Consider the following 121,896-nt stretch of genomic DNA (forward strand, 5'->3'; position numbering starts at 1 on the left):
AGCCGCTCCTCTTCCTGCCCCAAGCACCACGTCCTACCGACCCCAACACACCCGTCCTGCCTCAGACGCCGCCCCCGGCCCAGCAGTACCCCCTGCCGCTTCTCCTGACGCGGCCCTTGCTCCTAAGTGCGGACCCACAAACCCCTCTTTTCTCCCTCAGGTACTCCCTGCTACTGTCCTGCACCCTGCTGCTGTCGTGGACCCAGCTGCTGTCACGAGCCCTCATCTGCTTCTGCTGACGCAGCCCTTGCTCCTGACCCAGGCCCACACATCCCAGCAGGCGCATCTGAGGACTCTGTACCTGTCGCGAGGGAAGCACAACATTCATCACCTCCACACACCCTCTTTCTCCCTCTCTTCTCCCACAGATCTTGTGTGTCTAGACAGTTGCCTCCACTAGCGGCCGGCTCATCCACGCCATCGCCGTTGTCTCACATAGGCATGCACCGCCCGTTCTGCCTCATACGTGCTATGCAACCCTGCAGACAACAAGTCTCCTACACTGCCTGGAGGGAAAGAGGGAGTATTGTAGTGGATTTCTCCCCTACAAACGCTGTTTGTCGCTGAGTAGCCGACCCCGCGAATTCCACAGTGTGTGCCTCGTGGTCTGGGTCAACCAGCGCCGCCCACGGAGCGGGGGTCAACTATCTACCCACGCCTACCTCCGCTATAAAAGACCTGACCTCGTGGTGACCTGTCTCTCTTTCTACCAACACCAATCAGCCAGCAACACCTCCTCCTCCGCCTGCCTGGCGGTCCTCGCTCCCCCCCGGCGAGCATGGCGACCCACAAGCTTGTCCTCCTCTGAGCACCCTCACCAACCAGCTCTCTCTACTCAATGCTTGTAACCATGCTGCCTTCCCAGCACCAAGCTGCATTGTACATCCAATACAACATGTATACAGAGAGCACATTGTTGAGTTTCCTTTCTCCATCCCATCCTGAGTGTGAACCCAAACATCACGTACCCCACAACCCTACCCCCCATCCCCCAAAGCTAAATGGGCTCGCTGTGGTCACCAAGTTCCCCCACCGAAAACTTCTTGGATCCACTCCTGTTATTAATTAGATTTCACCACGGTGATCCTTCCACAGTTAGTATTATTATAATCAACCCTGGTGCTTTAATCAGAATTAATTAAGGCTAAGACATGTACGTACAAAAAGGAAGCTTCAAGAACTATAACAGTCCGTGCATGGTCTACCGGATTATGTGAAATTTCTACCCGAGTGAAATATCTACTCCCTTTTCCCAACAATATCAATACAATGGAGCAAAGCGTTGAAGGCAAAGTCTTATCAGTCTTTGGTAGGAGGATATGCGACAATCTGGGTAATGGGACGCACATTTTTCCCAACAATGTCAATAAAAAGGAGGGAAATACAAGTTAGAGCTAGAAATAGCCTCCTTATAATCATTTAATCAACCAGCAATAAACTTAAATCACCTACCGCCACTTATAAGTCGATATTGTGAGCAGAGAGTTGGGCCTCGCGGCGTCTATTCTGATACACAACGTATGTTTTCTGGTTCTGCAACTTCTGTGGACTGCGCAGTATGGGACCGGGATAGAAATTTTTTTAGGTAAAAATTTCACATACCACCCGGTCCCGGAACTACCTGTAATTACCGAATTGTCCAAATGATTGTGTACTTCTTGCCTCTCACTATTGCTATCAGGGTTCGATTCCTAGTGACCCTAGGGAGCGTGGCAGGTGTTCTCCAGGTGCTCCAGTCGAATCTAGGAAAAAAGTCAAGAAAAAAAAGTAAAAAAAAGGCACGGAAAAAACCTACCGTAACCTAACTTAACCTGATCTACGTACAATGCCCTCATATATTTATATATATATATATATATATATATATATATATATATATATATATATATATATATATATATATATATATATATATACAATAGTTAATTCAACCCACGGCGGCCCGCGTAAAGTGAGAAACGCGTAAAGTGAACAACATAACATATGGGATTAATTGAAATAGAGACCGGGCCGACCCCCAAACTCCACTTTTTCAGACACAATACCTACGTTGTAGTAAAAATAACTTCTTAATTTTATGATGGTATGCACACACAATTAATAATTAAGAGAAATATCAATAATATTAGGTTTTTTAACACTTACATTAGTAGAAAAGATGGCTGGGCACACGGGGATGGGGGGTTGGTTCCAAGGCAGAGGGCAGATTATTGGCCCTCACCTGTATCAATTGTATCACTATCCACCACAGAGGCTTGCAGGGCCTCTTTGTCATACCCCTCAAAGTCCATATAAGTCCATATCCTCACTATCACTGACTTGGGACAGCTGTGGTGGATGGCAGGTGAAGAACTCGGTAATGTTTTGATGACTGGGCGACCTTGTGCGCACCCTGCTCGCGCCGCTCTCCGCGTAAAAGGGTACACACACCGCGGAAAGTGAGCATTCCGGTTTCGGCAGGGTACCGCGTAAACGTGGAAACGCGTAAAGTGTGACCGCATAAAGCGAGAGTTGACTGTGTATATATATATATATATATATATATATATATATATATATATATATATATATATATATATATATATATATATATATATATATATATATATATATATATATATATATATATATATATATATATATATATATATATATATATATATATATATATATATATATATATATATATATATATGATAGATAGATAGATATATAGTAGATATATATATATATATATATATATATATATATATATATATATATATACTGTATATTGAATGTTTACAAGTCATACTAACTTTATTTCCGTTCATCCTGTCTATGTATAACACTATAAGATAAAGATATACGTATATATATATATACTATACTGTACAGTATCCATTATTGTCAATGGGTGTGTTGTATATGTATGTATGTATGTGTATATATATATATATATATATATATATATATATATATATATATATATATATATATATATATATATATATATATATATATATATATATATATATATATATATATATATATATATATATATATATATATATATATATATATATATATACTGTACAGGTATTGTGTTGTCAATGTTTACAAGTCATGTGACTTTTTTTCCTGCAACTTTATTTCCGTTCACCCTCCTGTCTACCCTGTACTAACACTTGCCCCATGAAGATAAAGATAGCAAAAGACGTGGCCACGTATGGAACAGTAAAAAAAATTCTATGAGAGTAAATGGGGAGGAGAATGAGTACAGTATACTGTAATTTGAAGCAAAAGTAGGAGTCCATAAGGAATCTGTCTTAAGCCCCCTTCTATTTATCACGGGACTTTAGGACTGGCCTACCATGGGAGTTGTTGTATGCTCTCAGCAGATAGTACTGAAGAGGCAGTGGAAAAATTGAAGAAATGGAGGATGAAATAGAGGCAAAGGGCCTGAGATTGAATGTTGCAAAAACAAAAGTAGTATTTAGTAGTCTGGGTGAGGGACCATGGTGGAAAGTGAAAAATGGCAAAAAAGATGTAGGCAGCAACTCAATAATGTGCAATGAGTGTGGAAGGTGGGTACAGTCGCTACATAAAGTATCTACAAGATGGGGTTCAATTGATGTTAAAATGAACATTGCAACTCCTGTTCTGATAGGGTTGTCAAAATCCTTCGTCCATTGTGTCATATTTTCTATGAAAAAATTTTGCTGACTCTTTTTGTAACAAATGTACACAAGAGGTGCCCACGGCTAGGCTGGAGAAACTCGACATTGGGAATACAGTACAGTACAGGGTATTATGTCCCTGGACTGTTACCTGGGTGACATGTTCAGTGCCTGGAGGGGGTGGTGAAGTCTGCCCAGTTGCAAGTCAGAAGTGACTGAAATAAGTTTAGGGAACTGCTGCCTTTACTGACAACAAGAGGACCTTCCTTCCGAGTGAAAGGAAGAATGAGAGATGGTTCGGGGATGTGGGAAGAATGAGTCTAAATAGGTACATTCAGGACCCGGTGCATGCCCAGTATTTGCCAACAGTGCGTGACAGAGACGTGACCGATTGCCCGGGTGGCTAGCGAGCCGATCTTTTGGTGAAGAAGATAAATGAAAAGGAAAAGTAATCAGAGACGTGACCGATCGCCCAACCGGCTAACGAGCCGATCAGTGGCGAAGAGGATAAAAGTAAAAGTATGAGGAGAGGGTTTAAGAAATTACATCAGAGTGAGGAAACTGTAAGAAACTGTGCAGAATGGAGAGCTGCCACCAGGTAACTCTGGTTAACCCACACAAGCGTGGAAAATAGCCTTAAAAAAGGATGATGATGATGAAAACCCATTCTAATTTATGTGGTTCAAAGGCGGTAAAAAAAACTTCCTTCTTTATAATAATAATACAGGTAGTAAATTATAGTATCTGAATTTGATGCATATTATTGGATTGAGGCCTTCAAATGTACAAAGGTGATGCACAAATTATTATGACTGCCAGATATTGATCTACAGGTACATTATTTAGTCTGATGCAAATTCTCCTAAGCCAAATATACCTGTACTGTATATCGCAAATGGCAGGTTCAATCACATGAGTTTTATACTGCCTTAGATGGACAATAAAAAAAGTAAGTAACAAGCAGGTACACAGTATTTATACTGTAGTATACTTACTTAATGTTGTAGCATAAACACTTTTACATAGTACAATACAGGCAGTCCCTGAGTTACAAATGCCCAACCTGTACTAATGAACAGAACCAGTACTTATGAATGGGATCCCAATACTGTATATTCATCACACAAATCAGTAATTAAAATTTCATTTCTTTACATTACTTTAAATATATTTAGCATGATTTTATTTACAGTATTCACATTATTTGTTATGTATGGGCAGGGATGTGTTTTAACCTAACTTATGGAATTAACACTGTTCTGACTTACAAACTTAAAATTACGAACAGGGTCCAGAAACATAACCCGTTCGTGGCTTGGGGACTGCCTGTAAAAAGTATTTAAAATAATATAAAAAGGATTAACACTGAATTTCTATTTTATGGTAGAGCCTGAAACTATGCAGCTTGGGAATAAGTGCTCACTAAGTTGTCAGCCCAAGACTGATAAAAATAATTAGTAACTCTCCCCAAAACTAATAATAGCCCTAAAAGGTGGTAAGGATATACATTACCATAATTAGAAACCTCTGTTTTTATCCTTCTCTGATTTGGTCATATGGTTCCTCCAAGCTACAACCTTACTCATTTCCAGAAGACTTCCACACCAATACATGGGAAGAAAGAAGGTTCTGAATCACTTAGTTCCAGGCTCTGCCATAAAATTAAATATCAAGATAAGTCCTTTATTTATAGCCAACCATCCTTCACAGGCAATTCATGTACTACAGTATCTGTAATAGGTCTTGGATGAAGTTGTCACTTGAGAAATTGGTAAGGTTGAGTCTAATGTATGATGGGAACAAATGAATTGAGCATTGACATTGTCGTCAAAGAAGAAATGGGGAATTTTCAGTATTATAGATTTAAATATCACCAATGAAGGAGTTAGCACTCTCCTTAACACCTTACTTGCATGGCTAATAGCTTTTGTTTGCACAGGTACAGGCACAGGTACAGTACTTGTCCCTTGCAATAATATCTCCTTCAATGGTTCCTGTTTGAAATCGTAACCTCTTAAAGCCACAATTATAACATGATGTAAAACTCCTGCAGTATAGAATCTATCAATGATCTTTAGAATATTTTGCTTAGGTTATCCATATACTGTACTATATAGCAAGAAACTTTCCATTTAAAGAAGATACTCAAGTTCAAAGGAAGCAGAAGTTTTCTCTTGGAGTGCAGAACCTTGACGGAAATGCCTTTCTTATAATCTTATGTAATTTATAGCACAATGAAACTAGTTACATGAAGGATAATAAAACAGGACATAGCACGAAATGGTTGAATATTGTACTTGTATGTACGGGGGACAACATGACTCGACAACACTGATGTACAACGGAGTCTATCTCAACCTTTCTTATTCTCTTACTCATTTTTTGCCATTTACCCACTATGATGTCTGATTCTAACTCACTCTTTACAAACATGTATTCCTTTATTTATGCATCCACTGAGTTGATAATCCAAATGTAGGGTACTTGCATTTTGGACTGTCAACCATTGTTCGACATCCTTTTGTGCTTCTGGGTGTCCCACATAACGGCTGGAAGTCTCAAAGCATCACTGTCCAATGTCCTTTGGTTTAGCTGGATATACTGTCACCAGCTGGTTACATTAGCAACCAAACACAAACAGGACAGTTAATGCATATCGTGTGGCCCTAGCACAGCCTGAGAGAATGAGGGGCTGGAGAGTAATACCTCCATGACCAACTGCATTCAAGACAAAATTGGGAGTCGTAAGTCTTCCTGTTGTATTTTTTGTGATGCTCTTTCCTTAGGTATTATGATCTTGCATAACCTTCTCAGCGTAACAAACATCATAGTCACAATTCTTTACAAGACTTGACAATACAGTTGACTGTGTATTCATTATGCGCAGAGCGCTATACAGTAGTTCCATCTGTCAAGCGTCAACCCTGTTAACTTTCATAAAATCCTGAAGAAAACTAGAATAGTTCACTTGTCTTCGCTCAAAATCCAACCCAAACTCAACTCTCAGGAAGTGGGTGAGTCTCCATGAGCAGGAATGAGCTGAAGACTTTGGCCCCAATTCTTAAACATTACTGAGTTTTAAGTCAGTACTTATGCAAAAGTTAGTACGTAAGCAACTGTCCCGTACAATTATGCAAATATTAGAAGTGCAGATATTTTGCAACTTGAAGGGTTAACACAGTGCTAGTACCATTTCCTTAACTATTAACCAAGTGACATTTAAAAATTCAGGCCTTTGAACTTGTATTATAAGCGCATGGGGAAGAAGGCCGTGAACTTGTATATTCACAAATCTCCTAACCTTAAACCACTTCGAACATACCCAAAAAAATCGGAAAAATTCCTGCCAACCATCCTTAATTACTGATACGGATCTACCACAAGCCTGTTGCCAGTATCTTGAGGTAACGATTGGAGTAATATTAAAATCATTATTGTAGTCTAGAACATATACTACATGAAACAGACAAATAGTCATTATATTGCCACATGGAACATACACTTGGGCGCCGAGAACTTGTGACGTAAAGTACAATGAACTCTTTGACTATAAAGCGAGGGTGTATACAAGATAGTCGGCACATTAGAACATCATTAACTGACAACTAAACATTTTGGCACACTTAATACATAGCTTTTACATCTATATTAGGATTGTCTACAGATAAGGGAATATATTACACATGAATGTACTTGCCCTTAAACATCTATTATGTTATATGGTCTTTCATCACCATTTCACCCAATGAATTGAACTGCAAAATTCAGCATATATGCCATAATATCTTTTATCCAGAGATGTAGCAAATGGACTAAATATAAGGCCCCCAAAAATCTGTCACAAGACACACCTTTAATGGACCTCCTGGCTTTTGTAAGAACGTATTATATCAATTACAAGCAGTTAACCATTGGGTAAAATATTGATGGCGCGGACGACCAACAACAAAATACCTATAATGTAACCTATTATAACCACCAAACCCATTCCTGGCACCGGCTGAGCCCATGGTACCGAGGCCACTCAAGGTTTCGTCTAAAATAAACAGATGAATTGTGAACTGGAGGATATCATAATGTATATTTTCCTTTGAGCTTTAATATATGAAGAAATTAAATATTTGGATAAAGTGAACAATTTCAATAGGGCTGTTCTCCTGGATGATTAGAGTAGGAGAGTAAGCTTCCAGAGAAATTATTCATTGTATACAAAATATGTGATGTTCTCACATATCAAGATATTTATAAACAAAATAACCACAGACTGACTTGTTGAAGGGTCCCCCTATACATGAAAATGAAGTGGGCATAAGGTGAACCTCCTCCTTGTCATATGTTTACTGACTGTGGTGTTGACTTGTTCAGGTGTTGATTAAGTCTGGCTAAACTCAAGCAATGTTTATCCTTTTTTCACTCAAGGAATAACATAGTTTTCAGAGGATCTCATTCAACATATCCTCCAACAAAACAAATATGATTTTTATTCGTCATCACACATAATAAACTTTTAAATAACTCAGATTTTCAGCAACATAGACAGAAATCATTTATACCAAAACTTAGATAGTATACCGAAATGTGTGGTTCTAGAGTTTGTTCAAAGCTTTAAGTTATTCTCTATTGGAATTGTATGGTCTGTATTGGAACTTTCTGACTGGTCCGTCTGTTAGCATGCTCATAGAAGACTGTAGCACAAATTCTGAAATAGTCCTTGATGTAAATTGGTGCTTGAGTGCTCTACATCACTGATACATTCAATTCATAGGTTCTACAAAGATTAATAAAAAGTGATTATGTATTTGAGGCAGTCTATTTATGTAATATGATTGCTACATTGTCTACAGGTACTATGGTTGGCTGCTAAGGGGGTAGTGGAAAGTTAGGAACAACTAGCATCTGTTAATATTTGATTAACTATAGGGTCACCAAGTAGTGTGATTAATTGATGCAGTGCTTGTTTTTGTCTCAATATGACCCCAGTTCTACTTCAGAACACAAACAACAATCTTCTTAAATCTAAGAGAAAAGCTTTGAGACCCACACTCATATGTCAAGATTTATTGTAGATAACATCTAGTTGGTCACCCGCGAGATTAATAAGAATTATTAGAAGAAGGATTTGGGGAATGTCAGGCATTTTCACTCATGTTTTGAGAGGGGTTACATGCATGTGCACTAACCCATGTAAGTTTTACCTGATGAGAGACTGATAATTAATGCCTCCATGCCCCATCTCCTTCAGATACCATCAAGCATGATGGAATCTGGAGCTTTGTGAGCCTTGAACTGTTGTAAATCTTACAATATCCAATATAATCTATAAAGTTTCATATTTGGTCAGTCTCCAAAGAAGATATTTGGAGATAAATTTGATGGTTGGAACAAAATCCTAGGTGTATATTATATTTATATTAATAATTATGAATATCCAATAATGTTTATGCATTTCACGAGCAAATAATTGCAAAATGATATTGCTTTTATTGAAAATACTGAGAAAAGCATTATATACTGTATATTCTCGATATGTATTGACCTTTCGTACCTCCGAGAAACTCTTACTCCTATGTAAAAACCACTGGATAGCAGTCATCAGGCTTTTACATAAAAATATGGAAAACTCAAAAGTTTTGATGATTGGTACTCCGAAAGCTGTTCTGACAAGATAGTTTCTATCAAAAGTTAAAATAGTTGTGTTAAATATATTTTATGTCTAAATAGAAGAAACATGATTTCTTAAGATGCGGGAAATGTTAACTATCTTGCCTGTACACTTTCTGTAATATTATATTGCAGGTACGCACAGTTCGTCCCTAAATCGTTGCATTGTTTGTAAGATTTTCAGACTATTTTTGCCAGTTTTGATCTTAATGTTTTGCATTCTAAGTAGCCAAAAAGGGAAAAGTTGAAGCCTTGTTTAAGTGCCTTTCACTTGACTATACACTCTAAGTCTTTTATTTGCCTACTTTATCAGTTCTGAATCTAATCAAACAAAATTTACAGTATTTTCTAAAACTTGCATTTCTATTATTCCTCTAAAAGGCTTCAAAATTTTGAGAATGGAAGAGCAATTAGTTTTCTCATTTACCTGGATGAAATTAGGAAGATCTACAGTATCACAATTAATTTGGCACATCTATTCTACCTATTATCTATTTTAATTGACAGCAGCTGAATGAAGACTATTTTCCCTCATAATGTTATTGTCAGTAAGTTCAGTGTATAGTTCCTTATACAAATTTAGTTATTGTGGTATTTTAATTTTAGTATTTCATACTTATTTTTTTTTACTGCAGTATTATGATCATGATTCAAATCCTTCAGCTATACTGTAATTATATTTACTTGAGAAAGAGGGCCAATGTATATTAAAGTCTTAAATGATAGGGAACCTCTAATACACGGTACAAATTTGTATCGAACATTCCTTATATATTATTCCTGGCACTAATACTGTAGAAATCTTTAATGTTTACTGCAGATGTTTCACATACTGTACTTCAATACATTATAAAAATTCTTACAGAAATTTCAACTTTTAATTAAGTTGAAAAGTATGAAATTACGGACCTAAATGCCATCGTGAGAAATGCTTAGGATTTCCATAGTATCCTTAAGAAATAAAAAATTAAAAGATCACCATTATTATACTCATAGAAAAATTTCAGCTTCGTAGTTGTAAGTAAATTTCTTTCTTACATCATCTTTAAATGAAAAAAATAATAATACAGTGTATATATATATATATATATATATATATATATATATATATATATATATATATATATATATATATATATATATATATATATATATATATATATATATATAAAACAATAATTTATATACTCGGTAGCTTTATAGCATTTATTGCTACACATTTGTAGGAAAGAAGTCCAGAACTTTGATATACAGTACTACTGTATAACAACATCCAATACCATTATTTTGATTGACATAAAGTTCTCTGGAAATAAACTGCTTACCTTCAGCTACATACAGTACTTTAATTTTTGAAAGAAGTTGTATAATAATTTTGGCTATAGTATAGTTCAACAATGTTCATATTTAAAAGTTTTATCAAATTCATTTATCTTTATGTGTCAAAAACAATTTTGAAGCAATTTGTACATGATAGTAGCTGTCCCATGAAATGTTAAGCATGTAACAGGAGTTTCTCTTCTGCATGCTTAAAATTATTTTGTTTCACTTGAGGACAGTGTTTTTGATATCACTGCTTCTGCCCTTTTGCCTCTCTTCTACCATTTTTGTCCCTCTGGTCTGTGATCTTCTACCACTCCCTATACAATGAGCCTAGCCTTAGCCTCTTCTTCCTGCTGCTGCTGATCCTCATCCTCCTCTTCCTCCTCCTCCTCCTCCTCATCCTCATCTTCTTCCTTAAACACATCATCACTGGAAGACCCAAGGGTGGAGGTGGTGTGCGAAGAACCAACACCACCCAGCTCCAGGACCGAGTGCTGTAACACAACCCATATCTCATCACCCCTTGTATGTACATGCATATTTGACATGGCTAATGGGATATTAATGGTTCAATTATAAAGACAATCTAAAAATACTGAGGTGAAAAAATTCAATAATAGCTGTAATTGCAACATTGCAAGATATTGTGTAGTGATCTTTATATGATGGAGATGATAAATAAGAAGATATTCATTACAACCTAACTCACTTAAGACTAGAGAAATAATGTATTTCCATCCCATATCTAACTTAAATAAATGGCATGTATCCCATATACAGGGTACTTGCAAACTAGTGATATGCATATTCAATGAATAACTTATACCTGTACAGGGTGTCCCCATTTAAACTAATGAGGATTGGTTAAAACATAAACAGATCAGAAAATTTATATGAGAATACAATAATTTAGTGACAAAACAGAACATTCCTTAAACAAATAATAAAAGCAGAGTTATAAACTGAAGACCTCCCTGCATCACTTGTATTATCCAACCAGCAAAGTCTTTGGGGTAAGAACTAATTTAATCTCCTTAAATGGAGTTTGGGATTAATTAAATGGATTAATTTTACCTTCTGCAACCAGAACCTTGAGGGGTTCTCTCAAAATCATGAGTTTTCATTTAAAGCAGAAGGAACATATGGTTGAAAAGTCAGTTTAGCAGTGTGCATCAGTCTATCCTGTTTGGTCACAGTCTTGGACTCCAATAATAATCCAGCCTTCAGTCTCAGTAACGAAGTTCTGAACTGAATACATCAGCTCTAAGTGATGGGTAGAAATGTGCATAAGTATTTTGCAAAGCTCCCACTGACAAGTTGGTATGTGGAACTAACTTTGACTCCTATGTCAAAATGTAAATTGATTCCACAGTAAGTAATTCAGACTTTTTATAAGATATGAATATCTGGCCTATTTATGAAGGGCTCATCTTCTGTATCTGAAATAAGAATCAGGATCATACTCTCTAGGACTTTCTGAAATTTGCAGTTCTGGACATGGGATTGCACTGAAAACTTTTTAGGGGTTACTTGCGCCCTCTTCTTTTTAATAACAGAATTCATAGGAATCCTTTAGGGGACCTGTGTATTGGTAAGATTGATCCGAGTCATCAACATACAACTCCCCGGGAAGACCAATCCTAATATCCGACGAAAGTGCCTCTAACACCATGAAAAACAGAACTCTCATGGCAGACCCTTGATAGATGCCTACTGTACTTTCACCTTAAATTCCTCACTTTCCTTTCCATTTGCTCTCACAGCAGTTTTTGAGCCATAATTTAATTTCATAACCACTTGAACAAAACACCCCTTAATACAAAGCTTACCGTACTCATTGCCCACTTTACTCTCATATGGTACACTGTCAAATGCCATCTCTTAGTCTTCAAATACAAAGTTGGCAAGTACTGTACTGGACATGCCCTGGCTCCTGAATGTATTTGAACCTGCTTCAGTGTTGGTCAAGTCTGGTCTTGAAAGAGCTCACACTCGGTGCCATCACAACACTCTCTGGCAGGTTGCTCCAAGAATTCACAATTTTCATTTCCAAAAAAAATTGCCCTCACAGTTTTCTGGAATAGTGGCTTTCCAACCTTGAGCTGTGACCCCTTGTGGAGCAGCGTCCGCCAACTCCAAGTATAGACACTTGACTGAGTAGTGCCCTTTGGGATATTTCTGTACCTTAATTAGGTACAGTATAAGCTAGGCAGTTGCAGGTGCCCTAATCTCTCTAGATAACTGAGGTGCTGGAGTGCAGGCACCAGTCTGGTAACCCTCCTTTGGACATTTTCAGTCAATTGACTGGGACAACATATCTCGGGGACCAGACGGGGTGACAGTACAGGTACTCTTGAAGATTGTTACCAGGGACGGACCTTCTAGATATCTGAACGACCTTCTCATATGACCTACTAGTTTAGTTACTTGATTCACCTTCTCACAATGGCCCAAGAACTTCAGTTCATTTTCAACAACACACCCAGGTCCTTTTTGCATTCGGTTCTCTATTAATGCAGTTTCTTTGTCCCATTGGGACATATGATACACCTCCTTACATTTGGTACGACCCAAGTGAATTCTTGTACACTTTGTGACATGGAATCTTGACAGCCATTTCTTCAACCACTCCTAAAGCTCACAGCGATCTTTCTGCAGCTCTTCACAGTCTGTTTGCTTCTTAATTTTCCTGAATAACTTGGCATCAGTGGCATATTCTTAATGAATGCAAGGCACGCATTGCATGCCTAGTAGAAAGCAAAATATATTTTTTAATAGTATCTTCAATAATACAGATTTAATTTTAGAGTTCACAGTTTTCATTCAAGAAAGTCGAGGAGACTCAACGTCCCTCAATGCATGCAGAAAGATAAGCCACATGCCCCCAATGGACATATAGATGTAACCATCCTATCAATAACATGCTAAAATGAACTTTATTGTGTTGGAGCATAAAGAATCTGAGTTTCTTGTCTATTTTCTCTATTTTACAAGCTTCAGATTTGGATTTTCTAAGATGTATTTTCTCATAGTATTTAAAGTTTTCTAGTGGGTTCCCATATTCCTCTAAAAGGCAAACTGAATCTTCTTGAGAACATTTTCATGCGTATATGAGGTAAGTGGAGTCAAATTGTAATTGAGCCTCCTTGGTGATGGATTTTCTTTTTTAAAAAACTTCAGAAACACAAATTGCCTGCTAATGTTTTAGCTGCATATAAATGTGCTCTAGCGAGACTGCTAAAGGAGGCATCTGCCACGGATTCCTTTAGATCTTTCTTTCTGAAACATCCAATGAAAATTATGTATACTGTACTAGTCGGTTGTTAGGGGCTATTCTTAAGCTTGTGGATTATACTGGGAACTTCATGAGGCAAGATACTGAGTTGGCTTCAATAAAAAACATTTTTCTTTTGGGCTTGGCTTCATCAAGAAGAATTTCAGACATTCCTTCAATCAAAGGAGGCTCTGGTTTCATTTCTTTTGGCCCTTCTCTAAGCGTACTCACACTTACACTATGCCTAAATTTTTTATCAAAGAAAGGCTAAATCTTAGATCTAAATGCATTTTACCTTATTTACCTAATGGTCACCCACTAGAGGTGGCCATATCAAGGGAAGGAGGCCAGTGGACTGTGTAGGATCCCTCCATAAAAATGTCTGAATTCCAAATCATAGAGCTTCTAAAGTTAGTACAGTACAGTATTTAAATGATTATAAATCATTACATTTATCAAATCAACATTACCCAGCTCATTCCTCTGAGAAATGATGGCCAAAATATTTTAACTGCTTGGGAGGTCTGTAAGGTGTGTTTTACCTGACTTTGGCTATTTAATTCATCTTCCCTTGTGAGGTGTACTGTACTTCATGAAGCAGTTAACATTAATTTTTCATCTCCTCCCAAATCAGTCTAGCTTCAAATTACACAAATCACTTAGTGAGGTCATCAGGTTATAAATAGTAGGTGGATTCTGAAATCACATTTAGTATCCGACTCTGAGATTTACTGCAAGATGGCTGGCACTGGAGGCTGGGGCTTTACTAGAATCCATGGTTGTAACTGAACAGGAGAGAACATGATGCACACTGATGTGAAGCTATAAATGCATTTGCCTACTGCTTCAAATGGCAACTTCTATTTCAGAGAGAATGCCCCCTCAGGGTTCTAGTTGTAGGTGAAGAAGAGGGGGGATGGGGCAAAGTTAATCTTTTCACTAGTCCTAACTGGAATTTATGGGGGTTCAATGGATTTTAACTCTGCAGACTTAACTGGCTGCATAACATGAGTCTATCAGTCCATCTCACTTACACAAAGGGATTGGAGGATCAATACTTTACACCATTTGTTTTGCTAATAACTAACTCAAAATAATACAAAAACTCAAAGCAGTGTGGATAGGGATCTCCAAATTAAAATGATGCATGCTTACCAAAGCATTAACGAAAATTTGCCATGGAGATGCTGATATGCAATACACTGTGTAGTTTGATGCATAGCTAATGCATAACCTCTATATTCATTTTCAAAGACCCTGCTAACATCAACAAAGAAATACCAGGTAAGAAGGAACATGTTTAGAATACAGTACAGCCTTTGTTCTAAAATGTTGACAAGTTAAGTCATCCATTATAATAAAAATAAGATGTCTGCACTTTATACTGTACAGTATATGAAATAAATATTGTTTGGAAGTAATCAGTGCAAGTGACTGAGATCTACAGCCAAATGCAGATTCTCAGTAAATATTGTAAGTTCTGATGTTGATGAAAGAAATGCACAATGACTTGGTCAATTTTTTGACACCCACTGAGGGTCATGGTAGGGGGGAGTGAAGCACATAACTATAAGAGGTTCATTTAAAAATTATTTGATGAAAGAAAAAATATTTTCTAATACCTATTGATCAAATGTAACAAAAGTAAATCATTAGTAACATGAGAACATATTTTTCCAATTATCTGAAACAGTGAAAGAGTGCTGAGGGAGAGGACACAGAGTACACATGAGAAATGATAAGAATGAAGCATAAAGGACTAGGTGATGTAGGCATGTGTACATAACACAGATAACAATGAATGATTTTCAGGCTTTTTCATGTGTGACTGGAATTATAAGAAAATAAATCATAATTTGTAGTTACACCTCATGTACAAAGATCGAGTAGATATAAAGGAGCATTCATCAAAACAAATTGAGAGAGAAATTGAGTCCCTAATGTATTGACAAGCCTGTAACATGGAAGGGAATTATCAGAGCAACCTACGTGTATTGTACTCACTTAAATGGAGATTACCAGTATTATCAGATTGCAAGAGTTGACTTGCTCAATAATGAGACAATTTAAAGGTTATAATGGACTGTGAGAAAAGTAGTTAATATACAAGTGTACTATAGAAAGGAGGGGTGAAATAGTTTAATCATACATAGATTGTTTATAAAGCCCCCTGATATTTGTGTTTATAAAGTTCCTTGAAGAACTACGGTAATATTCAAAATGCTAGAATGTACTCCATTATTTTTGACACACAGTTCTCATCTTCACCATGTTTGCTGTCATAATAATCAGTGATAATACTGTATATTCTTCATAATTCCACCTACACATCTAGGCTGCAATGATGATGAATACAGTAATGTTCAGAAAATGATGGAGTACTGTATAAATCAATGTTCTGGATGTGTTACTTCCTTAGTGCATCGGTAAACACAAATATTAGAGGAATTTATATTTGCCCAATTAATAGTATCATATAAACAGGGTCAGAATATGAATGCAGTAAAAGGTTGGATATTTCTGTCCAACTAGTTACTCGAATAATCAAGTCTAAAATAAAAAGTAATAGATATTACAAGTGAAAAGCAATTTGACATTAAAAGAACTGAAACCAAGACAAAGGCTGACATTAATGGTAAAGATGTACTTCATATAAAGTGTCCCCCTCTAGACTGTAGCCACCAATTCATTTTTATACACTCCTGGCTTCAATCTTCCACTTATTCCATGTTATATGAGGCATCTAGAGTAGGAATGACGAACTCACCAAATCATAGTTTTGAGTAAACGCACGTCATAGTTTTAGAACTGTAAAATCACACAGCGCCATGGACTATTGATAGAATTGCCTCAGTTATGTTCTATATTGATAATTTTTGTGGGTAGAAGGTGTGCATAATACAATGACAAGCCTGTTGTACCAAAAAATATTATAAATAGTTCGTCCCTCCTACTCTAGACGCCTCATATAGTCTTCGGTTCTCTCATTAAAATTTATCGTCTGTCATGTCCTTCACCATCAAATAATTTTTTATACAGATTCATCCTCTGTACTGGTTACTTGTTCTGTGTTCTTACAGACCCAATTTGGCTTTATTACAGTTTCTGATACACCCCCTTGTCTCTGTTTTCATTAAGAATAAATAACTCTAAAGACTTCTGGTTACTTAATCTCTTTCTTGAAAAACCTATATTCCTTTGTAACCAAGCATATAGCTCTGTTCATCTAATTGGACTGCTGTATATTCTCTAACTAATATCTTCAGTTTTAATTTGATTATGTTCTACTTAATGCCATTTTGTCTTGACTTATTTGATTTTTTTTTACTCTCCAACAGCTGGTAAGAACAGCCAATCTGATCTTACCTCACTCTTTAGTTTACAAATTTTGTGAGGCTTGGCATTGTTTTGCTTTTGTATCTCCTTAATAACAACTGGTATATGTTGTACAGTACAGTATTGCATTCTCAGTTTTTATAGACCGAATCAAATGAATATTTAGATGAAGCCTTAAAGCATTCAAAACTTTCTAGTTGTGAACTTCATCTTTTCTATATACAATACTCCTAAGTACTGTCCACTGGAATGACATGAGTGGGACTGAGAAAGAGAGTTTGATGGAAAATAAAGTAAAAAATTGAAAAGACCACATGACACAAAAAGCACCTGAGAATTGATGTTATGAGGATAATAAACACAGGAGAGATGACGGTTTGAATACAATATGATGTGACAGGTAACAAAGCAGTGATCAACTTGACACAGATGACATGAGAGTACCCGCCCACCTGTTATGGCTCATCATCCTTGATGTGAGAGGTAGAGGGTTGAGGTTTGCGTGGTGAGCCAGGCGCGCCCTGTGGCATGCACACCCACACGCATCAGTAAAGCAAATATTAGGCTCTAAGCTATGTTGTATGCTAAAAGCACTCACACAAGTCTTGCTTTTAAAGAAACTCGTGATTCATTGTAACCTTTATAGCTCCTAAATCTGCCTTTGACACAACATATATGCTGTAAATTACTGATGTACTGTACTGTACTACAAGGTTAGGTTATAGCACATAATGTGTATATATAACATAGGATATGTTAAGGCAGTTCAAGGAGTCTAAAGATTTTTTGCAAAATATTTATTGCTATAAAACTATGCTCTAATCTCATGCAACAAGTTGCTTGAAAAATGTGAAAATACTTCTAATATTTCTACTAAAAATATTTTTGATTTTGGTGCATAATAATGCTTACGTAAATAAACCTACCAATGTATGCTACATAAAATTCTCCTAGCTTAACTCATTCATAGAAAGCCAAGCTAAATGAAGTAAGCTTAAATAGCAAATAGTTCTTCAAATTTTAAATATGCTTGAAAGAAGAGGAAATTTGTACCTTAACAAGTTCAGTAAAAGTTATTTAACAAAAAGTCAAAGGCAAGCAATAAAGCCTGTTTATGTGAAAAATTTCTACACATATAAAATCAGTAATTATTAAGTTCAAGGGCATTTCAACACCTGTGACAGTACAGTATATGCAAATTTTCTGACTTATCCAGTTTCTGCAATATTGTACCCAATTAATAATTCTGTCACAGTACAGTATAATGTGATTGGTTCCCTTAATTTGTGAACACTCCATATATTTTCATAATAGAATTGACTTTTCTGTACTTTTCATGAAATTTTCAATGAAGTCATTATGATTAAGATTTTGCATTAGCTTCAAGATATTTTCCCTGAATACAGCATTGTACAACAAGTCGGCTATTTATATCGGTTCTATTTGTGTTGTTTCAATAAATCATTGTTAACGTGATAGGGAACAGTGTAAATCGTGCCTGTCCGATATAAACTGGTTTTTGCTGTGATGAACACTAAATAAATAAAACTGCATACCATAAACTATGTCATGTGGCAGACAGCTGAGCATTCAAAGTGGCTATATCATGCCCTCAGCTGCTGAATCCACCTCAGTCAGAGCATGGAGTGATATTCGCTGTGATCATTCTTGTGCCAATCTTTCAAAAGACCCTTAACCATGAACGGAATATATCTGGCAAGTGATTCTGCAAGTACACCCATCATGAAAGGGTATCCAATCCTTGTTATATTTTGGTGAGCACCCATGTCTGTGTATTTACTTAATTGTCTATTTATGTATTTCATTTATTTGTTTAATTTTTGTTTCTAATGTTTAGTTAAGTTAGGTTACAATGTCCATAAATTTGGCCTGGTAATACAGCCCTCAATTTTAATACAGTACAGTACTAAGTCTATGGTTAAAAATGTCCCTTGTTTATGTCACTTAGATTTACGTCACATTTCCTAGGAAAATATCCCCGACATAAGTTGGCAACTTGCTGTACATTCTAATATGCGTTCTTTCTTATTTAAGGATCTAACAATAAATCTTGGCTGGATTTTATACTTTCCAAGCTAACTGGTGATCTAGAATTACCATATCAAAATAACACTTCATCAAACACACTCATCCTTCACTTTCAAGTATAGTTGTCCCTCGGTTAACGAGTTACCTTCCATAAGATTCTTAACTTCGGTTAACGAGCAATCCCTCAATTAACGTGTTTCTCACGAGCCGACCTCAACATGTTTTCGCTTGCATTTGGCGGTCCACCAGCTGTAGTATTAGTCCGCCAATATCGTAATCGGGGGACCGGTGGTAGAAGCAGTACCGTTCTTGCCTCGGTGGAAGTTGTTTGGACTTACTTCCTAGCCCCCATTAGTCCCTGCTCACCTAGCAGTAAAGTAGGTACCTGTTGTAAGTCGAAAGTTGCAAATTCGTATTCAGGGAGTTGTTGGAGCTTCCAATAACTTGATGACATAAAAACCACTGACTCTTCAGGCTTCTACGCCCTTGACTCTTCAGGCTTCTATGCCCTTAACTCATGAGACATAAAGGCAAGCATGAACTTAGCATGCTTCCCTGTTGGGTGCTGTAAATGCTTCTGCGCTTCACCTTACACAAGGATGTAGGCGGGTGCCCAATAAATAAAAAAAATAAAATAAAATAAAAATACAGTAATTGGCTCTTGGGCTTATATTCCTTACCATTTTAGTTAATATCAAGAAGTTTATACTGTTCAATAATTTTAAAAGTTTATAGTCATTTTAACAATTATTGAACATAATTGAAGGTAAGGAAACTAGTTTTATGCGAGCCATCCAGCCTGTCAACACACTAAACAGGCGCCAGTCTCTCTGTCTTTTCAGTGGAGGTGACATCTTGCTTGAGACTCTCTTCAACTAAATGCTTTTTTTCTGTGTTTGCAAGCAAATTATTGGTCATTTTGAAATTCATTTTACATATTGACACTATATAATGCAGTGCAGTGTTGATTTAAAGAAAATAATCTTGAATTACACCAAGAGAACTAAAATTTTATGGGTGAAATGGCGCCATGGGGTGACTTCTCTTCCACCCCAATGCCTTCTCTTCTCCCTTCTCCTCCACCCCCATTCTAATTCCCATCATCATGATCATCATCCAGGAGCCTTCTACATACACACCTCAAAGTAAGTGTACTTTTCTACCTATTTTGTTGAATTTAGGCAATTTTCGGTCAGCTGGAATCAATTACCCAAAAACCCATTGAAACGATGGTTTCGGTTAACTTGTTTTTCGGTTAACGAGCAACCTTCTAGAACGGATTGTGCTCGTTAGCCGAGGGACCACTGTACAGTACTGATACATGAATGCGACCTTAACCCTTTGACTTCAAAATTAAAATAAAAAAGGTCTCTCTGTGAAGTCTAAATTTGCTGACACCCCTCTTACACGATTGTAATATATTAACACACACACACACACACACACACACTGCCACATGACACCACTGGATCTTTTAATGAAAGACAAGGGAAATAACTTAAATAATCAGTTTCAATTAAAATCAACTACTTTTGAAAGATACTGAAGTTAAAATATATATGCCTGTAACAGATGGAGATTGTAGAGCTGCCGAGCAACAACCATCAAGATTCGGTGGATACAGGTATCCCTCGATATAAGAAGGTTCGAAATACGAAAATTTGTGCAGACAAATTTCCTAAATTGCCACTTCTTTTTGTGTTATGAAAGCTTCCCCCACTTATATAAATTTGGGTCCAGGCAAAAATTTAAATCACGCACCCCCGGGAGTCAGCTGGGGTGGCCACAACCTCTAAGCACTCTCCCTACCAGGCTGCAGTAGAAGTTCTGTTTTGTTTTTGTTTTTTCAACTCGTAATTTTGGGTACAAGGGTCCTCATTATTAGAATATTAATTATTCGTGGACACAGTTACAAGCCCAAATAATTGTAAAACTATAAGTAAAAATACCCCGAACTTACAAGGATTCCACAGATGAAATTCGTCGGTCAAGAGCACAAGAGTTTGAAATTCCTGCCCTCCTCCCATGCATGCGCAATAACAGTCGCCCGCATCCCCAAGCCTTGTTTAGAAAGTGCTCTGAGGATTTTTTGTTACTTTGCTGTGCCTTTGGTGACATTGGTGGATTTCTTTTGTAGCCATGAATTCCAAACCAAAGCAAAGTGATGTACAGGTATCCCTGTATGTGTGGGAAGTGAATGTATGTACTGTATTAAGGGAGTGAGCTGTAACTGTGACCAGCCGCACTCTCCCTTCCCCCAATGTGACTTCACGGCATACAGGTAGCTGCCACACACACGTCTTGAGTCAGCTTGGTAACTGCCTGGATGGACTGTGTCACATGTATACTGTACCAGTAACTGTGAGGAATAAATAAAAATAATAATAATAATAAATAAAAATACCCATAACAATAATCAATAAAATAAAAGAAAAAATACTGCGTTGCCATTTGGCAGTCATTTCACCGAACACGAGACAGAGACAGCCGAGAGATCCCCCACATCGCTTACTCTCCCTCGCTCTGTGTAAGAAATGTTTAATACCTTTATGTTTTTGACCTAATGAGAATTATTTTTAATTTTGGGGGCACATTCTGTATAAAGGGTGTGTGCATGTAACAGAGCTAAAAAAAAGAAGAAAATTATGAAAATCTTCCCCAAAATATGAGTTACACAATAACATAGCTCACAGTTCAGCCTCATCTGCTCTGAGTGTTACTGGGTGGTGAGTAACTACTCTGCTACGCAACTACATTCCATCTCCACGGATATTATTCCTCATTATTTATTTCTTAATTTAAATTTTTATTTACATATTTATTTTAATTTTAATATTGTGTCTTAATGAACCACTTTCACTCAAATGAGTGTGAGTGCGTGTGTGCGCAGCTGGCTGACCGGGTGGTTAGGTAGCCTGTGTTGCGCCAACACACCGACCCCAAACGACTTTAAATACCTTAAATAAGCTACAAAATAAAAAAAAATTGTAAAATAATGTGTAATCAAATGTTTCCAATATATATACTAAGTATATCTCCATTAGGCAGAATCCCTCAAACCCGGTACTCTCCGATAGTTGTAAATTAAATTTTCTTAGAAAATCGTTCCCAAAGCCAGAATTTTCGTGAAAATTTCAGCTTTGGGAATGATTTTCCGAGGGCCACATTTTCCGGGAAATTACAAAGAAATTTTCCTGATACCTGGAAAATTCTGGGGATGGGGGAATATTTTTCCGGGTTTGAGAGATGATGTAAATGGGCAATTTCTGGAACTTCGGAGAAAATTTTTCTGTTACCCACAAAATTCCAGGGATGAGGGATTTTTCTGGCTTTGATAGTCGTCTCATTACCTGGAAACCTCTCATTCCTGGAAGTGCTCTGCATCGATTGTTCTGGCTACCTGAGATATGACAGTAAATGTTAAAAGATATCAAATTAAACTTTTTGAGTGTTATTTACAATGTGATGGTCCCAATTAGATCCTATTCCTATTAATTGTTATGGGAATTAATTCCCCTTTATCTGTGGAATTGCTATCAGAGTTTTATTCTCGTCCGTATTAAGCTCGGATAATGAGGACCCCCGTGTATAAACATAACTTTCTTCATATTTTATTTCATTCAGTTACACGCTCACACAATCCTAAATACAAAGTGTGCTAAAAAAATAAATAAATAAATAAATACATAAATAAATTATCATAAGGTCAAAAACATTAAGGAAATAAACATTTCTTTGCGCTGTTGCGAGAGTTAGCAGGATGGGCTAGGGGAGATATGTTATGATTATTTTTCAACTCATAGTTTTGGAAAGATAAACTTAACTTTCTTCACTTTTTTTACTCAGTTACATGCACACACAGTCTATATACCTATAGAGCAAAAAAGTAAAAGAAATACAGTAAGTCCTCATTTAACATTGCCCCAGACAAAGTTGTTTCGTTATAACGTCGCTACTCTTTAGATACCAATGACTTGGACAACGTCCAGCCGATTCGAAATAACGTAGTCATGGACTACTTTGTACGGCGCATCACCCTCTCTAATCTTGGCGCGCTACACTCTCTTGCGGAGCGTCACAGTGTCACCAGTCTTTGTTAGGCTTCCACAGTGTTCATGCGTGTATAAGTGTTTTTGTTCTAAATACTGTACTGTAACCATTTGAAATGGCTTCCAAGCGCCCATCAAGTGCTAGTGATGCTAGTGTTGTGAAGAAGCAATGTAAGACCATTACCTTTGCCCACCCTCCTCCTTTCCACTACCCACCACACACTTGTTCTACCTCCACCCATCAGTGAGTACAATACAAAATGATATAGTTTATTTATCTTTTTGAATGCATAATATATTCTATTTTCAATAAAAACACCATTGAATTTATGTATATGTTATGTATTTTATGGGGCAAAGGGAGGCTGGGGAACGTAACTCTCGTATTTTATCTATTTCTTATGAGGAAAATTGATTCAGTTAACGTTGTTTCCGTTACCATCGCGGTTTTCAGGAACAGAACCACAATGTTAAGCGAGGACTTACTGTACAGAAATTATCATAATGTCAAAAACATAAAAGGAATAAACATTTCTTTGTGTGTGAAGGGGAGAGGAGTGTTGCAGCATCAGCAGATGTGGCCAGGCTGCCTTGCTATAGCGACGCTTGAGAGCAGCCATGTGTGAAGCAGCCAACGTCTATGTAAATGGCGCCGCTGGCGGTTGTGTTAAACTTTGATTTATTTTTTCCTTAATAGTTTTAGCTGCATATTTTCATCTAGATAACTTTTTGCCTCGCGCCCCCCCTCTGCATAAGCCCTAGATCCCACACCCCCTGATGCAACCCTTGGTTGTTATAGAGTGGGAGGGATGAGAAATTGTGTACAAGACGCGTTTTCCTGGCCAGACTTTTCTCTGACTGCTCCCCACAAGTTTAAGAACCACTGATCTAGATAGTATTTTATTAATATTTTAAATGTTTTAGGTAGCAAATTACAATAGTTGTGTGCTATTTATCATTAGTTATTATTATTTTTTTTGCGAACCAATTTTGTGTTTTGGGGGTTTGTTATTGGGGTACTTTTGTCATTGGGGACTCGAACCCTATTTTTCGTACATGTTCTTCTATCCGAGATAAGAAAATTCACCTAATAAATGTTTTTTTTTTGGGGTGGGGGGGGGTGGAACCTAACCCATTCGTATACTGTATTGAGGGATACCTGTACTAAATTTATTTTTCTATATTTTATTCCTACTTTTTTGTCCTATAACTACTCAAATAATTATTTACAAAGAAAAATGTAGATACCTGTACTGTATAGCATAATTTTGCCTCTCTGTCAAACCTGAATGTAATCATAATATTGTACAGAGTGGTCCCTCGGTTAACGAATGGTTCGATTAACGAATTACCTCCCATAAGGATCTTCAATTCGGTTAATGAACAAAACTTCGATTAATGAAATCCTTACGACAATCACGTTTTGTTGTGAGCATCAGCTGATCAGCTGATGGGCTAGTCTGCCAATTCAATAATCTGTTCTATGTTTACATTTGTTTCCAGTGGAGTAAATATCAAGAAAGTTGTGCTCTTTAATATTTTTGCATTTTTTATATTAAAATTATTAGTCATTTTAACATTTAGTTAACATATTGATAATATATGCAGTACAGGGAACTAGTTTTTTGTGCGCCCATCAGCCGCTTGACTCATCGACCAGGTGTCAGTTTGGCTTTGTTTACAGTGGAGTGAACATCGATTTTGTTGGAGTCTTGAATATTTTTGCATTTGTGCATGAAAATTATTGGTCATTCTGAAATTTAGTTAACATATTGATAATATATAGTGCAGTGCAGTGCTTATTTAAATAAAATAATCTTGAATTACACCTAGTGAACTTAAAATTTTATTGGTAAAATTACTGCATCAAGCATGGGTCCCCTGAAAGGTGATTTCTCCTCCATCCCCACTTCCTTCTCTTCTCCCTTCTCCTCCACCCCCACTTCTAATTCCCATCATCATCATCAACCAGTAACCTTCTACATACACACCTCAAAGTAAGTGTACTTAACTGCATTTTTTTTTTACTTTGTATGTAGTGTACTTTTCTGTGAGCTGGAACCAATTACCCAATATCCCATTGAAACAATGGATTCGGTTTACAAATTTTTCGGTTAACGAACAACTCGGTGAAATAAATTGTGTTTGTTAACCAAGGGACCACTGTATAGTAATACGGAAAGTGGAAAAGAGTATGACTTTCTAACCAAGACTTAAGATGAGATCCTTGATCATTTTAAATCAATCCAAAGACAATTTCCATTCAATAAAAATAAATAAATGGAAGGTTGATGAATGAAATTCCATTTCATGAGAAAAAGGAAGAAATGAATGAGGTATGAGATCCAGACTTCAAAGTGCGATCTCTGTACTCCCTGCAGAAAAAGCAAACATTTTAATGCCATATTACACTGTCTTGGTATACAAGCCTAGATTATAGTTTTGCTACAAGAAGTACTGCTCACCAAGTAGATTCAAGAATGAAATACTACCATCTAAACCAGTGATTGCCTCAGGTTTGATAGTTTTACTCTACTGCAATAGTTCACATGCTTTGAACCATCCTCAGCCATAAAAGAAATTTCAACGACATTATTCCCTCAGTTGGTGCTGATTTACATCATCACCACCACTGGCTTCCTCCCCTCAGTTATAACAGTCTTTATTTATGACCTATGGGTAGCCTTGAAGGACCTGTGAGATTCTAAACCAGCTAAGAACGAAACAGAGATGGTCATTTGTGGATGGTTAATATGCAGTATACAGTACACCCAATGAGGGAAGTAGCTCTTCTAAAACAAGAATTGGATTCACCTTATCTACTGCAATTAACATTGACACAGAGGCAGGATTATTTATTACTTCTTTAAGATATCAGGAGATAAAGATTTAAGTAGAGGACTAAGTTGCTTTATCTAGAATGCATATGATAAACATCCTGCAAAGACAGACCATATATGAAGTGAAACCAATAAATTCACATGTTCGTGGCTTATTAATTTGACAAGCAAATGAGAAAAGTATGTCTTGCTTCTTTGAACATTTGATGAGTCACTCAGGATTTTGAGGTTCCTTTTAAGTGTTTGTTAAAATTTAAATACAGTATGATTAAAAATCATAATTAACCCCTTCATGGGGATGTCACTTTTTATATTTTATTTAGCTAATGCCAGATTATTGTATTCAGCACAGAAAGGACCCTGTACACAAGGGGCTAAAAATGGATAAAGTGAGTGATGTTTGCCTGATTTTGTCTTCCAGGCAGATATCTGAACACATTTAGATTTAAATCAGAGTTACATTCTTGGCTAAGAATTTGAAACTAGACTTAATCTACTGGTAAGCACAATTCAAAGACAGACATCATCTGAGCAGAAGCAAACCTGCCCACCAACCACTATCAAGGTAGGGTGAATATCAAACTAGTGATCTTGATACTGCTGGAGACTGTCTTATGTAGTCATTTTCTTTAACCCCTGAAAAACCCTGTGTTAAATCACTGCATAAACTGTTACTGTTACGATATTTGGTATATTGTGGAACAATTGGAACCCCCAAAAATTAATGTGAACCTTTGATCAATTAACCTTCTGTGGACTTCCTCCTACAAAATGAAAAACCCAGACTTGCACTGATGTATTTACAGTACACTGAAAGGTCTGGTGGGAACCTTGGTGAAACTAACATGGCAAATGAGCAGACACCCCCAAACTTTCCTCCTTTTAAACTTTCAGGCAACTATGATATGATAAACATGTGGCAGGTGCCAGACTAAAGAATACCACAAAAAACAGAATGCACCCATAACACTCATTCTCCAGTACAGAAGTTGCTGTACTCCATGGAGACTGACAAGAATGTTTGACTGTCTACAAGATGGCGGGTAACAAAGGGGGTAGGAACTTGATCTTCCTTTAATGGCTGGAGGTGTGAAGCACACCAGCTAATGAAGTATAGTCTCACTATTTGAATTGGTGTACCTGAATCCTCACAGGAGACTTAATAGGCTATTGGTTCGAATAGAATAATTTCAATCCTGAATCAACTCAGTGAGCAGTGTTACTTTTAGTAAATATATCATCTGGTTTTGTTTGCCTGAGTAGTATAAACTGTCATTAAAATACAAGTTCTCTCTCTCTAAAGGGCACAGAGAGTTTAGTGGTATGGATCTCACAGTCCACTCACAACAACCTGCAAGTCACACAAGAAAAAAATTAAGATAGCGTATACATAAATATTTTACTATGAAATGCCACTTGAAATTCAAATTCAATCTACAAATGTTACAAAAAAAATCTTATTTAAATTAACAATTCAGCAAGGCAAAACCAGCTTTTCAAAAAACCTTCTCGCTTAAGTAATGAGAACTTCCAATGATCAAAAATAAAACAAGAAGGTAGCAAAAACATGACCAAATGGATAATACAATTATTCTTATTTGCACAAAGCTTCATTTACTTATGTAATCCATGCACGTGATATGATCAGTTTTAACTGTAACAGTATAGAGAGATGAAGGGAAATGTTAGTCATATAGAAGGGCTTAAGGGAAGAGAGTAAACGTTTTTTCTTTACTTCAATTTTCTTTTTAAGTTCATTAGTTTTCTGTAATGCCATGAGTATTTAAAATAAAGTTATTTTTCTTGTGATTTATAATTACTCATCTCCTCTTGTTTCTAAACATTGTTAGAAAAGATGATGACGATGGCTGAGCCTTCCATGATACTACTATACAGTATAGACTAATTTTTTTTAAATAAATTTAAAAGTACAGTACAGTAATGTTGCTGTGCAATGAATTATTCTAAAGTACAGGATTATCTAATTCAAAATATACTCTAATTACCCAGTAATGAGTACCAAAAATTTAAACTGAACATCAAAGCTATTATTTCATTTGTATTTCATATACAGTACAGCACTGTTGTACTGTTGTCTTACTCCATCACAAATTGACTCACTGATTTCTTATTATTTTTTCTACTATTCTCTGTAATGTTTAAGAAATTCTAGTGAAACTGTAGCTTTACTGTTCAGTTATAAAATGAAGTAAATAAATCACAAAACATTTCTAATTTCATAAAGTACTTAAGAAGAGACATTATTTTTTCTTTTTCATACTTAGCCAAGTTCCATGAGTGTCAGCTTATATTAATCTCAAAAATCTCTAAACCTATGCCATTACAATATACAAAAGGTTCAGAATTCTATATATTACCTCAGGAACAGAATGATAAACTGCCAAAAGTTGTTCTGTGCTCTTGGGGGTTCGTGGAGAAGAATCTGAGGTGCCGGTGGTTGTGGTGTTGGTCTCTGAGGTAAGGGAATAATTTGGTGCCCTCATGTACAGGTAATGATGAACACGGCCCTCACGAAGATCACCAGAGCTTGATGCCACAGAAGCTTGAGAAGGTCGTCTGGAGCCTCCTGATGAATAAATAAATATGGAAAGATCAAATAAATCAAAAGAACTAAACATAATTGGCACAGTCACACGAAAGCACTGTACACTGATGTCCGTCTCGACTGCATTTTCACTGAATTCCTTGCATCTGTAAGGTAAACGTAATCATGAAATTACTGTACTGAAACATTGTGAAATAATAAAGGGTCTGACTTTTAAGTCTATTAAGTATTCACTGTAACTATTCTAAATCTACTTTATAGAAAGTAGGTAGAAAATATCAAAGGCTAAAGGAAATTTATACTGTATTGGGAAGTTATGCTATAAATCCAGGTAAGGGAAAAGTGAACAGTTCAACCTTATGTAGGGTGTTAATCATGAGGTGCTTCAAAAAGCCATTGCAATTACAAAAAGCTATCTAAAGAATAAATGTACCAGAAGCCTACTTAGTAACTACAAAGATTTTAAAGTTTCCTGATAAATTTTACAGTATCAATTATAAAATATATTTCATATTTGTATTTTGTTGAACAACTGCTTATTTTTGCACTAATTAAATTGCTACAAAAAAGAGGCAGGGAAAGGTGAGCTTCTACACTATCTACTGCATAGCTAAATGTGCTACAGAAACAGTGGGGACTAAATTCAGCCATGGAGACTCAAAGGAAATGTGAGATATAGTGTATAAAGTATATATGTTAACCTGAATGAACTAGAGGTCTGCAATAGAAAATCCATTCCATTAATCAGCATATCACTGCAATATACAATATAAATGCTGTGTTCTGAAATGCTTTAGTTGCCAACAAAAACATTCCATTTTTTATTTTTGCATTCAAAACTTATTCATAATGCACAATAATAGAAATTATTGTTAAGTAAAATACCATTAGAGTATATGTTTAATTTAACTTTATACAGTGATATGGTAATGGAATGGACATCCAATGACTCTAAAATATTTGAGTTATGGGGAGATCAAAGCTTTGGAGGGATATCTAAAGCAGACCTCTAGAATGAACGGAGGCGGGGTCCCTAATGCACACGTAGTATCCAATCGGTTCTCCACGACCTTCCCCAACGACCAGTCGTAGCGATGCTTGCGAAGACCGCCTGGTGCCTGTGGAAGGACATGATGTAGTCAGGTCAACAGAGATGAAGAGAATTAGTAGAAGATGAAGGATATAATAAGTGACATCTTGTAAACAGAAGTGGAAAGATAACTGACACTGATGATTTGGAATGGTTAAAAGTGAGCTAACACAGAATAAAGAAGACAATTACTGTACATAGAGGGATCTGAATAAAATAAAAAATAAATTGAAGGAAGAATAGTGAAGTGCAATAGTGATAACAAATACAGTACGTATGTTATTTTTATCAATTTACTTCTCTATAAACTATTTTCCATCGCTAATTCATGTTCAGTGAGACATTGAATCAAGGATTCCAGACAGCCTAAACAGTACAGGATATACTGTATATCTATGATAGTTCTGCTCACTGAGCTTATTCATTGGTGGGTTGTTTTCTACTGATGCACAGTCTCATAACATGACTGGCATACTTCATAGTTCTCCATTGATATCATTAAATTCTCATATTACAAAAATGTACTTTTCTCTCCTTAAATACTTCCATTTGAATCTGTGGCTACCAATCTAATGCATTCTTAAAGTTACCATATTTCTTAACATTTCAACTCTACTATCCCCATTTGTGTCATAGCCACTCAACATTCTCTAACTCTTTTAAAAGTCTTTCACATTCATTCTTGAACTTATGTATACTTCAATAAGTTTCCAACTGTAAGAGGAGTAATGTATTATCTTTTATCTCTCCATATTTTGAGTATGGTGTGGGAAAATCACTTGAAAAGGGTTCCATTCCTGAGGATGTTCTTATGTCGGATTTGTACATAAGTTGGAACACATGCTATGTGCATACCGTACTTACAGAACAATGTTTAAAATCCCACTATATCAAAGCCTAAGTCATTATATACATCCAAAATCAGTTAATTTAAGACAAAAGAAGAAATAGAATGACAAACTGCTGTACAGCAAATGAAAGTAAAAAATGAGTAATCAGGTAAATAAAATACTGTACTGTAAATTTCAAGTTTAACCCTCCTTGCATTAGCGGGTGTTCGTAAGTAGGGGTACCCCCAGTGTGTGTGTGTGTGTGTGTGTGTGTGTGTGTGTGTGTGTGTGTGTGTGTGTGTGTGTATATATATATATATATATATATATATATATATATATATATATATATATATATATATATATATATATATATATATATATATATATATATATATATATATATATATATATATATATATATATATACAAACAGTGGTCCTTCGGTTAACGAATGTCTCGGTTAACGAATTACCTTCCATAAGAATATTCAATTCGGCTAACAAAAAAAATTGGTTAACGAATTCCTTACGAATTCCTCTCAACATGTTTTCACTTGCTCACCAGCTGGAATATTAGTCCGCCAATACAGTAATCGGTTCTAGGGCTTAAATTCGTTCCCATTTGAGTAAATATCAAGAAGGTTGTACGATTCAATAATTTTCCAAGTTTTATATTAAATTTTTTAGTCATTTTAACAGTTATTTAACATAATTGAAGTACAGGAAACTTATTTTTAGTGTGCCAAAAAGCCACTAAACTCACCAAACAGGCGTCAGTTTGTATCTCTGGTCAGTAGAGGTAACATCTTGCTTGAGACTCTCTTGAACATAAACTATTTTTACGTTTTTACAGTACAATTATTGGTCATTCTGAAATTTATTTTACATATTGACAATATATAGTGCAGTGCAGTGTTAATTTAAAGACAATAATCTTAATTACACCAAGTGAACTTAAAATTTTATGGGTGAAATGACGGCATGAAGCATGGGGTGATTTCTCTTCCACCCCCACTTCCTTCTCTTCTCCCTTCTCCTCCACCCCCACTTCTAATTCCCATCATCATCATCATCATCATCAACCAGGAGCCTTCTACATACACACCACAAAGTAAGTGTACTTTACTGTATTTATTTTTACTTTGTATGTAGTGTACTTTTCAGTGAGCTGGAACCAATTACCCAAAATCCCATTGAAACAATGGTTTCGGTTAACGAAATTTTCGGTTAACGAACAACCTTCTGGAACGAATTGTGTTTGTTAACCGAGTTACCACTGTATATATATATATATATATATATATATATATATATATATATATATATATATATATATATATATATATATATATATATATATATATATATATATATATATATATATATATATATATATATTATATATATTATATAAAGTAATATCTCCGATAGCTGGAATCCCTCTTAGCTGGAACTCTCAGATAGCTAGAATTGAAATTTGTTCTGAATTTTCTGGAAAATTCCAGGAATTTCAACACTGATGGATATTCTCATGAAGACATTTCAAAATTAATAAGTACTACTGTACTCGTATATACCAGATCTACCAAGAAATAATAATTGACAAATCTTATTTTTAATTCAGTCAATATTTATAAAAAAATTCTGAAATTACATTAAAAAGGATATTCATACTTTCTTTATATCTATTTAAAAAAAGTTATACTTTCAGTAATTTAATTGCAAATATGCAGTTGATACATGAATGATTAACAGGTAGGCCTTATGATAATCATGAAATATGACACTACTTTCAAGACCTGAACTAACCGAGCCTATTAGAACCTTCAGATCAACAATGAGTAACCTGTGAGATACTCCCAACTAGAATATCTCCTGGAAAAGCTTGCTTCCCAAGAAGGTGGAGTGTCCAGCAGCAGGTTTCACTGTCCTTATGCATTAGTGTAAGTACAGCATATTGTACTTTAGAGTAGCTCCTCACCCTCGAATCAGGATTAAACCAATGTTTATAATAATTATAATTCCCAGACCAATGTATGCTTCAAAATCCAGTTAGAATTTAGGTTCACAAGGATGAATCCTACTGATCCAGTTCACCTGAATTCCCTATCAATCATAAATTAAATCCCATGCTTTGATGTTTATAACTTACTTGCCATATTACTAGTTGTAGAGACCTCCATTAGACATCAACTTGGAGGATACATGTTTTTTTTCACATTTTGTCTGCCTTTGTTCATTGTGTAATTCTTAAACATTCTGTATGCTATGATCCTTGTGAATACCTGATACTGCACTAGTGTCTGGGGTGGGCATTCCCAGTCTGGTATTTCAGTTGTTTACACTGAAAATTCTTAAGAGAAAAATGGGTACGGTCACTTCCTTTAAGTGAAGCAGATATTTCATCATTTTGGTACAGTTTCATCAATCTCATAATACTATTCAATGATTTGCTACATATACACAATATTAAAGTCACAGGAACTAACTCTACAAACCCTCTGCTCAATGCGGGCCTAGGTAGTTATTCTTACTGACTTGACCCAGAAATAGCTAAACTGCATTTGATATATGATCATATCAACCGTGAGTTCCAGGAAGCGCCATACCTATGTCAATCTTAGGAAAATGGTTACCCATGACACCAAATTAAACTAGGTAAAGAAAACTAGAAAATCTACACACATAACTAGATAAGAGGATGAGGACACATTCTTACTAACATTTGACTTTGGGTAGCAGATGGCAACTGAATAGGCTTTGGACAAAGTTACTGTACATCAAAAGGGCCTAGAGCAGCTTCAGCTCATGCTCACTAGAGTGTTGCCAGCTAACAGGTGCTATGTATTAGTTTGACATGGGATTGGCTGCAAAAACTTGGGAACAATGCTTGGCAACATCGCCTCAGCCGGCTCCTCACATAGTTTAATGTCCGCGTCCCCCTTTAGAGAGCATTACAGCCAGGGTGTAGCATGTATTAAATGCTGATAAAATTCTAAATTGACTCCCACCCCCATGGCACAAGTGCATGGCACCATGGGTGGCATAGCTACACTGGGAGAAGGCAGGAATTATAAGCTGGACATCAGCGTACATAGTGGGATCTACTTTGAGGGATAAGAGATCATACGTGAATAGACATTGTTTCATTGACTATAGACATTCGATAGCCTCATCAAGCTTGAACATAAATGTGTGAAATATTATTGTGATTATATTGCCACTGAGGCGCTGTCTTAATACACATATCAGTGTAATGTCACGCTCCTATAGGCCTTGTTGTTAAGTCGTCCTGTTGTTGTCCACGTGTTTCTTCTTCATGAATTATATCTGTACCTAATTCTATGCCTGTTATTTCTGTATAACTAACAAATAGTGAAGATATGTTTGAGGATTATTTATGTGTTTTTTGTGTACTTGTCACAGGTGTATACGACATTACCACAAGAATAAAGTTGGTTGCTGTACATGTACTTTCTGTCGCCCAACGGGAGAGATCCGCTGTTACAATTATCATCATAACAAAGTTTATCAACATTAAAGCTGAGTAGCAAATTTAAATATCATTCTTTGTTTAATGCACTGTACTGTACTGTACTGTACTGCACTGCACTGCACTGTACTGTGTCAACTTATCAGATGAACGAGCCTGCAACCTGAAGCGTTTTTCCCACAGATCTTTAGTATTTAAAAAAAAAACATGAAAATTAAAGACCAACTGCATATTCTAGTCACTGTTGCAAAATTCATATATTTTGTAAGTTTTATTCTTACTAACATTTTTCCCCTTTATTTGTTCTTCTGAACTTTCTATACCTTACTGGAACATTTGACAGATGTGACCTTTTGGAGAGGAATGTCTATGAAATCTATCCTAGAACAAGGAGCTTGGTCCTCTGCAAGGTCTTCTTTTCAAGAATGCTGACTGAGTAATCTTCAAATGTGTGGCAGAGTAGTACTGTACTTTACTTTAATGTTTGTCTTTTTTTAAAGTACTGTATGTACTGTACTTCCAACCCAAAATGCTACACTTTAGTTTAATTCATTGCACAAAATATTTAATTTTATTTCATATATTACTGGTTTGGAATCACAAGTCACTTTCTCATAACCTACAAGCCATAAATATTGAAGTACCCATACAGTATGAAGTAAAAGAGATGAATGACCTTGTCCGGAACCTCGTCCTTTCCTTGGTGGGATTCCTAACCACCAAGAAAATGTAAGTTTGGATGCAAGTGAACCAACCAGTAGGATTCATCCTACTGAAACCTGAAGTTCACTAGTTTTCAAAGTAACCACTGGGCTGTAAGTCTGAATTACTCATTTGACCCTGGCTTGATGGGCAATGAGCTGTTTTGCTGTAGTTACATTGATCCAGGACAGTGTAAGCTGCTACTACAGTGTCAATGGTGAGTTCAACCACTGAGTGATCTAAATGGTGGAATTTCACCAGTCCTTTGTCTCTCCCCCTTAGATATGGAATGGGATTTCATGCTTCAATCCTCCACTTTTCTGATTCTCACACATAGTACTATGTAAAATATTCACATCTACATATAAAAATTTCCATATCACATGTGTTAACCTAAATATTAATGATTTCAGTAATAAATCTTCTTAAAGTTGAATTTTCCTTTTTCATTCAAAGGCAGGTATTTCAAGGCTTATAAAATCAAAGTTGTATGAATGGTCACTGACCTGGACGTAGGGCTTGGAGGGAGCTATAAGAGGGTCTTCTGGAGGAGGATGCAGATTTAGTTGAAGATCGCAGTGAGTGGGTTCTGCCCCGTGCTGGACTGCTGCTGGTGGATGCATTAGCAGCCAAGGCAAAGGCAGCATATGTTTCTGGTGGAGAGATAGTCATAAAAATTTTCAAAAAAATTGCAATATAATAAGAATCAGGATTCTTCCCTAACTACTTTATGCCATCAATAATATGATCAGATAAAACAATGAGTGATGCAAAATACCAAGCAAATGAGTGATGAGAAAATAGCAAAAAATTACAGTTGAAAATTATTTGTTGATAGGTAAATTCTGCAGAATTTGTGATAAAAAGTTATTAAGGCTGGCTGAGATATATAGTGTAAAGCACTTAACAAAATTGAACACTTCCACGATAATTTGGAATAAAACTTTCACACTGACAAAATTATTAAACTTTCAAGTTTTCCTTTAAGTCCCAATCTAGTTTACTTTATTAAACTGTTAGTGTGTGGTTTCAGTGAAAGATATAAGCCAAATAAAATCTTTCCATTCAGTGAAGGGAAAAGTACTCACAAGAAGATTTAATGTGAGTATTTTGTGAACAATTACTATTAAACCTTTAGGGTGAGAAGGAAGCTATTTAATAATTACTAACGTGCCCTCATATACTCTAAAAAGTACAACTAAGTGATTTAAACTTTGTACTTCAAGCAATAGTATTATTTACACAAGGGAGCTACATATGGGTCTCTTTTTATACTCTATAATAATAGCTCTAAAAATGGTGCTACAGCAACGATACAGGTGATTTATTTACTAAGAATTGCTGCTAAACCTAAATCTCCTTTAATTAGCTCTTCGAAACCCTTTACTATAATATTTCAAACGTACAAACTACCTATTGATGACTAGACAATCTAGTGGATTAATATATTGATGCATTCAACTTTTACTCTAGCATTACCGAAAAACAATGGGATTACTAATTATTACGGAAAATCTAGAAGTCAAAAGGAAACGTTAGACCATACGTCGGGGGACTAACATTTAAAACGTGAAGGAGATCGAAAATCCGCAAATTATCGAAAATGTGAAAATCTAAGAAGACCAAAAATAGCCTTCTGGTGTCAAAATATATTTGGGTAGAGCATGGCATAATGCAGCATCAGCAGCAGCAGCAGCAGACGCATGCGGGCGGGTGGGCATGTGTACCGCGAGGATTTTGCTGGAGGGAGGGTGTAGATCTGACCCCTCGGCCTGGTATGCTTCGGGGCGACCCAGGGTGCTCAGGAATCACCCTCAGGGGTTGGAGGGAGGACCTCTGCTGGGGGGAACTGCAGTGGGGGGGCTGCAGGACTAGGGCGGAGGCACGGCGCTGGGGGTAACTCTGGCGGCGGGCGTACACTTTGTGCCCATGTGCGTGTGTACACACACGACGCTCACCTTCCCGGCTTAGCTGACCTGAGACCCAACTTTACTTGTTGTGGCACACAACCATCGACTCGTTATTGTACAGTGAGGGTGTAGATGATCTGAAGGTGACCTTAAAGTTGCATCAATCTAGTATGCCAATAAAGGTTTACACTTCTTTGGGTATTTAGTACAGTAATGTATATTATCAGTGACAATTTTGAGGAAATTTTTAGCTCAGCAAAACAGTTCCATCTAAGATTTCTACATACCGTTTTTCCCAGTCCTGTGAAAGATTTTGTGGGAAGTGTCTTCATTCAATGTTGTGAAGAAGTAAAAATTATGCCATGTACAAAAAAAATTATAATACAAATACAGTATAAAGGAAATAAAAAATAAAAAAGAATAAAATAATAACCTTAGAGAATACCACCTCTATGATTACCTCAGCCAAAACTCTAAAAAACTAATAATACGGTATAAAATTGTATAAAATCATTTCTTCAGTCTCTGAGCATAATTTCTGCAATAAAACTATGCATACTGTACTAAAGTGAAGGAGATACACTGCAATATATATCAACCAATATCCCAATGTAATACATTTTATTTCACTCGGGGATTCAAAACTGATTAAAATTACAAACGAGTGCTCCAACAACACAGTTGTATTTCAAAGTCTGCTCTGCATGGAATGTACAGTACATCAATAATAAATAGGTATATGAGTGCATCAGATGATAAAAAAGTACCTTAAAAGAACATTTAGATCAGCAGAAAAGTAGGAGTAATGATGATGCATGTGGACAACACTTGCAACTCACCAGAGACCGTGAGGGGTGGATTAATATGAGCATCTGCATAACGACGTGGGCGTACAAAACGGGCACGGGCAAAAATCTTGAGCACAAGACAGATGAGTGCGGACAACACGGACATGCCTAGACCCAGACCCAGTAGTGTGGGAACATCTGCCTTCAGGGAGTCTAAATCTGAGGAAAGGTACAGGGAACATTACATAGTGGAAGGAAAGTGAAGAGAGAGGTCAGTAGAGAAACTAATAAAATAAGATATAATACAGTAATGAATAGCCTACTGATAATGGTGAAATTTTTTAGAGGGTAGTTATATAATTCTTAAAAAATATACAGTACCGGTATATATATTTCTGTAAGCATTGCATCTGGAGTAACACAGAAGAGTGCCATAAAAACTCTACTTAGGGAGTAATTAGAACAAGGAGTAAATTTTTTTGATGATAGGGTATTAGGAGAGAATAATGATACTGTAGTTCGTTTTGGTTGGGGCTAAACTAAATTTTGTTTTAAAGCTAACTTTCCCTCCTCCCACACGAAGTGCACATAATTATTATGTCCCAATTTTTATATTGCATGGACTTGATTTACAAGATACTGTACTGTATATACAGTAGCCATGTAATTACTCATCTATATAAAATGTCACTTAAACTTTTGACTAACAGTACAGTATTATAATTAATTTCTGAGTGATTAGTAAAGTAATGAGATACTGTAATTTATATTCAGTGACTCATTTCTTACAGAAAAATAAAGAAATGAATGTAAGATGAGTTGAAGCATGCACAATACACCTGCTGCTCAGGCTCGGCTCTCATTAACTGAGCTAGAGGAAACATTTGGGAATAAGTACTGTGTAAAACTTACATACACAAAAAATCTAAGGAGAAAAAAAATATATGTACTGTATACAGTATACTGTACGGATATGCAAACATAATACACCAGTAATTACACAGGAAGATATGTAATCCTGAAACTGGAATATACTGACCAGCAATATTCTACACTCACCGGGAAAACAGAGATTTGGCTGGGAGAAGCCCTGGCCCTGGAGGGCCTTAATTTCGTATTTCTCGCGACATTGACATTCAGTGTAATTAATAGCATACTCCCGGCAGATTGCGTGCACATCATGAAACTGGCATTGGTCATGATGCACACAGGGTTTACCAAGTTGAACAGCTGTGGGATGAAAGGAAATAATTACCTAGAGTAGGCCTATCCTGAACCAAGTACTGTACTGTACTCGAAAGAATATTCCTTCATTTCTGTGGTACATGAGAGGTTGAAAATTAAACTGGATACACAAGGGATATTGAAAAGTTTTACTGAGAATTATATTGTTTACCTATATACTGTACATTCCAAACCAACTGTAAACCTGTACTACAATGATTTTACTGAATAAATATTATTACTATTATTATCAGGTGAAATAAGCTGGGTGACTAATCTTCAAATCATCCGAAGTTTCTTGGGTACGTAATTATTCCGCAAACACCAGCATAAGATTTAAGCATGAATAGCAAAAATTTTTAAAGAAGTTTTCCATGTTGAACACAGTGGTGATATTGAATGTTTGGGAAAATGCATAATTATTAGTTATAACCTTTCCAACCCTACTCCTCAAGGCACCTGTGGTTCCTGCAATGAGCTTTCAGGCAACAAATCCAAGGTCCTTACATGACAACGCTGTAAGATAGATTACCACAAGGGAAGTTTAAGACTGTCTGAGGATTGATTTAACACCTTGTGTATGGGGGTCTCTCTGTGCTAAATAAAATCATCTGGTCATAGCCAATTTTTTTTTTATCCTCTTTGCCACTGATTGGCTCATTAGCCGCTTGGGCGATTGGTCACGTCTCTGATTACTTTTCCTTTTCATTTATTTTCTTCACCAAAAGATCGGCTTGCTCGCCGCCCGGGCGATTGGTCACGTATCTGTCATGCACTGTTGGCAAATACTGGGCATGCACCGGCTCCTGAATGTACCTGAACCCGCTCCAGTGTTGGTCAAGTCTTGTCTTGAAAGAGCTCACACTCGGTGCCGCCACAACACTCTCTGGTAGATTGTTACAAGAGTTCACAACTCTCACTCCGAAAAAGGTTGCCCTCACAGTTTTCTGGACTTGCGGCTTCTTTAATCTTGAGCTGTGACCCCTTGTGGGGTGAGCGTCCGCCAGCTCAAATTAAGGACACTCGACTGAGTAGTGCCCCCTGAGATGCTTATACACCTCAACTAGGTCCGCCCTTGCCCGTCTGTAGTATAAGCTAGGCAAGTTCAGGTGCTCCAATCTCTCATGGTAGCTGAGGTGCCGAAGTGCAGGCACCAGTCTGGTGGCCCTCCTTTGAACATTTTCAACCAACTGACAGACCCTAGCATATCTCGGGGACCAGATAGGGTGACAGTACTCCAGATGGGGAAGCACTTCACTCCTGAAGATCGTTACGAGGGACGGACCCTCTAGATATCTGAACGACCTTCTTATAAGACCCTATAATTTATTTGCCTGATTTACCTTCTTCTCGCAATGGCCCGAGAACTTCAGCTCATTGTCAACATACACACCTAGGTCCTTCTCACATTCAGTCTCAACTAAATTAAAGGTGGTATCCCTGTATTAAAGGGGTGAAAGCACTTAAATGCATCTCAGGTTATGACAATAAGCATGCCATTATTCTTTGCACAGAATGTATGAAAACCACCTCTAGTGGGTGACCATTAGGCAAATAAGTAGGTAAATAAGTTAAGGAGTTAATTACGACTGTTGAGAATCATGAAAACAATATACATGTATTTAAGTTAGACAGAGAACAAGACTAAAAATAACAGAACTCCAGCAATCAATGTAGAAATCGAACAATGCATTCTGGTGTTAGTCATCTGCTCCAGGATTACCAACTTAATAAATGTACAGTGCAGGCCAGTAAATGAGGATCACCATCCCTGAACACGAGCACAGGAAGGATATTTTGAAGAAGGCACAGAACCTCAAGCACTTTATGGAGTACAGCAATGTGTACACCACCCCCGACCTGACAATTTGCCAACAAAAAAAAATAGCAAAGATCTCAGAGACAATCTGAAATAGTTATGCAGGGACCCACAATATGGGAATGTTCAACTAAAACTCAGAAGAAGCCAAGTAGTCTGGTCAAAGAAATGGTCCAGCCCTCCCACCAGTAAGGGCAAGAGGTGAATTAACTGTAAATAATGTTAAAATCGTGCATGCTGTAACTTAAAGTAACCCCCTGTACTGAATGCATTGTAATACTATTAACCCAGAAAGAAGAAAGCCCCAAATGACACATTAGTGATTCTACCAATGGTAAGGAGGCGTATCACATGTCCCAATGGGATGAAGAAACTGCACTATTTGAGACTGAATGTGAGACGGACCTAGGTGTGTATGTTGACAATGAGCTGAAGTTCTCGGGCCATTGTGAGAAGAAGGTAAATCGGGCAAATAAATTATTGGGTCTTATAAGAGGGTTGTTCAGATATCTAGACGGTCCATCCCTCGTAACGATCTTCAAGAGTGAAGTGCTTCCCCATCTGGAGTACTGTCACCCCGTCTGGTCCCCGAGATATACTAGGGACTGTCAGTTGGTTGAAAATGTTCAAAGGAGGGCCACCAGACTGGTGCCTGTCCTTCGGCACCTCAGCTACCCTGAGAGATTGGAGCACCTGAACTTGCCTAGCTTATACTACAGACGGGCAAGGGGTGACCTAATTGAGGTGTATAAGCATCTCAAGGGGCACTACTCAGTCGAGTGTCCTTAGTTGGAGCTGGCGGACGCTCGCCCCACAAGGGGTCACAGCTCAAGATTAAAGAAGCCGCAAGTCCAGAAAACTGTGAGGGCAACCTTTTCCGGAGTGAGAGTTGTGAACTCTTGTAACAATCTACCAGAAAGTGTTGCGACGGCACCGAGTATGAACTCTTTCAAGACAAGACTTGACCAACACTGGAGCGGGTTCAAGTACATTCAGGAGTCGGTGCATGCCCAGTACTTGCCAACAGTGCATAACAGAGACGTGACCGATCGCCCAAGCGGCTAACGAGCTGGTCAGTGGTGAAGAGGATAAAAAAAAAGAACACTGGAGGGATCTTACACATGCCACTGGTTTCTTTTCCTTAGTATGGCTGCCTCTAGTGGGTGGCCATTAAGTAAATAAGGTCAATCCTTATCCCCACCTAACCCTTACCTGATTTGTGTGTCACTAAGTGCAATATACTCTTTTTCTTTTGATTGTTGAGCCTTTCATTTCTCAGTGTATTTCATGATATGGGGTATAAATTTTTCCACTGTAGTCAAATATGTTGCAGCTACACTCTATCAAACAAAATTGATTATTCGGTTATAATTTACAGCAAATGACAACGCTAGTAACAGAAATCTCACCACAAGAGTGACCATTTTATGGTAATTTTTCATGCTTACATAGGTTACATAAAAAGCTGTGAATGCCCAAATTACTTTTTTACAAGAACTCTGACACAACATGCTCACAGAATTCATCAATATCAGAGGAAGTCATGCAACAGTTAGGTGACCTTCAGGAGAATCTGGTGAAGATATAGACCAGTACAGGTACAATACTGACACAGGGACAGAGGAACTTAAGGATTGTCCAAATGCAAGAACAGTAAAATTGTGTGCCGAGTCCCTGAGAGTCAGGAGACAAGACTGAAAATGGGAAAACACTTGACATGATTAATTTTTTTTTTGCATTTATGAAGACAGATTGTACATAACAGCTGTCCCAAATAAAGGGGAGAATCAGTAGAAACACTTGTGTCCCTCCAGAATTATAAACAATAAAAAATTTTGTACAGTAGGGTCGGGATGTATCGCGAGATAGGGTTCAACGATGTTCACTATATACTAAATCGCAATATATAATTACATGTAATCAATGGGGAAATAGGGTTAGGTTCTGGAGGCCAATAAAAGTGACTAAACTTGACTTAACGAGTTTATTTTCTTACTAACTGAAGCACCAATGAACACTAGACTCTGGAACAACAGGGTGTTTCAATATCAAAGAACACCAGATTCAGCAGCTGAGACACCATCCCGGGAACACCAGACTCGGCAGCTGAGACACCATCCCGGGAACACCAGACTCGGCAGCTGAGACACCATCCCGGGAACACCAGACTCGGCAGCTGAGACACCATCCCGGGAACACCAGACTCGGCAGCTGAGACACCATCCCGGGAACACCAGACTCGGCAGCTGCCACTCTCACTTTATAATTCCACACATACATAAACGAACAAACCAAAAATATTAGTTACAGCATTAAATCTTTTCCATTAAGCTTTCCACTCTCTTCACTTCACTTTTCACGTCACTAGCAACCCATTTACACTCACCTTAGAAGTCGTAATCTGCAGCAGAGTCGGCTGCTTACTCGTCACTCGCTCAGAAAGACTGAGTGGGCGAGCGTGAATGCATGGGTGAGCAGCCATGGTGGTGCCTCTGCTGAGCAAATAACGCATTTGTTTGCCATGGCGGTACATTTGAAATATTTCCTGCCCGATTTCCCCTGCGAAATAAATAAATTTTTCGCTATACTGTATACCCTAGTGAAAAATGTCGATAATTTTGGTAGCTGCGATATAAAAAAATCTTTATAAAAAGTTGCGATATATCCCGACCATACTGTACTGTACAAGGAAAATTATCATTCAACAGGCAAAACTTAGCAGTCATAACTTAGCTTTTCAGAACACTTTCATTAGTCCAGATTGCACAGCAAAGCAAAGGGAGACATGCAATAAACTACTGATGAACATGAAGCAGAAGAGAGAGGAATCAAGGAAAGACAGGAAGGAGTCTGGTAAGTTATATGCAAAGGATGATTAGAGGAGGCAAGTACAACTGCGGGACCTGAGGAATATGTGTCTGCATTTGGGAACAGTGAGTTGACTCCCAACTCCACAACCTCCCCCCACAGGTGGAAGTTGACAACTTATGATTATATCTGACTGAGCTCACGTTTGACGCAGAATTTGTTGTCAATGGCGACGGGATGGTGTTTGTCGCACTTGCAGGTCTTGGTCTTGTTGTCGCAGATGGTATGGGTTCCCGGGCCACAGAGATCCTCGCAGGGGTCGCCAGGCCCCGCCTTGGCTGAAACATCAAAGAAATTGAAATAAAATGTGATGGAATATTAGTAGGCAGCACTTTTGAGGTATTGCACCATTGTAAAATATGTAATGTAAAGTACACTGCTATTCTCATAAAATGGAAGAACTGCAAAGCTATCTCTTAGTATGCAATGACCTAAACTTGTCCCTGTTGTCATATTTGTAGAAAACAGTTACAATTAATATGTAGATAGCACATTAGACAAAGAATGTTTTGCTTTGACCTCAACTACTTTCTCATTGGTTAACAAATCAGCTGTCGAGATGCTGCCATTTCACCTTTTTTTGCCTGTTGTCTATGTCAATTGATTACTTTAGGGTGAACTTTTTCAATGTAGTATTCCAAATTCGAAAGTTTCTATTTCCTATTGTGACGTGTCTAATAAGTAGTTAGATAAGGAGTACTCCTTTCCTAAACTATGTACAGTATTTATAAAAATTATTTTTACAAATTAAAACTATAATGCATATATTGTATCAACATGGTTAGTATATCTTGAGAGTACCAACAATGACATATGTTCAGGTGTATGGTAAAGAGCACAGTATATGTTTGCCAACATTGTGTAACAGAGTAATGACCTATCCACGACTGACTAGTAAGCTGCTGGCAAGTGGAGAAGAGGATGATAAGGTAAAATATAAAAATTGATGCAGCTGCTGTAGCATCAATAGACTGCTCAACGAGGTTTTTGGTTCATGAATCATATTCGATGTTTCTCACTACTGCAACTGAAGAAACCGATTACAAATCTACCCTTATTTTTGCTATATCACATCGAGTTTTCAGTCAGGGATCATGAGCTCTAAGCAAAACACAAAATTGTGAAGTTCAAAATTGCAGAAGTGGAATCTCCTGCACCATGCTCATATTTCTCTCTTCAGAAAACATAAAGAGTTTTTCATAAATTATTCAAGGTAGAGCAGGTCCGTGTATTACCACACTGCTGTGGTTTGATGGTGTTTTTAGATGCACTAGATCATAAGGCTCATCCATCTGAGCACTGTACTGTCTTTTTTTTATTGACCACTTCAATACTGATTTGAAAGCTGTTCTTAAAAAAGGAAATAAATTACCTAGCATACCAATGGCTCACTCAGTTCATCTAAAAAGAGTCCTATGAGAATATGGTTGTGGTACTTAAACTTATCAGATACTGAATTTCACTGGCACATATGTGGAATCATTGGCCTACTCATGGTTTTACATTTTGTTTGTGATGAGTGGGGATCTCCCATGTACTGCACTAGGTGAAGCAATGCACCACAGTGGCTATAAGACGTTTACACAACCTATCTTATGCTCTAGTCTTAGTCAGCCAGTTTGATAAGCTCTCACATCTCCATTTACGAGAATAGTTTAATGTACGACCATTGAAGAATCCGAACCCAGGTTATATTTATCTGTATGTTATAAATTCTAAAAATAACCAAAAAGCTGATGTCTGTTTTAATATCATGTAGATTATTTAAATGCGTGAAGTTTGTTCTACTGTTATGTAAGTATTAATGATATTTTTTGGTGCTTCTGTTATGTAGGTAAAAATTATAACTGCTATTTTTGTTCTATTGTCAGTTTTGCAGGTAAATAACATTCATTCATTTCATTCATTCACAAAAAAGTTTCATCATAAAGTATTACGCTTCATTGAATTCAATCTTTGTTCCTGATTAAATCCATAACAACCCAACCAATGTGAAAAATTTGTTTAAATATCTAAAATCACGTACAAATTGAAAGTAAAGTTAGTACGGCTGATTTTTGGCAGACCACTGACTATTATAAACGTCTCCAAAGAGAGAAAAAAGAAACAAAAACGAGAACAAAGAGAAAAGAGAGGAAAAAAGAGTTCTTGTTCAGAGAAAGAATCAAGGGTAGCTAAAAAATTATTAGTGTTTACATTGCTTCCCTCGCAGGAAAAACATCCACAAGTCAGGTCAGGTAAAGCATGCATAACTAAATACACTACCGTCATAAAATTAATGCTAAACAGTACCAAGATCATTGTGGATCTCTCTCTCTCTCATATATATATATATATATATATATATATATATATATATATATATATATATATATATATATATATATATATATATATATATATGTATATATATAAATATATATACATATATATATACACAGTAAGAATGTAGTTAGCCTAGTGAGGTGTGGCAGGGTAAGGGAGACAAGAGGTAGCAGCCAGCAGGCAGTGTGTGTGTAAAGAGGACGGTACGGAGAGCGGGTGACGTATGCTGCTCCACCTACACTACCACCTCCACTATCACCACCTCCACCTACACTACCACCTCCACTATCACCACCTCCACCTCTCACCCACCTCCACCTACCACCTCCTCCCACCTACACCACCTCCTCCACCTACACTCACCTCCACTATCCCACCACCTCCACCTACACTACCTCCCTCCCTACACTACCTTCTCCCACACTTACCATCACCTCCACCCTACCTTCTCCCACCTCCTATCACCCTCCCCTCCACCTACACCTACACTACCACCTCCTCCTCCCTATACTCTACCTCCCCTACCTTCTCCACACCCTACCCACCTTCTCCCACCTACACTACCCACACTCCTCCACACCTCCCTATCACCACCACACTACCACCTCCTCCCACCTTCTCCCACCTACACCTACACACACCTCCTCCCACACTACCTCCCTCCCACCTCCCCTACACACACCACCTTCTCCCACCTCCCACCTTCTCCACCTCCACCTACCTTTCACCACCTTCTCCCCACCTACATCCTCCACTCCCACACACTACCTCCTCACCTCCACTACCACCTCCATTCCTTTCACTACCACCTCCTCACCTACTACCTCCTCCACCTACACCACCTCCCACTATCACCACCTCCACCTACACACCACCTTCTCCACCTCCCACCTACCTCCACCTTCTCCCTCCACCTACACTACCACCTTCTCACCTACACCTACACCTCCTCATCACCTACACTACACCTCCTCACCTACACTACCTCCTACACTACCTCCTCCCACCTACACACTGCCACCTCCTCCCACCTACCTACCACCTTCTCCCTACACTACCACCTCCTCCTACACACCACACTCCTCCACCCACCTCCTCCACCTACACACACACACACACCTCCTCCCACCCACCCTACACACACTACCTCCTCCCACCCTACCTCTATCACCCACTACACCTCCTCCCACCTACACCCTACCTACACACCTACACCACCTCCTCCCACCTACACACACACCTCTCCTCCACCTCTTCCCACATCCTCCACCCTACACCTGCTACTGCCTACACCTACACTACCATCACCTACCCACCTACACTACCCACCCATCACTCACCACACTACTGCCTCCATCACCTGCACCTGCACTGCACCACTGCACTCCATCACCTACACCCCTGCCACCTCCTCCACCTCCCACAACCACCTCCTCCACCTCTACAACCACCTCCTCCAACTCTACTACCACCTCATCCACCTACAATACTACCTCCTCCACCCCCACTACTACCACAATCACACTAGCACCACTACAACTACTAACACCACTTCTACCGCCACCACTATCACTACAACATCGTCTACCACCATCATCGTTATTGCCTCCAAAATCATTACCACCTTCGCCACCATCATCATCGCTATTAATTATGCCTTCATCACTATACCACCAACACCATCACCACCACCACTGTGAAAAAGACCTCTACAACCACCACCTACAGCATTATTACTACTACTTTCATAACCACCATTACTACCATCTCATTAACACACACACACACACACACACACACACACACACACACACACACACACACACACACACACACACACACACACACACACACACACACACACACACACACACACACACACACACACACACACACACACACACACACACACACACACACACACACACACACACACACACACACACACACACACACACACACACACACACACACACACACACACACACACACACACACACACACACACACACACACACACACACACACACACACACACACACACACACACACACACACACACACACACACACACACACACACACACACACACACACACACACACACACACACACACACACACACACACACACACACACACACACACACACACACACACACACACACACACACACACACACACACACACACACACACACACACACACACACACACACACACACACACACACACACACACACACACACACACACACACACACACACACACACACACACACACACACACACACACACACACACACACACACACACACACACACACACACACACACACACACACACACACACACACACACACACACACACACACACACACACACACACACACACACACACACACACACACACACACACACACACACACACACACACACACACACACACACACACACACACACACACACACACACACACACACACACACACACACACACACACACACACACACACACACACACACACACACACACACACACACACACACACACACACACGGTCTTAATATACAGGAAGCCCCGTAAGACAAATATGAATGCGGGCTGTGCAAGTGTATAACCACAAAAATAGTTCACAGGCGACCAAATTACGGACGACCACAGCACGCCAGCCTCGTATCAAATATTTGTGGCGACCTTCTTGAGCCACTGAATGTTGGGGGGATGAGGGGGAGAGAGTGAGGGAAGAAGGAGAGAAAGAGGGAGGACTGGGGAGGAAGAAGAGGGGAGAGAGAGTGAGAGGGAAGAAGAGGTAAGAGGGATGGGAGAGAGAGGGAGATTAAGCGGAAGGAGAAGTAGAGAGAGAGAGATGGTTGGAAGGAAAAAGGTAGAAAGAGATGGGTGGACAACACAAAGGAAACAAAGAAGAGACAAATGAAGAGAGAGAGAGAGAGAGTAATAAGAGATAATAAGTAAATTATAAATAGGTATGAAACACTGTAGAAATAAAATACAATAACTTCCCACCAGTTAAAAGGAATATTTTTGTCTAGTGTTAAATGAACGCATCTTGTTAAGGAAGGAGAGTCTCGGTGTTATTTTAAAAGGCTTTACATCTTTCACGTACGAGAATTATTTATCAAGTGAGGCTTTTTTTTTAAGAATCCGGTTCCTGGAGATTAATAACAGGAAATATTGATTCTTGATGTCGTGGGAGATGGTGTTCTGTGCCGTACGTATCCACACAACAGGTTCTGCTTGGAATCCATTACAATCGGAGTTTCTCGTTGTTGACACCTCCACGACGCATGGATACACAAGACGATAAACATACAGTACATTTATTCCTTTGCCCTCTCAGACGGAATATGAAAATGGGAGGAACGATGGGATAATAATGGGGACAGGAGCACAAGCAACGAGAGAGAGGGAGAGGGGTAGAAGGGAGGGAGGGGTCGTAGAGAACATCAGGTGTGGTCTTACTTCCCCCCCCCCACTCTTCCCCTCTCTTTCCCCCCCTCCCCTCTCTCTCCCTCTCCTCCGACCAGGGTGGGTACCACGCCGTGCCCTCACCCCTCTATGCATCATTACTTATTGAGCACTTCCTTCCTTCACCTACATCCTACTACTACTACTACTACTACTACTACTACTTTTATCTATAACGTGACCTCCAGCCTCACCTTATTTACTACTACCACTACTACAAGTACCACCATCATCATCACTACCACCATAACCACTTCGTCACCATCACCATTACCCCCGTGACTACTATTACCACCATCGCCATCACCCATTTGGGCCATTACTGCCACCCCAGCACCCCCCACCACTATCTCTTATACCACACTAACACCATCACCACCAGCCACACCCTGTCTCATGCAACATACCCACCACCATCAGTCACACCCTGTCTCATGCAAACATACCCACCACCACCACCACCATCACACACATATGTCTCATGCAGAACACCACCACCAACAACCACACCCTGCCTCCATAAAAACACACCCACCACCACCACCAGCCACACCTTGTCATATAAAGCACAACACACTCACCACCACCACCAGCCACACCCTGCCTCATGCAACACACCCACCAACAACAACCACCCCTGCTTCATACAACACATCCTCCTACACCACCACCAGCCACACCCGCCTCATACAACACAACCTCCACCACCACTCACCAGCCACACCTGCCTCATACAACACACACCACCAGCCACACCCTGCCTCCAACAAACCCACCACCACCACCAGCCACACCCTGTCTCATGCAACATACCCACCACCAACACACCTGCCTCATACAACAAACCCACCACCACCACCAGCCACACCTGTCTCATGCAACATGCCCACCACCATCAGCCACACCCTGCCTCACCTGCAACACACCCTCCACCACTACCACCACACCCTGCCTCATACAACACACCCACCACCACACAGCAGCCAGCATCCTGCCTCACACAAGACACCCTCCACCATCACACTTGCAGCAGCCACACCCTGTCTCATACAACACACACCCTCCACCACCAGCAGCCACACCTCCCTCATGGCCACACTCTCCACCACTACCACCAGCCACACCTCCACCACCACCAGCAGCCACACCCTGCCTCATACAACACATCCTCCACCCACCACCACCAGCCACACACCTGTGTCTCAACACACCTCCACCACCAGTAGCCACACCCTGCCTCCACACAACACATCCTCCACCACCACCACCAGCCACACCCCTGTCTCATGCAACACACACCTAAACCACTACCAGCCACACCCTGCCTCACACAACACACCCTCCACCACCACTACCAGCCACCCTGCCTCATACAACGCACCCCACCACCACTACCACCACCACACCCTGTCTCATACTGTACACCCTCCACCACCCCTCCATCACCACTACCAGCCACTCCCTGTCTCATACAACCCCACTCCCTGTCTCATACAACACACCCTCCACCACCAGCCACACCCTGTCTCAAAACACACCCTCCACCACCAGCCACACCCTGTCTCATACAACACACCCTCCTCCACCAAGAGCCACACCCTGTCTCAAAACACACCCTCCACCACCAGCCACACCCTGTCGCATACAACACACCCTCTACCACCAAGAGCCACACCCTGTCTCCTGCAACACTCCCAATTCATCCGAGTTATCCCAACAGTGTATATTCCGGCGTGCAATTTTATTTTTAGCTGTGTCCATCCGTGTTTACTTTGGAATGATATGTCCACCAAACTTTTATTCTCATTTAATGTTTGAGTTTTATTTTTACGGTGGGAAGGAGGGCGGCAATAAGGGCTTCGTTTAGGAGGTCAAGGTGTTTGGAGGTTATTCTGGAGGCCAAGCGAGGTAATGGCGCTTGTTTGTGAGGGCGCACTATGGAGCAATTCGCCTAATAAGGTTTATTTTGGGTTGTGTTTCTCTAATGGTGCAATGTCTGCCGCATGCAGGGGAAGATAGATGGGGGGAATGACCCCCAAGGGTGATATATGTGGGGGGTATTTTAGGGTGATATATGTGGGGAGGATATTAGGGGTGATATATGTGGGGGGTATTTTAGGGTGATATGTGGGGGGGGTATTTTAGGGGTGATATATGTGGGGGGAGAGTAAGGGCGATATATGTGGGGGTGTTAGGGTATTATATGTGGGGGGTATTAGGGTGATATATGTGGGGGGGGGGAAGGTATTTAGGGGTGATATATGTGGAGGTATTGCAAAGTGATATATGTGGGGGGGGTATTTAGGGCTTATGTGGGGGAGAGGTTATTTTAGGGGTGATATGTCAGGGGGAGGGTATTTTAGGGTGATATAACATGGGGAGGAAAGGTATTTTAGGGGAGTGATATATGTGGGGGAGAGGTTATTTTAGGGGTGATATATGTGGGGTTTATTTCTGGAGTTTAAGTACTATTTTATCATGTAAACTGTGGGTAACCGAATGATGATGATGACAAGCTTAAAGTTTATTTACAGTGACATTAGTTCTGGTTTAATTTGGGATGAAGATAAGATGTAATTCTCTTGGGACGCACGAACGGACGGACTTACGGTTGGACGCACGGATGGACGGACGGACTCACGGTTGGACGCACGGACGGACTCACGGTTAGATGTACGGACAGACTCACGGTTGGATGTACGTACAGACAGACGGACAGACGGACTCACGGTTGGACTCACGGTTGGACGGACGGACGGAGCGAGTAAAAAAAAAAAAAAAGAGAACAGGAATTAGACCACAAGACCTCGACAAAGGACATGTAATTCTCTAAGGTGGAAATAATCTCTGACTGAGGGATAATCGTCTGCTGTTTCAAGATTTTAATTAAAGAAAGCACTTTACTGTGATATATTCAGCAGCTGATGACTGTAGCTACGTTATTTTTATCTCTCTCTCACGGTTCTCCATTATCTTATCTCTCACTCTCTCTCTCTCTCACGGTTCTCCATTATCTCTCTCTCTCTCTCACGGTTCTCATTATCTTCTCTCTCTCTCTCTCTCCACGGTTCTCTATTACCTGCTCTCTCTCTCTCTCTCTCTCTCTCTCTCTTTCACGGTTCTCTGTTACCAGCTCTCTCCTCTTCTCTCTCTCACGTTCTCTATTACCTGCTCTCTCTCTCTCTCTCTCTCTCTCTCTCTCTCTCTCTCTCTCTCTCTCACGGTTCTCTATTACCTGCTCTCTCTCTCTCTCTCTAGAAACGAAAAAATCAGCAAGATGAACATTACTGTATACTGTACGTGAGCCAGAATAATAAATCCCATAATTACTTGTTCCGGGACTAAAGGTCAGGACAGGTCAGGTCAGGTCAGGTCAGGTCAGTCAGGTGTGTGTGTGTGTGTGCCAGGAAAAGGAGGCTGATACGCTGTGACTTTGAAGACCAACATGTTTAAGACAAAGACCAACATGTTTAAGACAAAGACCAACATGTTTAAGACAAAGACCAACATGTTTAAGACAAAGACCAACATGTTTAAGACAAAGACCAACAAGTTTAAGACAAAGACCAACAAGTTTAAGACAAAGACCAACATGTTTAAGACAAAGACCAACATGTTTAAGACAAAGACCAACATGTTTAAGACAAAGACCAACATGTTTAAGACAAAGACCAACATGTTTTAAGACAAAGACCAACATGTTTAAGACAAAGACCAACATGTTTAGACAAAGACCAACATGTTTAGACAAAGACCAACATGTTAAGACAAGAACCAACATGTTTAAGACAAAGACCAACATGTTTAAGACAAAGACCAACATGTTTAAGACAAAGACCAACATGTTTAAGACAAAGACCAACATGTTTAAGACAAAGACCAACAAGTTTAAGACAAAGACCAACAAGTTTAAGACAAAGACCAACATGTTTAAGACAAAGACCAACATGTTTAAGACAAAGACCAACATGTTTAAGACAAAGACCAACATGTTTAAGACAAAGACCAACATGTTTAAGACAAAGACCAACATGTTTAAGACAAAGACCAACATGTTTAAGACAAAGACCAACATGTTTAAGACAAAGACCAACATGTTTAAGACAAAGACCAACATGTTTAAGACAAGTGTGGAATGTAGGGACAGACAAACAGATAGGGAGGCAGAGATACATACATACAGAGACAGATAAATGGAGAATTAAATAGATAGATGGATTGAGAGACACACAAAGATAGATAGATAGATAGATAGATAGATAGATAGATAGATAGATAGATAAATAGACAGATAGACAGATAGACAGATAGATAGATAGACATACAAAGACGTGTAGGTGGAGAAAGACTAGGACATTTGGCAGCCTTCATGGTGGTCAGTTCTATAAGACTCCCACACGGCGGGTTATGTAATATCAGTCTGTCTGTCTGTCTGTCTCGTTCTAATTTTAACTTTATTCCTAAAATTATCTTAAGCTGTATGTCTTCCTGACGTGTGTGTGTGTGTGTGTGTGTGTGTGTGTGTGTGTGTGTGTGTGTGTGTGTTAGTTTGTGGGTTTTTTTTATGTGTGGATGTATAAATTCATTTCACATTTTTATCGAGGAAAGTTGAAAAAAAAAATCTTGTTACAGTATCGAAGTCCGTCAACTCCCTTGTGTCTAAAACCTGACTTTTGTATCTGTCATGGACGAAGATGAAACACCTCTTTATATATTCATATCTTTAAACCCCCTTTCCTGATGCTACTTGATACCTTTAGTTACTCTCCCAACATAAATATTCAAAACGTTCTAGCATATCGTCCAAAATGACATCTTGATCTGCCCACTGTTGGTCTGGTCTTTTCTCGGTGGTCTACGTGTTAAAAAGTTCAATGGTTAAAACTTTGTGTAGAATATAACTCAAAAAATTTAACTCATATCCACGCAGGTATTATAATGAAACTTTATCCAAATTTTATATCATAACTTGACAACGTTCGCGGGTCATACTCACAGGAAAGGTCGAAGGTTAAGGGTCAAGATATTTTGGTGGATGTGTACTAGAATGAGTTATGAATGATAGGTGTTAAAGCCTTGTGTAGGTAATAACACTTATAGTAATACGGAATTTATGAGGAAACACCAGGTGAAGTGGGAGATAGAGTACACACACACACACACACACACACACACACACACACACACACACACACTGACGAACTTTTCCGCCAATGCGTCAGGTTTACAGTATATAATCGTTTAGTCTCTGCACATAATAGTCTTTTCAATAAAACACAAAATTACGGTTCATAAACAAGAAATTACATCACGAGTAATGAAGCTTCGTAAGCCAATAGTGAAACGTAAACAACGGAGAGAGAGTCTTTACACCTGTCTTTAAATAGCCAAACAAACACAAGTACTGTACCCGCCTGTGAGAGAGAGAGTGTACAGTATGTGTGTGTGTGTCATGAGTGCGAGTGATTACAGGAGAGAGAGTGTGTGAGAGAGGTGGGCGTGGTCACTGGGCACCACCACCTCCTCCTCTTCCACCCCCATCCCCCTTCCACTCCTCTCCCCCTCCTCCACCCCACCACTCAATACTTCACCTTTTACCCTCCACCTGACTCTCATGGTATTCTCTCCTATGAAATATTCCACCAAATCAATCACACATATTTAAAGAGTTTCCAAAGTACAATAATTATCCAATCGAAAAAAAAATGCAACAGAAGGACGATCATTAAGAGAACCAAAGATATGAGACTATTTGTAGAAGTATGTGAGTTCAGGAGACATTGCTGGTGTGTCACTGGCTACAAAATATTCACTCGTGTCATGTTAGGTGAGTAATTAAGGTGTGATTTGATGGTACAATTTACCTGGAGGAGAAATGTGAAGTTTTGTGTAGTATTTACAAGGGGTCACTTTTAAGGTCACACACACACACACACACACACACACACACACACACACACACACACCCCAATCTCCTGTCAAACTAGAACACCTGAAATTAGCCCTCACCACAATGTTTACCCAGGTGTGTGTGTGTGTGTGTGTGACTATGAGACCCACAACCTAATATTGTCTCACAACATATAAAATTATCTCACTCGAATATTCTTCACTTTACCCGGCTGCTTCTTGCTATCAAACAGTGGTAAGGAAATGTAAGTCAGTGCTGTGTTAATGTTCAGTGCTGTGTTAATGTTCAGTGCTGTGTTAATGTTCAGTGCTGTTAGTGTTCAGTGCTGTGTTTGTGTTCAGTGCTGTGTTAATGTTCAGTGCTGTTAGTGTTCAGTGCTGTGTTAATGTTCAGTGCTGTTAGTGTTCAGTGCTGTGTTTGTGTTCAGTGCTGTTAATGTTCAGTGCTGTTAGTGTTCAGTGCTGTGTTAATGTTCAGTGCTGTTAGTGTTCAGTGCTGTGTTTGTGTTCAGTGCTGTTAATGTTCAGTGCTATGTTTGTGTTCAGTGCTGTGTTATGTTTGTTCAATGCTATGCTATGTCTGTTCAGTATATGCTAACATGTTCACTACTATGCTAAGATTGTTCACTACTATGTTAAGATTGTTCACTACTATGCTGAGTTAAGTTTGTTCACTACTATGCTAAGATTGTTCACTACTATGCTAAGATTGTTCACTACTATGCTAACATTATTCTGTTCACTACTATGCTAAGACTGTTCACTACTATGCTGAGACTGTTCACTACTATGCTAAGATTGTTCACTACTGTGCTAAGACTGTTCACTACTATGCAAAGACTGTTCACTACTATGCTAAGACTGTTCACTACTATGCTAAGATTGTTCACTACTATGTTCAGATTGTTCACTACTATGCTAAGACTGTTCACTACTATGCTAAGACTGTTCACTACTATGCTAAGATTGTTCACTACTATGCAAAGACTGTTCACTACTATGCTAAGACTGTTCACTACTATGCTAAGACTGTTCACTACTATGTTAAGACTGTTCACTACTATGCTAAGATTGTTCACTACTATGCTAAGATTGTTCACTACTATGCTAAGACTGTTCACTACTATGCTAAAACTGTTCACTACTATGCTAAGATTGTTCACTACTATGCTAAGACTGTTCACTACTATGCTAAGATTGATCACTACTATGCCAAGATTGTTCACTACTATGCTAAGACTGTTCACTACTATGCTAAGATTGTTCACTACTATGCTAAGACTGTTCACTACTATGCTAAGACTGTTCACTACTATGCAAAGACTGTTCACTACTATGCAAAGACTGTTCACTACTATGCTAAGACTGTTCAATACTATGCTAAGACTGTTCACTACTATGCAAAGACTGTTCACTACTATGCTAAGACTGTTCACTACTATGCTAAGACTGTTCACTACTATGCAAAGATTGTTCACTACTATGCCAAGATTGTTCACTACTATGCTAAGACTGTTCACTACTTTGCTTAGATTGTTCACTACTATGCAAAGACTGTTCACTACTATGACAACTATGCTAAGACTGTTCACTACTATGATTGTTCACTACTATACCAAGATTGTTCACTACTATGCTTGTTCACTACTATGCTAAGACTGTTCACTACTATACTAAGACTGTTCACTACTAAGACTGTTCACTACTAGACTGTTCACTACTATGCTAAAGACTGTTCACTACTATGCTAAGATTGTTCACTACTATGCAAAGACTGTTCACTACTATGCAAAGACTGTTCACTACTATGCTAAGACTGTTCACTACTATGCTAAGACTGTTCACTACTATACTAAGACTGTTCACTACTATGCAAAGACTGTTCACTACTATGCTAAGACTGTTCCATGCATGTCACATAAAAATCACTGCGACATCAAAACAACAACACATCTGTAAGTATAATAAACATTGATATAAATAATAGTACGTAAGTGAGAAGTGATTTATCGTGTGTGTGGTGTTGTTACTTAATTAACTACAAGTATTAAAGCCATCACATTATCTAGCATTTTATATCATTATTAACAAACACTACTTCGTTTATACCCATTACCACCACAACTACCACTATTACATCGTTAAACAACCATCATCACCAGCACATCACTTACCACGACTAACAACCACCATTTTCACCTCACACCCCTGTCACCGCCACCACTTCCACCATCAATTATCACCATCGCCACTACAACCGCCGCCACTACTACCACCATCCTCACCAACACTCCCACAACAAAATGGAACATGCAGAACTCACAGTTGAAGCGTTGTAGATGCAAATTTACCAATGAAATGTTTGTAACTTGTAGTATCAAATTATTCCTCACTACACTACTGCACGGTTTTACATACTAAAATTTGGTCACAACTTTTAGGGGTCCACACTTAAAAAAAAAAAAAGACCTGTCGCTACTTAATACACCCGTTCGTTGTATGAAAACACACACAGACTGGTTGCCCTAAAGTTCGAGGATGGCCGGCCTTAGGGCTACCGAGGCGTGAATTTGTTGGTGTAGAAGCTGTCGCCAACACAACAACCACAGCCTGAGTTAACGGGTTGTATAACAGTGTGTCATGGAATAATCTAAGAAGATCAATTAATTCGCCAACTGTACTGGTTAACCATGACCCTAAACATGATCCGCTAATTAATGTTGGGTAGACAGAGGAAAATGACGTCAAGAAACTTGCCCATAGTTTCACCCCTTGCTTGCGAGGCGAGCATGCTGACCATTACACCACACACACACACACACACACACAAAATATTAAAGTGAGGTTTGGTCAAGCCTAGATTGCTAGGTTCGGTTAAGAAGTCGGGTAGGTTAGGTTTGGTTAGGTTAGATCATGTTACTGTAGGTTTAGATAGGTCATGTTAAGTAAGGTTAGGTTAAGTAAGTTCAAGTCAGGTTAGATTTAAGTTAGAATGCTAAATCAAGTTAAAGTATAGGTGAAACAGTTAGGTCAGTTCAGGTTAGGTTTGATATGCTTAAATCAGATTAGGATAGGTCTGTAGGGTTAGGTTATGTCAGATCAGGTCAGGTCCTACAGTCTTATTCTGTACTGTTGACAGCAGAGAGACTGACTCACACCCTCTCTTATTACCATTATCGTACTAGTCATTACTAAAACATTCACACATTATCACTACATCAGTGAGGTATAAGTGCTGTACGCTCTTAGCACACACGCACACCTGGGACTACTTACATACACGTGTAACTATATATAATTTTGTACATAATTTTGGCGTCTGTTTAGAAAATTGGTTCATGGCACGGAAAATATAAACGGTCACACACACACACACACACACACACACACACACACACACACACACACACACACACACACAGTTGGTCGTAAAAACAGAAATAAAACACATATAAATAAGAAAGTTACACAACACGACATCAGGATGACCCCCTAACTTGACCCGGTATGAAATACCTTCCACCTTCTCTTTGTGACTGGGGGGTGAGAGAAAAAGGGTTATAAGAGGGGCAGACACACTTCACACTGCCTCCTGGACGTGATAGATTATGGTGTTATCTCTCCAGTCACCATACCTCTACCTACATCACCTGAGGCTGAGTGTCACTGTTTATATCTTTGTGCTCTTAACTCGGTTCTCCCACTGAGTATGTGACTGTAGCTAAGGTTCAGAAAATTACAGATGTATTAGACGTCAACCAGGTAAATGGAGTGTATTCAACCATTGGAATTATCATTTTACTGAGTACCTTCCTGGAGAATATGGGTATACCCTGAGGAACACCACTGCCAGGACGGAATGACAAGACCTCCTCCCTCCCCAAGTAGTTTTGAATGTATCCCTTACGACACACTCCTCTCAATATTAATCAAATCCTGCAAACCACAGCGCGTATCTCAGCATTATAACACTGTAATATATGACTATCTTGAAAGGTATAGATTATATATATTTTTCCCACTATATTTTACCATTACCTACACGCTTTAGTAGCAGAGAACGGCCTACCCAAGCTCTAAAGAGGGTGACTGGGGTGACCTGCTGAGACAAAAAAGTATATAAACAATAATTTTATGTATATGTGAAGTGATTTCTAAATTATATATAATTAAATAGATTAATTACATTACATACGTGCACCTAAGACGTATTACAATATTCATGACATGACACAGCAGCCTGGTAATCACACGAGTTAATAGGCATGCGACACGTCAGTATAATTCAGGCACCACGAGATGCACTTTATTGTCCAAAATCCAATTAACTGATAAAAAAAACCCCGTAGAAATAACGTCACATGAAGCCAATCTCAACCTCCCTGAATGTGTTAGTTTTAATGTGTAAATATTATTATTTTTTGAGCATGATATGTAACTCTGAGAGTAATAAAAACATCATAAAATATTTGATTAGCAATAAACTGTTTTACTGCATTTTCCTACTTAGTTCGATGTTGTAACTTTCTGTTATCAATATATCTGTCACTATCAATCCATCTATCATCAATCTATTTCTACCAATCCATCTATCATCAATCTATTTCTATCAATCCATCTATCACTCTATCTCTATCAATTCGTCTATCTACGTACACCTAACAAGTCATAAATAGTTTACCCACAGTGAGCAAATGTTCAGAGGCCCGCACGCGCCAAGACAACAACACAACACTACTTTCCTCGTATCTTACACACTGACGATACTGTAGAAAGCGTTATTATTACGGTTGCTGGCCTCCTCCTCCTCCTCGTTCAAGCACCTCCCCTACAATACAACAACAACTTTTAAAAACTAAGACCCATTTTTTTGTTTTTTTAGAAGTTGTTTACATCCGCAATACCTTAGGGCACACGGGGTCAATTACCGGGGTTGTAAGGGGTTTAAGGTGTTATTCTTGTTTAGGTACAAAGGTCATGGGAGTGTGTCAGGGATAAAATATGACCAGCATTATACAACGCAGATGATAATTAGGAAGTCAAAAGGTATTATAAGTCTGGTGGTGGTGAGCCGCCCCTCCTAGCCACCACCTTCTTATGTCTAATTAGCGCACCTGCCTGCCCTTGTTGCTTATTTATCAGGCAGTATATAACCTCCTCCTGGATCACCCCCTCCCCCCCCCAACTCCCAGATAGCCCCTCCATCTCCCCACCCCTCTCTCTCACCTCTCACTCCCCTCCCGTCTCATCCCCTTCAATTTTTTTTCACTGCGGTCGCCCCTCTTCACCACCTGCCCCCGTCCTCCTCCACCCCTGCCTCCCTCCCCCGGCAGCAGCTAGAGGGGGGTACTCAAGAAGCGGACGACAGCCGCCGCACCCGTGTGTCGGGGAACCCCACCCTCTGTGTGTGTGTGTACTACCTATTATTCTATCTTTACATATATTTACACTCCTATATTCTTACTTCCACTCCCATCAGCATCTGGAAAGTTGATTGTGTGTATAATGACTCACACACACACACACACACACACACACACACACACACACACACACACACACACACACACACACACACACACACACACACACCGTACATCATCCGCCAAACAACACATTTTCACCCAATTTTCTTCCCTCTAGTACAATCTATTCAGCCTTACCATCTTACTGTGTTTACATGCTATCAACCTTTATCAGTCCACTACCTTAATCTATTCCACCAAACGATAACATCTTTAAAGTATGCCATGTATATCTGTGGACGTATTAAAGTATGCCATGTATATCTGTGGACGTATTAAAGTATGCCATGTATATCTATGGACGTATTAAAGTATGCCATGTATATCTGTGGACGTATTAAATTATGCCATGTATATCTATGGACGTATTAAAGTATGCTACGTATATCTGAACATATATTAGTATTAATTAGGCCATGTATTTTTATGGAAGTACTGGTAGTGTATGTAGGTAAGGCAAGCGACCCAGGAACCTTCGCCCCCCCCCCCCTTTACCCGTGTCACCAAAATGCCCACAATGATCAACCCCCTTCCCCCCTCCCTACCTCTTCCCCTACCAATGAGTTGTCCATTGGCTTCCTTAACAAACCTTCTAACACACCATAAAAGAGTATTAAGAAGCTGGTATCAATCCTTAGCCAAATGGAAACTAGAAATCGTTCTAACAGGATAAAAATCACGTACATATTGTCGATGCATTTATAAAATAAGCATTTTACAAGTAATATATTTTATGCAGAGAGAGAGTTTTGAAAGCCACACACCCTTGATTTCTCGCTTTTTCGCTTAATACCATAATGCTAAATGCCATACTCGGTATACCACACAGCTGTCATTAATTTCAAAGCAAAATTTATCGGGAAATAATTGTGCTTTCGTAAATTAATATCTGAGGAGTAATAAAGCTTGTGGGTAGAGGAAATAAAGTGTGGGTAGAGGAAATAAGGTGTGGGTAGAGGAAATAAGGTGTGGGTAGAGGAAATAAAGTGTGGGTAGAGAAAATAAAGTGTGGGTAGATTAAATAAAGAAACGTGAATTAAGAGGAAATAAAAGTGTGGGTAGAGTAAATAAAGAGATATTGGGTAGAGGAAATAAAGGTGTTAGATTGGTTCGTAAAGTGTGATGTGAGAAATAAAGTAATGGGTAGATTAAATAAAATTATTGGGTAGAAATAAAAGGTGTGGGTAGAGAAATAAGGTGTGGTGCAGAGAAATAAGGTGTGGTGTGAAAAAGAAAAAAAAAGAGTGTGGGTAGAGAGCAAAATTATTGGGTAAATAAGCAAAAAATTAGTATGGTAGAGGAAATAAGGTGTGGGTAGAGGAAATAAAGTGTGGGTAGAGTAAATAAGGTGTGGGTAGAGGAAATAAGGTGTGGGTACAGTAAGTAAAGTGTGGGTAGAGGAAATAAAGTGTGGGTAGATTAAATAAAGTGTGGGTAGAGTAAGTAAAGTGTGGGTAGCGGACACCGTAGAGTACAGTAGGTTATTCAAGCTCGGGGTTTAGGGGGATGGTCTGGCCTGGCCCGGCTCGGCGCCTCCCTCAGGCAGGAGTGGTTCCCCCGCCTGCCGCATCTACATTGCTCCACTATTTTTAGACACACCGTCTTCTGCCTGTACACCCTAGGTTCTCTTGCCATGTTTTTGCCCACTTTTAGCCTAGTATTTATATTTATTTGTATTTCTGTAGACATCTGGAGGAACGAGAGAATAAATCAAATGAGGAGGAAGTAAAGGTGAGAACGACAACATGGTCCAGTAACGTGAACCTACCTGGGTCACGCCTCTTACCTCGGCTTAAAATGTCCACTCCTCGACAAGATAATAATTACATAACAACCATATAAATATTTACTATACAGGATATCTTTAAGTCCCTTGTGTCAAAGTATTCATGACAGATGGACCAACAAATTCAATGGTGACACTAACCTATCCTAACGTACACACACACACACACACACACACACACACACACACACACACACACACACACACACACACACACACACACACACGTCTGTATAACCAACCCTTTATACGTATTTAATATCAAAATAATAAAACAGAATAAGAATAAGATCAAATAAATAAGAAGGACAATAGACACCACAGCTCATTTCACCTGATGAGTAAACACCCGAATACTACCTGGGGGGGGTTAGGTTAGGTTAAGTTAGGTTAAGTTAGGTTAAGTTAGGTTAGGTTAAGTTAGGTTAGGTTAGGTTAGGTTAGGTTAGGTTAGGTTAGGTTAAGATAATGCAATGGTGTTTAATCATCAGGTGGATTAATCTGGGGTGTCTAATCCTTCGGTGCATAAATGTGAGTTAGAACCTCCCTCTATATAAGAGTGGGAGTAGCGTGACCACTAGGTGTAGCGTTACCAGTAATGTAGATATAGCGTTACCAAGAGGTGTAGGTGTAGAGATACCAGGACATGTAGGTGTAACGCTACCAGGTGTAGGTATAGCGTTACCAAGAGGTGTAGGTGTAGAGATACCAGGAAGTGTGGGTATAGTGTAGCGCTACCAGTAGGTGTAGCGCTAAAAGTATGTAGCGCTACAAGTAGGTGTATCGCTACAAGTAGGTATAATGCTACCAGTAAGTGTTGGTTTAGTGCCACCAGAGGGAGTGGGTGTAGCGTTAGAAGTAAGTGTAGCGCTACCAGTAGGTGTAGCGCCCCCGGCACCAACACTTAGCCCTGTCTGCTACACTGTCTCACGCAAGAAAGTAGGTAAGAGTGGATGTGAGCGGCAAGAAGACCCCGTTGGGTGTATCTGTGTGGTTAAAGCGACACTAGCGATGTACACCACCACCATCTCTCCCTCCACCACCACTACCTCCTTCTCTCCCTCCACCACCACTACCTCCTTCTCTCCCTCCACCACCACTACCTCCTTCTCTCCCTCCATCACCACTACCTCCTTCTCTCCCTCCACCACCACTACCACCTTCTCTCCCTCCACCACCACTACCACCTTCTCTCCCTCCACCACCACTACCTCCTTCTCCACCCCACCACTCACTCCCTCTCTCCCCTCCACCACCACTTCACTCCTCTCCCCTCTCCACCACCACCACCTCCCTCTCCCTCCATCACCACTCACTCTCCTTCCCTCCACCACCTTTACCTCCCTTCCTCTCCCACCACTCACCACTACCTCCCTTCTCTCCTCCACCACCACCACCTCCTCTCTCCTGCACCACCACTACCTCCTTCCTCCACCACCACCACCTCTCTCCTCCATCACCACTACCTCCTCTCTCCTCCACCACCACTACTCCTCCTCCTCCTCCACCACCACTACCTCCTCCTCTCCTCCACCACTCCCTCCCTTCTCCTCCACCACCACCACCTCCTCCTCCCCCTCCACCCACCACTCACCTCCTCCACCACCACTCACCCTCTCTCCTCCACCACCACTCACCTCCCTTCTCTCCTCCACCACCACCACCTCCTCTCTCCACACCACTCCTCCCCTTTCTCCCCCACCACCACCACTCCTCTCTCCTCCACTCCACCACCACCTCCCTCCTCTCCCTCCACCACCACCTCACTCCACCATCTCTCCTCCACCACCACTCACTTCCCTTCTCTCCTCCACCACCACTACCTCCCTTCTCTCCTCCCACCACCACTACCTCCTTCCTCCTCCACCACCACTACCTCCCTCTCCCTCCACCACCACCACCTCCCTTCTCTCCCTCCACCACCACTACTCACCTTCTCTCCCTCCACCACACCAACCTACCACACACCACCACCACCACCACACCAACCCACCACACAACTAACCGCCACCCACACCAACCCACCACACACCACCACCACCACACAAACCCACTCACACACCACCACCACACCACTAACCCACCACACACCACCACCACCCCACTACCCTACCACACACCGCCACCACCACCACACTAACCTACCACACACCGCCACCACCACCACACTAACCTACCACACACCAACCTCATACTACCCTACCACACACCACCACCACAGTACCCTACCACACACCACTACGAACGCTACAGGTATTATCCTTCATGTGACAGAGAATATTCTTCACTATACAGTACAACAAACTCTGACAAACGTTATTTCTCTGTAGGTTTCCCTCATTGATCTATTCAACTCACGTCATTCAGGTCAAAGTCATCAACCAGAGTGATTGGTTAATTTGCGTGATATATTGTCTGAAAATCGCTGTGATTGGCTGTTGTCACTCTATCACGTCATGGCATGAAACTCACTGATTGGTGGCGAGGAAGGTTTGATCGCAAGTAAACAAAGCGATCGCGTTGTCTTCAGTTAGTTCGATAAATAATACTTTCGGACCACACGTGAAGATAAAGCACTCCAGCTTATTTTACCTAAAGCTACCCTAACTTAACCCAACCCAGCCTAATGCTAACCTAACCTAATGCTAGCCAAACCTAACCTTATGCCAATCTAACCTAACCCAATACGAACCTAACCCTAAAACCTAACCTAACCCTAAAACTAACCCTAAAACTAACCTAACCCTAAAACCTAACCTAACGCTAACTTACTCCTCACCCCAGGTAGAGAGTTAGGGTATTTAATCACCAGGTAAAATAAGATGGGGTGCCTCATCTTCTCGTCATCCACATTTTCCTGAGTTTTAATATTATTAAGCGCCTAATATAGGATTTAAGTGGACTAGATTAACTTACCTAAATGCGGTTAGGTTAAGTTCAGTTAGTGTGTGTGTGTGTGTGTGTGTGTGTGTGTGTGTGTGTGTGTGTGTGTGTGTGTGTGTGTGTGTGTGTGCGTTTTGTATCGTGTCACCCTCCTCCTCCATGACCTATACCAAGCCTTTTAAACCCCTAAACCAAAAGGCCTATACTAAAGTTCAATAGATTCCAGTCCAAAAGACCCAATCCAAAAATTTCCAATTCAAAAAGGTCCCATTCCAAAGAAAGTTTCATTCCTCCAAAAATCCCAGTCAAAAAAGGTCCCAGTCAAAAAGACCCAGTCCAAAAAAGACCCGAGTCTGAAACGTCCCAGCCCAAAAAAGTCCCAGTCCAAAAAGTCCCAGTTCCAAAAAGTCCAATTCCAAAAAGTTCCAGTCCAAAAAGGTCCCACTTCCAAAAAAAGATCCCATTCCAAAAAGTTCCCATTCCAAAATATCCCATTCTAAAAAAGGTCCCATTCCAAAATAATTCCCATTCCAAAAAAGTCCAATTCCAAGGTCTCACTCTAAAAAGGTCCCAATCCTAATACGCATTTTAAAGGCTACAGTCCAATCAAACCTTTAGAATTGACCTCATCCCAATTGAGTCAAACTTGGTCATTTAGAACTACGACCTTTTCAAACTGGGCCCCTATTCTAATGGTCTGGTTACGTTGGGGTCTATTAGGACTGGGACTCATTAGACCAGTGTCTGATGGTTAAGTGGTGCACACTGGTGGTGATGGTGTTTAAGTGGTGCATTGAGGTGGTGGTGCTGGTGGTGTATAGAGGTGGTAGCATAAGTATCAGGTTAAGGGTATACTGTGGTGGTGTTTGCATACTGGTGGTGGTTAAGTGGTGCATGGTGAAGGGCCGGGAGGTAAAGAGGAGTGGTAGGCTGTAATGGTCATCACACTAATAGTTGGAAAGGTCACAAACTTCTAGTACAGTATGCCAGTTTATGGGGACATGTGTGTGTGTGTGTGTGTGTTTACCTAAGAGTGTGCATTCGTGTAGGTTTATGAATAGATGTTTATGTGTGTATACCTCTGTGATAACGTGAGAATTTCAACCCAAAATATCAATCCATCTTAAGTTTCAAGTTATCGCAGGAGGATTATTTAATTCCAATGTACCACAGTGACTGAAAGACAGAGTTGACCGTCCTGTGAGGGTATACTAACTGAGGTATACGTACAGCTACCAGCCATCAAGCGGTTACACGCAGATACCAACACTGAGGTTCGATTGACGTCCGGGTTTAGTACACCTTGCTCTAGACAGCCTCTTTGTTGATTATGTTAGTGACGCTGTTGCTAACGTAGGAAGTTTATAAACAAAGAGACTAACTTCACCCCTGGATTTACGGGGACCGCTTGAGGATGCGTTACCATCCTATCATAGTGACTAACTAGGAATCAGGTGGAAAAAGTCCAAATTACCACCTTTAATGTCAAAACATAGAATTTCAGTTTTGTCATTGATACCCGACCTCGGTAGTCCCCTTATAGTCGGCATTCATTATACTCGATTAACGGGAAGGAAGTTTTTTTTTAGGTGGAGGGAGATGTGTCTGGTGAGGAGGAGGAAGAGGATTATTCGTATATTGTAAACCGTTCATGGCCTCTGCACGGTACACCACATATTGCTCAGCGCGGCGACACCTCCCGGATTAGGAATTGTACTCACATTTTCTGTGGGATCCTCTCTACTTCCGCAACAGGAGAGCAAACTCCCCCTTGTCATGGTCCCCTACAGGTAGCCCCTCGCCCGCACCAGAATTATGATTAACCTAAAATACGAGGTCAGGTCTAAGCCCATTATCGAACTCCCGAACCCCCGAACCCTGAACTCCTTATCAAGATGGCGGATGGTTATAACAACTATATTACTGGGAATCATTTTTATCCACTTATTAAAATCCGCAACATCTCAAAAAAGTCCAGGTTAATTTTTGTATTAATTTTACAACTACAGCTAATAGGAAATATCATAAAGTAATATAAAGAAATATGACACAGTTTTCCTCGCCAGGTGTTCGGGGTCTCGGTACTGGGTTTCAGATGTGATCACAATAAACCGCGAGGTGGGTCAGTCTCCAGAAATTACGTCCCTACTCCATCACTCGTTAAAAATGGGTTATCCACTGGCGAAATTACAGCGTCCTCCCCTTTGGTCCCACTCATTCTATAATTATTCATATCCATCGTCGTTTATTGGGGTTAATTTGAAGATTAGTCCAAGACAAAGAAATTGGGTAGAAGGGAGAGTTAAAAATAGTTGTTGGGATTATGGTCGATGGGGAGGGAGGCGGTGAATAAGGATGGTGTGTGGGGGAGGAGGATGGAGATGGTGTGTGGGAGGGGAAGGAGAAGGAAATAAGGATGGTGTGTGGGGGAGGAGAGGGTAATGATGGTGTGTGGGGAGGGAGAAGAGAGAATGATGGTGTGTGGGGAGGGAAGGAGGAGGAGAGATGGTGTGGGGAGGGAGGAGAGGGTAATGATGGTGTGTGGGGGGAAGGAGGGGGGTTAGGGGAGGCAGGGAGGAGGACAGGAATGAGCAGTTTGAGAGATTAAATAGTCCTGGATTATGAAAGCGTAGTAGTGGTAGTGGTAGCTTCCTTGTCATGAAGACTCAAGAGAATGAATATCAGTACCGTATAATGTTAACCACACACGCACACACACTTCACATTAATATGATTTTTTTTCGCATATTTATTTTCATCACCACAAGCTGGACTGCAAGATTACGGCAGTACATTACAATGGAATAAACAGTAACAGTAAATGTATACTACAGTAGCAATCACGGGCACAAAAATAACAGTTATCCATGATTACAGTTATTCACGTCTTATTGTTTGAATATTAGTCTCCTGAGGTTTGACGAGTTTGTTTATAAATAAGATAACAAAAATACAAGATTTATCTTAAGTGTTATCTCTCCGATGTCCCAGCCTCGAGTTATGTCCAAATACATTTATGGGATTCACTGAGAAGAATTCTGGTTGGTTATAATTTACGCCAAGAAAAGCCGGGCGATCAATGGAGATGGTTTTCCATTTTTATAATGTTATGAAGGGAGGAAAACATCACAGGGGAACTTCTAAAATCCCTGACAGGGAGCTTTTCATCCTTTCACCTTAGGAGAGGAGAGGTCAGCAGCCTTCAACCTGGATTCGGATTCTCAAAGATTCGAAAGTTGAATTTGTCGCCAAACATCACGAGGGTGTGAGTAATTGTCTATTAAAACCGTGTCTACACTGTAGTCAAAGGCCAATGTAAACGAGTGTGTTTCTCCAGCACCAGTTAAGATGGAGACCGAGAACTGGACACACACACACACACACACACTACATCACTCTGGCTAAAGCATTTTAAAACCCAATACGCTGACCTTTACAAGAAGTTCTTTTATTCATTCAGCCAGTCAGAAATGGAATCCATAGACCTGACGACAACAACGTAGGTGCAGACCGTTACCTGTCCTGACTCTGGGTGAACGGGAAGCAACGTAAGACAAAGCCCACAACCAGCGTTAATGTCTATCGATATTATATTCATTAACATTGCTTCTCACTGTGTACTATGGACATATGGGATAGCTTACCTGAGCAAGTGATCACGTCTTCAAACTCATGAAGGTGGTCCTTTGCTGTAAAGTCAAGTTGTCCGTTCGCCTCTTCCCCTGAACCCCGAAATTCAGAATCTTGGACCCGAAGCAGTAGACCGATACATTATTCTGTCTATAAATGCTTCGGGTTCATAGAATCCCTGGGTTCGTGGTTCATGGTGGGGAGGAGGACTTAATAATTGACAGCACACTTACAGAGCCCTGAGTCCATGTAACAGTGTCAACAGCACACTCACTTCATTACCAACAATCATCTCACAGTTGGGGGAAAGCCTGGACACAACACACAAGCATATAAAGTCTTTGTCCACATCATGCACAGGTAACATGAGTAAGTAAATTAAGATCAACAGATTATTTGCACCCTCCTCTCACCTGATGATTAAACACTAACAGTATCTAGGGGGCTAATCTTCAAGGGTTCGTATTTTTCGGCACATCTGAAGAAAAATATTACATCAATGGCTCGTTTGTGTAGATGGTCGTTCACCTAAATGATGCACATGTTTTGATGATTCATTGGCCTCGAGGTGACGTTACGTTACGTTATTTTTCATTTGATTTTCGGACAATGACCCTTCGAACCAATGACCCTTCGAACCAATGAACCTTCGAATTTATAAGCCCTCGTAGTAGATAGTAATAGTCACGAAAGTCTAATTAAACAAAGCCACTTGCACGTGTTAAAGATATGAATTTAAGAGCATACACGAGGGACCTGTTGGCTGAGTGGCACAGCTGATGGTCAAAACCTAACCGAATCTAACCCACCCCAACCCAACTTAATCTAACCAAACCTAACACAGCCCAACCTAATTCTATTTAAACGAAACCAAAATAAACCTTACCTCCACTAACTTTAGCTAACGTAATGTAATCGAACTTAATATAACATCAGAACTTAAACTTATGTGCATGTGTGTTTTATTTTATTATTTTGACAGTGGGTGTTTGTGGGGGGAGGAGTCTCAAGGGTGTCCCGGAGCGGCACAAGTGTAACGGGAAGTGTTTGGGATGGCGGGAGCCGAGCATCGACCCTCTCGACCTTACCACTGACGCATGCAACACTACTCCTGCACCCACCACCACCACCATCAACACTACACCCACACCACCACCACCATCAACACTACACCTACACCCACCACCATCAACACTACACCTACACCCCACCACCACTAACACTACCACCCCACCACCATCAACACTACACCTCACCCCACCACCACCATCAACACTACACCCACCACCACCACCATCAACACTACACCTACACCCACCACCATCAACACTACACCACCCACCACCACCATCAACACTACCTACACCCACCACCACCACCATCAACACTACACCACCCACCACCATCAACACTCACCTACCCCACCACCATCAACACTACACCTACACCCACCACCACCACCATCAACACTACACCTACACCCACCACCACCATCAACACTACACCTACACCCACCACCATCAACACACTACACCTACACCCACCACCACCATCAACACTACACCCACCACCACCACCATCAACCTACACCTACACCCACCACCATCAACACTACACCCACCCACCATCAACACACACCTACCCACCACCACCATCAACACTACACCTACACCCACCACCACTAACACTACACCTACACCCACCACCACCATCAACACTACACCTACACCCACCACCATCAACACTACACCTACACCCACCACCACCATCAACACTACACCTACCCAACCACTAACACTACACCTACCCCACCACCACCACTAACACTACACCTACACCACCACCACCATCAACACTACACCTACACCCACCACCACCATCAACACTACACCTACACCCCACCACCACTAACACTACACCTACACCCACCACCACCATCAACACTACACCTACACCCACCACCACCATCAACACTACCTACACCCACCACCACCATCAACACTACACACCACCCCACCACCACCAACACTCACACCACCCACCACCCACCAACACCCTACACCTACACCACCACCACCATCAACACTACACCTACACCCACCACCACCATCAACCACTACCTACCCACCACCACTAACACTACACCTACACCCACCACCACCATCAACACTACGCCTACACCCACCACCACCACCATCAACACTACACCTACACCCACCACCACCATCAACACTACACACACCCCACCACCACTAACACTACACCTACACCCACCACCACCATCAACACTACACCTACACCCACCACCACTAACACTACCTACACCACCACCACCATCAACACTACCTACACCCACCACCATCAACACTACACCTACACCCACCACCACCATCAACACTACACCACCCCATCACCACCATCAACACTACCTACACCCACCACCACCATCAACACTTCCACTACACCCATCACCATCATCAGCACTACACCACCCACCACCACCATCAACACTACACCTACACCCATCACCATCATCAACACTACACCTACACCCACCACCACCATCAACACTACACCTACACCCATCACCACCATCAACACTACCTACACCCACCACACCATCAACACTACACCTACACCCATCACCATCATCAACACTACACCTACACCCATCACCACCATCAACACTACACCTACACCCATCACCATCATCAACACTACACCTACACCCACCACCACCATCAACACTACACCTACACCCCACCACCACTAACACTACACCTACACCCACCACCATCAACACTACACCTACACCTACACCACCACCATCAACACTACACCTACACCCACCACCACCATCAACACTACCTACACCCACCAGCACCATCAACACTACACCTACACCACCACCACCACTACACCACCACCATCACCATCAACACTACACCTACACCCACCACCACCATCAACACTGCCTATACCCACCAGCACCATCAACACTATACCTATACCCACCAGCACCATCAACACTATACCTATACCCACCAGCACCATCAACACTATATAGCCCACCAGCACCATCAACACTATACCTACCAGCACCATCAACACTATACCTATACCCACCACCACCATCAACACTATACTGTACACCACCATCAACACTATACACGCCACCACCACCATCAACACTATACCTATACCCACCACCTCAACACTATGCCTGCTGCACACACCATCAACACTATACCTATACCCACCAGCACCATCAACACTACTTTCACCACCACCACCAGCACTATACCTACACCCACCACTACCATCAACACTATACCTATACCCACCACCACCACCAACACTATACCTACCACCATCAACACTATACCTATACCCACCACCACCATCAACACAATACCTATACCCACACCACCACCAACACTATACCTATACCACCACCACCACCAACACTATGCCTATACCCACCACCATCAACTGTACTACCCACCACCACCATCAACACAATACCTACACCACCACCACCAACACTATACCCTATACCCACCACCATCAACCTGATACCTATACCCACCACCACCATCAACACTATACCTACCCCCACCACCATCAACACTATGCCTACACCAGCACCATCAACACAATACCTACCCACCACCACCATCAACACTGCCTATGCCCACCAGCACCATCAACCTAACCACTATACCCACCAGCACCATCAACACAATACCTACCCACCAGCACCATCAACACTATACCTATACCCACCAGCACCATCAACACAATACCTATACCCACCAGCACCATCAGCACTATACTATACCCCACCACCAACATATACCTATGCACCACCATCAACACTATACCTATGCAACCACCAACTATACCCACCACCATCAACACTATACCTGCCACCACCACCACCAACACTATACCTATACCCACCATCAACACTATACCTACACCCACCACCACCATCAACACAATACTCCCCACCACCACCACAACACTATACCTACCACCACCATCAACACTATACCTACACACACCACCATCAACACTATACATATACCTACCACCAACACTATACCTACACACATCAACACTATACCTACACCCACCACCACCATCAACTCTACCTATACCCACCACCACCACAACACTATACCTACCACCACCATCAACACTATACCTATACCCACCAGCACCATCAACACTACCTATACCCACCACCACCAACACTATGCCTATACCACCACCACCACCAACACTATACCCTATACCCACCACCACCATCAACACTATACCTATACCCACCACCACCATCAACACTATACCTACCACCACCATCAACACTATACCTACCCACCACCACCAACAATACCTATACCCACCACCACCACCAACACTATACCTATACCCACCAGCACCAACACTATACCTACCCACCAGCACCATCAACACTATACCTATACCCACCAGCACCATCAACACTATACCTATACCCACCAGCACCATCAACACTATACCTATACCCACCAGCACCATCAACACTATACCTATACCCACCAGCACCATCAACACTATACCTACCCACCAGCACCATCAACACTATACCTATACCCACCAGCACCATCAACACAATACTATACCCACCAGCACCACCAACACAATACCTATACCCAATTAAACATCAACACTATACCTATACCCACCAGCACCATCAACACTATACCTATACCCACCACCACCACCAACACTATACCTATACCCACCACCACCACCAACACTATACCTATACCCACCACCACCACCAACACTATACCTATACCCACCAGCACCATCAACACTATACCTATACCCACCACCACCACCAACACTACCCCAGGACGTGTTTCAATAATTAACTTATTTTTATATTATATAAAGTAAACACTTGTCAATGTGTGCTTCTGTTATTGTCGTGCAGCGGATTCACACCGTGGCATCTAATGGTTGGTCAAGCGGCTGTAAAATGTTATTGTTTGTAAATTTGTTAATGTGCTATTGTGATTGATTTAGCAACCGCCAACCAGTGAACTTTTAAATACTATAAGAGTTTCTGAGGAAACCATATGTGGGCGGCGGAACGTAATCAGTTTATCAGTTGTACAGTAGGAGCCAATATAAATTGGTCAGCTTCCCTCTTGAGAAGAAATGAAACAGCAAGAAGTAGATGAGCATTCTGCGACATGGTATAACGAATTAAAATGCTAATGTTGGTGTCCTTTTTTTGTTGGTAGTTTGTATTCAGCCATTATTATCTTCTCGAAATTAAAAAAAAAAGCAATCGTTCGTTATTTCCTGGAGGAGGAGAGTGGAGGAACTGGATCAAGGAATCTACTGAGTCGTCTCTGAGAAAAAAAATATTCACAGGTGAATGGACGGACGGACGAATGGAAAATCCCACTAAGGTCAACAAATCCACAAAAACTGCGATTATACAATAATTGCAAAACACGAATTAAATAAATCACATGACCAACTGTGACTCGTGTGTGGAGATGGTCGAGAAAAATGATACTTGGGTACAATTGTAATACAGTATAAGCATTAAAAACAAGAGTAAAGTAACTCGCCCAGGATCATAGAAAGTGTTGAAAATGGTCTCTGTCCTGATCGATGCGGTTGTGACTTTAACGGTAACAGAAAACTGCACTTACAGGGTATCCAGTTACTTGGGTTAGTTATCATCTGTTCACATTTACTGTACGTGTCAACAAACAGGCTCCCATACTCACATGTAAGTATTAGCATTCATTTTCCTGACCCATTACTGTCTTGAAACCTTTTAATTCGCGATTAAATAATTCCTACTTAATTAACAGAGTACATATTACCATGAACTGGACACAGTGAACAATGCACACACGCGGTGGAGGAATCCTTGGCCAGGATTTCTGTCTCATAACTAATTTTTTGGACATTTTGAGGCTGATAAAACTCATTTCAGTTGCGGTAAAACGTTGACGTAATTTCAAGTCCAGTTGTGCCATTGTCTGTAGGTTGGATATAAAGTTATTCATTTGACTTATATGAATATGCTCCGTCACCCCCAAAAGGAAATTTAGCACCTTTTATGAATGGCGCAAACCAGATGATGGGTAATGCACAACAAATAATGAAGAACGTACAACAGATGATGGATGACTCACAACAGATGATGGATGACTCACAACAGATGATGGATGACTCACAACAGATGAATGATGGCGCACAACAGACGATGAAGAACGTATAACAGATGATGGATGACGCACAACAGATGATGAAGAACGTACAACAGATGATGGATGACGCACAACAAATGATGAAGAATGTACACCCAATAAAAAAATATTCGGCACCCTTACGGCGTGATATAATATGACACAGGTGCCGAATAATCTTTTAGTGGGTGTGCAACAGATGATGAAGAACGTACAACTGATAAAAGCTGGCGCACAACAACAGACAGTGTACTATTAATAACATTCAGCAGGAGGTATCCGACAAATGAGACAAAATAGAAGATTTCCGATGGATGACGCATTCCCAATATCCTATGAGTTCATTAGTGGGATGCGACCTGTGGTGTAATGGTCAACATACTCGCCTCGCAAGCGATCGTACCCGGGTTCGATCCCGGGCAGAGTAAAACTATGGGCAAGTTTCTTTACGCCATTTGCCTCGGTCTACCCAGCAGTAATTGGGAACCTGGATGTTAATCGATTTGCGTATCGTGTTCCGGGGTGATGGGGTGGAGTTGTCCGGTCTCGGACTATTCCTTGACACTGGGTCATGCAACTTGTTAACTCAGGGTGTGGTTGTTGTGTTGGCGACAGCTTCTACACCCTAAACAAATTCACGCCTAGGTGGTCCTTGGGCCGGCCATTCTCGCTACACGAGGGACAACCATTCTTATTATATTAGTGTAGTGTGGTGTAGGAGTGTTGTGTAATGTGATGTAGTGTTGTGTGATGTAGTGTGATGTAGTGTGGTGTGTTGTGTAGTGTGGTTCAGTGTGCTGTAGTGTAGTATGGTGTGTGGTGTGATGTGGTGTAGTGTGCAGTGTTGTGTGTAGTGTGGTGGAGTGCAGTGTAATGTGGTGTGGTGTAATGGTGTGGTGCAATATGGTGGCGTGGTATAGTGTGGTGTGGTGTGATGTGGTTTAGTGTGGTATTTTTTAGACAAACTCAAAATATAAGTTTGATTCAACAGTATTTTTCACTGCATTTTAACGGAGTCTCCATGCAATACTAATAAATTACATAAATTGTTTCAAGGAATATTACAATAAAAAATGGAGCCAACTAACCGCTCCTCAATTGGACCACCGAACCTAAAGTTTGCTATCCGTCCCAAAACTTTCAGAGTTATTTACTCGTAACATTTCACGACAACCGTCCTGTGAATAAAGCCAAGAGTGCTGAATACATTTCACTAATGCTGTACTTCCAAAGATCACTACCAGCTGAAGTGGCACACTGATGTATTTTCACAGAAAACAGATATATAAATTTGTAAATAAGAGTAAACCCAATCATAATACCGCAATTCTATACTGTAGTAGTACTAGTAGTAGTAATAATAATAATAATAATAATAATAATAATAATAATAATAATAATAATAATAATAATAATGACCTCTTCTAATATTTCAGCCTAAAATCGCAGCTACCTGTATTTATTTACTCTATCTCAGTACTGTACTTGTAATTTGAATGACACAGCTAGAACGCACTTGCCCCTCACGTTTGTGTCCCGGGCTCATTCCCCGGTCTTGGACACATATAAGAAAGGTGTTATCCAGTGTGACATTACCAAACAATCAGGCTTTTTCTGGGTACTCCGGAAATTATTCATTTTCAAAATTATTTTATAAAATAAATGCCAAGCCAATTATTTTTTTTGGAGAAGTCTTGAATTTCTTTTTATGAATGAAAAATTTGTGATCGTTATTATTATTTTTAAGAAGCTGTAGCTCAGTGTATTAAAGTGATCTATTTTAACCCGCAACACCTCAGTTTTACTGATAGTAAGCACCTCAAGTTTATTCTAACAAACTATGCCTATCAAATGTTTTGTTGTTTCTGCATGTTTCACACCCTTGAGTCAACACCAGTAGCACACTGTCGTCAGATGCCGTACTCTTCGTTTTACACAAAAGTTGTTTCTATTTTATTTTTAATTTTTTTTACGGCGATTAGCCCACTCGGGCACAGGTCTAAAGACCCACATCGCGGCCTGGGGGGAGGAAATGTAATAATAATAATAATAATAATAATAATAATAATAATAATAATAATAATAATAATAATAATAATAATAATAATAATAATAATAATAATAATAATAATAATAATAATTCATAGTATCGTAAATAAAATTTATAATAAAAATAAATAAAAAATTAAATACTAAAATAATAATGACAATAATAATAATAATGAACCATAAAGAAATACCTATACAAAAAAAAGTCAAAAGTGAGAAACGATATAAGTATGTTGTGTTGTCAGTAGTAAGAGAAACAACTGAGACCCTGCAATGTGTGTAAATGAGGCAGAAAGTCAGATCAGTTACCTGGGACTTGTGGGACTCAGTGTTCTAAACACACTGATTCTGACTATCATTAGGCGACACCAGTTCCCCTAAATGTACTGCATATTCCAGTTTTTCCTGTAGTTTTATATGCTAACCTTAATACGGTGGAAATTTGTTAATCTGTTCTAACCGAGTTTTGGCAGGTAAAGTGAGTCATTTACCCTTCTGTTTCCTCTGGTTAACTATGTCTGAGTTTGTAACTGTTGAATTTGATACAAAATATAGTTATAACATAAGTAAGACGAAGATGAAATTGAATGTTGAGTTTTCTTGCTGGTTCCTAGCTCGTGATATTGATAACAAACGCTGTGTTTAATTACACTACAAGTCTTTTGGAAATTGTTGAACCTGAACACAATTGCAATAAATTTTAATTAATTCTCAGATTTATACTTTTATTCAAAGAAACTGTGGTTAGTGATGAATCGATGAAGCAGTATACCAACATGGCCGCAAACTGGTAAATACCTCTTGTGTCATAGAAGTTCCTACTGACTGTTCCCGGAGTAAAGGAAGACTATGGGGCGAGGCGTAAGCGCAATGTTTGAATAGATACGGTAATAACCATGCCGTTCATTGATACTGATTTTGATATCTTGTAAACAAAATGCATGAAACTCACTTAATTTCTCAAGAGCGTCACCACGAACTTCAGGGAAATAAGTGTCGGGTTGATCAGCTGTGTCTGAATGCTACACCAACCTTAGATTTATCTGGAAGATTGTTCGAGAAAATGATGGGCACCGTAGGGGTAAGACACTGCGAACACTGCCGCCCTACCCTTTAAACTCATGCTACAGATACAGGAATGAGCCAAAGGTGTCGGAATACTGTAATTGTTCATAACCAAACGTATTTTGCCATAGTGTATGTAAGGTGAGTTCAAAGACAACTAGCTCACTGTGTTTACGTGTGTTCCACGATACAAAGCTTACAATATCAGGTAAGCAGTTGAAAATCTACACCAGTCACACTACGCTCGGTGAACCTCCAGACCAGTCACACTATGCTCGGTGCACCTCCAGATTAATTACATTACGCTAGGTGAACCTTCAGACCAATCACTCTTCGCTAGGTGAACCTCCAGACTAAACACATTACGCTAGGTGAAACTCCAGACGTCACACTACACAAGGTGAACCTCCAGACCAGTCACACTACGCTAGGTGAATCTCCAAACCAGTCACACTACGCTAGGTGAACCTTCAGACTAGTCACTCTACACTAGGTGAACCTCCACATCAGTTACACTACGCTAGGTGAACCTCCAGACCAGTCACACTACGCTAGGTGAACCTTCAGACTAGTCACTCTACACTAGGTGAACCTCCACATCAGTCACACTACGCTAGGTGAATCTCCAAACCAGTCACACTACGCTAGGTGAACCTTCAGACTAGTCACTCTACACTAGGTGAACCTCTATATCAGTCACACTATGCTAGGTGAACCTCCAGACCAGTCACACTACGCTAGGTGAACCTCCACACCAGCCACACTACGCTAGGTGAACCTCCAGACTAGTCACACTACGCTAGGTGAACCTTCAGACTAGTCACTCTACACTAGGTGAACCTCCACATCAGTCACATTATGCTAGGTGAACCTCCAGACCAGTCACACTACGCTAGGTGAACCTTCAGATCATCACGCTGAACCTCCAGAACAGTCACACTACGCTAGGTGAACCTCCAGACTACTGTAGTCACACTACGCTAGGTGAACCTCCAGACTACTGTAGTCACACTACGCTAGGCGAACTCCAGACTAGCCACACTACGCTAGGTGAACCTTCAGACTAGTCACTCTACACTAGGTGAGCCTCCACATCAGTCATACTACGCTAGGTGAACCTCCAGACCAGTCACACTATGCAAGGTCAACAACCTACAGACTAGTCACACTACGCTAGGTGAACCCCCACGTCAGTCGCACTACGCTAGGTGAACCCCCACATCAGTCACACTGCGCTAGGTGAACCTTCAGACCAGTCACATTACGCTAGGTGAACCTCCACGTCAGTCACACTACGCTAGGTGAACCTCCAGACCAGTCATACTACGCTAGGTGAATCTCCAGACCAGTCACACTGCGCTAGTCGAACCTCCAGACCAGTCACACTACGCTAGGTGAACCCCAGACCAGTCACACTGCGCTAGTCGAACCTCCAGACCAGTCACACTACGCTAGGCGAACCTCCAGACCAGTCACACTACGCTAGGTGAACCTCCAGACCGGTCACACTACGCTAGGTGAACCTCCAGACCAGTCACACTACGCTAGGTAAAACTTCAGACCAGTCACATTATGCTAGGTGAACCTCCAATCACACTACGCCAGGTGAACCTCCAGACCAGTCACACTACGCTAGGTAAACCTGCAGACCAGTCACACTACGCTAGGTGAACCTCCAGAACAGTCACACTACGCTAGGTAAACCTGCAGACCAGTCACACTACGCTAGGTGAACCTCCAGAACAGTCACACTACGCTAGGTGAATCTCAAGACCAGTCCAGTTGAAAAGAAATTGATGGAATGCATTATTATTATCAGTAGTAGTAGTAGTAGTAATATACTGTATGTGGTACGGTATTGGCAGCAGCTTCTCTCTGTAACTCTCAGACCTGGGTACAGGCATACAATGTCCTCACTGCATCTATCATTATCAAACGCCCTGGATACATGATATACGCAAAGCTAGGATAACCCAATGGCTGACAATTGGGTCTAGTCCTTGAACCGTTTAGGATGTGGTTCATCCTATGATGTTATTTGGAGTATCATGGAGCCCAGCTAGTGATAGTAACCTTTGACCCTCATAAAATGATTATCTTCGTCAACAGTGGGGCCAAGGCGTTAATGGATACTCTGATGACTGACCCACTTAAAGACGGCGAGTTCCATCACTCAATCACTTTAATTTAGAGCTTTACGGCTTCACAAGGGGGCTATCCTTCCCACAGTGCACTGCAGCCTGCTTATACAGTCCTGGATAGAGTTAATCCTGCGCTAATGGTATCAAATATCATCGAGATAAGCATCTCATTCTCTGCGACACAGACACGGTAATCGACGATATTTGAGCGACATCTTATTGATCATACAATCAAATTAAACTATACAGTAAAGTTGAGAACGTTAGGAAATTTTTATTTATTGATACATAACGCGCAATTTGAATGAATACTTATAAAATGCCAGTAGCTGGAGTGAGATGGTCAAGAAGCATCCTTGTACCTGGAGATGTACCACCATGATGCTGAGGCTGCAGGGTTGCCCATCTTACCTTTCTTCAGGGGAGAGGCGACCGCTGCGGGGATTCCCTCACTACTATCCTGGGTCCTGACGCATCCTGCCGTTAGTCCGAGGAGTAGAAGGAGGAAAGTCGGCATCCTATGCGCCTTAAAGCTGTCATCGGGATGAAGATACGAATCAAACAAGGTATCGACTCAAACTGACGTCCGCCATGAGCCTGTCTCCCCTAGTCCCCTCCCCCCTCAACTACTCAGATGAGCGTTTATTGATCACCCGCTCACTCATGAATAAATATCAAAATCGGCATGTGTCATCTTTTCTTCATATTATGTAATATTATTACAATGCAGATGGTAATATATTGTACTACATTTTTTAATAGTAAAGATGCAGGATTATCACCATGGTAACTTTTTACACATGCGTGAACTGAATCTTCTTGAACCATCTTATACTTTCCAATTTTGAGTGTTTTTAATATATAATATTAGAGATGGAATATATTGCGTATTTTTGGTACATTTGTAAGATTTATGCTATTCTACGCTATTGCAACTTAGTGAGTGGTGAGCAGAACGACTGTCACTTGAGTGGTGGTTGGCGCAGAGCGAGTGTCACTTAACATGATAACATAAACAAATCCTATGAGGGGAACAAGGCGACCTGTCCTAAAGCACTTGCTCTTTATATCACGAAAAAGACAGTATAATTCTTGATATGGAGAACGGTGCTGACGATGGAGCAGTTTTAGCAACACTCATAAAGTGTGTAAACTTTGCTGCAGTTAAACATAAAGATCAGAGGCGAAAAGATCCAGAACAAACCCCTTACATAAATCACCCAATTGGTAAGATAAAAGTTCAATTTAAAGTAACGTTTCTGGTACTACATTACACTCCATTTCCATGACATGAATGTATAGCATGTTTCAAGTGTGGCTAACGAAAAGTAGGGTAAATAAGTCAGAGGAAAGGTGTGCTAATCCTTACCTTTTCCTCTTCACCATTGGTCAGTTTACTAGCAGGTGTTATGTGAAATTTCGGTAAATATTTACTTAAGGATATGAGTCCCTAGGGGTTGACTAACATGTTTTTCCAGTGTATTTTGGTGTTTCAAACGAATCTGACACTCATTTTGTGGCGGAAATCACATATTTTGTCCCCCTCCCCCACACACAATAATAGGGTAGAGCCTGGGAAATTGTGGTTTTGGGCTGAGGGAGAAAACGAGTCTTCTGACTAAACAAAACCTAACCGAACTCCTAGCCGGGGGCGGTAGGCCTAGTTTAAACTAACCTAAATGTTTCAGTAGTTAAAAACTTTGGGGCGTGCCATATCCGAAAGTACAATACCTTAGTTAGAAGTGGAAGGACCAGGGATACTTAAGAATTGGATAGAATAATCGTCTTTCTCGTGTAACTCGGCAATAAACTTACTTAAAATAATCACAGGAGCACAAACGATAACCAACCTCCACCACGGCCACTGTGAAACTGGTCAATGAAATTAAATCGTACCCAGGCTGCTTCCTTTGAAAAAAATAAAATTTGATTGGTCGAAAAAAATTTATGTGATGATATTGATACCTCATTGGTCACGACTGGATGACATCAGTCAACATTGCGCATGCGTGATTCACCGATAACATCACCTCTCAGACGAAGACTGAAAACTCCTTAAAATTAATTAAATTAAATCGTGTCGCTATTATCCATTTCCGCTATGTATATATGAGGTTCAAAATGCTCAGAATAGCGAGATCTACATGTACTGTATCAGTAATTTATAACTTTCGGGGGCACATGTCCGAAAGTAAAGTAATATCCAAATTTCTACCCCTGTGAAATGTCAACCCATTTTTTCCAACAGTATCAATAAAATGGAGCAAAATGCAAGTGACAGCTAGCAATATCTTTATTTTAAGCTACATATATTTATACCAGTGTAGCAAACCAGAAGTACCTGTATACGAAATGATAACTGCGCATGCGTGGTTGATGACGTCACAGCATAGAACCTAATACAACCTGACCTAATAAACCCAATAGGTTGGGTTTGTTAGGTCAGGTTCTATGCATTATCGTGTTAATATAAGTGTTAAACAACTTACCTTAATATTGAGGTTGATATATGGCGAGGAGGTGCCGTTTCGTACACTTTTGGTCCACTACACCGGTAATCAACCAGCAATAACCAAAATCACCTACCACCACTTGTAAGTAGTGGGAGGCACATTTTTCCCAACAATATCAATAAAATGGAGAAAAATTTAAGTGACAGTAGCAATCTCCTTATTTTAAGCAACATATATTTACCGTATACAGGTACTGTAATCAACCAGCGATAACTAAAATCACCTACGTACTGTCGATAATTTTAGCAGAGTTGGGTCTCGTGGCGTCTGTTTAGATGTCCAGAACAGATGTTTTTTGGTTTTGCACATGGCCGAGCATGCGCAGTATAGCAGCGAGATAGAAATTTTAGGGGTAGAAATTTCACGTAACACCGGTCGGGAGATTGGTCATTTCTGTGTTACACAATGTTGACAAGGGTAATGCTGTGGGTAATACTTTATGATGGTTATGCATCTTAACCAGTAACTTGAGAAAATATTTGACACACTTAATGAGAGTGGTCAAGTCTTAGCACCAACTTAAGGAATTCTCCATTGATGATATAAAACATTTCTTACCTTGAAAAAATGTCAAAAAAGGGTATGAAGAATATTCCTTTGCAGTTCCCCTGGAGATGAAAAACATAAAAAAATGAAAAAGTGAAAATATGCAAAACATTTCTTTTGCATTTTTTCATCAGTTTTTTGAGGTATGAAAGATTTTATCATCTGTTGAGAAATTTTCTTATGTTGGTGCTTAGGCTGGACCACTTTCTTCAAGTACCTGTATTACAAAAAATTTTCTACCACATTAAAATCTCCCAAAATGAGAAGAAGTGGTTTTTCGTAATATATTTTTACTTTTTTGTGTCCCGAACACTACAGGTATCCTATAACCCTGTGCTGGTGATGTATCTATTGACTACATCCAGGGTACTTCCAAAAACACACAAGCCACTGTTACATTAGTACACCTGTATATGATTTATTGATGATAGAATCACCTAACCTAACCTAGGTTAGGTAGATATTGTTAGCTTTATTTATTTCTTGTCTGATAAATCATATAATGTAGCTGTCACAGGCAAGTCATAGTGTACAGTATATTCAGGACAAAAAAAATTAAAATATTCACAAAAAATTATTCATACCTGTTTTGGGGGACTTTTCATGAGGTAAGAAAGCATTTAACATTTATAAAATAATTTCCTGTAGTTGCTAGTTAAGGAGTTGAACCATTGTAGAGTACTGTACTGAACTACCGGTATACTATTACCATTCTCTGGAATATGGACTTCATTAACTATCATCTTTAGAATTCTCTATAAAGGAAAACCTCTTTCTTACCTCGAGAATATCTCAAGACAGGTGGGGGAATTACAACTTTCACAAGTGTATTTTCCCGAGTTCTTGTTGTAAATATGGTCTGTTCACAGGAAGACATAAGGTTACTACTTCATACACAGGATGATATAACCAGTTCCTGCTGAAAAATGAACCAAATTAACCTAAGCAATAAAACCAGGAGAGTCCATGTTAACCAGCTATCTAAAGAAAAATCTGTATAGAACAAACTTATTTCTTTCCTCAAGAATAACCCAAATTTGTAGAAAATTTGGTAGAAGAATTACACTTCATGTATTTTAGTTTTAATTTTTCCTGTAAGTAAAGACACTTTAAATATCTTGGCTCAGTTTTCACTTTTTTAGCATTCTTAATCCTCATCCCACAATTTCCCTGATATGTTTCATGCCTTCCCTTTACTGTATTATTAAGTGATCATTAACTGTTGTAAGCTGGGAATAGAAGAAAATATGAGAAGTCGGTCACCCACAGGATTATGTACACCCACTAAAAAATATTCGAAACCTGTGTCATATTGTATCACGCCGTAAGGGTGCCGAATTATTTTTTAGTGGGTATACCTATAACGGTATTAAAATACAGTATATAAACTTTGAAGGATTTATGGCAGAATTCAAAGTACTGTGCTAGAGGTTGATACATACACCAAAGGTGGCCCTCACTCTATGTAGGGGGTTGTGTTCCAAAAGAAAAAAAGAGGCATTTATTACTCATATTTGATAGGGGTGCATTGCAGGACCTTTACGAACCCTACTCCCTAAAAAAAAATAATAATAATAAGTTTAACACAACCAATACAGTGGTCCCTCGATTAACGAACGGTTCAATTAACGAATTAGCTCCCATAAGGATTTTAAGTTCCATATACAAATAAATCTTTGATTAACGACAGCCTCGTGAGAAACACACTTTCTTGTGCACATCAGCTGATCGTCTAGTACGCCAATATAGTACAGTAATTGGTTCTATGTTTACATTCGTTTCCAGTGGGGTAAATATAAAAAAAGTTGTGCTCTTGAATATTTTTGCATTTTTTATATTAAAATTATTGGTCATTCTGAAATTTAGTTAACATATTGATAATATACAGTGCAGAAATTATTATGAAACATGAAGAAGGCATTACAACCAATGCACTCTTTAAAGAATATGGCATGTCATCATCGACTGCCTCTATAATCAGCTGTTTGATATGTAAACAAAGCTGCCGGGAATACGACATACACACCTCAAAGTAAGTTAAAATATAGTATTCTATTGTTTTTTATTGGACAGTATGCTGCACAGTACAGTACTGTATTTGGTTTATATTTAATGTTTTATTAATTCTATTACCGGTATACAGTACTTTGTATGTATACTTTTTCTGTGAGTTGGAACCAATTACCCAATATCCCATTGAAATAATAGATTCAGTTAACAACCGACTCTGTGGAACCAATTGTATTCGTTAATCGAGGGACCACTGTACAGTGAAAAATCTCATAATAAAATAAAAGAATCATCTGACATTCTACAGAAACTATAAATATAACTGTTATTTACTTTAATATTCACTAGCAACATCGATACCTAACCACTTAAGATCTGCCATTTTCCTTCAGGTTTGAGTCTCAGTCCACATTCCAAGCATCTTCTTTATTATTTCCAGCTGAAGAATTCTTTATCTTTTTGTTATCTTTGCTAAAAGAGATTTTAAATGCAGTACTGAGTTTATTATTGTGTTGATATTCTTAATGGCAAGTATGGTGCTCTCTCCGAGGCCACACACGCAAAACCTGCTTCACTTCATCTCAATATTTCTGTTTCTCATGTTTAAGCAGTCTCTTTCACTTCATTGATGGATAAATAGAGGGTTTAGGAGACAGTATTGTACTAGTCAAAGGTATGTACATGACAGTGCAATGGCAAATCCCCACAATACAAGATGGGATAGAAATAGTGTAGGTTAGCACACAACAATGGACAATGCAACATTGAGTGAGGGAACCTGCAGCTTGCTTCATTTAGCTACTCAGTCATCATTGCATCCGCTCCTCAAGGCCTTATGAGCCCCAACTGCATAACAGAGTCCACACTGGTGGCACCAAAGTCTTATTATACCAAGTCAACCCTATTCGAGTAGAAAATTCGTCCTTCGCCATGCTTAACGTCATCTGGTCTGCGGGGAGCTCAGTTGGCTGTCGTTGTGTGAAGGTCTGTGACAATGCCTGATAAATGCTCTGTATTTGGATGCATATCAAATTACAGACTACATGATAAAAGTTTGACATTTCATCAATTTCCAAAGGATGAAAAACAAAAAAAGTGGATTTCATTCTGCATGCGGCAGATATATAGGGTGGAACAGGAGGAAGGGCAATTCTTGAGAGCCATTGGCAGGTTTAAATTTAAATTCCCTAAAGTCTAACTTTTGGCCAGGAAACCGGATGTGGAAAGACAAGTACTGTACCTATTTTTGCTTGAAACTTGTATAGCTAGTGACCATATTGATAAACTGAAAGCCTCTACACATATATACTTGTATTCACTGATTTACTGTAAGAGCTTGGGGAGAGAGAATAATGATAATTATAATCATGAAATTTTGTTATTGTTTTCTTTAGCTATTTTATTTAATTCTTGTATTCCTTCAGCCCCCCCCCCCCCTTGTTAATAGCTAGCCCATATGCCTTTGATTACTTAATTGCTTTTACACTGATATTGGCAAAATCATGGCTAATTGAAAGATAGTGTGCCAGGGGATGAGAAAATCAGGATAGATGCCAAGAATATCTTCTCACCTGGGATCCACTACACGCCAACAACATCACATAATAAGCTCCGCCCATGCGTGGGTAGACTTGGTTTAATTAGACTGAGGGTGGCACGAGGTTCCCACATCCAACCCAGACAATTGCATAATTGCAAATTTTTCTTGCAAAAAACAAGGGAGTTGTAGAAATAGGGTCTTTGCATAATAGTAAAATTGCATTAAATGATTTTATAAAAAGCGAGGGCCACTTGTATTAAAATCATCATTGAAAGATTAAAGTGATTCATCATGTACAGTTAGATTTGTTTATTTTTTTCAAAAGCATATTTTATTGATCTCTAGCTATGGGTTATTATACATTTTTATACATTGGTTAATATAGTAGATAATCCTGAAATCATTCACTAAGCCCCTTCCCCAGTTTACTCAATCCCTCCCTATGTTACTTCCTCTGGATTTAAAACACAGTTAATGTTCTTCCAGGTAACATTCATTATTCAAATTATGACAGGGGTAGAAACACTGTTCTCACCAGTTTTTTATACAAACATGGCAGTAAAACACCGCAAGTTCATAAGTTGGCATCATCAGACAAGTGCATCTCCAGGTACACTCATCAGATCTAATACAGTACAGAGGGTCCCCAACTTACAAACACCTGCTGAAACAAACATGGTTAAACTTGAAATTTATAGTGCAGTATTTTATTTACCTGATGATTTATTTTTTACTTCACTTATTGTACTTTGTCATTCTATTTCTTCTTTTTTCTAAAATTAAGTAATTTTAGATGTACAGTATATACGAACTTAGGCTCTGATATAGTGGAATTTTAAACATTGTTCTGTAAGTACGGTATGCACATAGCAGGTGTTCTGACTTAAGAACAAATCCTATTTAAGAACGTCAAGTACAGAACCCGTTCATAACCCGGGGACCACCTGTATATACTTCTCTAAATTCAGTATTGTTTCATTGCTAACAAAATGTGCTAGATTACTGTGGATTATGTTTATCTAGTAATATGCACTAAGTTTCCTAAATCACCATATGTAATTTTTTTTTTTTTTTAATTATACTTTTCTCAGGTGTAGCAAATCTTTTGGTGGAGGGTGAAGTGAAGGATATGGCAGTATTACAAGCTGCTATTCTTCATGACACAGTTGAAGATACAGACACTACTAATGAAGAACTTGTTATGGAATTTGGGACTAAGGTAGCAGGAATTGTGGCAGAGGTAAGTGGGGGAGCACTCAGATTATTATTATTATTTATTTATTTTTTTTTAAACAATTTCATTATACAGTACAGTACAGTTTTCCCCTGCCTTGAATACAAATTGTCTAGACATTACTGACATGGTTTATACTTATTCTCATCCTATCATTGTTTCTCTAACTTACCTCACACATTTCATTTTGTAACACAAATTTAACAAAGCACCTCATTCATCTGTCTATCTCTTTATCTGTTATTAATTCCTGTCCAATACTGTATGGGGTGGATTAAGGGATACTGTACTGAAATATCAAGACAGAGAGATGGTAGAGGAAATCATGCAAGACAAGATTAAAAAAGAAATACTTAAATACAAAGTGAATCCTTGTTCTCCACATTGATTGACATTGCATCATAGCAGGTTTTCTGTGCATACTGTTAATTATTTCTACACTCTTCATCATAAGTAATCATCAATATCTATTTATGAGAGAAACCACTCCAAGCATTTGCAATGTTTGTGAATATGGTACACCATCCATATGGACAGTACTTTAATGTAAGCGATTGTGCATTGCATTCTTTCTCCTTAAAAGTGTGCTTGTTGCCGTATTCTGCAAATACACTGTACTACCATATACTGTCAATATAATGTTCAACATGCTTTGCTTATCATGTACAGTCTCGTTCAAGATTCTTCTAACACTGCTGGAGACAGCTGGCAACTCAAGGCCATTTGTTTACTATAGTACGTAGTATAATATAATACGAGACAACAAAGCCAAACCATTAATTAAGCAACGGGGAACTAAGTAACCGATCACTTTTACATTTACCCCCGGTACTCATAATTTTACAATGTACTAGTAAACTAACGGCCTTGAGTTGCTAGCTGTCTCCAGCAGTGTTCGAAGAATCTTGAACGAGACTGTACCTTAATTATTAAGTTTGAAAACTTTTTACTTGTCAATATATTTAATTATAAACTTTGAGTAACTAGTAAATTGTCATTACCCACCTAGTGTACAGTGTATGATAAATATTTTTACACATGCAGGAACTATATTGTTGTGATTTGTTTACACCACATTTGTGTGCCCTAGCAACATTTTTTTTTTTTTTTTGTAAGAAGGCTGTAGTTAACAACGAAAGGTATTTTAATGTTTTGAAAATGCTACAATTAGGTAAAACTTATTTTTGTGAGTGCTGTTAAAAAGTAAATTTTGGCAAGTTTAGCGGACACCAAGGATGTAGCTTTCAGATTGCAGTTTAGGAAGTCGACTTAACTGCCAGGTACTGTATAGGCCTCAATCAACAATTTCAGTTGAAATAATTAAGGTCGTCTTATAAGCCAGATTGACTAATAGGCTGCAATATACGGTAGTTACAAATTTGACAAGAGAGGCTGCTACAGATCATGCTATATGGACAGCTGCTATCAAGTAATTGCTGCTAACTCACGCGAGCATGGAAAATGGCTGTAAAGGTGATAATGATGATTTGTATGCATTTTATGTTTTTTTATCAATATATAAGTGCCTGTCTATTCAACAGACATATTTCCTATAATTTTTGCATTCCTTCATATCACCCATTTCTTTATACAGTGGTCCCTCGGTTAACGAACTGCCTCCCTTAAGATTCTTAAATTCGGTTAACGAACAAAAATTCGGTTAACGAATTTCTTACGAGCCGACCTCAACATGTTTTCGCTTGCACTGGCCGGTCAACCAGCTGTAGTATTAGTCCGCCAATACATAAATCGGCTCTGGGGCTTAAATTCCTTACTATTTTAGGATATATCAAGAAGTTTATACTATTCAATAATTTTAAAAGTTTAATATTCAATTTTTTAGTCATTTTAACAATTATTGAACATAATTGAAGGTAAAGTGACTAGTTTAATGCGCGGCATCCAGCCTCTTAACACAGCAAACAGGCGTTAGTCTCTCTCTGTTTTCAGTGGAGGTAACATCTTGCTTGAGACTCTCTTCAACTAAACGCTTTTTTTCTGTGTTTCCAAGCAAATTATTGGTCATTTTGAAATATATTTTACATATTGACAATATATAATGCAGTGCAGTGTTGATTTAAAGAAAATAATCTTGAAATACACCAAGAGAACTAAAATTTTATGGGTGAAATGGCACCATGGGGTGACTTCTCTTCCACCCCAATGCCTTCTCTTCTTCCTTCTCCTCCACTCCTATTCTAATTCCCATCATCATCATCCAGGAGCCTTCTACATACACACCTCAAAGTAAGTGAACTTTTCTTCCATTTTTGTTGAATTTAGGCAATTTTTGGTGAGCTGGAACCAATTACCCAAAACCCATTGAAACAATGGTTTCGGTTAACGAACAACCTGCTGGAACAGATTGTGTTCGTTAACCGAGGGACCACTGTACAGAGGAATTAATACAGGCACATGTTCTTTGTCACATCATCCATTCGATGACTTTTCCTCTTCCCACTCTTAATATTTCCACTGTGATCCCATCCAATTCTGGAGCCTTGAGTTAATATGTACAATGTTGTAAGTCAAGTGTTGACGAAAGATAAACATAGTTTGCATCATAATGTATTTTTAGTCTACTGTGTTTATAAGTAATTTTTCATTTTTTATACTTCACCCAGGTGACAGACAACAAAAACCTAGATAAACAAGAGAGAAAGAGACTCCAGATTGTGAAGGCAGCCTCAGCAAGTAAAGAAGCCAAACTTGTTAAACTTGGAGACAAACTGTATAACCTGCGTGACTTAGATCGAACCACACCACATGGCTGGACACAGGAAAGAGTAGTAGAATATTTCCATTGGGCAGCTGAAGTGGTAGCTGGCTGTAGGGGTAACAATGAGTTCCTGGAAAGAGAGCTGGACAAGCTGTTTGTCAAATGGAAAGTAGATATATAATATCAAATAGAAGGGGACTATTAGTGGTGGGTGCCTTAAGGTATCAAAACACTAAGGCCTGGGCCAGAACCCAGGGGCAAGGTGGCTAGTCTTTATGGGAATTTTTTTTTAACTGATTTGTCTATTATCACCAGTTATTTGAAATATCTGCACTTAGTAAATCTTATATTTCAAAAAATAAAAAACTTTTAACAGATATTTGTATGGTTTGATCATCTTGAAATTACATTGATTAAAGAATGGAAAATGTAGCCAGACTTGGAAATACAGTACAGTACAGTACATATGTATATTTTGGACATAGGCATCAGGCCTGTGTATCAAGATTTTCACCCACTGGTTGGAAAATTATTGGTAGTGAATGATGTGGGCTAGTGGTGCAGGGCAGATCCGGGGGACCCCTTTTCATAAGAAAATTCCAACACTATCTTTATTGCAGTATTGTACTTGGTTTTTTTTTGTACTGTATAGTAAAAAATACTGTAATTACTATTGACCTCAAAATATATTTTAATATCAAGTGCACATGGCCTCAAAATGGCCTTAAAATGCCCATGATATTGTTCAGATTAAAAAAAAAAAAATTGGGGGATTACAGCACACACTCCAAAACCCCCCAGTTGGGTGGGTTTGCTGTGCTCGTCATGTTCCCCACCCACACTTCTTGGACCGCTTCCCCAACCTTTTGATATTCCTGAATCCGCCCCTGTGGTGTTACTGTGCATATGTAATTGATGACAACTTGTGCTATGCAGTGCATGACCAGTCATTTTTCAAATAGTTGTATTTTGTTTATGATCAGTTTTTTTTTGTTTCTATAGCTAAACTATACAGAATGTCAAATTCAGTATATGTTCAAAATCCTGATAATGTATTCATTAAATTTTCACAATTGGCAAATACAAAGGTTTAATTTGGTTTTAAAATACGGTACAGAATATTGATACAGTACTGTACATATATCCCAACCTCTGCCATTTGTCAGTTATCATACATCAAATGCAAATAAAATTAAAATACGAGTTTAAAGTTTTGTTTATTCCGGAAATGTATAAGTAATAAATGGATGTGATAAATTTTAAGAAAACCTAACCAAGATACGTTAAGAAGTTAACTAAACTGACAACTTTGTAGATGCATAGATAAGGCAGAGAGGCTGCCTCACTCACTCAGTTATGGTAAAATCAGCCATTGAGTGCCATGTTTCAGGAACTGTAAATATTCGGTCTAGTGGAATTTCCTTAAAAAAATCACACACGGTCGTCACCATTGCTTATAAACAGCAATTCACCTTAGTAAGCCTTTTTCAAATACTGTACCTAAACTTTTTCTGCAGTGTTCAGTTAAAGTGATTTGTTGTTTTTAGGCACATAATAAACAATGCTATGCATAATTGTTGTAAGAAAATAATATTTAACAGCTGTTCTCCAGTAAAGCCAATCTTAATTAAACCCTTCACTACAGGGAATTTCAACATATACAAATATTTTCAGGCAGGGTGCTTAGCCTACAGGCTAAGGAGTGCATTTTCTTTAAACAGGTGAAAGAGTGTCTCAGCCACTTTTCAGTGGCTCTACATTTGCCAATATAGTGTCTCAGGCAACCTCCGATAAGCAGAGGCAGACTACAAGTAATTACAGTGGTCCCTCGGTTAACGATTTACCTTCCATAAGATTCTTAACTTCGGTTAACGAGTAATCCCTCGATTAACGAGTTTTTTACGAGCCGACTTCAACATGTTTTCGCTTGCATTTGGCGGTCCACCAGCTGTAGTATTAGTCCGCCAATACAGTAATCAGTTTTAGGGCTTAAATTCCTTACTATTTTAGTAAATATCAAGAAGTTTATACTATTCAATAATTTTAAAAGTTTAATATTCAATTTTTTAGTCATTTTAACAATTATTGAACATAATTGAAGGTAAAGTGACTAGTTTAATGCGCGGCATCCAGCCTCTTAACACAGCAAACAGGCGTTAGTCTCTCTCTGTTTTCAGTGGAGGTAACATCTTGCTTGAGACTCTTCAACTAAACGCTTTTTTCTGTGTTTCCAAGCATATTATTGGTCATTTTGAAATATATTTTACATATTGACAATATATAATGCAGTGCAGTGTTGATTTAAAGAAAATAATCTTGAAATACACCAAGAGAACTAAAATTTTATGGGTGAAATGATGCCATGGGGTGACTTCTCTTCCACCCCAATGCCTTCTCTTCTTCCTTCTCCTCCACCCCCATTCTAATTCCCATCATCATCCAGGAGCCTTCTACATACACACCTCAAAGTAAGTGTACTTTTCTACCTTTTTTGTTGAATTTAGGCAATTTTTGGTGAGCTGGAACCAAAAACCCATTGAAACAATGGTTTCGGTTAACGAGCAACCTGCTGGAATGGATTGTGCTCGTTAACCGAGGGACCACTGTATTCATCCACAATAAAACCTACAACCTCCAGACCAAAAATGTCAAGCCTAAAAATATCTAGTCACTAAAGTTCTATTATTCTCAAGTGCTCCACTTCATTAGTTAATGTACTGTCCACACCTCAGAAGCCCACTTTCAGCCCCTTGCTCTCCAAAGGCAGAATATCTGGGCAACAAAAGAAATCATAGTGAAGAATCTTCAAAGGCGCAACCTCTTCCAAAGGGTCAGCCCACCGGATCATCAAGGGGATCCTCGAGGGCTAATAGGGTGTTTGCTCCTGTCAACACTATCTCCTCAGAGTCACTGACTGATTCACAGTTAGATGGCTCTACTAAGGTTTCATAAATTTTTTCCACAGATGTTCTTATCGTTATAGTATTTTAAAAGAGGCAACAGCTTTTTCTTTTAATTATAAGTATTTTATTTTTTGGTTTTCTCTACCTACAATCATAAATCACCTGTAGTGGGCAGGGCATCAAGGATGAGGGAAATTGCGCTTAGTACATGAAGAAAATTAATTAATTACTGTAAATACTCATCCAAAAATCTACCGAGTTCATTGCCTACTTTCACATTCACAAAAAAAGTAAATTACACCATGACGCTTCAACAAAGTTGCTTTCATTGGTACCAGATGTAAAAATAAGTACTTTCTGTTTAATAAGACTGGGGCAAAGACTCCCGACTAGGAAGTTAGGTCAGGTTCAAGTAAATGTTGCCTCTTTTAACCCCTACGCCCCAGTTGACGTTCTGGAAAGTTCATCTAGGGCGCCCTGGTTGACATTCCGGAACGCGCGCCATTGTTTGAATGCCCAGCATGACTATTTGGTGGTCACGCCACACACAAGGCAGCATGGGTGGGCTTAGTGCAGTTAGTACGCATTAGCCTGTCACCATGGAGAGTCGTCCCTCAACCTCTGATGCTAAATGTAGTGTAGTTGTACTGTAGTGAAGTATTACTGGAAAATAATGCTGTGATTATGAAATAAATGTATTTCATTGTGGAATTATTTATCCGATAATTATTTATATGCATAACTTGCTCTCCCAAACACAAAGACAGCCAGACAGCTTGATGACAAACTGCGTGTGTTGCCCAAGACAGCCTGACGACAGACTGCATGTGTCGCCGAGCACTTTTTTTTTTTAAATAATGCAAATAAAATAAATTCTAAATGATTTATTTGTAGAAAATAAGTATTATGATTAGTAAATATATGTATTACTGGCCATCCCAGACACAAAGGCAAGCAGAAAATGGCCACTAAGTGTGTAGTGACCACGAGCGTTCCCCGTCTAAACAAGCTTTCCCCTATCTCCCTCGCCACTGCGAGTTGAGTTTTCTCAATTTACCCCGAGTGGGGGGTACGGCCAGCGGCACCATAGCCCAGGGCATAGGGGTTAAAATACTTAATATAATGATAAGAACATCTGTGGAAAAATTAACAAAATCAACCAATCCCTTCTGGTGGTAATGCTGTTTTCAAGACATACCAAGGTTCCTGTAAAAATACCAACAACAGCAGGAGCCAGTCAACCACAGGCCCTTGATCCTGTGGGTCTAAAGAATTTTGAGAGGTCTGGGCAGGTGTCCCTGTGGCATCACCATCGTCCACTAGCGGGAGGTCTTGCCAGAAGCCAACTAATAATTTTCACCGACACAATGGAACAATAAAGGGCTAAAGGCTAATTAGGAGCCTTTTGTTCTCTCGTCTCTTGCTAGTTTGTGTGATTACAAGAAACAGTGGTGGGAGAAGGCCACCATCCTCCTCCTCATGCTTATCAAGCCATATATTCTTACCCAGTAGGAGATGGTGGGTCACTGGGTCCTCATGGAGGCAGTCATCTTTATCTCCACCTCCATGAACGTTCTATTCACCATTATACAGCTGTGTCCCCCCCCCCCCTAGAGAAAGTAGCTGTTTGCCTCCCCCCTGGTACACCAACGTCCAGGACAGATTTAATCAACCTAATTGGAGTCTGTGGTACAGGAACTGGATCTCCATATCATGAACACCAATTCCCCAACCCATTTCCATGTGCAGACAAGAACCCACTCTGTCCTTGACCTTTCCTTGTACTCTGCAGCAGCAGGCATGAATTTTTGTGGGAGATCTGGGATGATCTATGTGGGAGTGATTACTTTCCAGTAATCCTTCACACACCTGATGTGATCATCGGCCCAAATTGTATTCCATGCTGGTGTCTGGACATGACTGCTGCGAGAGATTACGATGAAGCTCTATCCATGGGAATACTCTTGGATGCCCCACCGCTATAAAACTGCCCTTAGCCATCTATGTGCTGGCCACACTCACCTCACCCACAGTTTCCTTATGGCCAGAGAACCACAACCCTATTGTGATGACTGCCTGGTGCCACTGACTACAACACTTGCTAGTAGTGTCCCAGTCATGTGAATTTGAGGAGTCGTTTTCTGGCCAAGTGCTGACAGGGGGATGGCTTCTTCTCAGTCTCAAAGGTGCTCAGCAGGAAAAGTTCATCACCTGATGGTGGACTTTTAATTTTTTTTTATTACAATAGAGATACTTTACTGCTTGTGATTTTTAAATGAGCACCGGTAATTTATTTATTTTAATTTTTATATTTAAACTTAATGGGATATTTTCCCCAATTAATCAATCAATCAACTGTGCCAAAAGATGTGGTGATCAACCAAGATTTCCCAATTTATCAAGACTCAAGTTGAATTTATTATCATTGCCTCATCCTTCTGCTGTTGCAGAGATAACATTCTCAATGGTGACTACCATCAAAACAAAAAACAGATTTTGTCTTACCTCAGACACACTCAATAGAATACTACACAACAAAAATGTGCTTCAAGATGTTAATAGTAAGTCCTGGCAAACCCCTATGAAACTCGTGGAAAAAGTCAATATACTGTACAGTTTCTCCTCCACTTACGACGGGGTTCTGTTCCGACGGGGTATGACGTGGATGCTGTACACACGTGGCAGCGTGCCAGCCGAAGTTGTCGTAAGGCATCGTTAGACATTACAACCAAATGCCTAGACCAGAAAATAATGTAAAATATTTTAATACTGTATAATATAACGACAATGACCGTCATAAGTCGAGGAGAGACTGTACATTACAATAAGATGTCTGTGCCCGAAGAAGCAAAGGGCATGAAAGATGTGCAGCTTTAATGAAATTGAGTGTTACACTTTGTTTTTAAGTCTGGTACCTTTTGTACTGAATTGGTACCTTTTAGTGATCGAATTTGGTACAATACTTAAAAAAGTTGAGTGGCAATGCTACCTTTGGCATGTTCTCCCCGAGCACAAAGAAATTCTCAAGCAAACCTCAGTTTTATTCTAGACAGTATGGAGAGCACTACTGTACATCTCATGACCCCCAGCCAGGGAAACCTCCTTCCAAGATAAGTTTAGTAAATAAGATAAATATATCCAGATAAGCACATCCCAAGCTCCAAAAACAGACACAAACAGTCCTTAAATTAGGCAAATCTCATAAACAGAAACACACTGACCCCTGGACATATCACCCCCAACTCTGGCTTGCAGCTAAAATGCAAGACTCTGATTTTTAAGTTTCCCATGCATGACATTATTATTTCCCAAGGCATTAAGGTTAAAATTCCAAACTATCCATATGCATTGAACACAAGCACAGTATTAATCACCTCTTAATCATTCAGATGAGAGTTCATGTTCAAGCATTAAAAGCAATTTATTTTGACTTCAATGTGAGAAAATATTAATTCAACCTGAGAGTTCCCTCCAGAGTACAAGACCTGGTATCATGGTGTTGGAACTACCCTTTGTGTAAGAGTCCAATTCTAGTGGAAGCACATGTCTTAATCCTTATCTGGGAAAGAGCCCAAGTGGTCAAATAACCTATTAATTCACAGTGAACAATACAATATGATATCAACTTGTTAACAGATCCCAATACACCCAAAAGAACCTAATATTCTCTCAAAAGAGCTTATTAAATGAAGAAGAAAAAAATAAATTGGGCTTAGTAATAAGAGACAGACAGCATTAACCTGCAAAAATAGAGCCACCCAGCAATGGAACCACTTGCTTGGTGTGTTGGAATGGCCAGGAATAAAAGGGGTTTACCACTGAAGCCAAATTGTAATGTATGACAGGGTGCACTAACTGGAGCACATCCCTCTAGTTTACTAAAGGCAAACCTTTACTTCTACATTTCCTTACAGGGGAAATTGGACGAACAGATCACTTCTAAGATTTGTCCCAGCCACTAATGTTAGCCGGTAAGTCTCATGGCTTTAAACCAACAGCTTAGTGAGTGCATTATCCTAGCCACCTACAGAAAGGTTATAAATCTATTAAATCTAAAGTATTTATCACTTCTAAGGTAAGTAAATAATTGTTATAAAATTACAAAAACTTTCTACCTCCAGCAGAAAATCTGTCATTAAGCTGCCGTGCCTTCTTTATGATAGTATTTTTCTGTGCATCATCAAATTTATTCACATTCATGTCTTCCTCGCGGCTGAAAGGACGTCTCTCTTCTGGTCCAGACTTCTTTTTTGTCTCCTGGTAGATAAAGAAAATAACATTATTCACTAGGATCTACTAACTAAATACAGTACAGTACTGTATTGTTCCCCCAAAAATATCATACAGGTAATGCTTTTAGTAAGCAATTATGTCGTACATAATGAAAAATAAAAGTATTGTATATAATAAAAGCTAAAATTAGAAATGTAAAAATAATATGTATTTATTTTTTAAGTAATTAAGTTTAATTTTTTCTCACACAAGATGAGAAGTAAATGAAATATGTGATGAATTACAACCCAGTCTGCTCCCATAATTATATAATTAACACTTCAAAATTTAGCTTACTTTGGGACTTTCAGACAAATAATGTACAGTACTACAGTTTCTTTATTTCTGTAAATACAAAATCTCAAACAAATACCTGTACAAAATTATGGTGGCTCACATATTGCCTTGTCAGAAGCACTTATTACAGACACATTGTTCACACTTTATTTGTTGTTTTGGAACACTTCAAAGTGGTTTAAATATGGCTTCCAGGGATACTTTTACATGTCTTTCCAGCATAAGTAATCTCAGCATTTCAGGAAAGCTAAATACTGTATAACAGATGTATCTGAGAAGGGAGAAGGTGCAAAAACACTTCAACTGGAGCAATGATATTATTAAGGACAAGTGAAACTAAGGAATTTAAAAATTCATGAGAAAAGTAAGACTTCCTTTGCAAAGAAACCTGAGTGATCAGGATACAAATGGAGTTGGAAAATGCAGTGTTAAATTTGTATCAGCAACAAATGGCAGATGGTGTTTATGCACCTGAAGGGAACTTACGAGTGCTGCTTGACAAGTGGCCAAAAGCAAGAGCAAAAATAAGTTTGATTCAGTATTATGGATTTCTAATTTAAGTGTATCATTATCTTCTCTTTAGATACATTATATTACTTGTGCATGAAGCAGACATTTAAATTGCCTTGGGTAAGTTCTTAAGCTCTCCAATTTTGGAATACATGTACTGTACTGTACCCATATTTACATTTTCAAACTGGTCATCCCCCAACAGCATAAGAACATAAAAGTAAAACATATACTATACCATATTTACTTTTCTAGGTCTGTGACTAATATTTAAAGTAAACTGTACAGATAAAATATTCCTGCAATATAAAATGTCTTCTACATCTCTCTTCTTATACAGGTGCTTCTCTACTTACGAATGAGTTACGTTCCTGAGGCTTATTTGTAAGTCCAACTTTACTATTGTAGACACCAAACATATTGCAAAAATGAAAAGATTATGGATATTTAGTACAGCTATACCCTTTAATACAGCTTTAAAACCTGGCTCACTCTTCTCCTCTTAGGTAATGTTTGTTCTATCTGGAATTTTCTTCAAAATAATCCAGTCTCATCCACATTAAACACCTGTTCTGGCAGGTAACCCCCCTCAGTAATGATGTCTGTATCTCTGAAAGTTTGTAAGTTGAATGTTCTTAAGTAGAGGAGCACCTGTAGTCCTTATCTAAACTATCAAAAAACAGTATAAGTCTACTACTGTTTGGATAATTTTACAAGCTTCCTGCCTGACCTGACATTCCTTGCATAGTGGTGGGCAAGTGTTGACTGCCGAGCTTTCAAATGTACATAACTTTGTTGACATTGTGATATCTTTCTGTCACATGACAGTTTTCTGATCAACAGCCAGTGAGACATAGAAATGAAATTTAATAAATACCTTTAGTTTCTTCTTGTGCATGTCAATGAGAGGTTTGGCTCTTTTAGACTGGTTATGTTTATCCACTTTTTCAGAAAGCTCTTTGTCACGTTGTTTGCTTGCAATTAGTTCAGGAGTTAATTCCTGCTGTTCCTCTTCTTTACCCATCTGAAAAATATTTATTTTTAAAAGCCATTTCAACACTATAAAAAATTGGACATATGAATAATTTATCAATTAAAAAAACAATTTATTAGTGCTTGAAAAGGATTCTACATTTCCAATCTTGTCTGAATTTCATTAGAGTAGAAGGTGAATTTTGAAAACAAATAATTGAAAAGAAATACACAACACAGTGGTCCCTCGGTTAACGAACACAATCCGTTCCAGAAGGTTGTTCGTTAACCGAAAATTTCGTTAACCGAATCCATTGTTTCAATGGGATATTGGGTAACTGGTTCCAGCTCACCGAAAAGTACATACAAAGTATAAAAAAATGCAGTAAAGTGCACTTACTTTCAGGTGTGTATGTAGAAGGCTCCTGGTTGATGATGATGGGAATTAGAAGTGGGGGTGGAGGAGAAGGGAGAAGAGAAGGAAGTGGGGATGGAGGAGAAATCACCTTTCAGAATGACCAATAATTTCAATGAAAAATGCAAAAATATTCAAGACACCAACAAAATAGGTGCTCTCTCCACAGAAAACAATGCCAGACTGACGCCTGGTGGCCGACCCACACATTTAATGGGTGCACAACTAACTAGTTCCCTGTACTGCATATACAGGGTTATCAATATGTTAAATAAATGTTAAAATGACTAATAATTTTAATAGAAAACATGCATAAATATTATAGAGCACAACTTTATTGATATTTACTCCATTGGAAACGAATATAAACATAGAACAGATTAATGAATTGGCTGAGTACCCCCTCAGCTGATGTTCAAAACAAAACGTGATTTTCTTAAGGATTTCATTAATCAAATTTTTTTTCGTTAACCGAATTGAAGATTCTTATGGAAGGTAATTAATTAACCGAAATTTCGTTAACCGAGGCGTTCATTAACCGAGGGACCACTGTACAATGGAGAATTTATATAGAGTAAGAAATACAGGAATGGTAGCAAATAAGAAACAAGAATGTAAAACTGATAATGTTCGTGTAATTTTTTTTACAATCAAGCTTTTTCCTGCTAAATGAAGGTAGCTGGAATCAAGAGCTAATACAGAGTTTTCTCGATTTAACGAGCTAATTTGAGCTACCCTTTTCATTAAATCAAAATTTCCGTTATTTTCACTTAATTTAGCGAACTAGTTCTCTAAATCGAGCGTGATTCTGTTAAATCCCACACCAAATGCACCACTTGGCGCATGGGGTTTGTTTACATCCGCTCAGTCTATATCCTGCCACCACCGTGTGTGTTGTTCACTGTTACCTCTTGGTCAACTAACTACAGTACTGTGCTTAGACATCATGCCAAGTCTCTCAGAAGTCTCAGAAAGGAAGTGGTGTGGAGAAGAAAGTCAAAAGAATGCAGCTATCAATTAGAAAAGTTTGGAAATTAAAGAAAAAATTTAAAACAAACCCCTAACTCCCTAGTTTAAGGTAAGCCACGAATAATGTTTCTTTGTATACATCATGTGTCTGAGGTGTCTACATAGGTGTGAGCGTACTAACGGAATTAATTTTGATTTAGCAAACAAGTTCACTAAATCGGTGAAAAACAACGGGAAAAATTCCTTCCGCTAAATCAAGAGTTCGTTACAACGGATTCCGTTAAATCGAGAGTACAGTACAGTATACTACTATACAGACATGCATATTCTCCCTTCATTCATAATCTCACACTGCTGTGAAAGATGTGTTCTGCCATGGCAGTCCCTTTATATACTGTCATAATTAACCTGCACCACTTTGGCCTAAACTCAAGGGTATGGCATCATGATTGATCACAAAAATATCCTCAGCACACATTGGTCATGGATCACAGACCGAGATGTGGAGCTTCAATAGCTTATTACATCTAAAATGATTGTGACTGCTATTAAACTGACAAAACCACCCTGCATGTTTAAGGCTCATGACCTACAGGCATTACATCTTCAATGACCTTTTTCCATGGGATGTCCATCCCACAAAGAGGTTCCTGGTCATCTACAAAGCTTATATCAGCCTATATCTGGATGAGATACCTACACTTAGAGACTAAGTGGCACAAGGGAATATACAAGGCAACTCTCCTTGTTACCTGCTTTAACAAAAGTAGGATTAACTCCCCAGTGGGCTCCATGTCACATTGGCCTCTTGGTAGGTAACATGGAAGTTTGCTGCAACTGAGGAAATTGACACCTGAAATCCCAATACTGTATGGCCAACATAAGTGACTGCCAGCTACTGGTAGTTGCCCTCTTTCTGAAATGATTCACACTTCTAAAGACCTCTTTGGGTAACTTCACTGAGATAGGAAAACATAATGTTCTAATAAATGAGACTTAGACATTAACTGATCATGGCTGTATATACCTTGTTTACCAACCCATGAACTTGGTGCTATAATATGCGTTACATATTCCTGGGCTCAGTCATAAAACATTATCTACCTCACTTTCTCTTAGCCCCACTGACAGATATGACTGCGATCTGCGATCTACTTGCAGACAAATCTGAGAGAAAAATCAGACAAATTTTCGAAGATGAAATACCATAATTTTTCATTTTTTAACTGACTGTATTGAATTCAGAGAGATGCAATGTTTTATTTGTGGCTGACTGTTGTGTCTGGACTCTTGAAATAAATATAGCTAGTCTAGATTTAAATTTAATTACAGGAAGACACAATGACCAAGAAAAAAATGTGCTAGGCAGGCAAACACTGACATGTCTGGATTTTTTTCTCCAGAATTAATGTTCCTCGTAAGTGTCGTCACTATCATTCTCTCCGTTTATTTTTTACATCTGCAAAATTTTCATCATCGTTTTCACTATGAACATCACTCAAATATTCAAACAAACCATAATAAGCCTCTGCTGGCTGGTTGTCTGGGTTGTAATTTGTCTTGTATTATCACAAGACAAAAAACAAAACAAAATATGATTAAGCTAGTGCGTCGCTTAACCTGAGCCAGGCCGGATTTTTTTCCGAGGTTGTACAGTGCTACTGGCGACTCACGTACCTCTGATCATACCGCTTAAATGTACAGGACATAGACCTGCAAATGTTTTGTATTATTTCTATATTGTAGGTCACCTAACTAAACTTTGATTCTACAAGCGTTGCATATGATTTTTTTTTTAAATAAACTTTAAAGATAATAATAAAAAAAATTGTGTTTGTGCCAATATGGTAAGCAAACCCTTGTGTGACTATAAACTAGTGAAAAAATCAGCCATATTTGACTTGAAATACAACAAATTGCAGACAAATTAGACATTTCTGTCAGTGGGCTCTTAGCACACACTCTTCCAAACAATGATGATGATAATTCTACTGAATCACTCACTTAAGCATTGTCATTGCAAACACCTGCTGAAACAACTTTATTCACATCTCATATCCCTATTTACCAAATTTACACCTCTCTTACCATGAAAAGGTCTCCCTTGGGTTACAAAAGGGTTAGTCCCCAAAAAATTTGTAACTCAATGCCAGTTTCCCATTGACTTCCATTATATAATTGGAGATACATTCCCATGAACAAAAATTTACTCAGGCAAATTTAAAATAACTACAAAGGCTTTTTTAAATAAACACTTAATTGAAAAATTCCCCACAATCAACCCTCTTTTGGAACACAGTTTTATCAGTCTCTCAATTCTGGTTCATTCCTGATACTCCATATTTTCCCACAATCCTCTCCACTTCCCTATCACTAACTCTTGTATTTAAATCCCCTCATCACCATTACTATCTCTCACACTCAGGTTTTCAGTACGTACAATTATTCAAGTACAATACAGTCACCCAAAAAAATCCTGTCACCTCTCCTCCTGAACCACGAACTCCAAGATTCAGACTCTTGAATCTGAAGTATTTATGGACAGAATAATGCATCAGTGTCTACTGCTTCAGGTTCATGAATCTGAATATCAGGGTTCGTGGAGCAGTAAAAGAGGCGACAGGATTTTTAAGGGTTACCGTACTGTACGTACATGCATTCCCAAAACTTCTTTTCTCTTTCCTGGTGGATATATTGCTACTCACTCTAACCCACCTTTCACTCTTTACTTTCAAGAGTCATTGTATTCTGGGATTAACCTTCATGTATTCTATGACACAGCTCCAAACTTAATTATTGAACACCACCATCTCTCAGATTTGCCAGAGTTTACTCCCCCTCACTTGTCCAAACTTCACCTCTCCTTTTACCGTCATTTTTTTTATTACACACACCAAGAGCATCTAGATTCCTTTAATTCATCATAGTTTATCACACATCCGCAATTTATCCTTTCAAAAAAAATTTTATGCCCCGCTCTCCACTCATTCACACACTTCTGCTTCTTAGATTTCCATCCCTATCACTTCTAGTGGACCCTTCATCTGTGTTTTTGCAGACAGATTTCTATATAAACCATATCTCAATATTAATGTAACAAAATTGTATACCCTACCTCCATTTTTCTTGCTTTATCAGCGGGAGTATCAGTCCATCCTGAGCGATCTCCTTTTACTTGTGGAGTCTTACGCAAAAATTGACGAGGAGCTAGACCACAGAAGTTGGGTTTGTCTTCTGGTAATTCTAGCATCCATGATTCACGTACCAGTGGCTTGTTGTCCTGCTGAAAAAGTAAGGCTATTGTTTGCATTATAATTACCATAGATTTCTTGGCTTATTTTGTAAACCTATTAATGAAAACTTATTTAACAATAATGTACAAATAATCATGCATTAAACCTGTATGCTGTTAACTTACTGCATCTTTCCCTTCTAGCTTGTCCTTCATTCTCTTTGCCCTAAGCTCTAGTTGTCTGATTCTGTATTCTTCCTCACTGAATTTCTGTGTGGATGGTAGAGGCCCAATTACTGGCCCATCACTGTCTTCACTTTCACTGTTTTCCTCCCCATCAGTGCTCACATTAGATGATTCCACAGGTAGAGTAAAATATTTTGGAACTGTTGGTCCAAGGATACGTCTATTGTCACAACTTGTAGCTTTCTCTTGCTTTTTGTTCAACAAATGTGGAGGTAGAGCTGGCACATACATATCATCATCATCATCAGACCCAATATCTGGTGTTCGTTCCTGGTTTGGTTTAGCTGCTTTACTTTGGGGATGTTCAGTATGTACCTCACCAGTTCTCTTTAAATTTTGTCTTTGAAGGTTTTGACTTACACTTGTGTCAGAGAGATTGGCACTTTGGGAGTCATTGTTTGTTCTTTTCTTGCCTACTAAGTGTGGTGGTAAATCTGGCATATAGTCATCTTCATCTAAATCTTCAGTGTCATCAGATGGAGTTTTTGTTGCAACTGTAATTAATTCTCTATTAGTAAAGTAAGTAAAATATACTGTATCAGCAAAATAATTTATTGCTGTTTATATATTCATCAAAACTAAAAAAAAAAAAAAAGTATTTATGCCATCTGCAGGAATTGGCCATAAAATAATTTGCCTAACAAAATATTTTCACCATTACTAGTAGAGTAGCTACAGTAATTTGATACTGTATTTGGCTTTCCTCTTACCTTTGTTCTTTTTATGTGATCCAGATCCCATACCAGGTGGTAAAGGGGGGCCATAGGAGTCAATATCACTATCAGAATCACTCATGTCGAATACTGCTTCTCGGCTGCAAGAAAATAATCACAGAATTTCAGGATAACCACTGTGCTAACTACAGTATACTGGATGACAGAATGGTAACAAAACAGGTAAATTTGCAGAAAAACAGGAGGGGACTACAGTACTGCAGCTATTCCTACAATTTTTATAAAAAAATTATAAAAAAGATGTATGAGGAGTCACAAATATGAAATTCCAGAGACTTATAGGATGTACAACCACTATGCACTATCTGGCAGTCCACCCCTCACCTGGGAGCTTGTATTACTTAGTGACAGTACAGTACTCATTACTGTATCTTGTAGGTTCCCTTCAGTGAGGGAAGGAAACTGGTGCAGGATCCAAGAGGAAGTGATGAATACTGCCATAGATTCCAGCCATACCTCTTCTCTCAGAGGAAGGGTTGGACACAGGTCTAGCTTCCATGCATACTCTTGCACTAACTAGACCACTGACCAACCAATACAGGGTTGCTCCCAGATGGAGGTGCCAGCACCACAGCATCTTCCAATTACTGGACACAAAAAAATAACATAAATACTCTATTATGTAAATTTGAGGTCATTTGTATAACAAAGCACAGGACAGAAAAAAATTAATGCCCTTGAAATACTGGTACAAATCCCAATGTTAAACATGATAAACTCCAGAACAGAGGTGTGGGTCATGTGGGTCTGGTCGGGTGGGCTTGGTAGTTTGTGTAGAATTAGCTCAGGCCCATCGCACAATTATGTGATATTACATAGGAAAGAAAAATGTACATTTTCTCATATTTCGGATTTCCTCATAACCAGATTATACAAACTTAACCTATACTCCGGTTAAAATGGCCTGAGTTTGGAGACTGAATGCAGTCCATACTTCACTTTAACGACTAATTGGTACTACAAAAACAGTCGTTAAATTGAAAATCGTTAATGCGGTGAGTATAGTTTACATGCTAAGTGGGTCAATTGGTACCAGCTCTCAGACACTTTCACCCCCTATAGACCCCACAACCACTTATTCACACACATTAATACTGCATGTAGAGTTAATAACTAATAATAACCAACCTTTAGACACTCATTGAACAGCTTAATGAGAATGTTTGCTGTCATCCAAGGCAGGGGAGTGGTGCTAGTGGCCCCCTACCACTGCCCCCACACTCTCACACTACGCTGCTTCCCCAGCGTCACCACCAACTGATCCTTCAGTCTCAAAGCCAGTGAATTCTAGTGGCAAATCATCTAACAGATCACACACAGGTAAATCTTGAACATTATCATCAACAGTGCCATCATAGATAAGTGAGTAAATTACACCATGCCTCCTATTCACACGCTCTGATCGCAATAAACCACCATGCTCGCTGATGTCATCAAGATGGCCGCCCACAGTAACTATCAACTTGTGCTACTGTATCATTATTGTGTTGAAATGTATCGTTAATGTGTTGAGTTACCACAGTTCATTACTGTCGTTATTGTGATGAATCGTTACTGTGAAACTTGTTAAAGTTAAGTATGTACTCTAGTATTGAAAAAAATTATTATAAAATTACAAATGACTACAAACTTCAGTAAAGTTATCAAATACTGTATTGCAAAAGATTATGAACACTTGAACAACAGTTCAAGGGGGTCAGTGGTTGGATGTAAAATTTCTCAAGAATAAAATTATAAAGAAAGAATTAATATTTTCTTCTTTACAAGTCTCTAGGTTTAGCTGCAAATGCCAGAAAAAATATTTAAATTTTTTTTATACAATAATAAGATTAATTAGCAAAAATGGCATAAAATATTTGGAAAAAATATTTAGAACTTAGTTTTGTAATTATTGTATGTACACCCTATTAATATATAAACTGTAGCACTAAAATACACAAGAACAGTAGCACCAAATGGATGAGCTCTTTTCACTTGTTGAAGCCACAAATAGCTCCAGCAAATGAAAACAAACCTCTGACATCTTTTTGCCACTCACACTTTATTCAGTTAATGATGCCAAGGTTCAGAAGCAAATAATATCCCTAAATTATTTAAAGAAGCATCACCACTTCCTGATAGCTGCTGCTTCACTAAATCATTCAAAATAAAATGAGTATTACCTAGGTTATGCTATAGTACGTAGGTTGTTGCTTCATTAATACTGTACTGCAATTTGGGTATTATTATATTGGTGACTTTTTTCATCTTGAATATTCATCTATGTTCCACTGATTTATCAGAGATAAGATCAACCAACCTAACCTGCCTATCCTCTGTTAGGTTACAGGTTAGGTTAGATTAAGTGAGAGTGGTTCATCCCATCTCTTATAAATCATATACAGTCTCTCCTCAACTTACGACGGGGTCCCGTCCCGACAACCAGGTCGTAAGTCGAAAAGGCGAAAATAATACATAGAAATTCTAAAATGGGTGTCTCTTTTTCTTCTCAGCAGCACAAGAACTCTCACTTTTATGCTTGCCAGCCATTTTAAAGGGAACTACAGGTACAAAAAAAATTGTCAGTACACAGCGCGATCACTAACGTCGGTACTAGAAAATATGTACAGTAATTTGAAAAATATTTTATACAACCACGGCGGTCGTATGTCCTGGTTGTTGTAAGTCGAGTATGTCATAAGTTGAAGAGTACCTGTACTGTATTGTACAGTACAGTACTTCAAAGCCCTGACCACTTTGCGTGATAAAAATTATATATTTCTAAGTGAAATCAAGACATAAAATAATATTAATATAAATTTTCGAAAAAACGCTATAAGGTACTGTATTTTTATTTTTAGTTAACATTCAGAAAAGGTCGACCACGGAACTTCATGCGTACTACGTATTGATATTTATATAGGAAGACAGGATAAAAAAATTATTCTATAGGTATTATGTTTCCATCACTAATTTATATTTTTCAATTTTCTTTTAATATTTTGATTTCTATAAAGACAGTACATTTTGGTGGGAGACACTGTTTACATCTGACTCGCGTGACTATGTCCCGCCAATTACCATAAGTCTCAGTGTCAATTGATATTTCTATTCGTGCTTAGTGATTTGAATTTTCCTTGACTAGTTGCCATTGGAATTTTCAAGGTTTATGGTACTCTGCCAACCTCTGTGAGGTGTGGAAAATGTGGTTCAGATTGCCACTACCATCAAGATAAGAACTTTGGTTTTGTGCAAAATGACAATAGTCATCATGACAAAGAAATCTCGCTGTGCCTTGTGTTTAATTTCTCATTCAAGTGGCATCACTTTATTGCCATTCATCTATTCATTAAGGTAAGTTTTTTAACAAATGGGGAGAACCAGGAGGGCCTTCTGGTTTCTTTGGTTAGGATTTCGTTAGGTTTGGGTTTGTCAGTTTTTTGCATGTTTTTACCCTATAATTTCCCTTTACTCCAACGCCCTGCCCACTTTGTGTAATCAAATTTATCGGGGTAATTATTTGGATCATGACTGTCCGCTGCTTTTCATTGAAAATGGGTTTAAAAATACCCAGTTTTCACTGATTTTATTAGAAGATACTGTATTATGTTGGTAAAAAAGGTATTATTGTATTTCCGCACCCAACATTCCTACCCCTAATCTATTATCATATTCGAATAAGACATCTATTTATAAGATAATTTTCCTCTTTTACATTACCGTCGCAAATGCATGATAACGGAGATAGCATATACAAAATTTTTTCTATTTTCTTCCATCAATCTTCCGCCATTATCGCCTACCTCACCTCCAACACTGCATGTCTCCTTCATAAATCATCACGCGCATGCGTTCCCGTACACATCATGCAGCCAATCAAAAGTTTTTTTGGGCAACCAATTAAAATGATGTCGTTTAATTCGAGGTCTTTTGGCCCAATCAAATTCGAGTTTAATTTTGGGTCTCTCATATTTCAAAATTCAAATTAATTTCCGACCATGGAAGTCTGCGATGAGTGTCACTTCAATTATATGGAGCTGATTGCGAGTTTTGGGGGAAAAAACGAAGAAACTATAGCATTTTTTCGATCTCATGGTGTTCTCCCACCTCAGTAAAGTGTCCTAAGTGCAAGAATGAATGTAAATATCGTCAAGACCAACATATGTGGCATTGTGGTAACTCCAACTACGAACGAGAACCAAGACAATAAGGGTAATAAATAAGTGATTCCATCATATGTTGAGTCAGTTAGGTTAGGTTAGGTTAGGTCAGGTTAATGTTTTTCTAGTGTTTTTTTGTGTATTTTGTATTCGCCTAGCCATTATTTTTTTTCAGAAAACGCCCCACCAAAAAAAAATTATAAACAAAGACGGCCAATTTCCGAAGGAAATGAAGGTCATAACCGATCTAAACACATAAATACACTAGAAAAATATATTTTTGACTTTTTAACAAATTTGGGTGCACTTATAAACATTCACCGTAAAAAATATAAAACTGGCTGAAATCATGTGCTAACCAAACCAAACATATATCTTAATTCGCCTATATCTAGAAAACTAAGCATTTACACAAGAAAATTAATAGAACTGAAAGTAATCAGCATACAAAACTGTGTCTAAAAACACCCTCATAATTACTGAACCCTCTGACGGTCACGTCTCATATATTATCCTTCACAGTACGTACAATAACCCCCTCGGACAAAAGCCCCCAGGAGAAAAGTACCCTGGACAAAGTCCCCCCCTTGGATAAAAGCCCCCAGACAAACGTCCCTCAGTTAAAGTGCAAAATAGGTTAGGTTTGGTATTGCAGTCTTATGATAAAATAAAGGTATTATTATTGTTTTGATCATCTAGTGAATTTTAAGATTTTAAGTTTAGGTTATGTTAGGTTTAAATTATGTTTTTCTGGTGGTTTTTTGACGTGTTTTGAACTTCCAAATATGTGGATGACCAAAACAATAATTTTACCATAATAAATATAATATTTTATATGATTTTAAAATTCCTATTATTTGTCCTAGGGGGCTTTTGTCAGTATCATCATCGTTTTGGTCATCCGGCGAATTTTAGGTTTGGTTAGGTTAGGTTGAAATTATGTTTTTCCAATGGTATGTTTCAATTTCCAAATACGTGGATGACCGAAACAATAATTTTAACCTTTTGTCCTACACTCTCATCTTTGCCCAGGAAATGAATAGAAGTGAAAGTAATCAGTGAACAAAACTGTTACTAAAAACACCCCCCATAATTACCGAACAGCTGACAGTCACAAGTCATATATTAGCCTTTACTGGTAGTGGAGGGGAGGTTATATCTCCATAATACCTCAATTCCGATAAAATGAAGATCAGATTCACTTGAAATACCACAAAATACACTAAAAAAAAACTATTTTTGTTAGTAGTTTCCGTGGTAGAACTTTTACGAATTTTTTCATTACTTTAAGTTCTAGCTCCACTATTACCATATAAAATCAATGTAGAGTTCCGTGCATAGTCATTACCGAATAATTACCATTATTATTATTATTAGTCCTGTATAAAAGGATAAAGGATAATGGCTCTAGTTTGGATATAAGTAGATAATAGACTGTAAACACCAAGGATACAGGAGCCGGCTGTTGTGTGGTGATGTACAAGAACCCAAACAGAATAACGTCAAAAACCTCACCGATTATTCTTTCAGTCATAGAATTATAACTGTATAACTATCAATGACTGAAAAAATTACTCAAAATAAACCTATGTGAATATGAATTGGCATCAAAAAGTAAAAGGTATTATTTGTTACCAGTTAAGAAAAATGCGGGAGCCCTTGTACACTAGGAGGAAGTTAACCACTCCCTGTACACACAAAGCAAAATGTGCAGCCACCTATAAGTCGTCACCACCATGGGATATTATGTTCTTTGGTACTGATGAATTTGCTCTTCAAAGTTTGATGGCGCTCCACAACGAACAGCAAACGAGGTGAGTCACTGTACAGTATGGTGTTATGGGTTTGACAGTGATGTTCTAGGAGAATAATCTAGGTTAACCAGTCACCTAACGAGAAATATCTAAAAGACTTTAGGAATAACTGGGTTAATATTGACGAGATACCTGTCTCAGCCAAGGAATAACTGGGTTAATATTGACGAGATACCTGTCTCAGCCAAGGAATAACTGGGTTAATATTGACGAGATACCTGTCTCAGCCAAGGAATAACTGGGTTAATATTGACGAGATACCTGTCTCAGCCAAGGAATAACTGGGTTAATATTGACGAGATACCTGTCTCAGCCAAGGAATAACTGGGTTAATATTGACGAGATACCTGTCTCAGCCAAGGAATAACTGGGTTAATATTGACGAGATACCTGTCTCAGCCAAGGAATAACTGGGTTAATATTGACGAGATACCTGTCTCAGCCATTTTTTTTTTTTTTGCGGGGAATAGCCCACCCGGGCTTAAGGGGGCGAAAAAATAAGAGTACTGTATTAATCTACACCATGAAGATGCCAGAAAACCAGCTTTTTGAAGTGAGACACATTTTAAGAGTATGGAAACAAGGCAGAGCATTCCACAGATCAAGGATTTATCTTATGAGGAAAGACTAAGGAAATTACAGTTACCGACACTGGCGTACAGAAGATCTCGTGGGGACCAAGTGGAAACATACAAGATAGTGTGTGGCATATATGACCAGGCATGTACAGCAGGAATGTTCGAGATGAGGGAGGCTGACACTACCCGGGGGAACTCAAAGAAGATCTACAAAACAAGAGCGAGGCTAAATCTCAGAAGACACTCGTTCACGAGTAGGGTTGTCAACAACTGGAATGGGTTACCTGAGTGGGTAGTGAATGTGGAGACGGTGGAAAAGTTTGAAGCAAAATTAGATAAATACTGGAAAAATCAACAAGTATATAATTATAGGGCACAAATATCCGCCACACACAGCCACCGTCTGAGTAGAGAAGAGGCTATTGAGCTGGAGTCACAGGCGTGAGCCTCTTCCAGAAGATCATCTGTGAGTATCTGTGAGTATTTGATTTTTTTTTAAAGGAAGCAGCCTGGGTATGATTTTAATTTCATTGACCAGTTTCACAATGGCCGTGGTGGAGGTTGGTTGTCATTTGTGCTCCTACGATTATTTTAAGTTTATTGCAGAGTTTTACGAGCAAGACAATTATTCTATCCAATTCTTACGTATCCCTGGTCCTTCCACTTCTAAGGTATTGTACTTTCAGACATGTAGCGCCCCCAGAGTTTTTTACTGCTGAAACATTTAGGTTAGGTTTTGTCAGGTCAGATGACTCATTTTCGTTTTCTACCCCACCCAAAAACCCCGATCTCCCAGGCTCTCCCCCATTGCAACATATCATAGTAAGTTCTTTCTGTTTAAAATGCCACTGGAACTAGGGGGCAGAGCCCCCTGGCTTGGAAGTTAGGAAAGGTTAAGTAGGTTTCTTTGGTTCAGTCTTCTAGCAACACTTTGGCCACTTTTGTTTCTTATCTACTAAGGTTAGGTTAGATTTAATTTAGAAATAACCACTTTTTAACACATTTGCCCAAAATACAACAATGTCTACTGCAAAACACAGTGAAATTGCAGCATTTTTAAATTCATTTTCTGTGAAAAATTGGCGGTGTGTATGTTGTCAATAATTGTAATACAGTAACTTATTTCTTACCTCAAAAATACCCCACATTGGCTTGAGGAATTGGACTGTTTTTTCCTTGGTTTTCCTTGTAAATACATTGATACCATCTTTTACTTCAATTGTTTACTTTTGAAGGAACATTTTAGATGTTAATGCTTCCATATCGTATTCCCTAAGAAACTGTGGTAAATATACCTTCCAAAACCCAGTACAGTACAGTACGGTACTGTATGTTAGCATCTCAGAAATTATTCTCTTGAAGAACCAGAACTCTTAGAAATCAGTCACCACCAGCTCCCCAAATGTGCTGGATAACAGAGAGCCTTCTGTAGGTGTGCTCCTGAAAAGTTTTATGTCTCAAGAAACCTATTTAAAACCAGTCCATAGGCAACCATTATATAAATATTTTTTACATAATACTGTAACCTATCCATGGTCTCAAGCAGTTTGATTTTGGAATATATTGTAGTATTTATTGATTGTGTTCTTGTTTACAGTGGTGTTGTGGGGCAACTGAATGTTGTGTCCGTTTCCTTGAAGAAGATTGTTCCTGCAGTTCGACGTTACTGCCTTAGGGAAAGAATACCACTTCATGATTGGCCATTGGAAGTACCTCGTGGAGTTTATGATCTTGGCATTGTAGCTTCTTTTGGACATCTTATACCTGCTAAAATTATAAATGCATTCCCAATGTAAGTAATATTTAGTCTTATTTGGGTGTAATTTTCTAGCAAAATCGTTTTTAATTTTCCAAAATATATTTTTTATTTTATTCAAACTGTAGCCTTCAAAATGAGCTGTACCAAAGAAGGAGAACGTTTGCAAGATGAAATCCATAAGACATCGTTGATTTACCAGTAAGCTTTACACGACTTAATTTGTAAATCATCTGAATTCCCTTTTTCTGGCTAGTTTTCATTACTCCTTAAAATTCATATCTCATGACAGCATTGTTAGTAACTGATATATGTATCCAGGGCATGTTTTAGACTGGAGAAATTATTAAATATCATTCAGCTTCCTAATGGGGCATGAAACCTAAGACTTTATATCTTATTTTGCTGTTTATGCCAAGAATTGTGGTAATTGCTACCAATCCCAGATGTGATGTGATGGGGGATGTAACACTGAGCCATTTATAGCTTATAAGCCATTCACAGGAGCATGAGTGTGCTGATGTCCACACTTGATGGCATTTGGCGATGAATTGAATAGATGATGGATTGGTACTGGAGTCATAGTTATGGCAAGAAGTATGCTGATTAGTCATACACAATCTAGGCCTTCTTTTTTCAGAGAACAACTGTTGCACCTGATCTTCTCTATTTAGGGACTGTTAGGGTGCGTCTTCACTTGAGAATTTTAGCCCAAACGAACCAAATGAGCAGAATTCGGCTAGTAAGTAAGTGTCTCCGAGCCAAACGCGCCAAATGTTTTCCTTCGCTTGTCGTTAGATGGTGAGTGCTCAAAAAGATTCAGTTGCTCATTGGTGCTCTGTCAGGACAGGTGTTAATGCTGTTCCAGCTATATGGTGTGTTATGGAGTGGGACAGGGAGAAATGTTTAACCTTACTGGATGAATATGAGAAGCATCCTGAGCTGTGGAATGCCCAACATGGGTTGTACTACAATAAAGATAGGAAGCATGATTGCTGGGTGAGCATTGCACAAATTATGGATGTTCCCAATGGAAATGGGAAGAAGAAAATGGGAAGTTTGCTTGCCAGCTTCAGGGGGTAAAAGGGTGTCATTTGAGTAAAGTTTTTCAAATGGCCACGATCCATTTCACTTAACAGGGACATATTTTTCCTTCCAGAAAATAGTCGCCTTAACCACACTCTCCTAGATTTCTTCTTCCTTTTGGCTAAGGAATAAATAATGCACCTGCTGCCACTGTGAGATCCATGGTTCAACTGAGGAAAACGGTGGGAATAAGACGAGCACTGTCGAACATGCAGAATACAGAGCTTGCACTCGAACTGCTCGTTCGTGCGTTGTCTGCTCGTTTGGTTTGTTTGGGTTAAAATGCTCAAGTGAAGACACACACTTGGATGTGACTGGGAGGTGGGGATGATTGGTGTACCCTCATGTATCACCCCAACTGGAGCCACTGGACAGAAGGCATGAGCCAGACCATTAACTGTTCTTGAAAAGTTCCCTAATTGTTTATTTCCTAGTTTCTTTGAACATATTTTATCTGTGTGACTAAAGGAGTACTGTACTGTACTGTATTTTACTGTTCACAGGGGCATCCTTAATATCCATGGTTCACTTTTGCCACGATGGAGAGGAGCTGCACCTACTATACATGCTGTGTTGAATAATGACCTTGAAACTGGTATAACTATAATGAAAATTGAACCTCATAGGTAAGATAATGTAATTAATTCCTGAAAAGTTAATTATAGTTTTCTTCCAATCTCATTAAATATATTTTATTTATTTTTATATTCCTTTTGCATATTCTCCAGGGTATATGAAAATTATATATTAAGTAGATTGGCCACATATAAAAGTGTGCTGTGGTAGTACTATTGTGCATGTCATTGATTTCTTTTGCCAGCAGTCATATTGCGGACCTATCCATGGCATAACATTCTCATATCCTCTACTATTCATCAGACATTGCATTTTTCTTGGGCTTTTTCTTTCATTAGTACTGTACCCATTCTACATTAATGTATTTTTTGTAGAGATTAGTCATGTTTTAACCCTTAGGCCCCAGGTGACGTTCCAGAACGTCCGCCTATTTTCCCGCCTTAGTTTTTTCTCAATTTAACCCAACATGGGGGGGTACTGCCAGCAGCACCCTAACCCGAGGCTTAAGGCAGCTGTTTATGTTAAAACTGCTATATTTTAATAGAATTTGCATTATAAGTCACATATAGTTTGTTTACTGAGAAACAACAAACCACTAATAATTATGCAGAGACTGCAAATGTACAAAAATAGGATAAAAATAGACTTCAAAGCATTTCTGCCCATTTTTATGGTTTATGCTCTTTCTTCATTACTCTACTAAGATGATTTGTTGTTTCAAGGCAAAGTAACTTTTTTTTTTATATATACAGCTCCTCCTCGACTTACGACCACCCGCACTTACGACCTGCCTCAGTTGTACCAAAATTTTGTCAAATTATGTATTTTCAAGTCCCAACGTCAGTACACAGACAAAATTTTCGTTTGTAATTCACTTTAAAATGACTGGCAAGCTTAAAAGTGAGAGTTTGAGAGACACCCATTTTAGATTTTCTATATATTATTTAAGCATTTTCGACTTAAGACCTGGATTTGGGTCCCTAACCCCGTCGTAAGTCGGGGAGGAGCTGTACCTGTATATCGAACAGTAAAAAGTTGACACAACTGATTCAGAAATTTACAAAACAACTAAGAGAAGTGGCTGCCCCCCCCCCCAAAAATAAAGCCAGATGACATGTACTTCTATTCCAGAAATAGAAAAAAAAATCAAAATTTTTATTAAAAGATTTAGTTAGAATGTTGTTTTCATTACAGTATATATTAACACTATTTTCATAAGAATAATACACCTAAACTTAGTTGACAATCATAGCAAGTTAGCAACTGTACTTTCCTTTTACGCATTTAGCGCCCCTGCTACACTGAAATTTGGGCTGCATTCTCTGCAGCCCAGTGAGCAGGTCTGATACGTACGGTGGAGGGGTATAATAGCAGCGCTTTGACTTCACTGTAGACAGACCTTGAGCCGTGCTTGTATGAAATATAAAAAAATGAAAAATATTACATGAAATATGATCGAAAATATAATATCTGGTATGAAGTACAGTACTGTATTATAATAATTTTGTTTTGAGCAAAATTATGGGGGGAAAAAGTTATGTATTTGCAAAGCATTAACTTCACTCAACTGACATTAAATGAGAAAATTGAAATCCAAAGAAGAGGAAGTCATACGCCAAACTTGAATATTCAACAGAGTAGCACAAGTAGGAGTAAGGAATACTCACATCAGTTCAATATTAATGTGTGAAAAATGTGACTGCATCTGTGGCTGTGATGAATCAAATGCATTATTTTGCTATTCTTGTTTGCTTTATGGCGGGGACTCAACAAAAACTGGTGTGACTGATTTGAAGCATTTGCAACAAAAAAAGAAAGTATGAAAAATCTGCTCAGCACATGAATAATATGATTGATTTATCACCCCTGGGTAAAGTGAATATTGTCGCTCAAATTGATACAACATACAAACTTTGTTTTCAAGTATAATGAACAAGTGAGAAAAAAATTGTGATGTCCTATCAAAAGTCATAGATTGTGTAAAATTTTGTGGCAAGTTTGAGTTCCCTCTCAGAGGACATGATGAAACCACAAGCTCGAAAAACCGAGGAGTATTTTGTGGTTTGCTAGACTTTGTCTGTGAACTGGACTCTAGTTTAAAAGCAAATTTAATTACAGCAACAGTTTTCAAAAGAATATTAAAACCCATAAAAAATGAACTACTAGAATCTATGTTCAACATACAGTAAGTCAAGAAAGGATCAAGGGAGAAGTAAATAATGCAGAATATCTGGCAGTAATGTGTGATGAAACCACTGATATTTATGATAAAACACAAATGGTAATTGTGTTAAGGTAAGAAGTACAAGGAAAACTAGTTGAAAGATTCTGGGAATTTTTCAACCTAGTCAACCAGACAGCAGTAATGCCTCACATAGATATCTTATTCTCTTAGTTTCAGTCTAGAAACATTGATGCAACAAAGGTTAATGGCTTCTTAAATGTGTTCAACTCAACAATTCAGAAAATAGGAGATGAAAGTGACAGTCAAGGAAGTGGATTCAGAGCCAAAGAGAAGAAAATGCTTTGGAGATAAATCAGCTGCTGCAAAAGAAGTCTGTAATGTAATCATGATGCAATGTAAAGAAAGATTTAGTTTTCTTAATCATTTGGCAGCAAGTAGACTACTTTTGTTAAACAACTTTCTAAAGTATGCTCATAATTTTCCCAGTAATGAACTTGAACAAACAGTTGAAGTTTATTCCATGTTTGAAAAAGACGAATTGAGTACTGAACTTAGTGTACTCTATACAAGAGAAGATTTGTGTAAATAAGAAAGCCTCATGTATTTGTTAAAAATTATTATTGAAAGCTATCAACAGTCAACATTCTCAGAAACTGTAAAGCTTATAAAGATTATGATAACAACACTAATGACAATGGCTGAGGCAGAAAAGTGCTTTTCAACCCTGAAAAGAATCAAAACTTTCTTGTGGAATACCATGATGAACGACAGATTATCTGCTTTAGCAATGATATCATTTAAAAATAAAATTATCACAGAAATAAAGGAGTTTATTTTCAAGTAATGCCCAGTTGGGCCCCAGAGTATTCACGCCATGAACTTCAACTCACAGATAGGACCCTATGGTAAAAAAAAAATTTTTGTGTGGCACATTTTAAAAAAATGCAGTCCCCATTATGCATTTTATCACTGACTAGGAGTATGGAGTGGGGCTAGGGACTCCATTACATTACTAATAAAATTAGTGTGCAAGATTGATGATCATGATGAAGCTTTATTGTTCAGTGCTAAGCAGCATCTACTGATGCTTAGAAATAGCATATGGTTTATGTACATTAATGTACACTATTTCCATTTCTCCAAGGTTTGATGTGGGAAAAATTGTGAGCAGAGTAGCAGTTCCCATATCATGGGACACAAAAAGTGGTGTTTTAACCAAACATCTTGCTGCAGTAGGAGCCCAAGAGCTGATATCTGTGCTGCAGGACTTACCACAGAAACTACAGGCTGCTGTTATACAGTCTGAAGATGGAGTCACTAAAGGTACAAGTCACAAATAATCACCTCTTAGAAATGTGTTGAGATCATTGTAATCACTTACTGTATGTTGGCAGTCTTTTTTAAATATCTTTTCACATTGTACATTATAGTAATAAATACTGTTCCAAAAACTTCTTTTTTTTTTCAGCTCCAAAAGTTAGTGAGGCCACCTCAAAAATTCAATGGAACTGCTGTACATGTAGTAATATTCAAGCCATGTACAGAGCTTTTGATGACTACCTCCCACTATGGACAATATGGCATGGAACACCAGTAAGACTCAGGGATATGGTTATGCAAGAAGAATGGTCTCCTCATTATTTAGATGTGGGTAAAACAGCTGTCACTAAAGTACCAGACTTTAAGGAGAATAATGGAAGAGATTTAGAAAAAATAAAGGAAAATATACCACATAACAGTGGGTGTGTAACAGAAGAAAATGTTTTAGAAAGAAATGATAAATGGTTGTTGAATAAATGTCACATCACAAATACTACTGAAGCAGACAGGATTGTTAATGTAAAAAAAAATTGTGAGCAAAATGAGAGCTATGCAGGTAATCTTAATTTGATAAAGAAACTCCCACCTGGAAGTGTAGTGTATAATAAGAAACTAAAAGTGGTAAGTGTTTTATGTCTAGATGGGTGGGTGAACTTTAGACAAATTGTGATAAAGGGACGCAAGGCAATGAGTGCACACGACTTTTACAATGGTTTTATTGGTAAAGTACCAAAGGATCATCATAGATTTGACTGATGCGGTCTTCAGTTCAAATGTAGACATTTCTAATTGTTCATTAATTCTATAATGTAAATTTTATTCAGACTACATATTCTGTATGGGTAAATAAAATTGAAGCTGAATTCACTCGGTTACAAAAATAATCCTTTAATTGCATCCAGAGATAAAGACCTACAAGTTAAATTATTTGTTCTAATTTGTCCATTCTGTTCAATCTCGTGTGTGTGAAAATAAAGGAACTTTCCTGTTTCTCAGTATGGCTCATACTTTCATTTTCTATTATGGATTCTAGTTTTGAACTTGCCAAATACTGATAAGATACTTCAAATTATGAGTATAGACAAAATGGAGTGAAAACTCTGGCTTTCATAAGCTACTCTCATGTACTCTTGGCCTATTAGGGAACTTATCAGTCAACTTTTGTCAATTTTAAACTGAAGATAAGGCTCTTGAATTTGGAAAAGTGTATAAACTATATGGTAAATGTTCTACATTTATAAATTGGATTGGGGGGGGGGGAAATAGAAAAGAAAAAAATGACTGCAGCATTAGGGCAAGCTGGAGGCTCCTCTATTATGGCAATTACCCTGGAGAGGCATTCCTTGGGGGAGTAAGGCATCAGAGATAAGGAAGGAGCAACCACAAAATTGATTTGGTGTACAAAAGGACCTCTTCTGCTAGAAATGGTCAAGTCTATGGGTGTTTTAGATGAACTAATAGATATGGCAAAATTCACCCCCCCCCCCACACCAATAATGGGTAATGAAGTACAGAACTGTACAATAGTGTTTTGACTTACTGCACACTTGCATGTCTGGAATGTCTTAAGAAGAGACTATGTTCTCTGGTAATTATATTCCAACAAAAAAGGTTAAATTCTTGTAAACCAAAGTTGACAGAAACAATTTTTCCCATAGGAAATAAAAAATAGCTACAGTATCTACAATCCCCAGCCTCCTTTTACCCCATGAAATACAGTACATATAGTATATATAAATTTAATAGAAACTAAATTAATGTTTCATTCATAAGAAAAAAAATCATTTTGTATTGTACTCACCAATGGGCCTTAATCTTGTCTGTGTTGGTCCGGATACTACACACTGTTGTGGGGGTTAGGCCCAATGCTACACCAATGTCCACAGCACATTCACCTTCATGAAAAATTTAAAATATCCATGGTCTTGTGTTTCTTCTTCACAACTCTCGCATTACTACCATTGATAGGCGCTTGGAAGCCATTTCGATGGGTTACAGTACAGTATTTGCAGCAGAAACACTTTAACATGACCACATGCTGTGGAAGTTTAAGAAAGACTGGGAAGAAGATGCCATATTCTGCGCGCCATACAAAGAACTGTACTATTGTAGTCCGTGCTGGGTGACAATATTAAGGCAGCGTTCTAACGAATTGGGTGGGTCATAAAACAACATTGTCGGAATCACGGGTATCTATAGAGTAGCAACATTATAATGAAACAAAGTTGTTTGGAACAACCTTTGGCGAGGACTTACTGTATTGGCATGATTTATGCCCATGAATGAAAATTAATTCAGCAAAGAAAGGCTTACCTTCACCTCAATCCCAACCTGCCTGGATCCAAACCTTTCTCTACAATAACCATCAGTTACTTAGCCAAAATCTTTGACAGAAATGGGGTATAAATCCTTTTTACCTTGAATATGTAAGGTCCTGCCGATGTTAGTATAGTTGCTACGCTGATACTGCTGGCATACTTGCAGCAGTGAGTCGTCTTCCTCCAAAATGTTGATCAAGGTGGTCTAACTTGTTCTACCAATGACTGGAGCAAGCAGTTCTCTTCATTGAAAATCCCACCGACTTATGATGTCACCAAGTGACATGTATTGTTACATTCAGTTTATGTTTATATTTTCAATTGAAAAACTCAATGCTATTAATGTACTGTATGTAAAATTAGTGTTATAATGCAAGCTTAACTTATTTATAACAAACTAATTCACCAGAACTAAATGTGAATTACGAGAACTATTTAACTCGTTTCAATACGGTGAATAAATCT

General features: G+C 39.0%; 4 protein-coding genes across 18 annotated transcripts; 2 read left to right on the forward strand and 2 right to left on the reverse strand.

Moving 5' to 3' along the window:
- Positions 1-5,930: 5,930 nt before the first annotated feature.
- On the reverse strand, positions 5,931-81,161 carry LOC121871491. Of its 5 annotated transcripts, XM_042373866.1 has the most exons (10): positions 80,959-81,161; positions 43,627-43,761; positions 38,632-38,802; positions 37,624-37,791; positions 36,602-36,850; positions 35,381-35,527; positions 29,765-29,875; positions 28,570-28,778; positions 17,706-17,774; positions 11,005-11,137 (listed from the first exon to the last, which is right to left on the reverse strand). In XM_042373866.1, exons 1-9 carry the CDS (start codon positions 81,062-81,064, stop codon positions 17,709-17,711), a joined length of 1,362 nt encoding a protein of 453 aa, XP_042229800.1. In that variant the 5' UTR covers positions 81,065-81,161; the 3' UTR covers positions 11,005-11,137; positions 17,706-17,708. The 5 variants fall into 5 exon arrangements, with proteins under 5 accessions (XP_042229798.1, XP_042229800.1, XP_042229799.1 ...); XM_042373864.1 differs by lacking the exon at positions 17,706-17,774 and having other exon boundaries at positions 5,931-11,137; XM_042373868.1 differs by lacking the exons at positions 11,005-11,137; positions 17,706-17,774 and adding an exon at positions 20,585-21,661 and having other exon boundaries at positions 80,959-81,121.
- Positions 81,162-81,504: 343 nt separating this feature from the next.
- On the forward strand, positions 81,505-92,312 carry LOC121871492 (guanosine-3',5'-bis(diphosphate) 3'-pyrophosphohydrolase MESH1-like). Its single transcript, XM_042373869.1, has 3 exons — positions 81,505-81,774; positions 88,248-88,396; positions 91,015-92,312. The coding sequence occupies exons 1-3, from the start codon at positions 81,645-81,647 to the stop codon at positions 91,288-91,290; spliced, it is 555 nt and encodes a 184-aa protein (XP_042229803.1). The 5' UTR covers positions 81,505-81,644; the 3' UTR covers positions 91,291-92,312.
- A 3,920-nt stretch (positions 92,313-96,232) lies between these two features.
- LOC121871495 (GPALPP motifs-containing protein 1-like) lies at positions 96,233-111,571 on the reverse strand. Of its 11 annotated transcripts, none has more exons than XM_042373877.1 (8): positions 111,434-111,571; positions 106,788-106,946; positions 105,984-106,246; positions 105,636-105,739; positions 104,866-105,419; positions 104,563-104,730; positions 99,969-100,115; positions 96,233-98,269 (listed from the first exon to the last, which is right to left on the reverse strand). In XM_042373877.1, exons 4-8 carry the CDS (start codon positions 105,718-105,720, stop codon positions 98,111-98,113), a joined length of 1,113 nt encoding a protein of 370 aa, XP_042229811.1. In that variant the 5' UTR covers positions 105,721-105,739; positions 105,984-106,246; positions 106,788-106,946; positions 111,434-111,571; the 3' UTR covers positions 96,233-98,110. The 11 variants fall into 11 exon arrangements, with proteins under 11 accessions (XP_042229811.1, XP_042229808.1, XP_042229817.1 ...); XM_042373874.1 differs by lacking the exon at positions 111,434-111,571 and adding an exon at positions 111,158-111,280; XM_042373883.1 differs by lacking the exon at positions 111,434-111,571 and adding an exon at positions 111,108-111,240 and having other exon boundaries at positions 104,563-104,727.
- Positions 111,300-119,980, forward strand: LOC121871494 (methionyl-tRNA formyltransferase, mitochondrial-like). Its single transcript, XM_042373871.1, has 5 exons — positions 111,300-111,612; positions 113,788-113,982; positions 115,536-115,658; positions 118,938-119,116; positions 119,262-119,980. Exons 1-5 carry the CDS (start codon positions 111,395-111,397, stop codon positions 119,867-119,869), a joined length of 1,323 nt encoding a protein of 440 aa, XP_042229805.1. The 5' UTR covers positions 111,300-111,394; the 3' UTR covers positions 119,870-119,980.
- The last annotated feature ends 1,916 nt before the right edge of the window (positions 119,981-121,896 follow it).

The sequence above is a fragment of the Homarus americanus genome, unplaced genomic scaffold (assembly GCF_018991925.1).
Source record: "Homarus americanus isolate GMGI-L3 unplaced genomic scaffold, GMGI_Hamer_2.0 scaffold45698, whole genome shotgun sequence".
NCBI lineage: Eukaryota > Metazoa > Arthropoda > Malacostraca > Decapoda > Nephropidae > Homarus > Homarus americanus.

Excerpts from the sequence above, each read along its gene's own strand:
- LOC121871495 (XM_042373877.1), bottom strand. The coding sequence starts at position 105,720 with ATGAGTGATTCTGATAGTGATATTGACTCCTATGGCCCCCCTTTACCA. Across the intron at positions 104,731-104,865 it reads AGCTAGAAGGGAAAGATGCA|CAGGACAACAAGCCACTGGT; the intron begins GTAAGTTAACAG and ends TTACTTTTTCAG. Across the intron at positions 98,270-99,968 it reads TGCACAAGAAGAAACTAAAG|GAGACAAAAAAGAAGTCTGG; the intron begins GTATTTATTAAA and ends TTTATCTACCAG.
- LOC121871492 (XM_042373869.1), top strand. The coding sequence starts at position 81,645 with ATGGAGAACGGTGCTGACGATGGAGCAGTTTTAGCAACACTCATAAAG. Across the intron at positions 81,775-88,247 it reads TTACATAAATCACCCAATTG|GTGTAGCAAATCTTTTGGTG; the intron begins GTAAGATAAAAG and ends TACTTTTCTCAG. Across the intron at positions 88,397-91,014 it reads TAGCAGGAATTGTGGCAGAG|GTGACAGACAACAAAAACCT; the intron begins GTAAGTGGGGGA and ends TACTTCACCCAG.
- LOC121871491 (XM_042373868.1), bottom strand. The coding sequence starts at position 81,064 with ATGCCGACTTTCCTCCTTCTACTCCTCGGACTAACGGCAGGATGCGTC. Across the intron at positions 43,762-80,958 it reads CGCCTCTCCCCTGAAGAAAG|CCAAGGCGGGGCCTGGCGAC; the intron begins GTAAGATGGGCA and ends TTGATGTTTCAG. Across the intron at positions 36,851-37,623 it reads TCCACCCCTCACGGTCTCTG|GTCAGCTAAGCCGGGAAGGT; the intron begins GTGAGTTGCAAG and ends GTTGGGTCTCAG.
- LOC121871494 (XM_042373871.1), top strand. The coding sequence starts at position 111,395 with ATGAATTGGCATCAAAAAGTAAAAGGTATTATTTGTTACCAGTTAAGA. Across the intron at positions 113,983-115,535 it reads ATTATAAATGCATTCCCAAT|GGGCATCCTTAATATCCATG; the intron begins GTAAGTAATATT and ends TACTGTTCACAG. Across the intron at positions 119,117-119,261 it reads TGAAGATGGAGTCACTAAAG|CTCCAAAAGTTAGTGAGGCC; the intron begins GTACAAGTCACA and ends TTTTTTTTTCAG.